Genomic DNA, 144,179 nt, shown 5'->3' on the forward strand with positions numbered 1-144,179 from the left:
TACAGAGGCAAAGTAACACCGAAGCATTCACATTCTAGTCACACCTACACAATTGCACACACACTTACACTAATTAGCATAGTGCACACACACATTCTTAGATGTACAAGGACACATGCATGCACAATTGCGCACACACACACACTGAATACACTCTCACGCTGAATGCACTTGAGTTATGCTGAGGCAGCATGGAGAGCCCTGTAGTGTAATAATGAGATTAAAGACAGTGTATAATACAGTACCGTCCCTCTGTCCTCAGGCTGTCAATCTCTGTGTGGGAGGGAGAGAGAGCCTATTGCTCTTTTCCTGAAAACACCACATTTACAATTCCTCATGCACCAGCTGTCCTCATCCAGTGAAACTTACTATATGAAACCAAGTGCATGCTGCAACAGACAAGCATCTCACAGCTGTGGAATATCCAGAACGGTTGACCGTGTGAGATGAGTGAGAGTGCCTTTTAAACAGTTAATATCAACAGATTGCATAGGTTGGTGCTGATTTTTCTTTCTTTACAGAACAAAGAGAAGGAGCGGATGAAGGAGAGGGAGAAGGAGGCGCGGGAGCGGGAGGCGCGTTACAGCAACGGCCACCTCTTCACTTCCCTCACCGTGTCTGCCACCACCCTCTGTTCTGCCTGCAACAAGAGCATCACCGCTAAAGAGGCCCTCAGCTGCCCCAGTGAGTACCACACACGCACACACTATTGTACGCAGTGCATACACTCACAAGGCCCAGACAAAAGCCTAATGTCATTACCGACAACATTATCGGGGGTATTGATGTATTGATGCGTCACCAGATCAGTGGACCAACAGACTTCTTGCCTCAGGGTTGTCATATTGGACTGTTAGAGATGACCTTCTTGTCTTCTTTGTGTGTGTGTGTGTGTGTGTGTGTGTTGTGTGAGAGAGAGGTAGTGACTGTCCAGTGTAAGGGGAGGGGGGGGGGGGTGAACATGGGGAGAGGGGGCTGCCCTGTGGAACAAAATTGCTTTGGGAAGAGAAAGGGTGATCAAAAGAACAGCAGGAGAGAGAGCTTGGGGCTAGAAAAAGAAGATTCAAACAATAAGTGTAAGAGAGAGAGATGTGGTAGGACGTGTGGGTCAATAAAGATAGAGGTAGAAGAGACATATGAGCCAAAGAGAAGGAAATAACCGAGAATTATATTATAAGAGGGAAGGAAACAGAGAGAGTGAATAGCAGGGGAGCTCAAAAAGGAGAGGGGATTCCTCCTGCACTCTCTCAATGTTTTTCTTTGCTCTCTCCCTCCTTCCCTTCTTTCTCTCCTTCCTTCCCTCCCTCCCTTTGAGAATCAATCAGCTGCTGACTTCTAGGAGAACCGTCTCCCTTCCCCTGCCCGGCCCAGACAATGGCGTTAGTGTGTGGTGAGCACAGATCAGACGGCCTGGCTCTCTCTCCACTGGCCTGGAGGAACAGCTGGGGGAGAGAGAGGGAGAAAGAGAGAAAGAAAGAGAGAGAGAGAGAGAGAGGGTGGAGTGGGTGAAGGCAGACTCCAGGGCAAATGGGGCAAGCAAATAGAGGAAGATCCAGAGAGAAAGGTAGACAGATAGAGCGCAGAAAGAGGGGGGAAGGAAGAGGTGGAGGTAGAGGAGAACATATTGAGTGAAAAGACTCCTCAGGGGTTATCAGTTCTCAGGTCGAGAGAGAGAGAGGGGTAGGGAGAGAGAGATATTATTTAACAAACAAGTGAGCCAGAAAGACAGAATAGGAGACAAAGCTGTATGGATGATGCAGGCTGACACTATTTTTTATTTCACCTTTATTTAACCAGGTAAGCCCGTTGAGAACAAGTTCTCATTTACAACTGCGACCTGGCCAAGATAAAGCAAAGCAGTGCGATAAAAACAACAACACAGAGTTACATATGGGGTAAAACAAACATAAAGTCAAAAATACAACAGAAAATGTATATACAGTGTGTGCAAATGTAGCAAGTTATGGAGGTATGGCAATAAATAGGCCATAGTGCAAAATAATTACAATTAGTATTAAGACTGGAATGATATGCAAATGATGTGCAAATAGAGATACTGGGGTGCAAATGAGCAAAATAAATAACAATATGGGGATGAGGTAGTTGTGTGGGCTAATTTCAGATGGGCTGTGTACAGGTGCAGTGATCGGTAAGGTGCTCTGACAACTGATGCTTAAAGTTAGTGAGGGAGATAAGAGTCTCCAGCTTCAGAGACTAACAGACAGAGAGGAGTTTACCTGAGATAGAAAGAGGAAGTCCATACTGAGAATTGTATATTTGTTTGGCTTACCCCATTTTGAAACAAGCGTTATAGCATGCAACACTACACTGCCCCAACAGCAACAGCAAAGACAATTCAATTGACAGTCATAGTCAATTGACATTTGTATTTATCATGAAATCAATCCAAACGTACATTCCCAAAGGGAAAGAGGGATGCTTTTTGTCTTATTATCAAACCCAATTACCTATTTTGATTGAATATTGATGTATGGATGAAGTTTGTTGTCCTTCAAGATGAGGAAATAGCGGCTCTATCTTCGACCTCGTTACCTTGACCCCTATGGCTCTGAAGACGAGGTTCAAAGAGAGAGAGAGATAAAAGAGAAGAGCGAGAGAGACAGACAGACAGACAGACAGAGAAGGGGAGCACAGAGGGAGGGAGGGGGTACAGAGGGGCATGGGGGTGGGAGAGGGAGGGCTCTTGGCATGGGGTGTGATTACACATGTCTGCTGCCAAGGGGGGAGGTGTGTGTGTTTGTGAGTGTGCGCCCATGTGCACCTGTGTGTGTGTGTGTGTGAGTGAGTGATTATGAGTATTGTGTGTGTGTGTGTGTGTTTGAGAGAGAGTTCTGGTACTTCAGAATGAGAGAGACAGTGGGCACAGAGATTGCAGTTGGGGGTAAGAGGTACAACAACTGTAGCTCAGATAGAACACTGGTCATAGGCTATTGATTTGGGTTGGGGGCATAATTGTATTCACGTCTGGGTGTGTATGTGTGTGTATTGGGCTGAAGGGGGCATGAATACATTATCATTGCAAATTACACCGGAGGTGAGAGAGGGGGCGAGATACACTGGAGAGAATGGGAAAAAGAAAGAGAGAGGATGTGTGAGTAGGAGAGAGGACTGAGGTGCTTCCGCATTGTCTCCGTGCTGCTCTGCTGTTTGTTGCTACTTGGCTACCTGCCAAACTATTCACGTTTTACTTTTAATAAACGTTTAATCAATCTCTGTGTTCAACAAATTTACCAACTTTTTAGTTTTGTCCTCACTCATCTTTTTTCGTTAAACTTTTTCACCCCGGACGTTTATCCCGAGACAGAAGAGTCATTTTCCTGTGCGTTTTAGCTGCCAACTTTACGTTATTTTCCGTTTTTCCATCGCAACTTTTTTTTTCCCTTATTCAACTTTTTCACTCCGGACGCTTTATCTGGACATGGCTCATCAACATCTTCAACAGCCGAAGCTAAGTAGTAACATTAACATGATGTCTTTTAATTGCAGTCGCTGTACTCATAATATACAGGAGAATTCTCGCCTTACGGCGAGAATAGCTGTGCTACAAGCCCAGCTTCAGACGCAATCGTTAGGCAAGAGTATTATCAGTGTAGGAAAGGAAGAAACAGCGTCTGTGCCACCAGTAAGTACAGACAGTAACGTTAGTATAACTCCCCCCGCACAGTCCCTGCAGCCGGACAACTTTCTCATGGCTTCTGGAGGGAAATACTGTTGGAATGCTCAACCGGTGTCGCTCATTCAGCCGACAGAAACCTTCAACCGGTTTTCCCCATTATGTAGCGAGTCGGAGTCTGAGTCTGAGTCTTCTCTAGTCTCTACTCCTCCCGTTACGGGGTCTGAGACGCCGAAGGCTCCCACCATTAGCTCTGACAAATTGAAAACCCTAGTCATTGGCGACTCCATTACCCGCAGTATTAGACTTAAAACGAATCACCCAGCGATCATACACTGTTTACCAGGGGGCAGGGCTACCGACGTTAAGGCTAATCTAAAGATGGTGCTGGCTAAAGCTAAAACTGGCGAGTGTAGAGAGTATAGAGATATTGTTATCCACGTCGGCACCAACGATGTTAGGATGAAACAGTCAGAGGTCACCAAGTGCAACATAGCTTCAGCGTGTAAATCAGCTAGAAAGATGTGTCGGCATCGAGTAATTGTCTCTGGCCCCCTCCCAGTTAGGGGAAGTGACGAGCTCTACAGCAGAGTCTCAGCACTTAATCGCTGGTTGAAAACTGTTTTCTGCCCCTCCCAAAAGATAACATTTGTGGATAATTGGCCCTCTTTCTGGGACTCACCCACAAACAGGATCAAGCCTGACCTGCTGAGGAGTGACGGACTCCATCCTAGCTGGAGGGGTGCTCTCCTCTTATCTACCAACATAGATAGGGCTCTAACTCCTTTAGCCCCACAGTGAAATAGGGTGCAGGCCAGGCAGCAGGCTGTTAGCCAACCTGCCAGCTTAGTGGAGTCTGCCAATAGCATAGTCAGTGTAGTCAGCTCAGCCATACCCATTGAGACTGTGTCTGTGCCTCGACCTAGGTTGGGCAAAACTAAACATGGTGGTGTCCACCCTAGCAATCTTATTAGGATAAAGACCTCCTCCATTCCTGCCATTATTGAAAGAGATCGTGATACCTCACATCTCAAAATAGGGTTACTTAATGTTAGATCCCTCACTTCAAAGGCAGTCATAGTCAATGAACTAATCACTGATCATAATCTTGATGTGATTGGCCTGACTGAAACATGGCTTAAGCCTGATGAATTTGCTGTGTTAAATGAGGCCTCACCTCCTGGTTACACTAGTGACCATATTCCCCGTGCATCCCGCAAAGGCGGAGGTGTTGCTAACATTTACGATAGCAAATTTCAATTTACAAAAAAAAAAATGACGTTTTCATCTTTCGAGCTTCTAGTCATGAAATCTATGCAGCCTACTCAATCACTTTTTATAGCTACTGTTTACAGGCCTCCTGGGCCATATACAGCGTTCCTCTCTGAGTTTCCTGAATTCCTATCAGACCTTGTAGTCATAGCAGATCATATTCTAATTTTTGGTGATTTTAATATTCACATGGAGAAGTCCACAGGCCCACTCCAAAAGTCCTTCGGAGCCATTATCGACTCAGTGGGTTTTGTCCAACATGTCTCTGGACCTACTCACTGCCACAGTCATACTCTGGACCTAGTTTTGTCCCATGGAATAAATGTTGTAGATCTTAATGTTTTTCCACAAAATCCTGGACTATCGGACCACCATTTTATTACGTTTGCAATCGCAACAAATAATCTGCTCAGACCCCAACCAAGGAGCATCAAAAGTCGTGCTATAAATTCTCAGACAACACAAAAATTCATTGATGCCCTTCCAGACCCCTTCTGCCTACCCAAGGACGTCAGAGGACAAAAATCAGTTAACCACTTAACTGAGGAACTAAATTTAACCTTGCACAATACCCTAGATGCAGTTGCACCCCTAAAAACGAAAAACATTTGTCATAAGAAACTAGCTCCCTGGTATACAGAAAATACCCGAGCTTTGAAGCAAGCTTCCAGGAAATTGGAACGGAAATGGCGCCACACCAAACTGGAAGTCTTCCGACTAGCTTGGAAAGACAGTACCGTGCAGTACCGAAGAGCCCTCACTGCTGCTCGATCATCCTACTTTTCCAAATTAATCGAGGAAAATAAGAACAATCCAAAATTTCTTTTTGATACTGTTGCAAAGCTAACTAAAAAGCAGCATTCCCTAAGAGAGGATGGTTTTCACTTCAGCAGTGATAAATTCATGAACTTCTTTGAGGAAAAGATCATGACCATTAGAAAGCAAATTACGGACTCCTCTTTGAATCTGCGTATTCCTCCAGGGCTTAGCTGTCCTGGATCTGCACAGCTCTGCGAGGGCCTGGGATCGGGAGAGACACTTAAGTGTTTTAGTACTATATCTCTTGACACAATGATGAAAATAATCATGGCCTCTAAACCTTCAAGCTGCATACTGGATCCTATTCCTACTAAACTGCTGAAGGAGCTGCTTCCTGTGCTTGGCCCTCCTATGTTGAACATAATAAACAGCTCTCTATCCACCGGATGTGTACCAAACTCACTAAAAGTGGCAGTGATAAAGCCTCTCTTGAAAAAGCCAAACCTTGACCCGGAAAATATAAAAAACTATCGGCCAATATCGAATCTTCCATTCCTCTCAAAAATTTTAGAAAAAGCTGTTGCGCAGCAACTCACTGCTTTTCTGAAGACAAACAATGTATACGAAATGCTTCAGTCTGGTTTTAGACCCCATCATAGCACTGAGACTGCACTTGTGAAGGTGGTAAATGACCTTTTAATGGCGTCAGACCGAGGCTCTGCATCTGTCCTCGTGCTACTAGACCTTAGTGCTGCCTTTGACACCATCGATCACCACATTCTTTTGGAGAGACTGGAAACCCAAATTGGTCTACACGGACAAGTTCTGGCCTGGTTTAGATCCTACCTGTCGGAAAGATATCAGTTTGTCTCTGTGAATGGTCTGTCCTCCGACAAATCAACTGTACATTTCGGTGTTCCTCAAGGTTCCGTTTTAGGACCACTATTGTTTTCACTATATATTTTACCTCTTGGGGATGTTATTCGAAAACATAATGTTAACTTTCACTGCTATGCGGATGACACACAGCTGTACATTTCAATGAAGCATGGTGAAGCCCCAAAATTGCCCTCGCTAGAAGCCTGTGTTTCAGACATAAGGAAGTGGATGGCTGAAAACTTTTTACTTTTAAACTCGGACAAAACAGAGATGCTTGTTCTAGGTCCCAAGAAACAAAGAGATCTTCTGTTAAATCTGACAATTCATCTTGATGGTTGTAAAGTCGTCTCAAATAAAACTGTGAAGGACCTAGGCGTTACTCTTGACCCTGATCTCTCTTTTGACGAACATATCAAGACTGTTTCAAGGACAGCTTTTTTCCATCTACGTAACATTGCAAAAATCAGAAATTTTCTGTCCAAAAATGATGCAGAAAAATTAATCCATGCATTTGTTACTTCTAGATTAGACTACTGCAATGCTCTATTTTCCGGCTACCCGGATAAAGCACTAAATAAACTTCAGTTAGTGCTAAATACGGCTGCTAGAATCCTGACTAGAACCAAGAAATTTGATCATATTACTCCAGTGCTAGCTTCCCTACACTGGCTTCCTGTTAAGGCAAGGGCTGATTTCAAGGTTTTACTGTTAACCTATAAAGCGTTACATGGGCTTGCTCCTACCTATCTTTCCGAGTTGGTCCTGCCGTACATACCAATACGTACGCTACGGTCACAAGACGCAGGCCTCCTAATTGTCCCTAGAATTTCTAAGCAAACAGCGGGAGGCAGGGCTTTCTCCTATAGATCTCCATTTTTATGGAACAGTCTGCCTACCCATGTGAGAGACGCAGACTCGGTCTCAACCTTTAAGTCTTTACTGAAGACTTATCTCTTCAGTAGGTCATATGATTGAGTGTAGTCTGGCCCAGGAGTGTGAAGGTGAACGGAAAGGCTGGAGCAACGAACAGCCCTTGCTGTCTCTGCCAGGCCGGTTCCCCTCTCCACTGGGGTTCTCTGCCTCTAACCCTGTTGCAGGGGCTGAGTCACTGGCCTGCTGGTGCTCTTTCATGCCGTCCCTGGGAGGGGTGCGTCACTTGAGTGGGTTGAGTTACTGACGTGATCTTCCTGTCTGGGTTGGCGCCCCCCCCCCCCCTTGGTTTGTGCTGTGGTGGAGACCTCTGTGGGCTATACTCGGCCTTGTCTCAGGATTGTAAGTTGGTGGTTGGGGATATCCCTCTAGTGGTGCGGGGGCTGTGCTTTGGCGGAGTGGGTGGGGTTATATCCTTCCTGTTTGGCCCTGTCCGGGGGTTTCTTCGGATGGGGCCACAGTGTCTCCGGACCGCTCCTGTCTCAGCCTCCAGTATTTATGCTGCAGTAGTTTATGTGTCGGGGGGCTGGGGTTAGTTGGTTATACCTGGAGTACTTCTCCTGTCTTATCCAGTGTCCTGTGTGAATTTAAGTATGCTCTCTCTAATTCTCTCGTTCTCTCTTTCTCTCTGAGAACCTGAGCCCTAGGACCATACGTCAGGACTACCGGGCATGATGACACCCTGCTGCCCCCAGTCCGCCTGGCCTTGCTGCTATTCCAGTTTCAACTGTTCTGCCTGCGGCTACGAAACCCCTACCTGTCCCAGACCTGCTGTTTTCAACTCTAAATGATCGGCTATGAAAAGCCAACTGAGAGACCTGAGCCCTAGGACCATACGTCGGGACTACCGGCCGTGGTGACTCCTTGCTATCCCCAGTCCGCCTGGCCTTGCTGCTATTCCAGTTTAAACTGTTCTGCCTGCGGTTATGGAACCCCTACCTGTCCCAGACCTGCTGTTTTAAACTCTAATGATCGGCTATGAAAAGCCAACTGAGATTTATTCCTGATTATTATTTGACCATGCTTGTCACTTATGAACATTTTTGAACATCTTGGCATGGTTCTGTTATAATCTCCACCCGGCACAGCCAGAAGAGGACTGGCCACCCCTCATAGCCTGGTTCCTCTCTAGGTTTCTTCCTAGGTTTTGCCTTTCTAGGGAGTTTTTCCTAGCCACCGTGCTTCTACACCTGCATTACTAGCTGTTTGGGGTTTTAGGCTGGGTTTCTGTACAGCACTTCGAGATATTAGCTGATGTAAGAAGGGCTATATAAAATAAAATTGATTGAGCCGGCTGTGAGGCTATTTCAGCTTGGGAATTCCCTTTAGTGTTTGGCTTCTCTGTTCATATATTTTAAAACTGAACCAGTTAAGATATTTTTAGTCTAGAGTCAATTTGATTTAGATTAGATTTAGATTAGATAAGAATCTAAATTGGTTTAGGCAGCATGCTTTGGGTCAGTCATAGTCAGTTTGTCTTATAATATAATAATAATATGCCATTTAGCAGACGCTTTTATCCAAAGCGACTTACAGTCATGTGTGCATACATTTTTACGTATGGGTGGTCCCGGGGATCGAACCCACTACCCTGGCGTTACAAGCGCCATGCTCTACCAATTGAGTTGAATTGAATTGGGACAGGGGAGACATATGTTTAGAGGTTGGAGGTTGATGTGAAACTAAACAAATATTTTTCACAGGTTTTACTATTTATTAATTATTGTGTTATGTCACCGTCAACTCAGTTTGCTAATATGTTATAATCAGGTGCAACACAACCATTACACCTGTAAGACCCAATATAGAGATGGAGAAGGACACAGTAGCTGCAGTGGAACTACAGTACAGACTGCAGCTTTAGGAGATTATACAGTAGGTCTATGATGAAGCTCACTGTCTGTTGAGAGAGGGGCTTTTCTCTTTGTTTGGTGGATCCGAAACAGCCCCCCTCTCTCCCCCTCTTGCCCCAATACACAGCTGCTACCTCCCTCCCCGACTGTAATCTGGAAATAGTGCATCTGGTAGTTGGAGTGTGGGAGATTAACAAGCAGTCTGCCACACTGACGTGCACACACACATACACATGCATGCACACATAAGCAGGCAGGTCTGCACGAACACACACACACACACACACACAGACACAGACACACTCCCAATCCCTCTTCCTCTCTGCGTCCACAGACATTAGTGGTCCCTAACAGTAATGAATGATAGATGAGCTGAGAGTAACACAGTTAACCCTCTCTCGTTTAACACAGTGGTCTGATATGGAGCCATATTGCCTCAGAGACCCAGAGATGCTTTAATACGGGATCATGACATTGTCCTACATCGGGATTGGTATCTGTGGGCCCCTGTGAATTGGGACAAGGGAGACATATGTTTAGGCTAGGTGCGGGGGAGCGTGTGTGTGTGTGTGTGTGTATAGGGGAGGTAGCACCCCCTGTCATGTCTGAGGGGATGTTTCCGGTTTGGCGTCCCCAGGGAGGATTTCTCGTCAATACTTTTACAATGTTGTCTATGTATTCAATCAATTAAGTACGTGTTCATGTTGTACATCAATGTTTGGTTTGAATTTGAATGAAGTCCACAGCTATCTTTTATTTATTATTATTTATTTCAAATTCATTTCAGGGAACCTTTATTCCAATAGTGCAGAGAAAGACATTTTGTTTTTGTTTTCATCAACATTTGAACTCATGTTTATTTGCTGCTGCACCTCTTTGTTCTCTGCATACACAGATAACTGACCAATAGGGGCCCTGGGTGTCCAGCAGGGTGTCTTAATGTGTATTTACATTTGAGTCATTTAGCAGACACTCTTATCCAGAGCGACTTACAGTTTAGTGAGTGCATACATTTTTCATACTGGCCCCCCGTGGGAATCGAACCCACAACCCTGGCGTTGCAAACACCATGCTCTACCAACTGAGCTACACGGGACCTATAGCCTCAGTGTAGCGCTGTGTCAGTATGTGTGAGATTACCTCCTCAGACACAGATTAAGACGACAGGGCCATTGTTGTTTGGCTCCTTTTGACCTAATCTGAGGGCCCTAGATTACACTCACACACAGATTACAATAGGGGGGATATACACTGAGTGTACAAAACATTAAGAACCTTCATAATATTGAATTGCATCTCCCCCCACCCTGCCCTTTTGCCCTCAGAACAGCCTCAATTCGTCAGGTCATGGACTCTACAAAGTGTCAAGTGTTCCACAGTGATGCTGTTGACTCCAATGCTTCCCACAGCTGTGTCAAATTGGCTGGATGTCCTTTGGGTGGTGGACCATTCTTGATGCAGATGGGAAACAGTTGAGCGTGAAAAACCCAACAGCTTTGCAGTTCTTGACACAAACCTACTACCATATCCTGTTCAAAGGCACTTAAATCTTTTGTCTTGCCCATTCACCCTCTGAATGGCACACATACACAATCCATGTCTCAATTGTCTCAAGGCTTGAGAATCCTTCTTTAACCTTTCTCCTCCCCTTTATCTACACTGATTGAAGTGGATTTAACAAGTGACATCAATAAGGGATCAAAGCTTTCACCTGGATTCACCTGGTCAGTCTATGTCATGGAAAGAGCAGGTGTTCATAATGTTTTGTACACTCAGTGTACAGTATTATCATACAAATATATATGATATGATAATAAGCTAAAGACAAGTGAGCTGTAAATAATATAGTGTCATATGGAAGGGGGGTTCTAGGCAGTATTTGAAATCCCAAAGCATTTCTAGGTTGTAGATCCGCCCTACATGTACACATCTATAATAGTATGTCATGACTCTTGTCGATTCTCCACTCTCCAGTCTAGTTTCAGACCAAGCATTGCAGCGATGTTGAGCTTTAGAGAAAGGTTCTAACAGTACAGACCAAGCCTTGGAGAAGGCAGCCATCGTTTCAGCACCAACAGTGTTGGTCCAACACTGGCATGTTGGTTTAGTGAACAAGGGGCCTAGTCTGTTTGTTTTAGCATCGGGGCCAATATCTACTGGATGTGTTTGTCGTTCTGTAAGGAGTGGTGTGTGAGTGTTTGTGAGGGGCTGTGTGTGTTTTTGTGAGGGGCTTTGAGTATGTTTAAATCGTTTGTAGCCTGTGTGTGTGTGTGTGTGTTTGTTTGTTTGTGTATATATACTGTGTGTGAGTTTGTAAGGGTCTGTATGTGTTGTGAGAGTTTGAGCGATGAATGGGTCACAGTGTGCCTTTCATTATGAGTTTTAAGTGGAAACCGTGTTAGCTGAGTCCATGCTCTGTAAAACGTTGGCTTTTATGGAGAACACACCCTGAAAAGAGTGTATTTATAGCCCTGTGTTCCCTCTCATGTGTGTGGAAACTATTGGTTGAAAATAGGAACGCCACCAAAGAAATGCACCCCACCAAAGCAAAGCATACTTCTGACAAGTATTATTTAGCCTGCTTTGGTAGCAAATGTGTAATCTTGGCGGAGACATTGGAAAGACTAAAGTAAATGAATATGTAGAGTTTTAGAATGGAGATTCTGTTTTCTGTGTGGGTGTGTGGGTGTGTGTGTGGGTGTGTGTGTGGGTGCGTGTGGGTGTGTCTAGCCTTGGGCTGCTCTTAGAACAAAGACAACCCTGAGTAGTAGGGAAGAACTCTCAAACACTTTTAGGCAGTTTCATATGGACGCAACAACACTCCCAGGACTCAGAACACACACACACACTTACGCACCAATAACCTGCCTCAGACATCCCTTCAACCTCCCACCGCCATTCCAGGAGAACTTCCTGTCTAGAAAACATGTACCAGGAAGTGGAGCCCCTCTAACAATGAAGAGAGAGTAAAGCTGAGGGAAGAGAGGAGGAGAGAAGGGGTGTTTTGAAGCATAGGAGTGATTTAATAACATTGATAACATTTTATTTGGTGTTGGAAAGCATAGGTTTAAAGTTTTAATTTGTCACATGCACAAGTACAGTGAAATGCTTCACTTGCAAGCCCTACCCAACAGTGCAGTATTCAATATCAAAATACTATAACTAATAAAAAAATTATGGTAAAGAAAACCTACGAAATTAGTCAGTGCCAGGATCAAATGTACAACGTGTCATTGATAACCCTATCTGGAACAGGAAGAGTTGGCACCTGTCACAACTTCACTTGATAGCGGTATTCACAAGTCATGGGTATCTCTCTGTAAGAAATGCATCTTGACTGTAATGACAAGCGCCTCAGAAATGGTCTCATGATGTCATGAAGTTAGTTGCCATTCTTATCAACAGTGCATATGCAGATATTGTGGAGTGTCAGGGAAATTGATCTTTGTGTTTCTGTGTTGCAGCCTGCAATGTCACCATCCACAACCGCTGTCGAGACACACTGGCCAACTGTGCCAAGATGAAACAAAGGGTAAGAGAGGGGCGAGAGGGGAAAGGAAAGGTTTTTGATGTATGAAAAGCAAGAGTTGGGCCTCTATTCTTTGAAAAGTTGACTGTTGGATGAGACATTGGTCTAAACGTGTTTTCTCTCTGTGTTTTGCAGCAACAGAAGCTAGCCCTGGTGAGGAACAGCTCCGCGCTGCAGAACGTGGCTCTAAGGACCAAAAGTGAGTATCTCGTTTCCTCAACAACTTCCAGCCTATTTCCTCTCCTTCTTTCGCAATGAATGCCTCCTGTCTGCATGTGAATATAGTGGTGCTGCCACCTGTTGGCTGATCTATTCCACTGCAGTATGGATGTAGCGCTGACTAAATTTACATTTACATTTTAGTCATTTAGCAGACGCTCTTATCCAGCGACTTACAGTTTATTTTCATACTCATATGGATTAAAATCCTTTTGGACAGGAAGAGCTCAATTGAACCCCTTGTCTACCCCCCCCCTCCCCCTCACTTGCTCTCACTCTCTCTGTCTCTCTCTCTCTTTCTCCAGCCCCTATGATGAAGGAGCGACCCAGCTCAGCCATCTATCCGTCCGACAGTCTCCGTCAGTCCCTGCTGGGCTCCCGCCGTGTCCGCTCCGGCCTCTCCCTCTCCAAGAGTGTCTCCACACAGAACCTCGCAGGGTGAGCAGGCTGCTGTGTAGAGTCATCAGTTGATTTACCTATGCGAGTAGGGCACTGATATGAAGTCGTTTGAAACGTTGTGTAACTGTTTTGTGTTTCCAGGAATCTGAATGACGACTCACCATTGGGGCTGCGGAGGATCCTGTCTCAGTCCACAGACTCCCTGAACTTCAGAAACAGAGCCATGTCCATGGAGTCCCTCAACGACGAAGGGGAGGTGTACTATGCTGCCATGTTGGAGGAGCTGGAGAGGGAGGGGAAGGACTTTGAGGCTGACTCGTGGAGTCGGGCTGTAGACCCCTCCTACCTGCAGACGCACCGCAAAGACGTCATCAAGAGACAGGACGTCATCTATGGTGAGATCACCTCTCCTCCTCACTCTTTCTCTCTCTCTCGCTATATTCCTCTCTATTCCTATCTCTTTCTTTCTCTCTCTCTCTATCACTTTATTCCTCTCTCTCTCTCTCTCTCTCTCTCTCTCTGTGATATGTAAAGGTATTGTATGTCCCTAACTCTGTCTGTTCTCCCCTCCATGCCCGTCTCAGAGCTGATCCAGACAGAGTTCCACCACGTGAGGACCCTGCGGATCATGGAGGGGGTGTTCCGGCAGGGCATGCTGGACGAGGTGCTGCTGGAGCCGGGCGTGGCGCACGCCGTCTTCCCCTGTCTGGAGCAGCTGATGGCGCTACACACACGTTTCCTTTCCCAGCTTATGACACGACGCACTCACAGCCTGGCTCCTGGGAGCTGTACTAACTTTACTATCAACCAACTGGGGGATATACTCACTGAACAGGTAGGAAACACACACACACTCAGACGTTACGACAGACACCCACACACACACATCCACAATCACACACACACACAACCCTGAAATACATACAGTCCTAGACGCGTGTACCAACTTTGCCGTCCATTAACATTAGAATGCACTCATACAAAAGACCCAACGAACATATGCATAATCTAAACAGATAATACTCACATGCACACACACACTGACTCAGATGATACCCATTGTGTGTTTTCAGTTCTCAGGCCAGTGTGCAGATGAGATGAGGAAGGCCTATGCTGAGTTCTGCAGCCGCCACCCCAAAGCTGTGAAACTGTACAAGGAACTGTTGGCCAGAGACAAGAGGTTTCAGCACTTCATACGGGTAAGAGAGAGAGAGGTGGATGGAGTGAAGGGGAGGGGAGGGGAGGGGAGGGGAGGGGAGGGGAGGGGAGGGGAGGGAGGGAGGGAAAAGGGTTAGAGGTACAGAGAACGGAGGAATGGGAAGGCCCAAGAGCATGATTAAAATGTGTGCAATGTGAGAGTGTGTCTGTGTGTGTGTGTGGCCGCGCATGTGTGTGTGCTCGTGGTATGTGTGTGAGCTCAGCAGTCTGTGTCAGGAGGTGCCAGCTGAGGGGTGTTTCTTATGTCTTAGCTAGGAGGAGTGCTGGATAGATAACACTGAATAGAGGGCCACTTTAGTTCACTCATTAAACAACTATCACATTGTAGATGTTCTATTCAATAAAGAGTCATGATCAAGTTATTTCTGCTTTATTACCTAACTAACAGTAGTCACAAGGATGTGTTCTGGTCTCAAATTCTTCATAAGTGTCCTAGCTTTGTGGTCCAATCACGCTCTTATGGAATGCCCAAAAAATGTACATATCTTTACTGCTATCTATATTAGATAAAATTGGATTTTTCCTGGGCTTCAGCCCCTAAAGATGGATCTATACCTTTATTTTACTTGACACATTGAAATTAGTAGTGGTATTACATTTAATGCATAAGTGGTAATTATAGTATATTATAAAACTGGGTAGTTAGGGTCCTAGATGCTGATTGGCTGAAACAGCATTTTAGCTGTGTGTATATCAGAATATAACATGGGTACAGCGCACACATACTTGTTTAGTGTTCTATTTATGTTGGTAACCAGTTTATTACATCAATAAGGCAACTCTGGGGTTTGTGGTATATGGCCAATATACCACGGCTAAGGGCTGTATTCAGGCACTCCGTTTCGCGTTGTGCATAAGAACAGCCCTTAGCCATGGTATATTTAAGCAATAAAGCCAGAGGAGGTGTAGTATATGGCCAATATACCACGGCTAAGGGCTGTTCTTAAGGACGACGCAACGCGGCGTGCCTGGACACAGCCCTTAGCTGTGGTATATTGGCCATATATCACAAACCCCTGAGGAGCCTTATTGCAATTATAAACTAGTTACCAACATAATTAGAGCAGTAAAACTAAATGTTTTGTCATACCTGTGGTATACGGTCTGATATACCATGGCTTTCAGCCAATCACAATTCAGGACTCAAACCACCCAGTTTATAATGGCCAATATACCACACCCCCTCGGGCCTTATTGCGTAAATATATAATAAGTGGTATTTAATCTGATCTATCCCATAATCAGAGGGTAAGCCGGGGGCCCCTACTGCGTCGCCATGGCATCCAGGAGTGCATCCTGCTGGTGACTCAACGCATCACCAAATACCCTGTCCTCATCCAGCGCATCCTGGACAACACCAAGGGTAAGACCTGACTCCAGAACAGCTATAGCAGCTTAGTGAGTAGACTCACACAGCATAAAAGCTGAACACAGAACAGCCACTACAGCTCAGGGAGTAGACAAAAACGTATAAGAACTGAATAATCTCTACATACACAGCAGTAGAATACCCATACACAACTGAAATGCTTTTGAATACAACTGACCTCAAGACACTCCTCATCATCATCATCATCTCTCCCCCCCGAACAGGCAGTGAAGAGGAGGCCAAGTCCCTAGCCCAGTCCCTGTCCCTGATCCGGGACTTGTTGAGCTCTGTGGACCAGCAGGTGGCAGAGCTGGAGCGGACCCAGAGGCTCCAGGAGATCAGGGCCAGACTGGACCCCCGGGCCCAGGCAGAGGTCAGGGGAGGAGGGGTGTTCAGGGGAGGGGAGCTGCTCCGCAGGACGCTCCTCCACGAGGGCACACTGCTGTGGAAGACACAAGGATCCAGACTCAAAGGTAGGGAGGGAGTGTGTATCTGAGAGAGAAAGAGGTAGAGAGAGATAAAGGGGGTATGATTGTTCGTGTATCTTTACAGAATAAGTGTGGAGAAACAAGGTTGCATACTCTATGTATCTTTTACAATGTTCCACTCTGTGTGTGTATGTAGATGTGCAGGTCCTGCTGATGACAGACATCCTGGTGTTCATGCAGGAGAAGGACCAGAAGTATTTCTTCCCCTGCATAGTAAGTCTGCCCCTCTCCTTTCCACTCATCTGACTCATCCTCCTCTCCTCTCTACTCATCTCTTCTGCTTTCCGACTTTTGTTCAGCAGGTCCTCCATTGCTTCTGTCTTTGCCTTTCCACACATCTAACTTTATTTAGTATAAATGTTATATCACAGAGCTAACATCTCCCCCCTTTCTGTCTCTCTCTCTCTCCTTCTCTATCGCTCTCTCTCTTAGGACAAGCCTGCAGTGTTGTCTCTGAAGAACCTGATTGTGAGGGACATAGCCAATCAGGAGCGAGGGATGTTCCTGATCAGTGACTCCACCCCCCCAGAGATGTACGAGCTGCACGGCACCTCACGAGACGACAGGAACAACTGGATGAGACTCATACAGCAGACCGTCAGCAGGTCAGCTACTGTAATACACACATACACACACACCTGCTCAACTCATTCAGAGCTTTGCCGATTTCAATTTTGAGAATTCTCTATCATCCTTAATGGAATCCTAGGGGTCCTTCCTTATGCCCCGGCACTATCCTTAACCTGACCATACCTCACCTTCTCCTCACTCTCTCTCGCTCTCTCTCTCACCCTCCAGCTGTCCGTCCAGAGAGGACTTCCCCCTGATAGAGACAGAGGACAAGGCTTTACTGCGCAGACTCAGAGGTACAACCTCTTCTCCTCCACATTTCTCTTTCTCTATCATTCCTGTGCTACACTTGTCTATTTATCGTCCCTTAATAGACAACATCCGCATCATTCTGAACATTCAGTTGTTTTAGACCTGAAGATGCATCTTACTGACTAGAATGTGTTTCTAGCTGACATCCAGCAGAAGGACAGGGAGGTGCTGGAGCTCCTCCAGGAGAGAGTGACTCTGTTCTCTGACCTGGCTGAGGTCACCGGTGGGGGTCAGGAGGTCATGCCCCTCACCAACTCTAGGAACATCTTCCGGGCCGACACCCCCTATGCACCCCAGGCGGAATACCTACTCACCGACGCCATCTCAGAGGGTAAGCGAATGTAGAATTTACCTTGATTCTAATTCCTGATCTATGGTCAGTTTGACTTTTCACCACCTAATAGTGAGGCGAGAGGCTGGTGTAGGGCTGGGTCATCCTAAGTCAGTGCCATAGAGGGTAAGGTGAGGGTTAATGCCGTCTTACGAGGCAGGTATTAAAATGAGGCCTAACCCAGAGCTTAGCACTGCAGAGAGAGAGGTAGAATTAAATAATGAGCACCCTATAAGAGTATAAGTATCAGCTAGTCATAGCCTCTCAGGAGTCAATCTGAGATCACCAACAAAACCTCAGTTATTAACCCCTGAGTGTAGTGTTATGCAGTGAGTAGGACGATGTTACATTGTGGTGTTAATGTTGCTATGCCTCTTCTTTAGTTTTTAATTCCCTCTCCTTCCCTCCTTTCATCAGTTGACAGGCTGAGTGAGTTGCTGCTGGGTTCAAACAGAGAGCTTCCCAAGTCCAACGGTAGCACCAATGGTGACCAGAACCACAAAGGGGCGCCAGTGAGCAGTGAGTGGTTTTGCTTAGTCTTTTACCACTGGGAGATGGTGGAGGGTTGTCTCTACAGTGTTTCATCTCTCACTTACCAATCAGCTCACTTTCTCTCTCCTTCTATCCCACCCATTTACAGATGGAGATTCGATCTCCGTCAACGGAACTCATGAATTCAAAGGAAGTCCAGCGTCCAAGGTGAGAGAGGATGACTGTGCCTTAGGGTTGGATAACATATACATAAGCCACAACTGTGACTGTAATACATAATCAGTTATAATGACTTCATGTTTTGTGGGTGTTCTTTATCCTTTCAGGACAGAAATGGTAACCAGCTACAGGACAGACCCCTAAATGAGGAGGTGTGTCAGAGGCTGGTGAACCTCAATGCTCAGCTCCACGCTCTACAGGTGAGGCTGAATGACACACTGGAATGCATTTGAGGCATTTTGCCTTTCATAGGGGTCCTTCCCTACACCCCAGTTCCAACCTAGATTCAAAACTCACTCTCTCTCCTTCCTCTCTCTCCCAGGCCGCCGTCATTCACCAGGACTCTGTCCTCGAGCTCCGCCTCCGTGAGGGCACTGGCCCTGCCTCCTCAGGTTCCTCCACTCCCACCCCCACTCCTCCAAACTCCTTCCCCAGGCTGTGCCGTTCCATGTCACGTGACACAGGTCTGGATGCGGGCACGGTGGCAGCCATGGGGGACATGGCCATGCTCCAGAGGCAGCATGTTCTGCTGCAGGAGGAGGTGGGGAGGCTGCGCCCCCTGGAGGCCAGGCTGAGGGAGAGCGAGAAGGCCCAGGCTCAGATGGAGCAGCAGCTCAGGGACATGAAGGGCAGGAGGGGAAGCAGAGGCAGCAGAGGCAGTAACGGAGACATCGTGGTGGATGTTACAGTCTTAGAGCAGGTGAGCAAAGTAACCTCTGGCAGAGGTGTGTGAATGTCAAGTGTGGGAGTTAGGGGTCAAGTGTGCTTGGGTTTAGGTAGACTTACAGTCCTCACCCCAACTGGCTGAATCACTAAGCCATTCAAGAAGCACTAGTGGTTGATCTGTAGGTGAGCTCATAGAGGATATGATGACATTACTTTTCTCCTTTACTAGGCTCCTGCTAAAAGAAGAGGAAGTGGTGATGGCGAGCCCAGCCCTGTCGCCCCATTGGCCTGTCAGGAACCAGTGGACCAATTGGACGGCGTACAGGAAGGCAGTGAGGAGGAGGAAGAGGAGGACTCAGAGGAAGAGGAAGATGTAGTGAAGGTTTCACCACGCTCCGACAGTCCAAGAGGTGAGTAATTGACCCACAGTGTCTATCTTTCCTGTATTGAGTGTAATTGGAATATCTAGGGGCAAACAGTAATGCAGGCACTAGGGATGGGGGTGTGAGCATGCGGGTCTGGGCAGATGGGATGTGGTCATTGTTTGTGTGCGTCTGTAAGCTGTTGTTTATATGTATACGTTTGTATGTGGAGTAAAACATTTAAATAGAAGGAATATCTACGGCACTAAAGTATTAGTCATTGGTAGGGTGTAATCAGTGAGATAAAGAGGTCTATGACTCGATCACTTTGGGATTGGCCAAATCCATGGAATCTAAAAAGAATCCCTATGGTGTCCATGACAACTGATCTTTACACATTTCTGACCTTTAACCGTATCACACCTAGTTTACCTGGTCACACACACACGCCACACACACACACACATTTCTCACTCTCTACCTCTGCATATTGAAGGTGTGTCAGCACGTCATATCTCTAGCTATCTGTTTGGCACTGATTTCTCAGCTGTTTATAGAGTAGGCAGAGTTTTGTGTACTATGTCCTGCCCTCCCTCTATCTCTCTGTTTGTTGATAGTCAATAATAGCTCTCTGTCCTCTCCACTCTTTACTTTTCCACACTTTTCATACATTTTCATTCAACTTTGATCATACAGTATATGGTAGGTTTAGAGGCAACATTCAGAGTATTGAGAGACAGTCACTGTTTTTTATGCCCTTCTTACTTAATCAATGCACCTCTCCCCATTCTTTCTTTCTGTGTGCTTAAAGGGTGGATACCTCTGACAATATTTAACTCCCTCTGTCCACAGTCCTTATTATACAGTCCCCACGGGGGGCCAGTATAAAAATAAAAATATATATATGTATTCACTAACTGTAAGTCGCTCTGGATAAGAGCGTCTGCTAAATGACTAAAATGTAAATGTAAAATGTAACTCAGTGTACATAACAGTACTCCTCCAGTCGCATCTCGATTGGAACCTCTATTTACATTACTGAGCTAGCTAGTCCTGTTTTGATCAACACATTATTCAACCATTATTAAACGTATTAATAACATGTTTATTCATATGAATAACCTTCAATGACCACCTCAGATCTCCAGGATATCCCGGAGGAGAGCGAGTGCGGACCGGAAGCGCAGGAATCCAAGGCTGATTCCGAGATTGTTCCGAGTTAACATTGACCTCCCACTGGATACGCAAACCAGAAAACAGGACTTGAGAGCTGGACCAACATCTTCTCAACCTCCAACCAACCAGACCTGATAGAACTTATCTTCAGTGATTCCATCTATTCGTCTTTCTTTGGCATAGAAAGCCTACCCGGGAATTGTGTATTGTATCATGGTATAAGTTAGTTCTGAGATGTTGTATGCAGGTTTTTTACATGTTTTTCTAATGTTATGTTAAAAGCTTCATCCTCGGGATTGAATCCCTTTTCCAATCCCACTCTTCGTTTCTTATTTCCCTTTTCAAAACAAGGAAGAGGGATTGGGGGTGAAGAGGAGGATCGGGTTCGTAACAACAATGGGATTCTAATGGTGGACTGTATATCTATAGGTGTCTGGTGATACCAGTAGGGACTATTCTGTACTGTAACTGCCTGTCATTGTTGTACATTTAGTGTCACCTCTCTACAGACCTGGTTTGTCTGTGGTGGTGGAGCTGACTGATTTGAAACTGAACTTAGACCAGTAAAGAAGGGCGGGACAGGAAAGGGGGAGGGCGGGACAGGAAAGGAGGGTATATATATATATATATACAGTGGGGGAAAAAAGTATTTAGTCAGCCACCAATTGTGCAAGTTCTCCCACTTAAAAAGATGAGAGAGGCCTGTAATTTTCATCATAGGTACACGTCAACTATGACAGACAAATTGAGAAAAAAAAATCCAGAAAATCACATTGTAGGATTTTTAATGAATTTATTTGCAAATTATGGTGGAAAATAAGTATTTGGTCACCTACAAACAAGCAAGATTTCTGGCTCTCACAGACCTGTAACTTCTTCTTTAAGAGGCTCCTCTGTCCTCCACTCGTTACCTGTATTAATGGCACCTGTTTGAACTTGTTATCAGTATAAAAGACACCTGTCCACAACCTCAAACAGTCACACTCCAAACTCCACTATGGCCAAGACCAAAGAGCTGTCAGGACACCAGAAACAAAATTGTAGACCTGCACCAGGCTGGGAAGACTGAATCTGCAATAGGTAAGCAGCTTGGTTTGAAGAAATCAACTGTGGGAGCAATTATTAGGAAATGGAAGACATACAAGACCACTGATAATCTCCCTCGATCTGGGGCTCCACGCAAGATCTCACCCCGTGGGGTCAAAATGATCACAAGAACGGTGAGCAAAAATCCCAGAACCACACGGGGGGACCTAGTGAATGACCTGCAGAGAGCTGGGACCAAAGTAACAAAGCCTACCATCAGTAACACACTACGACATCAGGGACTCAAATCCTGCAGTGCCAGACGTGTCCCCCTGCTTAAGCCAGTACATGTCCTGGCCCGTCTGAAGTTTGCTAGAGTGCATTTGGATGATCCAGAAGAGGATTGGGAGAATGTCATATGGTCAGATGAAACCAAAATAGAACTTTTTGGTAAAAACTCAACTCGTCGTGTTTGGAGGACAAAGAATGCTGAGTTGCATCCAAAGAACACCATACCTACTGTGAAGCATGGGGATGGAAACATCATGCTTTGGGGCTGTTTTTCTGCAAAGGGACCAGGACGACTGATCCGTGTAAAGGAAAGAATGAATGGGGCCATGTATCCTGAGATTTTGAGTGAAAACCTCTTTCCATCAGCAAGGGCATTGAAGATGAAACGTGGCTGGGTCTTTCAGCATGACAATGATCCCAAACACACCGCCCGGGCAACGAAGCAGTGGCTTCGTAAGAAGCATTTCAAGGTCCTGGAGTGGCCTAGCCAGTCTCCAGATCTCAACCCCATAGAAAATCTTTGGAGGGAGTTGAAAGTCCGTGTTGCCCAGCAACAGCCCCAAAACATCACTGCTCTAGAGGAGATCTGCATGGAGGAATGGGCCAAAATACCAGCAACAGTGTGTGAAAACCTTGTGAAGACTTACAGAAAACGTTTGACCTGTGTCATTGCCAACAAAGGGTATATAACAAAGTATTGAGAAACTTTTGTTATTGACCAAATACTTATTTTCCACCATAATTTGCAAATAAATTCATTAAAAATCCTACAATGTGATTTTCTGGATTTTTTTTTCTCATTTCGTCTGTCATAGTTGACGTGTACCTATGATGAAAATTACAGGCCTCTCTCATCTTTTTAAGTGGGAGAACTTGCACAATTGGTGGCTGACTAAATACTTTTTTTCCCCACTGTATGTATATATATATATATATATATATATATATATATATATATATATATATATATATATATATATATATATATATATACTGTATATAATTGTTTAAAAGAATGTGTGGGTATTAATCAACTCTCACCCCCCAACCCCACTCATTCTTGAACACAAACACTTGAAACCTCTTGTGCTTTTCATAAACCAAATTGTTTCTTTTTTCTAGGAAGACAACAGTAGTGAGCCACCATGAGGGGTTTTATACTGAACATTTTATAAAAAGGGGGGGGGGGGGGGTTTACAATGAACTGTTCGGACTTTTGGAGGATACACACAGAAGGACCATACTGAACCGAAGTTGTCGTTTTTTAAATTAAAAAACAACAACATTGATATATGAATTAGGATAAAGAATTGCATCCTTAGAATTGACTAATCTGACTGACTGTATCTGGAATATTTTGACCTCATATCTAATCTACAGTTGTATGTTTCATTCATGAACTACTAAATTGAACTACTAAAACGTGGTTTACACTGCACTTAAATCATGAGTTCAGATTTGCCGGTGGAATTGACTTTGATGTTCTCTAATGTATTACACCCTTATGGTTTTAGGAGGATAAACTACCAGCCAACTCCACCAGCAACACTGACACCAACCAAAACCTCCTTTAACAAAAAGTCAAAATGTTTCTGACTGTTTTTGAGCTCACCCCTTGACCCTGAAGCGACTGTATTATGTAGGAATGGAAATTATTTGACTGGATTCAAAGGGTGTTTCCTTGTTTGAACTACATAAAGATGTCTCTACCTACATCTTTATAGGCTACATATATTCTATAAGAAGTTTTTGTCTGTATAAATATTTGATCTGTTCTGAAAAAAGAAAATGACTTTTTAACGTTAATGTTGTAATTTTATTGTCTTTTATTCTTTTTATTTGACTTACAATTATTGTTCATTTTGTGTGCTGTTTATAAATCTTACAGAAATCTAGAGTTTCTTGGATTCTGTTATTGGCACGCGCGTGTTGGGAGGGGGTCGCCCACTGACAATTCTGTCTGTGTGACAGTGTGTCTGATATCCAACTTTCCACATGAAAATACTGGATACGTCAGTGATTTTATTATAGCTACATCTATCTCACCATTTATTGGTTTTACTGTAGGTTTTATCCATTTCATATCAGATTGGTGAACTGAACTAACGGCCGGATAGGCTTATAGCCCTTATGGAAAAACCACATGAATTTCACACGTGAACACGTGAAGTGTTCCAAAAACACATGCTTTCATGTGCTCAAATGTGATCTTATGTGAAGTTAATGTGATAACACATGACAACATGTACAGTGGCTTGCGAAAGTATTCACCCCCCTTGGCATTTTTCCTATTTTGTTGCCTTACAACCTGCAATTAAAATGGATTTTTTTGGGGGTTTGTATGATTTACACAACATGCCTACCACTTTGAAGGTGCAAAATATTTGATTCTCAATTGGAATGAGATCTGGGCTTTGACTAGGCCATTCCAAGACATTTAAACCACTCGAGTGTTGCTTTAGCAGTATGCTTAGGGTCATTGTCCTGCTGGAAGGTGAACCTCCGTCCCAGTCTCAAATCTCTGGAAGACTGAAACAGGTTTCCCTCAAGAATTTCCCTGTATTTAGCGCCATCCATCATTCCTTCAACTCTGACCAGTTTCCCAGTCCCTGCAGATGAAAAACATCCCCACAGCATGATGCTGCCACCACCATGCTTTACTGTGGGGATGGTGTTCTCGGGGTGATGAGAGGTGTTGGGTTTGCACCAGACATAGCGTTTTCCTTGATGGCCAAAAAGCTCAATTTTAGTCTCATCTGACCAGAGTACCTACTTCCATATGTTTGGGGAGACTCCCACATGCCTTTTGGCGAACACCAACCATGTTTGCTTATTTTTTTCTTTAAGCAATGGCTTTTTCTAGCCACTCTTCTGTAAAGCCCAGCTCTGTGGAGTGTACGGCTTAAAGTGGTCCTATGGACAGATACTCCAATCTCCGCTGTAGAGCTTTGCAGCTCCATCAGGGTTAACTTTGGTCTCTTTGTTGCCTCTCTGATTAATGCCCTCCTTGCCTGGTCTGTGAGTTTTGGTGGACGGCCCTCTCTTGGCAGGTTTGTTGTGGTGCCATATTCTTTCCATTTTTTAATAATGGATTTAATGGTGCTCCGTGGGATGTTCAAAGTGTTGGATATTTTTTTATAACCCAACCCTGATATGTACTCCACAACTTTGTCCCTGACCTGTTTGGAGAGCTCCTTGTCTTCATGGTGCTGCTTGCTTGGTGGTGCCCCTTGCTTAGTGGTGTTGCAGACTCTGGGGCCTTTCAGAACAGGTGTGTATATATACTGAGATCATGTGACAGATCATGTGACACTTAGATTGCACACAGGTGGACTTTATTTAACTAATTATGTGACTTCTGAAGGTAATTGGTTGCACCAGATCTTATTTAGGGGCTTCATAGCAAAGGGGGTGAATACATATGCACGCACCACTTTTCCGTTATTTATTTTTTTGAATTTTTTGAAATAAGTTATTTTTTCCATTCCACTTCACCAATTTGGACTATTTTGTGTATGTCCATTACATGAAATCCAAATAAAAATCAATTGAAATTACAGGTTGTAATGCAACAAAGTAGGAAAAACGCCAAGGGGGATGAATACTTTTGCAAGGCAATGTAAAGCAACATGTGATAACATGAAACTACATATGTGAAAACGCGATAACATGTGAAGTGTTCCAAGATGACATGTTTTCACACTTTAAATTTAATGTGAAATCATGTGGTTTTTCTGTAAGGGAGTCCATAGTCAGGAATTTCTACAGCCAAGGTAGCCTACCTGTCAATAGAGACACGCCCATGGTTATAAAATGAATAATGAGAGAGTGCACCAAGTCCACTATAGCCATATCCTATCTTTCCTGCTGCAGCCACACCCCGTTGTCTAGGAAATAGACTAGAACATCAAGTCATTTCAGAGACCTCTCCTGTCAAGCGGATACTGAACGGGACTATATCAGGTGCGTTTCATTTCATTATGCTATATAATGACATAAGCTGTTGGTGAAATGTTGTTTTTTTTGTAAACAAATCAGTCTTTGATTTATGCAGTTCATAATTTGATGTTTTCCTTTTGTAAAACGATATTGTGATTCCCTGCGTTTTTTCACATGGAGGAACTCAATAATGAGTTCAATAATGAGCTCTGGTGATGTTGTACGCAACATCACCAGAGACGAGAGGAATTTAGAGTAGTCAGGTTGGAGGACTTTTGCTTGCTCTGGCCAGATGTTGAGTTTTGTGGTATGCAATGCAAGCAGAAATGACAACGCCGAAGTTGCATTTTTTATGGAAGAGTATTAGGGTCAAGTGAAGAAAAAAATAGCAAGGGTTGGCGGTACTTGGATTATTATTTTTTGCATGATAGTACTTTTAGAAAAGTGGCAGTATTTCGAGAATAAAGTGGCACTATTTCGAGAATAAAGTGGCAATATTTCGAGAATAAAGTCGCAGTTATATTTCAAGAATAATGTAGGGGATTTGGTTAAATGCGGGCGGGTTGGGTATGGATGCAGGTGTGTGTTTGGGCGGTAAAAAGTAAAGGAAAAACAAACAAATGGCCAGCAATTTAATGATCTAATAGACTCGTACACGCACGCACACGCATACCAAACTTCCCCCTGGCAATTTCAGACTAGTCATACACTAACGGCCATGGTGCGTTATGAGAAGCAAACCACTTTTTAGGCTGTCACTGAACGCGAAGAGAACTGGGGTTGACTCCCTGGCAGTCTGCCCACCGAATTCGCTACAACGTTCTGCTGCGTAGACTAGGCGAACACCTTGCAACAAATCAGTGCATAATTGTAACTATTAACGACCTTATCCATGTTGCTTTACTAACAGTAGTATGTCCCCCCTATGACAACTATCCTTCTACGATAGGCTAGTAGGCTACGTTAACACACCCAATAAAACGAATTATCTTGGGATCCTGGAGACAGGGGGCTATGCGTGTGTATGTGTCCCATGTCAAACTGCTCTCCAAATTCGTTACAACACCGCTATTTTCAGCACACTATAAACCTATAGCGGCCCACTAGATTGAGTACCTTAACCTGTAGGCTAATTTTACATTACAGTGTGCAAGTGAAAGTAAATGATAGGACTATCCGACGGCTGTGGGAAGAATGAACGATGAAGCAGGGGGTTTACGCAAGTGCTTGTGGGAGGAGGCATCTGAAGGACCACTCCTAAACGCGCAAACCAGCTAATCTGAGGCGCTGTTTGAATATATTCATGGTGAGATTCTCCCTTTCTTGAAATATTCATTGGTCTAAATATAGGCCTATCAAATACATTATGATAGGCTATAAATAAATCATCACTGATCTGACATGACTTGGTTGGTACCCTAGCATAATATCTCCTTTCACACTTGCATACACACACAACCCACCTGTCTCTACCTATGTACAGTATGTAACAACACGGATTTGGATGAAATACCTCGTCCGAGTCAGTGTGGACCCTCCTGAAAATAAGTACCACCACTCGTCGCTGTAAACATTTTTCCCGTCTTCACTTGGCCCTTATACTCTTCCGTACATTTGCGACACTAGAGGGAAATGAAGTAAAGTATTTTCAATGGACTTCACCGACCATTGTGGCCCTGTTCAAAAACTCTTTCTTTCCTCCCTCCTTTCCTTGGGTAATCACTGATTTGTTTGTGAATTGATACATTGTCTATTGCATAAAATGTCTAAAGTCTGTAGTTTTGGTATCTGATTTATCAATGGTAAATGTATCAATGCAAAGTTGGATAACTGAACTGCGGGACATTGGATGCGCATTGATATGTGAAATGGAATTATGGCATCATGGTATTTGGGAATTATCGTCAATAAATCCCTGCTAACAACCAATCAGCATCTAGGATTAAAACAACCCGTTTTATAATATAGCATTGCATATTTCAAATAATTATATATATATATATATATATATATATATATATATATATATATATATATATATATATATATATATATATATACACAGTGAGGGAAAAAAGTATTTGATCCCCTGCTGATTTTGTACGTTTGCCCACTGACAAAGAAATGATCAGTCTATAATTTTAATGGTAGGTTTATTTGAACAGTGAGAGACAGAATAACAACAAAAGCATCCAGAAAAACGTATGTCAAAAATGTTATGAATTGATTTGCATTTTAATGAGGGAAATAAGTATTTGACCCCTCTGCAAAACATGACTTAGTGCTTGGTGGCAAAACCATTATTGGCAATCACAGAGGCCAGACGTTTCTTGTAGTTGGCCACCAGGTTTGCACACATCTCAGGAGGGATTTTGTCCCACTTCTCTTTGCAGATCTTCTCCAAGTCATTAAGGTTTCGAGGCTGACGTTTGGCAACTCGAACCTTCAGCTCCCTCCACAGATTTTCTATGGGATTAAGGTCTGGAGACTGGCTAGGCCACTCCAGGACCTTCATGTGCTTCTTCTTGAGCCACTCCTTTGTTGCCTTGGCCGTGTGTTTTGGGTCATTGTCATGCTGGAATACCCATCCACGACCCATTTTCAATGCCCTGGCTGAGGGAAGGAGGTTCTCACCCAAGAGTTGACAGTACATGGCCCCATTCATCATCCCTTTGATGCGGCAAAGTTGTCCTGTCCCCTTAGCAGAAAAACACCCCCAAAGCATAATGTTTCCACCTCCATGTTTGATGGTGGGGATGGTGTTCTTGGGGTCATAGGCAGCATTCCTCCTCCTCCAAACACGGCGAGTTGAGTTGATGCCAAAGAGCTCAATTTTGGTCTCATCTGACCACAACACTTTCACCCAGTTCTCCTCTGAATCATTCAGATGTTCATTGGCAAACTTCAGACAGGCATGTATATGTGCTTTCTTGAGCAGGGGGACCTTGCGGGCGCTGCAGGATTTCAGTCCTTCACGGCGTAGTGTGTTACCAATTGTTTTCTTGGTTACTATGGTCCCAGCTGCCTTGAGATCATTGACAATATCCTCCCGTGTAGTTCTGGGCTGATTCCTCACCGTTCTCATGATCATTGCAACTCCAAGAGGTGAGATCTTGCATGGAGCCCCAGGCCGAGGGAGATTAACAGTTATTTTGTGTTTCTTCCATTTGCGAATAATCGCACCACCTGTTGTCACCTTCTCGCCAAGCTGCTTGCCGATGGTCTTGTAGCCCATTCCAGCCTTGTGTAGGTCTACAATCTTTGGTCTTGGCCATGTTGGAGAGTTTGGAATCTGATTGATTGATTGCTTCTGTGGACAGGTGTCTTTTATACAGGTAACAAGCTGAGATTAGGAGCACTCCCTTTAAGAGTGTGCTCCTAATCTCAGCTCGTTACCTGTATAAAATACACCTGGGAGCCAGAAATCTTTCTGATTGAGAGGGGGTCAAATACTTATTTCCCTCATTAAAATGCAAACCAATTTATAACATTTTTGACATGCGTTTTTCTGGATTTTTTTGTTGGTATTCTGTCTCTCACTGTTCAAATAAACCTACCATTAAAATTATAGACTGATCATTTCTTTGTCAGTGGGCAAACGTACAAAATCAGCAGGGGATCAAATACTTTTTTCCCCTCACTGTGTATATATATATTTTAAACGTCAAATAACCCCAACACTAATTATGCCTCATCTCAATCGCAGTTACTCTGTCTCTCCCATCATGGAAGCTCTGCTGAAGTGTATGCAAAATACCCCTCCCAAAGCCAGTGTAAGTGAACCTGCATCTCCATAGTCTGAAGAGGCTTTCTCCTCATCTCTTCTCCTTCATCTGGACTAAACTAAAAATATAGAATGGCTAAACACAACATGACGGAAGCTAGACAGTAAATGTCAGCGATAGAAGTTTACTGTAGTGACTCAGTGACATCACCCCTCTCTCCCCTGTCTTGTCCAGTCTCCGGCGATGTGGTGGGGTACACTGGGCACTGTGCGACCCTTCCCTAACTTCAACTCAGAGAAGGACGCCCGCGACATTCAAACTGCCTTGGAGAGCAAAGGTACTATTCAAGGGTTTAATGTTCGCTAATGAAGTAAATCAGTACCATGGCTCATTAAAAACAATTTGTTGCCTGAGAATTTCGTCAATCTGATGGTGTGAATGTTTGGAGTAGTTAGTATCATACATACATATTGGATGAGGTATTCAAAATATGTGTGTGTGTGTATTAGGCAGTGACGTGAACACTCTGGTGAGAATCCTGACCAATCGAAACAATGCCCAGAGACAGAGCATCGCAGAGTCCTACCATAACCTCACACAGAAGGTAACTGTCCTTACCTGGTTGAAACACTATGTGGATCTGTCAGCCTACCACTTTGTGGCTCTGTCTGCCCAACTATTGAGTACTTTTACATCTATAAGAAGACTGTGGGAAGGGATGTGATATATGGCATTGGAACCCAGCCCAACAGTCTCTATCTACCCCTCCTCTGTAGGAGTTGTGTCCTGCCCTGAAGAAAGCTCTGTCAGGGGGGCTGGAGCAACTCATGCTGGGGCTGATGATGACCCCCTCTCAGTTTGATGCCCATCTCCTCAGACAGACCATGGAGGTGAGAGCAGATCACAGATTATTTCAAATGATCATTGTAATAAACATGTAATACATGTTCATCGTATTTTTAGGCGTGTAATTACTGTATTGTACTGTGGTTTGTATGAATGTGTGCGTCTTTCTTGTGTATTGTGTGTGTGTTTGTGAATGAATCAGTGTTGTAGTACTCAAGCCCAGGACTCGGACTTGACTCAGACTCAAGTCATGATTTTCATGACTCGTGACTCGATTCGGACTCAACCAGTTGTGACTTTGTTGTCAGAAAATCTCTCTCTTTAATTGAACATACAGTACTAGCTGCAAATGTTAGATAGCTGTGTTATCTATTTAGCCTTACAAATGTGCAACACTGTTATGACATTTCGCTTAAAAAATGGTTGGACAGCTACTTTTAGCACACCAAGGGACTCGTGACTCGACTCGTGACTCGAGTATAAAGGACTCAGACTTCGACTCGGACTCGAACACAAGGGTTTTGGGACTCCACTTGGACTCAAGATTGAGTGACTTGGCTACATCACTGGAACGAATCACTTTAAATGTGTAATTATTTGTTACAGGGTATTGGTACAGATGAAGAGAGTCTATTGGCAGTGTTGTGTACCAAATCACCACAGCAGCTTAAAGATGCCACTATTGCCTACAAACAGGGTGAGCTCTACTGTCTATGGGTAACACACACACTCTCACAATACACACACACACACACAGTGTGCCCTACTGTAGTCTTATTCTGCTTTGTTTGCAGAGTTTGGACGTTACTTGGAGAATGATCTTATCAGTGAGACTAGTAAAGACTTCACTAAGCTGGTACTGGCCATACTCAAGGTACTGCCACTCTTCTTTTAGCAGGTTCTCTTTTAGACTTGGTTGTCTCAATATTACAATATACAGTTGAAGGCGGAAGTTTACATACACCTTAGCCAAATACATTTAAACTCAGTTTTTCACAATTCCTGACATTTAATCCTAGTAAAAATTCCCTGTCTTAGGTCAGTTAGGATCACCACTTTATTTTAAGAATGTGAAATGTCAGAAATTTACATACACTCAATTAGTATTTGGTAGCATTGCCTTTAAATTGTTTAACTTGGGTCAAACGTTTCGGGTAGCCTTCCACAAGCTTCCCACAATATGTTGGGTGAATTTTGGCCCATTCCTCCTGACAGAGCTGGTGTAACTGAGTCAGGTTTGTAGGCCTCCTTGCTCGCACACGCTTCTTCAGTTCTGCCCACACATTTTCTATAGGATTGAGGTCAGGGCTTTGTGATGGCCACTCCAATACCTTGACTTTGTTGTCCTTAAGCCATTTTGCCACAACTTTGGAAGTATGCTTGGGGTCATTGTCCATTTGGAAGACCCATTTGCGACTAAGCTTTAACTTCCTGACTGATGTCTTGAGATGTTGCTTCAATATATCCACATAATTTTCCTTCCTCATGATGCCATCTATTTTGTGAAGTGCACCAGTCCCTCCTGCAGCAAAGCACCCCCACAGCATGATGCTGCCACCCCTGTGCTTCACGGTTGTGATGGTGTTCTTCGGCTTGCAAGTAACCCCCTTTTTCCTCCAAACATAACGATGGTCATTATGGCCAAACAGTTCTATTTTTGTTTCATCAGACCAGAGGACATTTCTCCAAAAAGTACGATCTTTGTCCCCATGTGCAGTTACAAACCGTAGTCTGGCTTTTTTATGGCGGTTTTGGAGCAGTGGCTTCTTCCTTGCTGAGCGGCCTTTCAGGTTATGTCGATATAGGACTCGTTTTACTGTGGATATAGATACTTTTGTACCTGTTTCCTCCAGCATCTTCACAAGGTCCTTTGCTGTTGTTCTGGGATTGATTTGCACTTTTCGCACCAAAGTACGTTCATCTCTAGGAGACAGAACGCGTCTCCTTCCTGAGCGGTATGACGACTGCGTGGTCCCATGTTGTTTATACTTGCGTACTATTGTTTGTACAGATGAACGTGGTACCTTCAGGCGTTTTGAAATTGCTCCCAAGGATGACCCAGACTTGTGGAGGTCTACAATCTTTTTCTGAGGTCTTGGCTGATGTCTTTTGATTTTCCCATGATGTCAAGCAAAGAGGCACTGAGTTTGAAGGTATGCCTTGAAATACATCCACAGGTACACCTCCAATTGACTCAAATGATGCCAATTAGCCTATCAAAAGCATCTAAAGCCATGACATCATTTTCTGGAATTTTCCAAGCTGTTTAAAGGCACAGTCAACTTAGTGTATGTAAACTTCTGACCCACTGGAATTGTGATACAGTGAATTATAAGTGAAATAATCTGTCTGTAAACAATTGTTGGAAAAATTACTTGTGTCATGCACAAAGTAGATGTCCTAGCCAACTTGCCAAAACTATAGTTTGTTAACAAGAAATTTGTGGAGTGGTTGAAAAACAAGTTTTAATGAATGTAAACTTCCGACTTCAAATGTATGTAGAGTTCACAAAAAAATTGAAAAAAAGTGCTATCTAGAACCTAAATGGGTTCATTGGCTGGCCCCATAGGAGAACCCTTTGAATAACCCTTTTTGGTTCCATGTAGAACTCTTTCAGTTCCAGGTCGAACCCTTTCTTCAGAGAGTTCTACATGGAACCCAAAAAGTGTTCTCCCTGGAACCAAAATGTGTTTTCCTATGGAAGGGTTCTCCAAGTATTCACCCTCTTTCACCGAGTAGGCTGTATAGATCAGTCAGTGAAAAATAATGTCCTAATTTGAACTAAGTGAAAGGTGCCATTTGTGCTTTAATACCAACAGAAGGAGGAACTGAATTCAAAGGAGATTGTTGATTATCAACTCATTGACCAGGATGTTAAGGTGAGTGTTCTTCCTCAAAATTACCTCCAGAAAGTTCCTCCAATTAGGCAGTACTCTTGATATCCTTTGTGTGTGTGTGTGTGTGTGTGTGTGTGTGTGTGTAGGCTCTGAATGATGCAGTGAATGGTAAGAAAAAGGACCCAGCCCCCTGGATTCAGGTGTTAACCACCAGAGACTCAAACCATCTCAACAGAGGTAACAAACAAATCTCTCTTTCATCCATTCGCTGTCTCTCCTCCTAGCCCTGGTATGGCTGTAGCCTCCATTACCCCCCTCACCCCCTCTGTCTATCTCTCAGTGCTATCCAGGTTGGAGGATCTGAGAGGGGAGACTGTGGATAAAACAGTACAGAGTCACTTCTCTGGGGACCTGAGGCTTGGCTTCCGCACTCTGGGTAAGACATAGCCTTGTTCAATTGCTCTGTGCTAGACTGACTTTCAACTTCTTCAAATGCTCGTGTGTGTGTGTTTGTGTGTGACAGTATGACAACACTAATTAACAGTATGTATTGATTCTTTCCATCTGTAGTTGGCTCCATCCCAAGTATTCCTTTTTTCCTGGCCCAGCGGCTACACAGCAACATTAAGGTGAGTTTCATTTCATATGGTGGTCTACTCCACACACTGCTACAGTGACTCTCCTCCAGACTCACACTGGCTACATGACTATTCTTGCTGTGTTGTGAGGTGTAGTCGGCAAGTGTAGTGGGCATTGCAATCTCGTAAGACTATCGATTTCTGTGTCAGGTCTTGAGGCAGAGTCTTCTGTAAGCCAGGTTCATTCAAATTGTGTATGTTTATTGTGTATGTGTCCTGCAGAAAGGCAGTGTAGTGCAGGGGATTCTTATCAGCCACAGTGAAGAGGACCTCCTCTGTGTGAGAATCGAGTATCGCAGACTGACCAACACTTCACTCTACTCTACGTTACAGGTGAAGACATATGCACGCACACCAATACATTGAATAGTCATTCTGAAAGGTTTGTTGTTTGTAACTGTGTCATAACTACGTCCCTCTCTCTCACACCCACAGAAAGAATACAAAGGGGAGATGCAGCAGGCTCTCCTAGCCTTGTGTCGATCTGAAGACCTCTAAAGGAAGAATACCTTTTAACCTACACACAGTACATATTATTTCAGTTGTTGTAACCTAATAACTGGTATTATGTCACTCCATTAAACAATTTACATGTCTTTGATATTTCAGCACATTTTGCCATAATTTGACCAAGTCTATATCACCCATAGTGCTAACCATTATGAAGGGGTAATTTGCCTTATAGTAACCGAATTTCAAACATCTCACACCTTTGTTTCTACTTCTATGAATATCATCCAGTGTGTGTGTGAGTTGGTGTCTCCCGAGTGGTGCAGTGGTCTAAGGCACTGCATCGCAGTGCTAGCTGTGCCACTAGAGATCCTGATTCGAATCCAGGATCTGTCGTAGCCGGCCGCGACCGGAAGACCCATGGGGCGGCGCACAATTGGCCCAGCGTCGTCCAGGGTAGGGGAGGGAATGGCCGGCAGGGATGTAGCTCAGTTGGTAGAGCATGGCATTTGCAATGCCAGGGTTGTGGGTTCGATTCCCACGGGGGGCCAGTATGAAAAATAAAAAAAGAATGTATGCACTCACTAACTGTAAGTCGCTCTGGATAAGAGTGTCTGCTAAATGACTAAAATGTAAATGTAAAATGTGGGGGACAGGGCCCAGGGATTTCAAATTCTAAGTGTCTCTCCCTCTGTTCGTCCTAATCCCAGGTCAATGTCAGCCAAGAAGTATTAATATCCCTCAAGCATCTCATAGCTGGCATCTCAGACTCCCCTTATCCCCTCCCACCATGACCAAGGGCTGGCTGGACCTATGGATTGTCAATCTGTAAAAATAGAAGCACTTTCATCCTATGGCAGTGTTTCCCCTACCATTACATAGACAAGGCATCCCGTCCCCCAATGATGTTGTTGCCACACCTAAGCTCCACGAGAGGTGGCACCTGATTCAATAGGTTTCAATCAAATGTGATGTTGGCAGCCTTGGATGTTTGCATGAGCCGAGACAAAGAGTTTGGATCCTATGATGAGACGCATCAAAAATCACATGTAACTGTTCCTTAATAATGTAACTTTGAACTTGTACAAAGTTTAAAACTATAAATAATAAAAGTTAGTTTTAAACATAAAAGTTCTGACTGCTGACTGGATCATGACAAGAAACACTGGTTTGTTTCACGTGATGGGTCCCAGGCAAATTCCAAAAGCTTAGCTGGGGTCACATCATTATAAAGTTGGTGAACCACTGGCTAGTTTCTTGCGTATGGGTGCCATGTCCAGCTATTGAAAAGTGACACCTTGACAGTGAATGACTGGCTGTCAGGATTACAGCTTTGTCAACCAAACAGTAAATTGTTTCCCCACTCCACGTTGAATAAGCTCACCTTTTAGACCATGTACATTCTATATCAGGGACTGTTCTTCTACTTCCGCCATTTGATTATTGTCCATTTTTTGGTCTCACCTTCCTCCACATGTCTTTTATCTCCATTCCTCCAACTGATTTACAACTTACAATGACTGTGGTTTCTAAACTGGGAGACATTTATTAGTAGTAGTTCATTTTTGGGGGTGGACTTTAAGAGGGGACGTGTCATGTCCATAGAAGAAATACCAGTGTGTGTGTAATGAGTTTAGAGGCCTTGGTCAGTGGAGGAGCCTTAAAATAGGTTAGAGGAGTGGCATAGGATGGGGGAGTGGCCAACCTTCCACCAAATATAAAACCACCCACCCTATGATAGTCTGAGTTTGGCCTCTCTCTTTTCACCCCTTTCTCTATCCGTCCATCTCTCTCCCTATCTCTTTCTGGGCTCCAACTCATCCTCCTTGAGCCCTTCTCCAGAAAGTGATCCACGTTTATTTATTCGCCTCGTGAGCCTAACCAAACACCGGCAATATGGAGGCCATCAAGAAGAAGATGCTGATGCTGAAGATGGATAAGGAGACTGCTCTGGAAGCGGCTGACCAGTCCGAGATTGACAAAAATGCAGCTGAGGATAAGAGCAAGCAGGTGGGGACACCTAGCCTAGCTTAGCCTAGTATTCTCAGTAGAATTCTAGTTAGGAAGTAATTAGGTGATGCTAACTCACACACAGTTGATTAACTTTGCACGCCGAATACCATGCTAACACATGTAGGCCAACAATTGCTAAGATGCTAACCATACCTTGGTTAGGGGAGGTCAACTGAAGGTTAATCTTGAGGCCTTACAATAGAGCTGAAATTCAAAATGGGTCTGTTAACGCTGAATTTAATATGAATAATTAAAAGCTAATTATTACTTAGAGAAGGCAAGCAACCTATGTACACACTAAGTGTTATTAACAATAAATAACACAAATTATAATAACTATTCTTCAAGCTAATATATATTATGGCATATACCATATTTATTAACTATGTGTATGTGTAACAGTATTGCTTCCGTCCCTCTCCTCGCCCCTACCTGGGCTTGAACCAGGGACCCTCTGCACACATCGACAACAGTCACCCTCGAAGCACCGTTACCCGTCGCTCCACAAAAGCTGCAGAGCAAGGGAAACAACTCCTTCAAGGTCTCAGAGCGAGTGACGTCACCGATTGAAACGCTACTAGTGAGCACCGCTAACTAGCTAGCCATTTCACACCGGTTACATATGTATTTTTTTTAAACTCTATGATAACAATATTTAGGAAGTTCAAGGCGGAGTTGTTTGAAGAATGCAAAAAATTATCTTGGTATTTCTACCAAAACGTAGAAAAAAATATCCAAATGACAAATCCAAGTTTGACAGCCAGGAGCCTTTATAAAGTCCTAACCTTAATTGACAGAAAGTCACAGGAAAAGACAAAGAGAGACATTATATCCATTATATAGCTCCATAAAACTATAATAAGACTGTGCGTGTGGGCATTCTTCTTGACAGTGACAGCTGTCCTCCTGTCCCCAAGTTGGAATCCAACAGTAGGGTTGGGAACAACGACAAGGACAGACAATAGTTTTACACAGCAGGCCAGGGACGAAGGCTGCTGTGTACTTGTGGATGTTTGGGATCAATTCCTCATCAAAGGCGACCAATCATTATTTATAACATTCCAAAATAGTCTTGTTCAATAAGCAATGAACCGTACCCTGAAATATGTGATACCTAACATGATTGTGTGCTCTAATCTCCCAATGACTTCAATGAACAGTTTTGTCCTATGGAAATATGTTTTTGGAAACCTTGTGATGTTGACCTCTCCTTCTCACGTCTTGCTGCTGTATGTGTGGTTCTTTCCACTCTGTAGCCTGGTCTTCACATGTCCTGGCTTGTCTTACTCTGAGTTTCTTCCCTTCAACCATCCTCTCATACTGTCTCTCCCTCGCTCTATTGTCCTCTCCTCACTGTCTCTCCATTTCCTCTCTTTCTGCCTGTTTGTCTCTCTCTTTCCCACTCCTCCCTGTCTGTTGTTCTTTCCCTCTGTCAGCATGACGATGCGTTGATCCAGATGCAGAAGAAGCTGAAGGGGACTGAGGATGAGCTGGACAAATACTCTGAGGCCTTGAAGGATGCCCAGGAGAAGCTGGAGGTTGCAGACAAGAAAGCTGCAGATGTAAGTTCTGTTGGCACACCAAACAGCACACCACACAAACTGCTCTCTCACACCCACACATACAAACAAGGCCTCTTTTCCCATCATATTAGTTTCCACACACACAGCTCAACCCCTTAGGCCCACACCCTTTCTCTACCTTCTTTTGATCCCTCTATTCCTATTTGTCCATGACAATGATTAAATGGTTTTGTCAGGGAAGTACTTCCCTGATATAGCACGTCCACATGCCGCACTAATAGTTTGCCTTGTTATGGCAAAGCCCTGAGAAGGCTCTCTCTCCTATGCCAAAATACCATGGGGTTTAAAACAGGAGAGGTCAGAATGGTAGGGGCGGAGGAAGGGGGGGGGGGGGGGGTTGCAAAGCCCATGTCCACACAGACACTGTCATAAACACAATGCTGTCAAACCCCCCTGCTGGTCCATACCATGTGGTAGATAGGCCTTAAAGAAGAAAAGCAGTAAGAGACCTTAAGAGGAACCAGAATCCTCAGTGAGGATAAACATAACAACATCTATGCCCTGGCTCGTGTGGCATCTCAGAGGTGGCAGACACTCTAATAGCATGGTGTCATGACTTGTGGTCTCAGTTGCCAAGACAGAATATCCCTTCAGTCTTTAGTTAGTCTCAAGGGTCAGAGCCACAACAAGACACGTCAGTGAGGCAGGAGACATCCACAGTCAGGTGGAGAGATCTACATGTACTGTGGGGCCATTACAAACCCTGGCTTGTGGCATTCTGTAACCACAAAACACAAAACAAAATGGCCATCCAGGGTCTGCCATAAAATATATACTGCTCACCCTCCTCCTGCAACCCACCACCCCCTGCAGTGCCATTTCAGTGCAAAGCCTCTTGGCATCCAAGAAGGGGTGAAATTGATTTAGACAGGGTGTCACTCTGCATAGCCAGCTGGCTACTAGCCCCCCCGGCAGCCAATGGGGGATTAGTGCTAATAGTGTCGCCATGTCACTGCTGTTATTCCCCCTGTCATCATTGTGTTCCCGTTGACTTGGGAGAGTGTAGTGGGGACGATTAATATCGTTCCACCTTCAAACTACTCCCAGACTGGTGTAATCGACTGTGGAGTCCTGGGGTGTCCACTGCTCCATTACTGAGGATTAGGGACGCTTGTCAAACGATTGGCTTGCTCTTTGTTGAGATAATATTTCCTGGAACATTGTATTGGGAGACGTGTGGGTGGCACAAATTACTTTCTCTTCTAATGGAGTTGCTAGTGTTTCCTGATCCTTAATTAAATGACAAGAGACTTAAGAAACAGGCAAGACATCAACTGCAGTCTTATTTTTGACATTGCACTGTTCGGTTAGAGTTACAAAGGCAGAGCAAAATAACTCATACAGTATCCAATTATCATTTGATTATTTAATTAATTTAAATCATAACTTACGTTTAAAATAAAATGTAACGCCACTCGTGATTCATTATTAATTGGACTTTGAATTAAAGGATCCTGGGCGAGAGGAGATATCGTCATATTCATCATCTCCTCAAGCCCAGGTAGCGGTTCAGCCAAAGTCTGGCTAGTATGTGTTAACACAGGGACATCTAGTGGTAAGACAAGCCATTCTCACGTCCACATACAACTTGACAACAACGCTTGTCCATGGACAGCCCCCATGGACCATGGTGCACATTTCTGGATACATTGGGGAAAAGAGCAGTAATACGCAATGTAAGCCATCGCACATCTATTGAATACCAGGGAATTAATCTTTACATACACTAAAACCATCACGTACAACATTTTTATTCCGCAAGATGTGTCAACTGAGCATGGGCTAAAAGCAAGGGTCTCAAGCCAACACATTTCACAATTAGCCAAAGCATTACACGGCAGTATGCATCTTCTTTATGCTAAATCAAACCACTCACTGCTCTCCAGTCCAGATAATGACCTGGCCAGTTGGCATATGCAGCTTGGACAGATGGCCCTGTGAGCTGAGGGCAGCTAGCCAAGAGTTCCATGACAATGCACTGCAGACAGGACCTAGACCTATAGTGACACAAGTAATACATGAAAAATAAAGATATTGCTTCAGCTGAACCTTATTACTACCCACTGGGCACACTGGTTGAATCAACGTTGTTTCCATGTCATTTCAATGAAATTACGTTCTACCAACGTGGAATAGACAGATGTTGGAATTGATGTCTGTGCTTAGTGTGTGTGTTGCAGCCTGGTCTCATAGACTAGACGTAACATAGTAATAGTAAATCAAAGACACTCAAATTAATATGATATGTTACATTTGGTATGGTTACATAAGACAGATGGTTACTTAAAGAAAAAACGAAAGTAAGGTGGTTGGTCGGGGTGGTTGCGAGTTCAAATCTCATCACAAACAAATTTATAATTTGAGGTAATTAGCAACTTTTTAACTATTTACTACTTTTGAGCTACTTTTCTACTACTTAGCATGTTAGCTAACCCTTCCCCTAACCCTACCCCTTTTTAGCTAACCCTTCCCCTAACCTTAACCCTTTTAGCTAATTCTTCCCCCAACCCTAACCTTAACCCTTTAACCTAACTCCTAAACATAACCCTAACCCGTGGCCTAGTTAATGTTACCCAGCTACCTAACGTTAGCCACCTATCTAGAATTTGTAACATATCATAAGTTTAGCAAATTCGTAACATATTGTACTTTTTGCAAATTCGAAAAACATATTGAATGTTTTGCAAGTTCGTAACATATTTTACATTTTTCTAATTTGTAACATGTAATACAAATTGTAATTCATAATATATCATGCGAAATGGGTGATGGACATCCATAAATTAATACATACCATACGAAACGTAACGTTTCATACTATTTCTAGTGTCTCGGATTTACGTACATAATAATACGAAATGTTTTGAGACCAGGTTGAGCTACTAGCTAGCTCTAAATATGACAATTGATTTGTTTACTGTTTCATTGTCTTTGCGGTGGGGAACTTTATTGCGTTATCATTTGGAAAAAGTCAAAATGATTCAGGTGGCGGGAATATATAATGCGTTAGTTCCCCTTTGACAGGGCGGAGTAGACCGGAAGCGTGCTGTCTGTTGAAATAAGGAAGAGAAGAGAACAAGGCAACTCAGCAGTGGAGGGAAAGAGAGAGAGACCGAACAACCGTCTTCTTTGCACAGCTTGCCTCCAAATTCGCTGCAATTTACTTATTCGTCTTCAATAGACAACTGGAACCATCGCCCATACATTTAGCTTAAAAGGAAAATTCTACTTGTATTCGTGTTGTTGGAACTGCCATTCGAACCTATAGCATGTACTTTAGCCGCTAGCTAGCTAACGACGCTGTCTCACTGTCTGTCCATTGACACATCGAGGTGAAAACTTTGGTTTACAGTTTGTAAGCTAGTCTAATTGATTCATTCGGCATAGTTATCAATCTAACTACTTGGAGTTTAATGTTTTTATGCACATTACATTTGTCTGCCGTTAAGAATTAATTTAGACTATTTATAAGCTGACTTCCTACAGTGTTGAGTAACGTTAGATTGAAAGAAACGAAGCTCTGTTCTGATTTCCAGTTTGGACTCGTTGACGGGGCGTTGCTGTGTCTTCGGGAAAACATCGCATCGGGAACGACGTTTGCCAGCTTGCAACCAATCAAACTAGAACGACTAACATTAGCATCCTGCACGAGCTAGTATCAAAAACACGTTTTCAAACTTTGCAAGTTAGCTAAGTTAGCTTGCAAACTAAATTAACTAAAGAAAATGGCCAATAGCATCGAGGCAGTGAAGCGAAAAATTAAAGTTTTGCAGCAACAGGCGGATGAAGCCGAGGAAAGAGCCGAAATCTTGCAAAGACAGGTTGAAGAGGAGAAGCGGTCAAGGGAACAGGTAAAGTTGAAATAACCTTTTTAGGCCTTGAATTTAGGCCTTGAATTATCCAGATGCTAGTTACAGGTCGTAGCTAGATGCATTGATTTGTGATGCTATGGCAACTTTCGAGTACTGTTTGAACTGAACCCCCTACCATTAGCACCTATTTTTGTCGGTTTCTTCAGCTGGCTGGGTCTAATAGCCTCATATTGGAGGTGAAAGATGTGACAAATTCCTGCTAAATCAGATAGCCAGCTAGCTGGAGTTGGGCGTCCTCATAGAGAGAGATAGAAGGCTCATCATGGCTATAACTCGTTTTAGCATGGACATTGACATTGTGTGTCATTTTAAAGTAGTCAACTGGGTGGGGATTCCAATGGGTTGGGAGCAATCAGCCAATGATCAGCGCATTGTATTCAAATTGGATGCAATGGTTTGTAAATGGCTTTAAGCTATAACAGCCATCTAGTGGCCTCAATAAATGAATGAGACACAAGATTTGGTTCAGGACTCCAGCACTACAGGTGGTGATAAAACACCAATATTGGCTTTACACTAAAAAAATAATAATAACACGAAATAGAAAAGTGACTACTTTTTTAAATGGATATGGTTTCAATAGATGGGTTAGCTGACAACATGACGAACGATGTGTGCGCTTCCTTGGGGCAGAAGTCATCATGTTGTTATTCTGGATGGCCAAATTGCTAACAAGAATGACAAGAAACTGCCATGTGGGGAGTCGTAAGTGGCTCGTTTCAGCACGTTTCATGTTCTTGATACCATGTCTTGTTTTGAGGTGTTTTTACTGCTTTCATGTCAATGCTAATAATGGCTCAAATTAGCTAGCTAACCAACAACTGTAACAATGTATTTGAGACAAATTCTCATTGTGTACATTTGATTTATGTTTTCAAAAAACATTGGAGACCAAATATAGCTTACATGTTGTCAACAATCTAAGCCAACCCAATCTGTTTTTCCCCATAGTTGTGCACTTTTGTTGCTAAGCAACCAACCCATGCTGTCGCAAAGGCTATAATGGCACAGATACAAAGATGTGTCCTCTATCCATCTCTATGGGCATCCTGCATTTCCAATTATCTTCAGAATAATTGTACCCGAAGGTCTTTGCGTCTTTCATTGATTGGATATGTTTTATTTGTGCAATGCTAATTCCAATATGTTTTGCATGATTGAAAGTCGGTCAAATGCTTTGAATAGTTTGAGTTGTCCCTGCATTTCCCTATTCACTGGAATTTCAAATATTTGCCCCTAGGCTTGGCCCTCAACAACTTGCCAAATTCCTCATCCTCTCTAAGCTAACTAGTAGCTAGTGATGTAAGTGCCTGGGTTGCCACAAAGTGCAACACTTATTGCACTCTTTATTGCGGTTTTATGGCGAACTACTTTGGCCCTGTCCCCAGTTGTAATTCTCTTGTTAAATTCTAGATTAACCTGGTCACACACAGATGATACGAAGCATATGTTTCCGTATGGTTTTCTCCTTTCATCCCATGATAAAACTCCTACAAGACATGCATGTTGTCACTGATATGCGCTCAGTGTCTTTCTCAGGGAGGTACACAAGTGCTACTGTTATTTGGAGCAAAACAAATGCAACACAGTACCTGACTGGATATATACGGCTATTCCAGAGCTTTTGACTGAAATAAATGGCCTACACTGTGGACAGTCATTTTTAAATGAGAGCGTCTCTTGGACAACAGTTATACTCTAGCACAGAGGCCCGCGCTGGATGCGGGTGAGACCGAGTGTAAGGCTCCTGCGGAGTCATTCTACTATGGTGCACAGGAAGTGTGGTTGCCAACTGATTGTGGTGGGGCCTTTTTGCCGCTGCCGTCAGAGGAAATTACAATGGATGACAAAAAAATGTTGGTTTTGAGTCGTGCTTATATATATATATACACACATACACATATATACACATTTTAAAAAAGTGACCGAAGAGGAAGACAACCTGACAATGAATGTTTGGCCCTTTTCCCACAGAATAAATCATCAGGCCTAGCCTGGAGGAGTTATTTTGTATCGTTACACCTGTCTGACTCGGCCTTCTGGAAGTCTTTCAGAAATGCTACTACTCTTCTACATAAGCTCCTCTGAAGACTCGGATCATGTTGCATCTTGGTCATAAGGTGTACAAACACTAAACACCACCAAGCTAACTAGAGAAACCTCATTCTTAAGGCTAGAGCTGAAATGTCTCTGTGCTACAGCATTCTCCACCATAGAGGAGTTTGAAGATGCATACACATGCTCCTCACTTCCAATAATCTAGAATAGTAAATTAATTCATACATCCACCACCATAGCTGCAAAATACCACCTCCAGAATGTGCTTGGTCAAACAGGAAGTAGCTAACTAATAGCACTCTTTTCATTGGTGACAGTGATGTTTCAAGGGTGTGAGGGATCCGGAGGGGCCAGGGCTGTTGAGGGGGTGCTGATTTGCATATCTCTATGGCGCTGGCCTACGTTGGCGAGAAGGCCATTCCTCGTGCAGGCTGTCAAACACTTGCATGCCAGTGCCATGGCAACCGGGTTTGTCTGTGCTCCGACATCGTTCTTTCATACAGCCACAGCAGGTTGCCTTTGGTTATTGTATGTGTATAGTAGGGGTAGTTAATCAAGTGTTGCCGTAAACATCTACATCTGAAAGGTGCTGTGCTTTCATTGCCCTCTTTTTTTAGTTTGGTGGTCTGTCTCAATATTCTAGTGTTAGATTTACATTGTTTTCATCTGACAGATGGTCTTACCCAAAGCCATAGATAAGAGTTTGTGGTTTCAACCTAAAAGCTTTTGATACTCTTTGATGACATGATTCCATGGCTGTCATGCTAGCGTCTCCTGGGCATTATTTGAAAAGTGGCAGCAGCATCATGGCGCCCAACTCTATAGTTGAACAAACTCTTTACCCATTTATGATTGGTCTCATCCAGATTTACTAGATGGTACATACATACAATTTAGCGACTGAACATGGAGGTATGACTAGTAATAGACAGTCCAAAAGAATGAAGTCCTAATCCTCAATGTACTTCGCAGTATATACTAAGCTGTGTCAGTGTTAGCCTCCTTCTGATCTATCCATCTGGTTGTGGCTATCTAAGGCTTAGTAAGCCTTCTATCCATCTCTCACTGCTCTTTGCCTTCCTCTCGCTCTTTCTCTGACACGCATTATTCCTCTGCTCCAAGGCATGGAGAGTGAGAACAGAGCCAGGCTACTCTCTACAAGGCACTAAAACATTTATTCACTCCAAGTGCTTTAACCTTCCCCTCATCCGTCTCTGTGCATTCTCTCTTTCTCTCTCGCGCCCTTGCTTTTCCATACCCGACCCACCCAGGGTAGGCAGCACAGTCATCTAGGCTGGTGTGCCCAATTAGTGCCATTCATGGCCATAGAGACCACTGGCATGTCTAACCCAGACACCAGCACATCAATCGGGGAGAGATTCGCTGTGTGCATTAAATGTATCCGAATCTTATGGTGATCAAATGTGACGGGTTGGTGTCCATTACAAAGACTCTGCAACCACACACTCACACTTTCCCAGCTCTGTTCCAGTTCATTGGAGAGTGCTGCGCTCTCTCTCTCTCTCTCTCTCACCCACACATACGGGCTGAGGGAGAGGTGTGTCCTTAAACAGGCCTGTGTGTGTCTGAGTATAACTGCTGGTTGTTATGTCATAGTAACTCACACTCTGCTGAGGCGCACTCTACCAGTGTGTTATGTGATTGTAGGCTACATCACTCTGTAATCCTTCTCTATATCAAAGGTTGAGTTGGTGTGAAATATCACATATCCTTATTTAGTGACTTTTAAAGGTATCGGTATGTCATGATGTGCTGTCTGTGTTGGAAGAGGCCTCTCTAAAGATGGGCTTGTATCGGTGTGTGTCTCAAAGGGCATTTGTGAGCTTATGGCGTACATTACTTCTTAATAACCTCTCTTCTCTCTGTCCCTCTCTCTCCCCATCCAGGCTGAGGCTGAGGTGGCCTCTCTGAACAGGCGTATCCAGCTGGTTGAGGAGGAGTTGGACAGGGCCCAGGAGAGACTGGCCACTGCTCTGCAGAAACTGGAGGAGGCAGAGAAAGCTGCAGATGAGAGTGAGAGGTGTGTGTTGAAGGGGTGGAGGTGGGGTGGTGTTCTCAATCCTCACCGGGTTGCCTCACTTCCTCTGATGCCACATCCTGTTTCTCTAAGCGGGAGGCTTTTGACTTCCTGTCAGGGTTTTAAAGCAGAGAGGATGTGGGACAAGGTCATTGGTGGGTGTGAGCTGGAAGTAGCCTATTTGAGGGAGTACCCTGTGGGTAAATGAACAGGTTTGTATATAGGCTAGGACACTTTCTCACTCTCACACACACTGCCCCCTGACCTCTTTGTATCAGTGCCCCTCCTCCGATCTGGCCTGCATTATAGGGTCCTGACACCATAGGGATCACATATCAGCAGAAGAGGAGAGCTGTAGAGGTAGTTTGCCACCAAACTATACAGATATATGCTCACCTGTGTTTCTCCTACAGTATTTCCTGTGCAGAAAGCTAAGGCTGCAATACACTGTAGTATGGGAATTAAGGTCAAAAGACTTTGGCTCTCTCATGCCAATCTGTCTTCCTCTCTCTACCTCCCTTTCTCTCAGGGGTATGAAGGTGATTGAGAACAGGGCCTCCAAGGATGAGGAGAAGATGGAGATGCAGGAGATCCAGCTGAAGGAGGCCAAGCACATCGCTGAGGAGGCCGACCGCAAGTATGAGGAGGTGAGCTCATCAGACCCCCCCCAACACACACGTCACACGTCTAGAACAAGGCTCTGATGTGGCCTCTGAAGAAGTCTTGGATCGCACATCACCACTTATTTAGTTCTCTCATTCTCTTGCTTCCTCCTCCTCTTATCTATATTTTATTTTTCATTTCATTTGCTCTCTTCCTCCTCTCTCTCTACCCCTACAGGTGGCTCGTAAGCTGGTGATCATTGAGGGTGATCTGGAGCGTACAGAGGAGAGGGCGGAGCTGGCCGAGGGGTGAGTCGCTTTCTCACATACGTCACAGTGCACACAATCAATCTCACTGTGCCTCTCCCCTGCAGTCAGACACTACATCTGCTTAAGCTTGTAGCAGAACACATAAACACTCATCAGTTCACTCACTCTTACACTGCAGAAGTAAGTTTAAAGCCACAATGGGTTTCAGCCACACCTTTTGCATGGCGTTACTAAACTGGCCCCAACACGGCGGGCTGCCCGGGCTTTGCATGACGCGTTCGCTCACATTACAGCTCTCCTCACAGCTCTCATCACAGCAGTAGTAACTGCACACCCACTTTTATGTCACTTTACTTTTACCTGTTTTGAAGATTTGTTTTACTAAACAGTAAACTGGAGGTGTTTATAATGACATGTTTATCTGCTGCATTTAGTATGCAACAGAACGATACTGTTACTTTTGTAATTACCTGTAGTATCGCTGTAATAGGAAATAAGTATTCAAATGTCTGCTAGCACTAAACTAGCAAATTATCATTAGCATAAAAGTGGGAATGCCATAACAGTACCATGATAATATCCAATCTGTCCTCCCTCTCCCCATACGTATGTGCCTGTTGTGTGTGCATGTGTCCTGGGTTTACCATACCGACATGTCCCTTTGTCGGTTACCATTTTCTCTTTCCCTCCATCTTATGTCTTTCTCTGTCCATTCTCTCTCTGTCCTTCTCTTTCTTTTGCTCTCTTTCTGCATGTGCTTCCGTGTCATGTGACCCCCACCCCCCACCCCCCTCCTACTCACTAACAGCAACGCCCGGAGGTTGGAGGAGCAGCTGAGGGGTTTCGACCAATCACTGAAGAGCCTGCAGGCCTCTGAGGACAAGGTACCACCCCCCTTTCTCCCTGTTCTTACCAACTACAGGACACAGAAATGGTGCCTTATGGGGACCCTCAAAATGTCTGACTAGGGTCTTCATAACAGATGTCCATAAACACGACCCTCTGAACCAGGTTTGTGAGGACCAGGAATGCACACAGGGATTTTCAGTCCTCCTGCCCTCGTTAACATAAATTCCCGCATTCATCTGGCTGCATGACTGACCGCTCTATAGCTGCTGCTTCCGCGATCCTTTCCCCTTCTCATGTGTGCCCCTTTTCCCTTTTCCTTCTCTCTCAAACGCTCTGCATACCATCCGCATGAATTTAGCCGGCTTTATCGAGACCTACAGGCGCTCCATATTCCAAGTTTACTAAGAGTATTTCACCACAAACATTTTCCCTTGGTTTATCAGTATGATAAGTCTATGCTTTGTATTGTTGGGATATTATTTAGTTTGTAGCAGAATGGTCTCGGTCCCATTCCTCCGAGGTTAAAGTTCATGCCTTTCTCTCCTTGTGTTTCTCTTTGTAAATCTCTCCGTCTGTTTTCTCTACCCCCCCACCCTCTAATTCCCCTGTTCATTGTCACATGTCTTTTCCTTTCCCCCCACCTTATTGACCTTTGTCCTCATTTCCCTCACCTCCCTCCCTCTTCTATCCACCCTCTTCCTCATCCCCTATTCCCACACCCTACTAAAAAACCCAACCCCAAATGAACCGCAAAAAAAACTAAAAAAATACTGCAGCAAATGTGCCGAGTTGGAGGAGGAGCTGAAAAATGTCAGCAATAACTTAAAGTCCCTGGAAGCCCAAGCTGAGAAGGTAGGAAGGAGGGAGGGGAAACCCTGCATGCTTTTGGAACTGAACGTAACTGCACCCAGGCCAGTCCTGGAGACAACTACAGGTCCATTGACCACCTAAAACCCTCCAAAGCCTTATTGAACTGAAATGAGGGGAATGGAAAATGAGTGTTGCTGGTGAATGTCTTTTAACTACAATATGATGACCATAACCCTGGATGTTGTGAAAGTGCATAACCTGAATTTCAAATGTTTGGTTTACTTTAAGGGATAAAGTTAACTTAGTATTTTTTTTAATCTGTAATGTTTTAATAAGCATGTGTACTGGTATATGTTACAAAATGCTTGACTCTAGTCTATAATGCCACGTGTCATCACCAACAACTTCATTTATCAAAGTAGAGGTAGACCTATTTGCCTTGTAACAGTGTCTGGCATTGCGTCCCGCCCACAGCCTCAGCAAGTCAGTTGCGTTTCAGACATACTCCAGTAACCACATGCATGTGCAACATAAGCTGAGTTCTATTTGGATGAAACCACAAAGAACCGACCAATCAAACTGCCAGCCACACAAAATCCCAGGCAGCAACGAAGTCAGACGTTAGATTGTCTGGAACGTAGAGAGAATTACTCTTAACAGCTCTAGAAGGCTTGCCAACCCTGAGTAAATTCCATCCCCATGTTCCAGATACACATGTTTTCTCCTGTTGCCATTTAAAAGGTGGAACGAGGAAGTACATACGAGCAGGCATGAAATCAAGCTCACCAGGGACTCTCTCCTCAACCATGAACATCCACTCCTCTCCCCCATCTGAAGGGGCCCAGGACTGGTTCTAACTAAGGTGTTTCTGGGCAGGGAGGGAGGCTAGCTAGAGCTATAAGGGGAGTCTGCATGGTGGTTGTCTCCTGTGATGTAATCCTTAAGCTCTTCTGGATAACAGGCCACACCCTGACTTTGCAGCTGCAAGAATGCAAACCCACATCTCCCCTAAACCCCACCCCCCCCCTTTAGGGTGATGACACTACTGCACAACACCAGTGCTCTGTAGCTCAGAGAAAGAGGCCTTTTCAGAAAACTCCCATTGCCAGACGAGTGTCTGCCAATGATGTCATCCGACGAGAGAAGCCTGTTTGTTTTGTTTTCATTCTTCTTCTCCCACCCAAACTCTAGCTACATTGAAAGCTGCACAAATAGAAAAACGGTCCATCTCAAACTCCTCAGGCATGTTGAGGTTGAGTCACGCGATCAGTCGACACACCTCACTCCCTCATTCTCTCAAAAGCGTCACAGCCCATGCCTTCCCACTGCACTGTTGCTGCTCAGTCCGCACAAAGGTGGTAGCAAAGATATTTATAACTAACCCAAGATAGTTAATCTGTGTCGTTTACAGTGGGAGCAAATTAAGCATAGTGGGCAGAACAACGAGGTGGGCTAAGCATGAGCTAGTGAGATCATATTGGTGCGTTGTAGCATATTACCATTAGGGAACGCCTCCTCTGAAGTGCGCGTGTGCACAAACTCAATTCGACCTTGCACTCCTTCTAAACAACGCGATTTTTTGCGACGCGTCAGGTCTAAAACTTAGTGCACTGTGTCCATAACAGATTCTAGTTTTGGGAACAGAAATGTCGGCCCAGCTTTACCTAGTTCCATCCTCTCTCACTACCCGTGACTGGACTTCCTCTCACTACCACATTTAGTGGTGAGAACATTCTAAATGTATAGCCCCGTGCCGTGTCTGGGTTACCCCTTCTGTCTGTGGTGGTAGTGGTTGGAGTTGCCACTGGCAACCTGTTTCGACACAAACACAAATAGTACAGCAGCCACATTCAAAAGCTTATGACCAGACTGAGTACTCAAAAGGGATGAGGAATAATAAGAATCAGTTTCTCCTAATTGTAGGCCCCCCCCCCTCCCAGGGGGTTTCTTTGCAGGTCAGTATCTGTTCCTCATTACAGTCGCAGATGTCCCGTCCCCCGCCACCCTCTTATTTTTCTTTTTTTGTTGTTGCATAGCACACGTCTGCTAGAGTTGGAAAGATGTTAGGGTTATGCAGTTAAATGAAGTGCTGTTGTAAGGCCTTAAGCCTGCCAGCTACCTCTGATAGCTGAAAACAGATTTGAGTTATTGTCTTAAGCGTTGTTTTGTCATTTTCTGTCTCCACTAATGTGCAGAGCTGATTCTTTCTACTACATGACAGAAGAATCATGGCTGTTCTGTGAATGCTCTGTGATGTGCTGTCCTGAAAAGGCCTGAGGACTCTCTAGTGTCCCAAACGTGTGGTTCTCTGATTGGCTTTTCTTTCTTCCTCCCCCTTTGTCCCCTACAGTACTCCCAGAAAGAGGACAAGTATGAGGAGGAGATCAAGATCCTGACTGACAAACTCAAAGAGGTGAGATTCCCCAGAAACACTTATAATGAAGCTCTGAATGGTTGACTGTCCATACACACAGCATTATTGTGGTATGTGCCTGTATTTCTGTGGTGGGGGGTTTAATAAACTTGTGATACTTTCCCATAGGCTGAAACCCGTGCTGAGTTTGCTGAGAGATCAGTGGCCAAACTGGAAAAGACCATTGATGACCTGGAAGGTAGGACTCTCACTCTCCACATTGTTGCAATTCACAGGACTGTTATAAGGTTTTATAAACTGTACTCTCCCTCCTGTGCCCTCTCTGGCTTTCTTTCTCTCCATCCTCCTTGATGTACATCTCTCCTCATCCCTTTCTCCTCTCCCCTCTGTGCGCCCACAGATGAGCTCTATGCACAGAAATTGAAGTACAAAGCCATTAGTGAGGAGTTGGACCATGCCCTCAATGACATGACCTCCATGTAAATACTCATTTAGATGCCTGTGTGGTGTGGGTTGAACTGGAGTGTGCTATTGCGTGTTAATAACAGTATGATTCAGTAACAGTATGCAGACTGTCATAAGAGGATGGAACAAGTTGAGTTGCTAGGGAACTATTGTAGTGGAATGGGCTCTGGTAGCCTTTGGATGTTTGTGCTGGAAAATGTATCACACTAAACAATGTATTGAGGCATAGCCTACCATGTACACACACTTTCATGCATCTACACCCATGTAAACATACCATTTGAATTCTCACTCTAGGGATAGGCACATTGTAGATGGATACAAGCATACGGTAGCTACAAGTAAATCTGCAGTGGTTTAAGAACAGATCCAGAGACCTTGAGCTTTCCCCTTTTATCTTTTCACTCACTTCTGCAAAGTAAGGATGTGAGCTGTCACCTTGGCAACAGTACAACACAAGGCACAAACACTGATACTTTGATATGTAGATATGGCTCGCACACTATTACATAGGCCTACTTACACAAAGTTAATATATTTTAATGGAAATCAGTTTGACTCTAGTCTAGCTCAGGGATTCCATTTGAAGCTATTGAGTTGCAGTGCGTGTGTATGTTATCTGCCTGGTTAGTTGGGCGATTTGTATCAGTCTAATTCCATTACAAGTTTGACTTTCCTAGTGTTCTACTGTAATACACTTAAAGGCCAATTCCGCCACTTTTTAACATCATTCATCATCTCCAGCACCAAACCAGTGTCTACATATGTGAAAACAGCACGTTTCTATGATTTTGTTGTTAAAAAGGTCCTAAAAAAATTATGCTTCTGACATCACAGGGTAGGATTAATAAAAGCAATTTTCAAAACCTGCAAAGAGTTTCTAGCCCAAGGGAGGGTATTTGCTTGCTCTCCACGTCGCCGTGAATGTCATTGTCTGAAAATCACTGTTTTTGAAATGTTTAAACTTTTGATGACATCATCGGGTAGAACTTTAACATTTTTAACAAAACGCGCAGTTTTTACATATGTTGACACTGGTATTGTGCTGGTGATAATGAAAACGAGGTTGAAGAATGGTGGAGTTGTCCTTTAACTCCGGTCTTGCATGGTGTGTTTTGGAGTTGCATGGATTGCAGGTTTGCTGTGTGTTTTACACCCCATGATAACAATAACCATGGTGTGTTATTTGAAGTGTTAAATTGCCATTGCTCCATCTCTGTATTTCAGATAAATTGGACTCGTTAGATTTCTGGAAAACCCAATACACTCTGAATTCGGTCTGCCTGAACTGCCACATCGGTTGCGCGCTCTCTTCCTCCTCCTCTTTCCCCCTTTCCTTTCTAGAGAGAAAGAACCATACCCTCCTCATAGTCACCAGTGTCTGTCTCTTCCTATCTCTCTAGACCCTTCTCTCTCATCTCTCTCTCTCTCTCTCCATCTCCCTTTGTCATTGGCACAGTTGCGGCCAGCACGCTGGCTGAGTTTCTGGGTTACTGTCTTTTTTTTTTTGTCCATCTGTCTGGACTCCTTTCCTATCTGTACTGCACTGCTCGCCCTCTGACAAACCCATGTTCACACACACTCTGTATTTGTGACTGTCTCTCTGTACCTAATGAAGAGAGGGGGGAAAATAATGCCTTGGCTGTCTGTGCTCTCTGAGTTCACTGTCTGAGTTCACTGGTTTTTGGCTGTCCACACTGTCTGGGTTTCATTGGTTTCACTCCACTAGGCATTTTGGCATGGATTTGCATCACCTGTGTCACCAAAGGTGGGTCAGTATGGTCTGATGCACCCCTCCCTCATGGAAATTAAGGGTAAAAATGGATGTATTCTGATCAAGAAAATGTTATCACAAGCATTAATGTGGGCACAATAAGCACTTAAAACCGTTATGAATGAATGTTAGGATAGATTATGCTGCATTTGTTGAATTTGCACCAAAGACCAAAGGCATAACACCTTAAGACACACATACATTTTTGAAATATGTCCTGGTGATCACTCAAAGAAGATCCAGTCTTGCAGACCAGGTTTGTGTAATCCTAGATTACAGGTGTGGAACAGACCTTTACCCTTCTTTCACCCTTCTGAGTCACGTCTTATAAAGTGACCCAAAAGAGGAAAGCTCAAAACAGATTTGCAGGTGAAGTATTATTAAATTGTCAGAACTAAGTATACAAATGTGCAAATATAGCATTTTTGCATATGTAAAATAACCTAAAGAAGATTACAAAAACAGATGCTGGTAGCGCGTTAACCTGGTCAGTGCACTAATTATTGAAATTGTGCAAATATTGTATTTTTGATGTGACCTGGCATCAGGAACATTTTTGCACGTTTATGATTTTTGAAAGTGTAGGTAAATTCACTCTCACTCATCCTTGTTACTGAAGCTGAAAAGCCTGTAATAATAATGACTCGCTCAGTCAGTGTAGGTATTCAAAACACAGTTAGTATCAGTACACACAGCATTGTCATTGTACAGCTAATGCAACAGTAAGTAGTTTGACAAGATGCCTAAAATGAATTATTACTATTCAATTACATCAAAATGACATGCCTGTGGTTGCACAAAATGAGTCGACTGAGCAATGACTATCAAAATGCAAAATAGGAACTTGGTAATTTACATAAATCTACAGAATTCATCACACATCCATAACTAAATAGACAACCCTTTATTACTACCTTATGTTTGCTATCTTTACATAAATGCATTAGGGGGTGGAACAGGGATAATATTACCGTAGCATACTTATATTATAGCATAAAATCACGATCACAATATTCAATGGTGCCATTTTGTATAAAGGTACTGCTGAGATTTTTGCAACATGTTTTGAAATGAAGACCAATGAATTAATTGTTTTAAAAGTTATATTCTTAGCATCTGCAGTTCAAACAATTAGTCACCCCACCACTGTTTTGGTAAAGGGATGAGGCTGGAGAAATGCAACCACCATCAAAATCATAAGACTGAGCTATGGACGCAAGGAGTGACCGTCCATGATTATAAAAACCATAGTTTTAACCATGTTTTGAGGATATACAGTGTTTGTTTACATTTACATTGTTTGCAAACAATGCAGTAAAACAAGCTTATATTTTGGGTTCTGATGGGGTAGGCCAGTTATACTATGCTCAGGAGGCATTCATAAGATATATTCTTCAAGAATCAATGGGTTTAGCCTATATCAGTCCCAAACAATATATGTAGAAATCGCAGATTGACAGTTTTAATGCTTAGTCTAACATTGTCATAAAGTCTTGGTATATCGATCATCCACTTCTCATTCAGCCATTCCATAAAGAAATCACAAGACTCACAACTGTAGAATAAAGTTGTGTATCAAATTTAGCTGAAAAGGCAGGTTACCTACATTTCAGCAGATATACAGTGCATTCGGAAAGTATTCTGACCCCTTGACTTTTTCCACATTTTGTTACGTTACAGCCTTATCCTAAAATTGATTAAAATATTTTTTTATCACAAAACACACAGTACCCCATAATGACAAAGTGAAAACAGGTTTTTAGAAATGTTTGCTAATGTATTAAAAATAAAAAACGGATACCTTATTTACATAAGTATTCAGACCCTTTGCTATGAGACTCAATTGAGCTCAGGTGCATCCTGTTTCCATTGATTATCCTTGATGCTTGATTGGAGTCCACCTGTGGTAAATTAAATTGATTGGACATGATTTGGAAAGGCACACACCTGTCTATATAAGGTCCAACCGTTGACAGTACATGTCAGAGCAAAAACCAAGCCATGAGGTCGAAGGAATTGTCCGTAGAGCGCCGAGACAGGATTGTGTCGAGGCACAGATCTGGGGATGGGTACCAAAACATTTGGGCAGCATTGAAGGTCCCCAAGAACACAGTGGCCTTCATCATTCTTAAATGGAAGAAGTTTGGAACCACCAAGATTCTTCCTAGAGCTGGCCGCCCGGCCAAACTAAGCAATCGGGGGAGAAGGGCCTTGGTCAGGGAGGGGACCAAGAACCCGATAGTTACTCTGACAGAGATCCAGAGTTCTTCTGTGGAGATGGGAGAACCTTCCAGAAGGACAACCATATCTGCAGCACTCCACCAATCAAGTCTTTATGGTAGAGTGGCCAGACGGAAGCCACTCCTTACTAAAAGGCATATGACAGCCCGCTTGGAGTTTGCTAAAAGGCACCTAAAGGACTCTCAGACCATGAGAAACAAGATTCTCTCTTTGGCCTGAATGCCAAGAGTCACGTCTGGAGGAAACCTGGCACCATCCCTACGATGAAGCATGTTGGTGGCAGCATCATGCTGTGGGGATGTTTTTCAGCGGCAGGGACTGGGAGACTAGTCAGGATTGAGGGGAAAGATGAACGGAGCAGAGCGATCCTTGAGAGCGATCCTTGATGAAAACCTGTTGCAGAGCGCTAAGGATCTCAGACTGGGGCAAAGGCTAACCTTCCAACAGGACAACGACCTTAAGCACACAGCCAAGGCAACACAGGCGCGGCTTCAGGACAAGTCTCTGAATGTCCTTGAGTGGCCCAGCCAGAGCCTGGACTTGAACCCGATCGAACATCTCTGGAGACACCTGAAAATAGCTGTGCAGCAATGCTCCCCATCCAACCTGACAGAGCTTGAGAGGATCTGCAGAGACAAATGGGAGACTCCCTAAATACAGGTGTGCCAAGCTTGTAGCGGCATACCTAAGAAGACGTGACTGTAATTGCTGCCAAAGGTGCTTCAACAAAGTACTGAGTAAAGAGTCTGAATACTTATGTAAACGTGATATTTCCGTTTTTATTTAAAATACATTTGCAAAGATTTCTAAAAACCTGTTTTTGCTTTGTCATTATGGGGCATTGGGTATAGATTGAGGAGGGGGAGAAACAATTTAATCAATTTTAGAATAAGGTTGTAACGTCACAATGCGGAAAGAGTTCAGGTCTGAATGCTTTCCGAATGCAGTGTGTGTCTGTAAACGTTATTATAAAATGTATATTAGGCTACATTCTTGTAGGCAATTTAAGTAAATCATTACCAAATGATTTATGTTTCCATCCAGGGGATAACGACTGCCCCCTCTCATTTAAGCAACGGAAGTTAAAGGCTTACCGCAGTACTGCAGGGATTGTTAGCAGAAAACAGGATCCCCTCATTATAGTGAATGGAAAAATTTAAATCTTCAGTAAATAATAAATCATGGTACCAATAATTGCTTCTAATACACCAGATGTATGTTATTTTAAAATTGCACACAGGACATTTTAGTTGCTAATGGCAGCCTGCGCTACCCCGGTTGGCCTTCAACTTGAGTTACTCAATGAGGGGGGGGGCAGCACTGAGCTAGCCTGCAACGTCACTTCCTGGAGTAGCTCTAACTGCGCATATTATGTCTCAATGAGACGCCATCTTAACTGACTTCATTAGATGTGCTATTGAGTCTTCACATAGGAATGAATGGTGTCATGTGATTGATTGCTTTGTCCATTCATATATATACAGTCATTGTTTCCATCTAATGCACCATGACTGTGTGCTACTGCTAGTTAGAAATATAATTAGGTTGGCTACAAAAATTTAAGCAGAAGCTGGCTGAGTGAATAAATTGCTAGCTAACTTTGCTAGTATGCTTTTACAAATATTTGTCTTGTTCAAGCCAGCTAAGATTTCATGGAGGGTCTCTTACCAGTTTAATAAAAAGCTTAATGTTGAGAAACCTAGAGATGATAGCTATACTAGCATATCAACCAATATGCTGTTAATTAAATAGTCATAACTGTAACACTTGCTGTCCCATGCAGGCAGTACAAATCAAAACATGTTCATAGTGAGAATAAGAAAAAACCCACTACTGTTGTACTTTCTTACACTAGCACATGGACTTGTCTTTTCTGAATAGCACTGATTTTGCTGTTCACTGCTTTGAAGGAAGTTTTCACTGACTGACATGTGGTTGTCGTACTTAGCTACCTTAAGTTGACAGGCTTGACTACTGTATTTCTCTCCTGTCTGGTCTACCCAAGAAAGCCATTGATCAACTGCAAAACATACAGAATGCTGCAGCATGGGTACTGACCAAGACCAGACAGAGAACACACATTACACCGGTTTTGAGGTCTTTGCACTGGCTGCCTGTGTTTTAGAATACATTTTAAGAATCTTCTATTCGTTTTTAAGTCAATCCACGATTGTGCACCCCAATACATGTCAGACATGCTTTTAAGTTATGTACCCAGTAGGTCCCTCAGGTCCTCTGGCACTGGCCTTTTTAACTATCCCAAAGCCTAGGACCAAGAGGCATGGAGAGACAGCTTTTAGTTGTTATGCCCACAGCCTCTGGAATAACCTGCCAGAGAACCTGAGGGGGGCTGAAACTGTGGACATATTTAAACATCTTTTTAGCTTTGCTTTTCCTTAGGGTGCTTTTTAGTTGCTCTGGATAAGGATGTCTGCTAAAGGCCTAAATTGTAAATGTAGCTGCTAGAAAAGTGTAGCTGACAGGTCAGACTTATTTTTGTTAAATGTTGTAATGTTAGTATGAGTAGATCACGCCATGTTCTCGCTCTGTCAGAGATAAATAAGGCAATACAGTAGCTCGGGCTGTGTTAGTTTCAAGGTGATTTATACTGTAGTTAAATAGGGAATTATTCTCTAGTGATACCAAACCTCCACAATGTATAGCATACAACATGGCTCTCTTTACTCTATGGAGACCTTGTGAGTTATGAAGATCTGTCATAGAATTCACCTTAATAGTCACCCCGGGTTTTGTTCCACAGATTTAAGGCTTACATATTTGGTTCTGTCACTAGAGAAGTTGTATTCAAATGTTATGGTTTGGTGTAAGTTCCCCTTTTTTGAGGTACTGCTAAAATATCTGTTGACCCATGGTATTATGGGGGATCTCCAACTTCAATATCTGACCAGTTGCTATACCATGTTGTGGCTTGTGGAGTTGCAGAAATGCCGTTTCTGAGTTACAGAAATAGAGAGTAAATGAGGGCTACAAGGTATATTGTTTTCAAAGTAGTCATGTACTGATTTTATGCTATCAGGAGGTTTTGTCATATGGATTGAGATGGTTTAGCCCTTGATGTTGCGCCATTGCTCCACTATAGTGTAGTAGACATCTTGACAAAACTCAAACACCACTTTAACATCTCAATGTCTTGCCTCTTACATCCTCATCTCACCACCAGGAGGATCCTTATCTTACATTCATTCTTTGTGTGTGATTTACAGATGCGCTAGCCAACGCCAAGGAGGAGAATGTCAACATCCACGCCACCCTGGACAAGACCCTGGAGGACCTCAACAGCTTCTGAGTGGCTGCTGGAGCTGCGGCCTGGCCCCTCCTCCTCTTCACCACCACTTCTTATCGCTCCACCCCCTCACCTCTGGTCCTATCTCTCTGTCTGTGCTGGCTGACTGTTTAGCAGGGGGGTGGGGGGGCTGTTCATTCTTTTTGGTGAAGGTAGCACTTTCTTCAGTCCACACCTAGCCAAACATGTTTCCCCAGTAGACCAAAATGGCTGACCGCCTCTCCCACATTCCACCCCAGTATCTGCGGATGCTCTCCTGATGAGCATCCCCTTTTTTTGTAGCCTCTCTTCATAGCAGTCTTTAAGTCTCAAAACGGCAACATTTACTCAAGCACCCACATCTTAAGTGTTAATCACAGGTTTCTAATTTGACACATTCCAGCTTAGGCGTGTGATTTACGTGTTTTGAGGCGACTCCTATTATCTTTCTTTGGCTGCTAGCTGTTTAGCCGTAAGCGTTTAAATACTTTGAGGCTTTTCTCTCCTGTTCTGATAACAACCCTTGTTACGGGGATATTTGGTGTCCACTGGGACACATAGGAAGGTGGCGAGGGTAACAACTCTTACCAATTTATGACTCCCTTTGGAATGGGACCACCATTTTGATCATTACCTCTCCTTCTGTTATCCCCCATCTGAACCACTTGCCCTACCAACATATCGCCTCAAACCCTTGTCCCGCTCTAACCACTCACCCTCTGCTGGAATATCCCTACACAAGCACTGCTTTTCTACTGTGCCAATGCCCAGAGGGTCCACAACTGTGCTACCTTTTGTCAAATATTTTGTGTTCATTTACAAGTATGGGCTGGGGGTGACATGTTTATTTCTTATAAGGGAGAAGTGTTTTGTTTAGTTGCATGGCATTTGTATTTTGTCTTATATGGAGCCATTTTCCAAAAAGGGCCATTATCACAAGTTACTGTAAACTGAACGGTTTGTTTTGCAGTTATCTTCCCACTTAAAGATCAGGAAATTGAATTGTGAATGAGTCGTAGTTCATTGAAGGGATATAAGTGTCGTATAGCTTCAGACAGAATTGGACGCAGATATTCTAGCCAATTGCAGCCTTAGTCCTCTAAGCTAATTGTTAATTTTCCCGATAAGATGTAGGGGAGGGGAGTGATCAGCCAATCACTACGCATTCCACTGCCAAAATGGAAGCATAGGGACAATGAAGAGGGATAGGGAGAAGGGACACAAGGGTATTAAACCTCTTATCAATATAGATTATTAAACTATTTTTTTCTGCAAATTAAGTGAACTGCAAACCTTATAAAATTAATAAAGAAATAAAAAGTAAAGTATTGCATCAAGTTTAACTGGAACTTTTCACTCGACGCTAAGGGTGTAAACATTGTGTTACCAGTAATGTTTTCATTGTAATAATCATGACACAAAAATAAAGGACCATGATTCGTATTGACATTTCAAAATCATTTTATAAAATGTTGTTCAGTTTGTCACACAACACTTCAATATAGGTGCTGCTCTTGAGGTAAACTCCAAACTCTTAATTTTTTTATTGAGAGAAGTGCTATGGAGCTGCTTGTTTAAAATGTGAACATGTCTACTTTAAAATGTTTTATGAACTAACATTTACCCTGCTATTAGATCATTGATCATGTCTGTGTCTAGTACGTTTCATTCTGTTGAATGGGTGTGTAATGCAGTATTTTTCTAATTTGACCATGGGTCAACGTATGTGCACTTTCCTGGTTTCCAGTTAATCTCCTAGCCATTTAGAACTAAAACTCTACTTGCTAGTAGCCCAGTTAATAACTATTTTTTACAATCTAAGACTCTAAAAATGAAATGACACATGGCACAATATAAGACTGACATGACACTTATACAAGTACAGATTAAGTCAACATCTGCACATTGGGTCTTGGTGAAATTTGCCTCCAGTGTTGTGAGGATGTCACTAAGTACAGGTAACTGCCAAAATAAAGGACACACCAACAGTGTTTTAATAGGGTGTTGAGCCACCAGAAAAGCTTCAATGCAACTTGGCATATTCTACAAGTGTCTAACTTTATTGGATGGATGTGACACTATTCTTTCATGAGCAATTCCATAATTTGGTGTTTTGTTGGTGGTTGAAAACGCTGACTCTGGCACCGCTCCAGAATGTCCCATGTGTTCAATTTGGTTAAGAGTTGGTGACTGAGACACACGCTTTAAACCCCCTATGCTCCTTTGAGACCCCTCTTTCAAAGTCACAGATCTCTTCTAGCCATGGTAGCCAAAATAATGGGCAACTGGGCATTTTTTATACATAACCATAAGCATGATGGGATGTTTTAATTGTTTAATTAAGTCAGGAACCACACCTGTGTGGAAGCACCTGCTTTCAATATACCTTGTAGCCCTCATTTACTCAAGTGTTTCCTTTATTTTGGCAGTTACCTGTATGTGATCCTTGTAAATTCACTTACATCGGTCAGAGCTGGTGTTTGCTCAGATTTGAGTCTTCTTGCCCTGCTACTTAGTTGATAGTACAGAACACTGTAGAGAAATAAATACTACATATTCTCACTTTCTGCTGCTCCTCAATGTATCAAAGGTATTCTAGGATTTTCACAGAAAATAGTGTAATGTATATCCAATTCCACTTTTCAACAATAAGAGCTTTCAGCAGAGCTGTGTAATGTCCCCTCCACTTCAGTCCTCTTTTGCCTTTTCTTTGGCTATTGAGAGCAGCCCAGTAGCAAGCTGCTCCTCCAGTTGTGATCCATCGCCCTCATTTTTGATTATCCAATCAAAATCCACTCCTTGGTCGAGCCCACATTCCGACTCTGCATCATCTATTCCTGCAGAGAGAGAGGGTGTGGTGTTGAATTGATTGTCGTTGAAGAGGTATTGTATTTCTCTGAAAGTGAAGATCATGATTACACCACTAATTATTATGCTATCAGTGTTGGTATTGTACCTGTTGTGAACTCCCAGCCCCTATCCCTCCGTGTCTCCTCTGAGGCCTCCACCCGAACACAGCGAGACTGACTAGGATACTCCCTCCAGAACCACTGCAGGTCTGACAGACGCCGCGTGTCACTCACAATCTGGAGCACAATAGAGATTAGAGAAGGTATAATGGTAGAGGACACAATACATTAAGGTTCAACTGCTCATCAGGCAGTGCCTGGAAAAGTTATGTTCTGTTTCACCAACACTAAATATGCAGATGGTCAGTAAGACCTGACTCAAAGACTTGCGTTTGCCATAAATCGCACGTAGTGGGACTAGGCTTGTAGTGTGTTTCCCCATAACATTGGATCATTTGAGAATTTTGTTCTCTTACCCAGATGGGCTGCTGGGCTCCCTTAATGGCCAGACGACAGAAGAACCCTGGGTCCTTCTCCCTCTGCTTCTCACCCCACTGGATCATGTCAGCACGGTACTTCTCCTTGTACTCACCTGCTCCCAACAGCTCCTCAAAGTCCAATCCATGGTCCTGTCGGCACAGTGGGTAAAATAAGGAGAGACAGTGGTAGTGATCCTCCATTCACTAGTAGTGGGTATTGTAGAACAACTGGGCATGCAGGCTTTTGTTCTTGCCCAGCACTAAGTGTGATTGATTAACCTCATCAAGGCAAGGTCCTCAATCATCTGAATTAGGTGTTGTATTAGCTGGAACACAAGCCTGCACACCGAGGATCGACCAGGATGATGTTGCACTACTGTACACAACTCTACTAACCTGTGCGTATTGCTGTTTGAGAGGACCCGAGAGACGCAAGATACAGCAAACATCTGGACCTAGTCTGATAGAAATGATACATAAACCACATTGTTAGACTAATATAACATTTGATAGAGTATTCAATTCAGCGATAATAGCTTTGATAGGTTTGTAAACAGTACAGTATGCTAACAGTCAATAGTACCTTTTGTGAATCAAATCCGTCACGTAATCTTTTCCAGATTTGCGTTTCCCGCTAAATAAAAGGATGAGTTTGGGTTCTACTGTCGCCATCGAAATAACGTTGCAGCAATCAATTGACATTTTTTATTTTTGATACAGTGTAGCTAGCCTCCTTGTTCACACAAGAATCGTACCACTGGCATGATGGTTGTTTGGGTTACAGTAATATACATATAACAAGCGCCATTTAAATATAAAATGTGCTCATTTGATCGAATTCCTTTGAGAAAAATACATTTTACAATATTTTTAGAATAATTATTATTTTATTTTAAGATGTAGTCATTCTTATCATTTGATCAACTTTAAAAAGATGGGCAAACGTTGGTTAAACAAACTGTCATGCATAGTAGAGGCGATATTCTACGTAGGTTTACGGTAACAGATCGTTATCATACCATGGACCTTACCATTGACATGCGGAAATAGGATGACCATTTGAAATGTAAAATATTTAATGGTTTCTTTAATAACGACAACATGAAATAGAATAAGTGAATAGCAAAGTAAACGGGATATTGAACTGATCTCGAAAGAAAAAGTATTATAAATACGTAAAAGTACCCTAAACAGTCTGAGTAAGATCATGGAACCACCTACATTCTATTCAATAAAAGCCCTCCCCTTCTTTACGTCACTGAAATCTAGGCAAAAGTCAAATCAAGTTTTGAAAACATGGCATCCACTTTACTGGGACGGGTGTCATCAATATCTAAAACTGCTTTAGCCTTGCCGTTGAAGGGTCTTGTCTACAGACGGGTAAACATTTCATGGAACGGGGAGGAAGAGCAGCTCCGTCTTGCCAGGGTTCAGCTTGAGGTGGTGATCCGTCATCCATACTGATATGTCTGCCAGACATGCAGAGATGCGATTCGCCACCTGGTGATCAGAAGGGGGAAAGGAGAAGATTAGTTGTGTATCGTCAGCGTAGCAATGATAGGAAAGGCCATGTGAGGATATGACAGAGCCAAGTGACTTGGTGTATAGGGAGAAAAGGAGAGGGCCCAAAACCGATCCCTGGGGGACACCAGTGGTGAGAGCACGTGGTGCGGAGACAGCTTCCCGCCACGCCACTTGGTAGGAGCGACCGGTCAGGTAGGACGCAATCCAGGAGTGAGCCGCGCCGGAGATGCCCATTTCGGAGAGGGTGGAGAGGAGGATCTGATGGTTCACAGTATCAAAGGCAGCAGACAGATCTAGAAGGACAAGAGCAGAGGAGAGAGAGTTAGCTTTAGCAGTGCGGAGAGTCTCTGTGACACAGAGAAGAGCAGTCTCAGTTGAATGACCAGTCCTGAAACCTGATTGGTTTGGATCAAGAAGGTCATTCTGAGAGAGATAGCAAGAGAGTTGGCTAAAGACGGCACGCTCAATAGTTTTGGAAAGAAAAGAAAGAAGGGATACTGGTCTGTAGTTGTTGACATCAGTGGGGTCGAGTGTTGGTTTTTTTGAGAAGGGGAGTAACTCTCGCTCTCTTGAAGACGGAAGGGACATGGCCAGCGGTCAAGGATGAGTTGATCAGCGAGGTGAGGTAGGGGAGAAGGTCACCGGAGATGGTCTGGAGAAGGGAGGAGGGGATGGGGTCAAGCGGGCAGGTTGTTGGGCGGCCTGCAGTCACAAGTCGCAGGATCTTATCTGGAGAGAGAGGGGAGAAAGAAGTCAAAGCATAGGGTAGGGCAGTGTGAGCAGGACCAGCAGTGTCATTAGGCTTAACAAACAAGGATCGGATGTCGTCAACCTTCTTTTCAAAGTGGTTGACGAAGTCATCCACAGAGAGAGAGGAGGGGGGGAGGGGGGGGGGAGGATTCAGGAGGGAGGAAAATGTGGCAAAGAGCTTCCTAGGGTTAGAGGCAGATGCTTGGAATTTAGAGTGGTAGAAGGTGGCCTTAGCAGCAGAAACAGATGAAGAAAATGTAGAGAGGAGGGAGTGAAAAGATGCCAGGTCGGCAGGGAATTTAGTTTTCTTCCATTTCCGCTCCGCTGCCCGGAGCTCTGTTCTGTGAGCTCGCAATGAGTCATCAAGCCACGGAGCTGGAGGGGAGGACCGAGCCGGCCGTGAGGATAGGGGACACAGAGAGTCAAAGGATGCAGAAAGGGAGGAGAGGAGGGTTGAGGAGGCAGAATCAGGAGATTGGAGGGAGAAGGATTGAGCAGAGGGAAGAGATGATAGGATGGAAGAGGAGAGAGTAGTGGGAGAGAGAGAGCGAAGGTTGCGGCGGCGCATTACCATCTGTGTAGGGGCAGAGTGAGTAGTGTGGGAGGAGAGTGAGAGAGAAAAGGAAACAAAGTAGTGGTCGGAGACTTGGAGGGGAGTTGCAGTGAGATTAGTAGAGGAGCAGCATCTAGTGAAGATGAGGTCAAGCGTATTGCCTGCCTTGTGAGTAGGGGGGGACGGTGAGAGGGTGAGGTCAAAAGAGGAGAGGAGTGGAAAGAAGGAGGCAGAGAGAAATGAGTCAAATGTGGACATAGGGAGGTTGAAATCCCCCAAAACTGTGAGGGGTGAGCCATCCTCAGGGAAGGAACTTATCAAGGCGTCAAGCTCATTGATGAACTCTCCAAGGGAACCTGGAGGGCGATAGATGACAAGGATATTAAGCTTAAATGGGCTAGTGACTGTGACAGCATGGAATTCAAATGAGGAGATAGACAGATGGGTTAGGGGAAAAATTGAGAATGTCCACTTGGGAGAGATGAGGATTCCTGTACCACCACCCCTCTGACCAGATGCTCTCGGGGTATGCGAGAACACATGGTCAGACGAGGAGAGAGCAGTAGGAGTAGCGGTGTTTTCAGTGGTGATCCATGTTTCCGTCAGCGCCAGGAAGTCGAGGGACTGGAGGTTGGCATAGGCTGGGATGAAGTCAGCTTTGTTGGCAGCAGAACGGCAGTTCCAGAGGCTGCCTGCGACCTGGAACTCCACGTGGGTGGTGCGTGCAGGGACCACCAAATTGGAGAGGCAGCAGCCACGCGGTGTGGTGCGTTTGTGTAGCCTGTGCAGAGAGGAGAGAACAGGGATAGGCAGAGGCATAGTTGACAGGCTGTAGCAAATGGCTACAAAAATGCAGAGGAGATCGGAATGAAATGGGCTAAGCATCTGGGAGTGGAGAGAGCAGGGCCTCCCTCACCAAATCTTCTAGCTCGGAAACTAAAATTGTTTCACTGAACCACCCGAACAAAAACTCTCCCAACTTCCGCCTTTGGAAATCAGAATTGTTGTGAACCACAGCGGTTCAATGTTTAAAGGAGTAGACTCAACCCACTTTGTTCAGCTAGCCTACTATGACTCCATAGCCAACTAGCAGACTAGCATCCAATAACAATAACACACCGTTTAGCGCCAACACTTGGTCACAACAAACCACCAATATTGTGATATCACACTAAACAGATCATTCGTGTCTGTGTCAAGTTCCTTATATGACGCAGCAATGATTAGACGTTGGCTAGCTAGGACAAGTAAATTGTGGTTAGCTACTACAGTACAGCCAAATGGTCATGTTGGGTAGCTAGCAATGGCCACTGTGTCGACTCTGTTTGAAGAACGGCTAGCTAGCTAGCTTCGTGCTACAGCTGGCACGGCCGAGGACACTGCCAAGACACAGTAACTACCCACAACAACCCACGAAGCCTAGCTATGACGCCGTAGCCAACCTGCAAGCTAGCATCCATTAACACACAACTTAGCATCAACACCTGGCCACAACAAACTGCCAAGAGTGTGTCAGCACACCAAACAGACAATTCAAGTCCGTGTCGAGTTCCCTTCACAACGCAGCAAAAAAAAAAAAAAATAATAATAATAATAATAATTAAACGTTGGAACCAGCTCTCCAGCGTTGCTAATCATCGCTAGCAGGTGGGTGGAGACTTGGTAGTCAGTCGGGCTATAAATCCAAACTTTAGGTCAACTCTACTGCTGCCTTCTTGCCCTCACAAATTAGAAAATCACACATTTTTGTTGTAATTTATAGAAAACTGGACGTTTTGAAAAAGACTGCAGAGGAAATTACAGCCCAGACAGGAAATAAGGTACTACTACTGATCAATTACCCACATTGAATGCATTCATTATCCAAGAGTTCTAGATACTGATAAATCAGTATGAACTCTGCTTTAAGTGTATTTGATTCTTCAAGACTCTATCTGCAGGTCCATGCTGTGCAGTGTGACGTGAGAGACCCCAAGGCAATTGAAGCTGCTGTGGACCAACTGGTGGAGGTTGCTGGTCTCCCTGATGTACGTAGGTGCAGATCAAGGACGGTTTTGTCTGAAAGTGGTATGCTTCGCTGTTCTAGATGTACTGGCCAATAATACTCCAATTGCTTGGTAAATATCCTCCTCTCTCATTCCTCTAGGTGGTGATCAACAACGCTGCAGGGAACTTCATCTCCCCCTCAGAGAAGCTGTCTGCCAACGCATGGAGGACCATCACAGACATTGTCCTGAACGGCACGGCCTTTGTCACCCTGGAGCTGGGCAAGAGGCTGATACTGGCCGAGAAGGGTAAGCACCAGAGCTATCTGATGGAGCCCATAAGCACAGATCTAGGATCAGCTTTTCCGCCCCATTTATTTGTGTTGTAATGTATTGTGTAGTGCAGCCACCAGGGGGCAGTAAAGATTCACCATTTGCCAACAACTCCTGGACATTTGATCCTTGGTAGTATAACAAGTGAGGATCAACCCGGAATAGTGGTGTGGATGCATGTGTACCATGTCTCTCTCATTTCTATTTAAGTTTGTCATATTGACAGTGATTGAGCCTCAATATGAAATGCTTGAGCACTTTTCCATTCACTTGGTCATAGTCCAGCGTCACTTCACTTGTCCACTGCCCTTGTGCCCTAAGCTCCTCTTGGCTTTGCGTGCATGCACCCTCTCATTAATTCTCTTCCCCTTTTTCCCCTCCTCTCTCTGCTGTCTCCTCTGGTCAAAGGGGCAATGATATGTAAGGGGAGGATAGGAGAAGCCTTGGATCTCATGCAATGTTGTGGCTATTTATAATGTGTGTGTCTGCGTGTGTGTGTGTGTGTATGTGTGTGCGTGGATAAGCTTTAATATTCATTTGAATATCCAGCCCTTTTTTGATTACTGTGGCTTTTCCATCTGCCCTCAACACTGCAATTAAGCAAATCACAATTAAGCAATTACCTTGGTGTACAAAGACAAAAACATGCCATCACACTAGGGGCCCTATTCAATCTGAACTGGTATTTTTCCAAAACTGCCTTTCTTTCAACAGTGTAAGAAAGCATATTTGAATTGATATCCAGGTGTCTGTTCTTCTTTCATACTATTAGCATTATTCTATTGCAGGGGTGTCAAACTTTTTGGCTCGAAGACCACATCGGGATTTTGAAATTCAACGGAGGGCCGCACATTTTTTTTTATTTGATCGATTTGTTCATCAAAATCAATTTGCGGGCCAAAAATAATAAATTCCCCTTCCCTGTTCTATTGGCTACATAAATCTAAATGTGCTTTTATTGCAGTACAAGAAAGTTGCTTTGTCTTCTCACCTGGCAGCTTGGCTCCAGGCTTTGATTAAATAGTCTCACAGACAAACTATTTATTCTGCTAGCATCTCCTTCCACTACCCGCAGAGTTCTTGATATTCCATGTGTGTGTAGTAGTGTCGTTTGTTTTATCGATCTAGAAGTAACCCTGACTCATGTTCAATCTATTGCAGTGTAATCTGGCCCACAACGGCCACAATGTTTTATGAGCTTTAGTGTGCAGGATATATAAGCCTATTGAACTGTGCAATGACTAACCGCTGCTCTCAGGTCAAGTCTGCCTATTAGACAGTCTAATGGATAAATTGGTCTAAACTGAGATCAGTTGTAAATTATAGGGATGTACATGATGACACATATTGCTGCTGGACATATACAGTGTATTCGGAAAGTATTCAGACCCCTTGACTTTTTCAAATGTTGTTACGTTACAGCCTTATTCTAAAATAGTTTTTTTTTTACTCATCAATCTACACATAATACCCCATAATGACAAAGCAAAAAAAGATTTTTACAAATATAAAAAACAGAAATATCTTATTTACATAAGTATTCAGACCCTTTGCTATGAGATTCGAAATTGAGCTCAGGTGCATCCTGTTTCCATTGATCATCCTTGATATGTTTCTACAACTTGATTGGACTCCACCTATTGTAAATTCAATTGATTGGACATGATTTGGAAAGGCACACACCTGTCTATATAAGGTCCCACAGTTGACAGTGCATGTCAGCAAAAACCAAGCTATGAGGTCGAAGGAATTGTCCGTAGAGCTCCGAGACAGGATGGTGTCGAGGCACAGAGCTGGGGAAGGGTACCAAAAAAATTCTGCAGCATTGAAGGTCCCCAATAACACAGTGGCCTCCATCATTCTTAAATGGAAGAAGTTTGGAACCACCTAGACTCTTCCTAGAGCTGGCCGCCTGGCCAAACTGAGAAATCGGGGGGGGAAGGTCCTTGGCCAGGGAGGTGACCAAGAAGCCGATGGTCACTCTGACAGAGATCCAGAATTCCTCTGTGGAGATGGGAGAACTTTCCAAAAGGACATCAGTCTCAGCAGCACTCCACCAATCAGGCCTTTATGGTAGAGTGGCCAGATGGATGCCACTCCTTAGTAAAAGGCACATGACAGCCCGCTTGGAGTTTGCCAAAAGGCACCTGAAGGACTCTCAGACCATGAGAAACCAGATTCTCTGGTCTGATGAAACCAAGATTGAACTCTTTGTGGCCTGAATGCCAAGCGTCACGTCTGGAGGAAACCTGGCACCATCCCTACGGTGAAGCATGGTGGTGGCACCATCATGCTGTGGGGATGTTTTTCAGCGGCAGTGACTGGGAGACTAGTCAGGATCGAGGGAAAGATGAATGGAGCAAAGTACAGAGCGATCCTTGATGAAAACCTGCTCCAGAGCGCTCAGGACCTCAGACTGGGGCGAAGGTTCACCTTCCAACAGGACAACGACACTAAGCACACGGCCAAGACAACGCAGGAGTGACTTCGGGACAAGTCCCTGAATGTCCTTGAGTGGCCCAGCCAGAGCCCGGACTTGAACCCGATCGAACATCTCTGGAGAGACCTGAAAATAGCTGTGAAGCGACGCTCCCCATCCAACCGGACAGAGCTTGAGAGGATCTTCAGAGAAGAATGGGAGAAACTCAAGTATGCCAAGCTTGTAGCGTCATACCCAAGAAGACTCAAGGCTGTAATCGCTACCAAAGGTGCTGAATACTTATGTAAATGTGATATTTCAGTTGTATTTTTTTAAATAAATTAGCTAACAATTTGATCCATTTTAGAATAAGGCTGTAACGTAACAAAATGTGGGAAAGTCAAGGGGTCTGAATACTTTCTGAATACACAGTAATTACAAATCAAACAGATTACAACATATTGACAGTTGGACATATTTTTGTTTCTTTGGGGTATGTACATACGTTGTGTTTGTAGGTGCTGCGTTTCTGGCCATCACCACTATCTACGCAGAGACCGGCTCTGGATTCGTTGTGCCCAGCGCGGCTGCCAAGTCAGGAGTGGAAACTCTGTGCACGTAGGTATTTCCAAACAGGCACAACCAAAAAACCTATCACCTGTTTAGGACCCCTTTCCCTGTCCTAAACCAACCCGTCACTCCTATCACTAGGCTCCTTAACAGAGAGGCAGAATGGCACACACCACACGGAGGTATCCGCACTGGCCTCATTTGAAAAGATTTGGCTTTCTCACATGTCAAACGCCTTATGAACACTAATGCATTTTTAAAGAGAAGCAGTCATTAGCATAACGAAGGACCAGGAACATTTAATTAACATTAAAGTGTGTCTCTCTCTCCCGATCCTCCTCCAGTAGGATTTAGACAATAATGAAGACTTATGGGCTCTGTGTGTGTGTGTGTGTACCTTGTTCGTTCACACGTGTGTGAATCCATTAGTGTGTGTGTGTGAGAACCCAATAAAATCCTGAATGGGACCGACACCTTTCATGTGAAGACAGGGAAGCTCTTATCAAATGAAGAATACACCTTCTTAATGAACCTCTGAGGGCTTTTACCCAAAGAAAGATCCCACTCAATATTAGTCCCTATCAATCCCATTGAAAGAGTTAATGACACTGAAAGGTTTCCCCATAAACCCAGGGTACTGGGAATGATAAATGGGGGAACTATTCGTGTCACTCACAATCATGTCCCTTTTGTACCTTGATATGTTTGACGTCCTATACAAGTAACCGCAGTGTGTGTGTGTGTGTCTTTGTGTAAAACAGTGTGCGTTTGTATGTACAATATGCTTGTTGTGTGTTTGTTTGAATTACAAGGACAGACTAGCTGGATTGTCATTTAAGGTTACGCTTGAATCCAAAAATAAAGGAAACACTTGAGTAAATGAGGGATACAAAATACACTACATTACCAAAAGTATGTGGACACCTGCTTGTCGAACATCTCATTCCAAAATCTTGGGCATTAATATGGAGTTGGTCCCCCTTTTGCTGCTATAACAGCCTCCACTCTTCTGGGAAGGCTTTCCACTAGAACATTGCTGCGGGGACTTGCTTCCATTCAGCCACAAGAGCATTAGTGAGGTTGGGCACTGATGTTGGGCGATTAGGCCTGGCTCGCAGTCGGCGTTCCAATTCATCCCAAAGGTGTTCGTAGGGGTTGAGGTCAGGGCTCTGTGCAGGCCAGCAAAGTTCTTTCACACCGATCTCGACAAACCATTTCTGTATGGATCTCGCTTTGTGCACGGGGGCATTGTCATGCTGAAACAGGAAAGGGCCTTTATTCATCCTCCACCAAACTTTACAGTTGCCACTATACATTCGGGCAGGTAGAGTTCTCCTGGCATCCGCCAAACCCAGATTTGTCCGTCGGACTACAAGATTGTGAAGCGTGATTCATCACTCCAGAGAACGCGTTTCCACTCCTCCAGAGTCCAATGGCGGTGAGCTTTACACCACTCCAGCCGACACTTGGTATTGCGAATGGTGATCTTAGGCTTGTGTGCGGCTGCTTGGCCATGGAAACCCATTTCATTAAGCTCCCAACGAACAGTTCTTGTGCTGAGGTTGCTTCCAGAGGAAGTTTGAAACTCGGTAGTGAGTGTTGCAACCGAGGACTGTCGATCTTTACGCGGCACGCGCTTCAGCATTCTGTGAGCTTGTGTGGCCTACCACTTTGCAGCTGAGCCGTTGTTGCTCCTAGACATTACCACTTCACAATAACAGCACTTACAGTTGACTGGGGCAGCTCTTGCAGGGCAGGAATTTTACGAACAGACTTGTTGGAAAGGTGGCGTCCTATGACGGTGCCACGTTGAAAGTCGCTGAGCTCTTCAGTAAGGCCATTCTACTGTCAATGTTTGTCTATGGAGATTGCATGGCGGTGTGCTCGATTTTATACACCTGTCAGCAACGGGTGTGGCTGAAATAGATGAATCCACTAATTTGAATGGGTGTCCACATACTTTTGTATATATACAGTGAGGGGAAAATAGTATTTGATCCCCTGCTGATTTTGTACGTTTGCCCACTGACAAAGAAATGATCAGTCTATAATTTTAATGGTAGGTTTATTTGAACAGTGAGAGACAGAATAACAACAAAACAATCCAGAAAAACGCATGTCAAAATTGTTATAAATTGATTTGCATTTTAATTAGGGAAATAAGTATTTGACCCCCTCTCAATCAGAAAGATTTCTGGCTCCCAGGTGTCTTTTATACAGGTAACGAGCTGAGATTAGGAGCACACACTAAAGGGAGTGCTCCTAATTTCAGTTTGTACCTGTATAAAAGACACCTGTCCACAGAAGCAATCAATCAATCAGATTCCAAACTCTCCACCATGGCCAAGACCAAAGAGCTCTCCAAGGATGTCAGGGACAAGATTGTAGACCTACACAAGGCTGGAATGGGCTACAAGACCATCCTCAAGCAGCTTGGTGAGAAGGTGACAACAGTTGGTGCGATTATTCGCAAATGGAAGAAACACAAAAGAACTGTCAATCTCCCTCTGCCTGGGGCTCCATGCAAGAGCTCACCTCGTGGAGTTGCAATGATCATGAGAACGGTGAGGAATCAACCCAGAACTACATGGGAGGATCTTGTCAATGATCTCAAGGCAGCTGGGACCATAATCACCAAGAAAACAATTGGTAACACACTACGCCGTGAAGGACTGAAATCCTGCAGCGCCCGCAAGGTCCCCCTGCTCAAGAAAGCACATATACAGGCCCGTCTGAAGTTTGCCAATGAACATCTGAATGATTCAGAGGAGAACTGGGTGAAAGTGTTGTGGTCAGATGAGACCAAAATGGAGCTCTTTGGCATCAACTCAACTCGCCGTGTTTGGAGGAGGAGAAATGATGCCTATGACCCCAAGAACACCATCCCCACCATCAAACATGGAGGTGGAAACATTATGCTTTGGGGGTGTTTTTCTGCTAAGGGGACAGGACAACTTCACCGCATCAAAGGGACGATGGACGGGGCCATGTACCGTCAAATCTTGGGTGAGAACCTCCTTCCCTCAGCCAGGGCATTGAAAATGGGTCGTGGATGGGTATTCCAGCATGACAATGACCCAAAACACACGGCCAAGGCAACAAAGGAGTGGCTCAAGAAGAAGCACATTAAGGTCCTGGAGTGGCCTAGCCAGTCTCCAGACCTTAATCCCATAGAAAATCTGTGGAGGGAGCTGAAGGTTCGAGTTGCCAAACGTCAGCCTCGAAACCTTAATGACTTGGAGAAGATCTGCAAAGAGGAGTGGGACAAAATCCCTCCTGAGATGTGTGCAAACCTGGTGGCCAACTACAAGAAACGTCTGACCTCTGTGATTGCCAACAAGGGTTTTGCTACCAAGTACTAAGTCATGTTTTGCAGAGGGGTCAAATACTTATTTCCCTCATTAAAATGCTAATCAATTTATAACATTTTTGACATGCGTTTTTCTGGATTCTTTTGTTATTATTCAGTCTCTCACTGTTCAAATAAACCTACCATTAAAATGATAGACTGATCATGTCTTTGTCAGTGGGCAAACGTACAAAATCAGCAGGGGATCAAATACTTTTTTCACTCACTGTAGTATATATTGAAAGCAGGTGGTTCCACTCAGGTGTGGTTCCTGAGTTAATTAAGCAATTAACATCCCATCATGCTTAGGGGTCACACATAAAAATGCCTGGTTGCCCAGTGACTTTGAAAGAGGGTTCTCAAAGGAGCATAGGGGGTTTAAAGGGGTGTGTGTCTCAGTCACAGACGTGTAGTCGCATACTGCAGAGTTGCCTATAGCTGGTTGGCCCATTCATGCAGTGTTTTTTTCAGTGTGAATGAGCGCTACTATCCGATAATGGATTCCCCCCCATATGAAATCGCTCACCCCAAAAAAGCAACCCCTCTCTATTTTGTGAAGGCAGCGGCGGCCAAATTCCATGCCCATTTATTGCACTAGGCATCTCAGGGGAGAGCTAGCCTATTTTTAGCTCCTATTCGTTCATTACAGTTTTTTGTGCGGAGGTTTTCAAGAAACTAGAGGGAATAAATCAATTCAACAAGCACCACCCTCGATGCCTCTCGCTATAATGTTCCCAAAATGACATGGAATGACTAAAGCGCTCCTGGCATCTACTTTTTGGCACTCCAGTTTTTTCTGTATGAATAGTCGAGATGTATTTTGTTTTTAGGTGCCGAGCTTTATAAATCAATTTGATTGATTGATTGAGCTAGTTACCCTCCAATCATATTAGACTTAGAATGAAGGCCCCATTATGAGTGACCTCCTATGAGAATATTTAGGAGGTAGTGCCTCACTCCTAGGCTCAAGTCTAAACTAATTCCTAGCGCCTACACTAGGCCCTCTTTATTAGTACATGCAGTAGTGGTAGTTCTTGGAGTTTCTCTTCCTTTTTTTCATGTGTATGTCTATTGTATATGCGTATGTAAACAAACTACTGTTTGTTTCTCAGGTCTCTGGCTGCGGAGTGGGGGAGGTATGGCTTGAGGTTTAATGTCATCCAGCCAGGACCAATCAGAACCAAGGTAGCAGACACAACTCTGGCATTTTTGTGTTGACATTTTTATGTCTTAAATCTTTCCCTTTCTAGTCTTATCTTGGCTTGTAAATGTGTGATTGGCTGTGTTTTGTGGCCTCTTCTCTTTGTGTAGGGGGCCTTCAGTCGTCTCGATCCCACGGGCATGTTTGAGAAGACCATGATCGGCAGGATACCCGTGGGCAGGCTGGGCACGCCCGGAGAGATTGCCAACCTGGCAGCCTACCTGTGCAGTGACTACGCCAGTTGGGTGTCTGGAGCGGTAAGAGAATGTGTCTTGATAAGCTAACCAGGCAGTGGATAAACAGGGTGGCAGGTAGCTTAGTGGTTAAGAGCGTTGTGCCAGTAACCGAAAGGTCGCTGGTTCTAATCCCCGAGCCGACTAGGTGAAAAATCTGTCGATGTGCCCTTGAGCAAGGCACTTAACCCTAATTGCTCCTGTAAGTCGCTCTGGATAAGAGCGTCTGCTAAATGACTAAAATGTAAATGGATACCAATCATTATGTTAGCTGAATGCCTGCCTTGCAGATTACAGTAAGTCCTTCACTGTAAATGACATTCAAGGGGCACTAGGATTAAGCAATGCAGAAATAGGGATGGACTATCGCTAAGGGGAAAATGATGACTCAGCCTCAACATCCACATATACCGTGTTCTTCTCTTTGGTTGTGACATTCTCTTCTATTTGCAGATCATTCGAATGGACGGTGGAGAGTATGTCTCCATGGCAGGAGAATTCAATGATCTGAGGAGGGTATGTGCTGGAATTAACTTTGCAAACCCCGTTCCACTGTCAGGACTGGAACCTTAACACTAAAAAGTAATATGAACATAGAATGATAATTTGTTAGCATTGCTAGCTTTTGCATATCCTCTGTTCTGTTATGCGACTAGTTATTGATTCAATAACAAGATTGCAAGTGAGCTGTTGCTGGTTGCAGAAATGGGCCACATTTTATGACAGATGTTAGTTTATGGATACGTGAGTCAGGTTGTGCTAGTTTTAACTTGCTGTGTTTTGTTTGTCAGGTCACTAAGGAGCAGTGGGCTATGATGGAGACCATGATCAGGGGCACCAAGGGATCCTAAGAAGTAAAGATGGGATGATACTAACGCTACCACAGTTAATGCTCCAGGGAAACATAGACACAAAGATACTGTACACACATACAATCTTTCCCTCGGTTTCTGACCTAGAACAGAGATTATACCATGTCAGGGAATATGGTTACAGGATCGACACACACACAGCCTTCTCTGCAAACACACACTCTCACCCACTCTCACTTAACCTCAAGCCTTATGTCTCAATGCCTAATGAACAAATAGACAGCATGGTGACAGTAGGACAGCGTTTAAGGAGAAAATGGCTTTATCAGGAGGCCAACTATTTAGAGGAGGTTTGAGAGAGAGAACCTTTTAGTTCTCACTGTGTCTGAGATTCTACTGGCTACAGCACTTCCTGGATGAAACTGGCTTCTCATTGGTTGAAAAGCCTGTCCGTTCCTACGATTGGCTTGGTATTTTGCCAGTAACATTTATCATTTGTTTTTACGATTCCTTGAAAATAATGAATTCTGTTCTTTAAAAAAAAGCATGTTTCAATTGCCTATCAAAGTTGACCTCCAGTATTGCTATTCATTACTGTTAAGTGATTGTCTTGTGCTCTGTGTGTACAATACATGAGGTTTACAAGGATTTGTCTATATGGAGTATGTTGAATAAAAGACAGTAGACATTTTATATCTCTGACGCATTCTTTTAAAATTCTCAGCCACCTAATGTGACATAGATCGTTAGATGGACTTACTTAATTGAGTTGACACTAATTATTCCCTCCCAGGCTGCTCTATTATTATTTTAGTTACTCCGACAAATCACTAGTCTGAACACTGACATAAGCTTATATGGATCTAATACACTGCTAAGCTGTTATAAATGAATAACCTAAATGAGAGGTTCTTGGTACGAAGGCTTGTCGAATGCATAATCATTGATGAACTGTTTGAATTCTTTGTTAAATTAAAATAGTATTGATGTGCCAAGGCTTCATTGGTGAAATTAAAAGGATGGAAACATAGCCTTCACGCATCCAATAACATACCGATTGGTTACCTCAAGGAAGGACAGGATGCATTTTGACAACGTTGGAATGGGGCCTAAGCCTTTTATCAGTGCACCATACATGAAGCTAAATGAAAATGTTGCCACACGTGAAGTAGCCCATTGTCAGGCATAGCGGGGAGCTGTCTTACTGTGATATGTAGCCATTGTGCCAGTGAGCTTTTCTACAGAGGCACAGAGAGAACCCCACTCCCTCCCATCTCTATTTGTAGTGTGTAAGTCACACTAATGTTATCTTGCATACTCTCCATTTTCTCCCTTTTCTACTTCCCCCACCTTCCTTACCTCACTTTACCTCCTTTAACTCTTTCCCTTTCATTCCTCTTCCCCCTGTCTGTCTGAAACCCCCCTCACCCACTCACCCTTACATTTTATATTTTATTTTCCTCCCTTTCTGTATTCATTAGAGCAGTGGAGCCACAAAGCCTTCTCTTATAGTTGGAGTGTGGTGGATTGTCAGGTCACATTTTCCCTGTTCCGCCACCAGACCTTGTCCTCCCCACTGAACAGAGGGTGCTTGACAGTGTTTAATGCCATAGGACGAGCACCAAACAACCACAACGGAGGAAACGTCCTTTCAATCCCACATAAAGCACCAGTTCACTGACCCTCCTGCTAAAGCTGTGTGTATGTGTCTCGCAGTGTTGGAGTATCTCCAGGCTAAACACTACTACTCTCTGATTGTTGTGTCAGCAACACTTAGTTGAGAAAATGAAATGTGGTGGGGTTTTATTTACCTATCCTATGAGGTTTGTGGAAATGTCCCATTGAAAAAATGACAATTTAATCTGGTTATTCCTGTGTCATCTTTAGTTGTGTTGAACCAGTGTCCAATTTGTTTGCAGGATCTCCATTGGCCATGCTTTTAAGGTCAGGAGTATGCCTATTATGTGTCGAAGGAAACAGGCCTCAATGTATAGAGTGGAACAGTACCTTGCTTTGATTAAGTACAATTAGCTTTCCTATTATGCAGCCTGTTCCCCTCTTCCTACTTCATACCCCTACCCTTTCTCATCCCAGAGTTCCATTAAGCACAGACACACACACACTTCACACCTGCTACATACTGCAGCTAACCTCATATAAGCCATCGCTATACATTTACAAACTCGGAGAGAGAATCCATGAGAGAAGATCATCCTGCTGTCTCAACTCTCACTGCATACTGCATGGGGACTGAGCAATGCCTCTACACTCAATGCAGGGATTTATAAGGTTAACTCTTCCCTCTGTTTTTCATAAAGCAGCGGTTACCTTTTGACCATCAAGTGCCCCTATGCCTACAGAAAGCTCCTGGCCTGGGCACCAGACTGTTTCTGCATTCAGCAACGCTGCATTGTTGCAACGACAAGTTGACTAAAGCAGAAACAGATTGGCACACAGGTTAAGAAAGATCCATCTGCAGTGTTAAGGGTCATTATTATCGGCGTGATTGATACCTTTGAAATGTTTAGTGAGATGCGAGAGTTGTTAATATACCTGTACATTCAATTAGAAGATATTGTAGATGATTTCTGGCCAGATTGATACTAATTCTGCCTTTGTCTCATCCCGTCTGGACTATTATAACACCCTGTTTGTTGGCGCCAAGTGTCTAAGAAGGCAACAATATGTCCCGAACTGTGCTGCACGTGTCCTCACCTCACCCTGTGAGCACATCACTCCAGTGCTGTTCAACCTCCACTGGCTTCCCATATGCTCACGCATTGACTTTAAAATCCTGGTTCACACCTACCAAGCTATCCACAACTCTGGACCCAAGTACATCTGGACCCAAGTACCTCCTACCCTACACACACCCTTCGCTCCTTCAGGTCCGACTCCGTTCAGCAGCCCCACAGCAGACAAACAATTATGGGTGACAGGGTCTTTCAGTTGTGCAGCTCCTCGGCTGTGGAACGCACTTCCAGTCACTGTCAGGGCTACAGTGTCTCTGGCCTCGTTTAAGGCACTGCTTAACTGTGCTGTTCAGAATAGCTTTAAAATACCTATGTTAATTCTGTTCTCCTGTCCACCAGATCTGACAACACCTGTATATACTGTAGCTTATATATACACCCAAGGTGTGAGAAAAGCGTTTTACAAATTAAACAAATTATTATTATTATTATGTTTCATCCATATTAATCTTGACATTGTCAATTCCCTGCTACGTCAGTGAAATAGCAACACAGCAATGTTAGGTAGTTGTTGAATTGAGTTTTTATTACATCTTACACAGTGTTTCTGGTGCCCAGCTTGGTGGGGCATGGCATTGTTTACAGTGCAAAAAAAGGTCCATGTAGCACATCAGAGACTGGCACCATCGTTATACACAGGGCAGGTCAGGGGTCACGGGGGTTAGGCTACACAGCTCCGAGATATGTGCTTGTCCATTCAGTAGTACCTCCACAAAGCTAGCTTTCAGCAACTAACATGCACTGCAAAACGATATATAGCTTAAAATTGTCTCATCACGGAACTGTTCTTCCGCTATTTCCTTATTTTTCGTTTCCATGCACCACATTACAGAAACATTTTAGTAACATATTGCTTAGGCTACTGGAGGGATATAATTCTAATAGAATAAGTTATTGTTACTAGTAGTTGGACTACTTGGTGTAGAGCTATTAATTGACAATACGGTAAACATTGTTGTCATTGGTCAGTAGGGGACACACCCTCTCTTTCAGCCAATGAGAGGCTACAGTCTTGGAGTATATAGCATAGAGAGGACAAAGTACAGGGACTTTCAATGGTGGTATCAATCTCATTGTTACAAAAATCTGTACATTTACAAACAGTATAGAAACAACAGGTTTGAAAAGTATGTGCCACCCTAGGTCTTTGATAATGTGCCCTAGCTACGCACACACTGTCGCTGGCAAATTGACAGATTTCTTGAAAGAAAACGGAAACAAAAATACACCCTACATCCTTGGAGTTCCAAGCTACATTATCTTTACATACGTCACGAGTGAGGGGAAGGGAGGCGGGTTGGAAGGGGATGGAGGGGGTGTGGTTAGGGGGAAAGGAGAATGGTTTATAAGGGGGCAGGGGCTGAAATGTCCTCAGCACAGAGCACAAGCGCTAGCTCCGTCCTGTACAGCTTGCCCCCGTCTGATAGCGCCATAATGGCCGTCTTATATGTGGGGATTTTGCTGACTTCCAGCACCTGTCGGAGACGAGAAACAGACGCAGACATCCAACTGTCATTTTCAACTTTTGACTTTTACAGATTTGACATTGACCCTACTTTTTCATTTCAAAATCCCCCGTGGCTTTGAGATGGTCGCTGGCCCAAAGCTTAGCTCATAAACATATCACAAAATATTTACACAAAAAAAAAGAGGAGTAGGCGCTACATGCAGAGAGAGAGAGATATTGGATATCTGTCCAGTTCTAAGCATGCTCTTATGAGTTTGTTTGAAGAAGTATTGTGATTGTCCTCAGGCCAATCAAATCACCACTGGCAACAAACGAGGGCCTCTGTGATATTTGAAGTGTCAAGATGAATGTAGAAAAAAAAAGATTTGTTTGGACTGTTACACCTCAGACATCGCCTAAATAAAAACAATGAAACTGCTATGCAGTTTTCGATTATCGTGGGTTAAGGCTTAGTCTCCGTTCTTCTCCATCAATTAATCGGAATGGAAACCCACCTTCTTGTTCTTCTCACACAAGTCTTTGAGGAGGGCATCCAGCTCATTCTCATCCATGTAGCCATTCTCATCCTGAGAGAGAGAGCGAGAGAGAAAGAGAGAGAGAGAAAGAGAAACAGAGAGAAAGAAAGAGAGAGAGAGAGAGAGAGAGAGAGAGAGAGAGAGAGAGAGAGAGAGAGAGAGAGAGAGAGAGAGAGAGAGAGAGAGAGAGAAGAAAGACAGAGAGAGAAAGAAAGAGAGAGAGAGAGAGAGAGAGAGAGAGAGAGAGAGAGCGAGAGAGAGAGAGAGAGAGAGAGAGAGAGAGAGAGAGAGAGAGAGAGAGAGAGAGAGAGAGAGAGAGAGAGAGAGAGAGAGAGAGAGAGAGAGAGAGAGAGAGAGAGAGAAATAAAGAAAAAGAGAGAAAGACAGAGAGAGACACACAGGAAACAATGTCACACCATTTAGCCCGCCTTTGGGTTTGGTATGCAGTGTCAACATGATGCCACACTACATCTCACAAGCCTGATCTCAGTAAACAAACAAAACAATAGGCATAATGAACAGATGTGTATATTTGAACAGCCTGTTCATGGGCCCTTCTGATATTTGCTCATATTTTCTATTCATGAATTTGAACTGTTTGTTTTTGGTCATCTATGTACTGGCTTGTGTGCCCTGAAAGCAATATTATAACCACATCGCTGATACCTTTACAAGGATATCCCTATCCACTTTAGGGGAGTTCTGTGTGTGACCAACTCCATTCAGAGCAATAGACATTCTGTACCATAGAGTCTAGCAATCAATCCTCTGTGTTGGCAACAAGAGCGCCATCATCAGTAACCATGTGGAACAGTAGGTGCCAACATGGCACTTCTGACATTCTAAATCTTTAAACCAGGTTCTATGGTCGAAGATTAAAACAAATGGAAAAGCATGATCAGCCAGCCAGCCACTCAGATGAATTGTCCTGTAATGCTCTACTGGCAAACTAATGAATGTGTTGTCATTTGCTGCCTCAATTACCTGTCTGGATGTCACATATCAGCCAGGCCCAGCACCCCTCCCTGCCCGCCTCCCTGCCTACCTGCCTCCTTGTCTGTCTGCCTGTCTGCCTGTCTGCCTGCCTGCATGTCTGCCTGCATGTCTGTCTGTCTGTCTGTCTGTCTGTCTGTCTGTCTGTCTGTCTGTCTGTCTGTCTGTCTGTCTGTCTGTCTGTCTGTCTGTCTGTCTGTCTGTCTGTCTGCCTGCCTGTCTGTCTGTCTGTCCGTTTGTCTGTCTGTCTGCCTGCCTGTCTGCCTGTCTGTCTGTCTGCCCACCTCCCTGTCTGTTTGCCTGTCAGCCTCCCTGCCTGCCTGTCTGCCCGCCTTCCTGCCTGCCGGGGAGAAGGAATGGGCCGACCTGCTCCATAGACAGTCATACATTATAGGGGGAGAGAGACCAGAGGAAAGAGAGGGAGAGGGTCGGGTAAATGGGGATGGGGGAAGAGAGAGAGCGAGAGCGAGCGAGAGAGAGTGAGAGAAAGAGAGAGAGAGTGATGGGGACAGGGGGTGGCCAGGCACTGTATCCATTGTGCATACAAATAAGGGCAATAGGAAGAGAAATGGGTAGATAGACAGGGAGAGAACGAGAGCAAGAAAGAGAAGGAGAGATAGATAAAGAGGATAAGAGAGAAAGATTGAGGGAGTGCATCCCTGGAGAGTAGAAATTGCATAGCCTAGCACTTTCTGAAGCACTTTCTGTCTTCATTCATACTGTGTCTTAAGATGCATTGAAACATTCAAAAAGCCATAACAGAGAGTGATTCGTATTTTTTTGAGAGGGTGTATAATGACAATGTATTATAGGAACGTACCTGATCGTATAACTCAAAGATCTTGTTGAACTCTCTTCTCACCAGCTTCACATTCTGTGACAGAAAGATAGGAGAGAGAGGAGGAGGAAAGAGAAAGAGAGGGACAGAGGAGACAATTGAGTCAAGGTCAATCTGATTTTCACATTCCCTCTCGGATTTACTCTGGGAATAACCACCAACCTGAAACTTGAGTAGAAAGTTCTCCTCATCCGGTAGCAGCCTGTTAATAATAACACACATTGGAAGAATTGTGTTCAGGTCATATACAGCACGATGTGTAGACAGATATATAATTCATATCACACAGGACAAAACTCCATAAGCAGACCTCGCCATTTCTGCCAAACACAACTTCCCATCATGGTTTGAGTCGAATATTTTGAGCTGGAAGAGAAAAATCAACAAATTAAACCTCCACAAAACAGAAAATGAAGGACTATACTGTATGGAGCTATTTGTTGTAGCCATTTAGCTACACTGTTCTCAAAGATGTTGCTGAGGCTAGCTGCATAAGTATAAACCAGATTCTTACTGTGGTATGTGTATACTCATCTAGCTTCTTTTCATCATATGGTTTGTTAGCCTTCTGAAGCAGATCTTTCAAAAAGTTCTGGAAATGAAGCAAAATCAGAAAGATCAGTTTGACAACAACGCCTGCTATAGCAGACACATTTTAAATGCAATGCTGTCCGGGAGGTACAGTCAGGTCCAAAAATATTGGCACCCTTGATAAAGATGAGAAAAAATACTGTATAAAATAAATAATACAAATACTGAGCTACAGTGCCTTCAGAACGTATTCATACCCCTTGACTTATTCCACATTTTGTTGTGTTACAGCCTGAATTCAAAATTGATGAAATGGAAAAAAATGTTTCTCACCCATCTAAACACAATACCCCATAATGACAAAGTGAAAACATGTTTTTAGAAATTTTAGCAAATTTATTGAAAATGAAATACACAAATATCTCATTTACATACAGTACCAGTCAAAAGTTTGGACACACCTACTCATTCAAGAGTTTAGTTTTATTTTTACATTGTACAATAATAGTGAAGACATCAAAACTATGAAATAACACATTTGGAATCATGTAGTAAGAAAAAAAGTGTTAAACAAGTCAAAATACATTTTATATTTGAGATTTTTCAAATAGCCACCCTTTGCCTTGATGACAGCTTTGCACACTCTTGGCATTCTCTCAACCAGATTCACCTGGAATGCTTTTCCAACAGTTTTGAAGGAGTTCCCACATATGCTGAGCACTTGTTGGCTGCTTTTCCTTCACTCTGCCGTCCGACTCATCCCAAACCATCTCAATTGGGTTGAGGTCGGGGGATTGTGGAGGCCAGGTCATCTGATGCAGCACTCCATCACTCTCCTTCTTGGTCAAATAGCCCTTACACAGCCTGGAGGTGTGTTGGGTCATTGTCCTGTTGAAAAACAAATGATAGTCCCACTAAGCCCAAACCAGATGGGATGGCGTATCGCTACAGAATGCTGTGGTAGCCATGCTGGTTAAGTGTGCCTTGAATTCTAAATAAATCACAGACATTGTCACCAGCAAAGCACCCTCACACCATAACACCTCCATACTTTACAGTTGGAACTACACATGCGGAGATCATCCCTTCACCCACACGCGTCTCACAAAGACACGGCGGTTTGAACCAAAAATCTCAAATTTGAACTCCAGACCAAAGGACAAATTTCCACCAGTCTAATGTCCATTGCTCGTGTTTCTTGGCCCAAGCAGGTCTCTTCTTCTTATTGGTGTCCTTTAGTAGTGGTTTCTTTGCAGCAATTCGGCCATGAAGGCCTGATTCACACAGTCCCCTCTGAACAGTTGATGTTGAGATGTGTCTGTTACTTGAACTCTGTGAAGCATTTATTTTGGCTGCAATTTCTGAGGCTGGTAACTCTAATGAACTTATCCTCTGCAGCAGAGGTAACTCTGGGTCTTCCATTCCTGTGGCGGTCCACATGAGAGCCAGTTTCATCATAGCGCTTGATGGTTTTTGCGACTGCACTTGAAGAAACGTTCAAAGTTCTTGAAATTGTCCGTATTGACTGACCTTCATGTCTTAAAGTAATGATGGACTGTCGTTACTCTTTTCTTATTTGAGCTGTTCTTGCCATAATATGGACTTGGTCTTTTCCCAAATAGGGCTATCTTCTGTATACCCCCCCCTACCTTCTCACAACACAACTGACTGGCTCAATTGCATTAAGAAGGAAATAAATTCCCCAAATTAACTTTTAAGAAGGCACACCTGCTAATTGAAATGCATTCCAGGTGACTACCTCATGAAGCTGGTTGAGAGAATGCCAAGAGTGTGCAAAGCTGTCATCAAGGCAAAGGGTGGCTATTTGAAGAATCTCAAATATAAAATATATTTTGATTTGTTTAACACTTTTTTGGTTACTACATGATTCCATATGTGTTATTTCATAGTTTTGATGTCTTCACTATTATTCTACAATGTAACATTTTTTTACAATAAAGAAAAACCCTTGAATGAGTAGGTGTGTCCAAACTTTTGACTGGTAGTGTAAGTATTCACAACCCTTTGCTATGACACTCCAAATTGAGCTCAGGTGCATCCAATTTCCTTTGATCATCCTTGAGATGTCGCTTCAACTTGATTGGAGTCCACCTGTGGCCAATTCAATTGTTTGGACATGATTTAGAAAGAACCACATCTGTCTATTAAAGGTCGCACAGTTGACAGTGCATGTCAGAGCAGAAACTATACCATGAAGTCCAAGGAACTGTCCGTAGAGCTCTGAGATAGAATTGTGATGAGGCATATATCTGGGGAAGGGTATAAAACAATTTCTAAAGTGTTGAAAGTTTCCAAGAGCACAGTCACAGCCATCGTTGGGAAATTGAAAGAATATGGAACTACCCAGACTCTGTCTCGAGCCGGCCGTCCGACCAAACTGAGCAACCGGGCAAGAAGGATCTTAGTCAGGAAGGTGACCAAGAACCCAATGGCCACTCTGACAGAACTACAAAGTTCTTTGGCTGAGATGGGAGAACCTGCCATAAAGACAACAGTTGCTACAGCACTTCACCAATCTGGGCTTTATGGTAGAGTGGCCAGATGGAAGCCATTCCTGAGAAAAATACACATGATAGCACGCTTGGAGTTTGCCAAAAGCCACGTGAAAGACTCTGAGATCATTGAATCCCATTGAAAATCTGTGTAAAGACTTGAAGATTGCTGTTCGCCCCAAAATCTGCAAGGAAGAATGGGAGAAAATCCCCAAATCCAGATGTGCAAAGCTGATACAGACATACCCAAGACGACTCAAAGCTGTAATCACCGCCAAAGGTGCTTCTACAAAGTATTGACTCAGGGGTGTGAATACTTATGTAAATGAGATATTTCTGTATTTCATTGTCAATAAATTAGCTAACATTTCTAAAAACATGTTTTCACTTTGTCATTATGGGGTGTTGTGTGTAGATGGGTGAGATAAAAAATATATGTAATTGAATTCAGGCTGTAACACAAGAAAATGTGGAAATGTCAAGGGGTATGAATACTTTCTGAAGGCACTGTATATTATATGCTCAACAAAAACTGAAAAATTATATTTTATACTAATACAGTTGCTCAGAGAAAGATTTTGTTTAACAAGTAATCATTTTTTTTCAATAGAAGATAGGGGTCAAAATTATTGGCACCCCTGTTTTCAATACCTCACTTTGCGAGGATAATGGCACTGAGCCTTTTTCAAAAATGTTTTATGGGATTGGAGAACACATTGGAAGGCATCTTAGACCATTTCTTCATACAGATCCATGATAGTCTTCATCTGTGCTTATGGACCTCTTCAATTCAAACCACAGGTTGTGAACAGGGTTCAAGTCTGGCGACTGAAAATTTTCATTTTTGTGGTCAACTAACTATTTATTTGTGGATTTTGATGTGTGCTTGGGGTTATTGTCTTGCTGGAAGATCCACTTGTGGCCAAGTTTCAGCCTCCTAGCAGAGACAACCAGGTTTTGGCTAAAATGTCCTGGTACTGGGTAAAGTTCATGATGACATTGGCCTTAATAAGGGCCCCAGGACCAGTGGAAGCAAAATAGCCCCATAACATCAAAGATCCACCTGCATATTTTACAGTAGGTATGGGATATTTTCTGCATATTCATCTTTTTTTCGACACCGAACCCACCACTGGTGTGCGTGGCCAAAGAGGTATATTTTCATGTTATCAAACAAATGTTAACACCTGGAGTTTGCTATTATTTTTTGTTCCAGGTAGAACTCTTTTGGGTTCCATATAGAACCAAAAGGGTTCTACCTGGAACCAAAAAAGGGTTCTTCAAAGGGTTATCCTATGGGGACAGCCAAATAATTATTTTAGGTTCTAGATAGTGTATAGCTCAATATTTGTATTATTTTATACAGTATTTTATACAGTATTTTTTCTCATCTTTATCAAGGATGCCAATCATTTTGGACCTGACTGTATGACACTGAGTACAACTTTTCTAAATAATTCTCCATTTCATGTATACTGAAGAAAAAAACAACTAACTATGATACACCTTCCAAACTACCTCTTAAGTCTTGCAGTAAAGTGCTTGGCTGTTGACAGTGTCATCGTTATCAAACCACTGACGGGCAAAGCTAACTGTAAAGTCTTTTAACTATTAATTGAGGTTATTGAGGTTTGAAAGAGGGTTGTGATGTGCATGTGTGTGGAGGGGGGTGGATGTATGGGTCTTGGTGCCTATGTGTACCTGATGTATGGTTCCAGATAATGAAAATACATTATTATACATGTGTGTATTGGCATGCATACTAATGTGAAGACATTAATCAGTTCATAAAGAGTCTGAGCACGACTCGGTGTGAAAGATACTCTAGGTTGTCTGATCTCTGACCCCACATTAACCTCTGACCCATAGGCCCTCAAGCATACGTCTGGAATTCTGATCCCCCTTTCTTATCACTCTGAGTGCACATCAATCCAACTTAATCATTCCACGACTTCCTTGACACTACTCTACGGAAGGATATAGCCAACGTATATGAGTGAAACTTTGGTATAGGGGTTAAGAAAGATAAAAATCCCCCGTGATTCCTACAAAATGCTCAATTACCAAAATTATTTACAATAAAAAAGTGATTTCAAGTTACAGTCCAGATGAGCCTTGACCTCCAGAGGCTCCTTGTGAGCCTATATCCCCTTAATGAAATAGAGAGGACAGTGAGACAGTTCATCAAGACACAAATTGGGAGGCACTACACACACCGGCAGGCATTGCTCACCTTCAGCTCATCTGCTTCAATGTAGCCACTATGGTCTGCATCATAACATCGCCAAGCCTGGAATGAGACAATGAGTGAAAGAGGGGTTTGTATCATCAATGAGGAGAGAATAGTTAAATCAGTTAAAAACTATATTTATGTAATTTATGAGCCACTTGAAAACATTTAAAAAAGATAATCTTGGTTAATAGAAAAATACCTGCATAAATTCCGCACAAGACTTCAACTGTTGCCGGAAAAATAACAAGAAGTTCTCCTCTGTGGGCAATATTTGTACTAGCTGTGACACAGAGAAAATAGGAAAATATATAAGAGATCACACTGTATTCTCCTGAAACATGGTTACATTGGTTGAACATCCCATTTATTTTTAACAGTTGATCAGTGGCAAAGAACGGCACCCTGTGACAGTTTAGCCACCACCCACTGGGCACAGACGTCATTTCAAAATCTAGTTTTGATTTAAATTTGGTTGAGTTGTCAACTAACATGAATTCAACGTGAAATCAACAAAACATTTCACTATGTCATTGGATTTAGGTTAAAGAAAGAAAAAAAATACAAAATTCCCTTACGTTGATTACTTTTTGCAAATCTAATCAGTTTTCCACGTTGATTCAATGTCATCATATACATTTTTTGTTGTTGAAATAACGTGAAAACAATATTGATTCTACCAGTTTTTGCCAAGTGAGCAAACCCAGCTGGCTGCTGAGAATGCATTGTAAATCCGGTTTGAGACCCGTCCTAAACTTTCAGAGTACTCCCGCTAGACGAGCGATCAGACAGCTGCAATTTAACCAATCCGGGGGCATTGAAACACCCCATGCCTAAAAAATTTTTCAAACAGGACTCCTGTTCATCCATCATCCTGCTGGGGAATCTAATCTAAACGGCAATCTCGTATTCCAAATACACTAGATGTTATTTCCACTTTCAAATTATGTGGATTCCTCTATTTATTTGTGTGTAATCATTGTGTGTGTGTGAGTGTGTGTGTGTGTGTGTGTGTGTGTGTGTGTGTGTGTGTGTGTGTGTGTGTGTGTGTGTGTGTGTGTGTGTGTGTGTGTGTGTGTGTGTATGTGTGTGTGTGTGTGTGTGTGTGCGTGCGTGCGTGCGTGCGTGCGTGTGTGCGTGCGCGCGCGCATGCGTGCGTGGGTGTGTTTGTGTACAGCTGAATGACCCTGTCTGGACCCTGTATTTCAGCTAAAGCTTCAGAGTATCCATCTATAGCAGAGATATGAATCCCCTTGACCCTGCATGGCTAAAGTGACTGTCTTTTAAAATGATATTATAACACCTTTCACAGAGGGAGAAGCCCCCTCTAAACCTGGCAGTGTTTCAAGACCCGGTGTCCCTGAAAGTCCCAAATTCGAGGTGGGCCTTAACCTACTGTGTATGTATACTGCATCATGAGTATATGTGGACTCTCACCTCAACAATTCCAATTTTGGCATCCGTATTTTTCTCATATTCCTGGACAAAAGCCTTCATTTGGTCTGTAAGCTCCTATGAGAGAGAGAACATTACAGTGTCAATTAATTGCAGTAGCTTTTGCCTTAAAGAATTCCATACAAATCTCAACATATAAACATATAATTAGTTACAACGAAACTAAATAGGGATTCACACATCCTTATAACAAGTAATTATGTTTTATGCAGGGAAGCTTTTAGTTGTTTGAAATACAAGCACTGATAACATGAGAGGGCTCAGTAATCTGCTCAATTATCCAGAAAGGCTGTTTAGTAGGCACCTGGTGCTGTTAAAGACCTTGTATACCTTGTGTCCTCACAAACACCATTTAACATGCCAAGCAGACGGCCATGTTATCCAATCTGAATTAGATTAGTAGCGAGTGCTGTAATCTTCACCCATCAGAGCACAATTCTAATAGAGTTTTGGCACAGGTCAGTCCATGTCGCTGCACACATACAGATGGCCGCGCTATGCGTTGATTATGCATGTACGGAGGGGCCCAACCAGCTCTCAAAGTTTCACGTCAGAATTAGACGTTGATCCATGTTTGTCAAATGGCAAATTTCGAAGTTGTTCCAAACGTAAAGTTTCAAAGTGATTAAGATTAAGTTTAGGCATTAACTCTGAATGTTTAAGGTTAGGGTTAAGTTCAGGCATTTACTCGAATTTCTTAAGGGTAGGCATTAATTCTGAATGGTTAAGGTAAGGGTTAAGGTTTGGGATAGGCTTAAAACAACAATATCAAAAACGACTTTCTATTGCTGGATTAAAACTTTCAACCTTTCGAATCAGATGCCTATGCCCATCTGCCATTCCCCGTTCACAACGCCCTAGCAAAACCGAAACCTACTTGAAGGTAACAGCTCTCACTGTTGCCCCTAGAGGCCAGTTCCATGTCATCTTCCGACGTCCTCAGACATGGATGGACGTCGAATACTGACTTGTATCACAGTTGACCTGGCTACACAGCCAGCCAGCCAGTGATGTAATGCCTGGGGGGGAGGGATAGAGATCTCCACTGACACGTTCAGTGTAATTGAATGGAGTTGACGAGGCACTGATATTGTCAGGTACTTTCATAGAAGAACATGAAGTGCCTCAAGAGAATGCAAAAATAAGTTATAATAGAAGATGCAGCCGTTTTTATGTCAATATCAAATCATTTATGGGTAACAATTTAGTAGCTTACTGTGATTGTTTTCCATTAAAATGGTCAAAAAGAAACAAAAATAGCTTCTTAGCAATTTTCACAGTATTATTCCAACCTCTTGGTGTGGAAACCCCCCTTGACTTTTTCCACATTTTGTTACATTACAGCCTTATTCTAAAATTGATGAAATAAAACAAAAATCATCATCAATCTACACATAATACCCCATAATGACAAAGCGAAAACAGGTTTTTAGAAATGTTGGCAAATGTATCAAATATAAAAAACAGAAATATCTTATTTACTTAAGTATTCAGACCCTTTGCTATGAGACTCGAAATTGAGCTCAGGTGCATCCTGTTTCCATTGATGATCCTTGAGCTGTTTCTACAAGTTGATTGGAGTCCACCTGTGGTAAATTCAATTGATTTGACATGATTTGGAAAGGCACACACCTGTCTATTTAAGGTCCCACAGTTGAAAGTGAATGTCAGAGCAAAAACCAAGCCATGAGGTTGAAGGAATTGTCCGTAGAGCTCCGAGACAGGATTGTGTCGATCTGGGGAAGGGTACCCAAACATTTCTGCAGAATTGAAGGTCCCCAAGAACAAAGTGGCCTCCATCATTCTTAAATGGTAGAAGTTTGGAACCACCAAGACTCTTCCTAGAACTGGCTGCAAGGCCAAACTGAGCAATCGAGGGAGAAGGGCCTTGGTCAGGGAGGTGACCTAGAACTCGATGGTCACTCTGACAGAGCTCTAGAGTTCCTCTGTGGAGATGGGAGAACCTTCCAGAAGGACAACCATCTCTGCAGCACTCCACCAATCAGGCCTTTACGGTAGAGTGGCCAGACGGAAACCACTTCTCAGTAAAAGGCACATGACAGCCCGCTTAGAGTTTGCCAAAGGGTACCTAAAGGGCTCTCAGACCATGAGAAACAAGATTCTCTGGCCTGATGAAACCAAGCTTGAACACTTTGGCCTGAATGTCAAGCGTCACATCTGGAAGAAACCTGGCACCATACCTACGGTGAAGCATGGTGGTGGCAGCATCATGCTGTGGGGATGTTTTTCAGTGGCAGGGACTGGGAGACTACTAAGGATTGAGGGAAAGATAAACGGAGCAAAGTACTGAGAGATCCTTGATGAAAACCTGCTCCTGAGCGCTCAGGACCTCAGACTGGGGCAAAGGTTCACCTTCCAACAGAACAACAACCCTAAGCACACAGCCAAGACAACGCAGGAGTGGCTTCGGTACAAGTCTCTGAAGGTCCTTGAGTGGCCCAGCCAGAACCCGGACTTGAACACAATCGAACATCTCTGGAGAGACCTGAAAATAGCTGTGCAGCGATGCTCCCCATCCAACCTGACAGAGCTTGTGAGGATCTGCAGAGAAGAATGGGAGAAACTCCCCAAATACAGGTGTGCCAAGTTGTAGCGTCATACCCAAGAAGACTTGAGGCTGTAATCGCTGCCAAAGATGCTTATAAATTTGCAAAAATTTATAAAAAGTTGTTTTTGCTTTGTCATTATGGGGTATTGTGTGTAGATTGATGAGGGAAAAAATCAATTTAATCAATTTTAGAATAAGGCTGTAACATAACAAAATGTGGAAAAAGTCAAGGGGTCTGAATACTTTACGAATGCACTGTATATATAAAACATAGGAAAATCACGTTTTTGACTACACACTGGGCTTTAAAGGCAGCCATTTGAGGTTGTCTATGTTGGGACTGGGAAGTGTTACATGTGACAATGTGATACTGTAGATACTGTATGATGTGTAGCACTGCTAAATGGCCTTGAGGTAAGCTTGTTGAAGTGGACTTTATTGCATGCGTAGTTAATTGCGTTCTTGCGTTGGATACTTGTGTAAGGTATAAATTAGGCTTTATGCTGCAAATTGAGCATTGCTGTAAAATATGGACATGGCCTTTACTATGATCTGTCACTCCCATTGTGTCGATGGTAAAAGTAAATGAGTTGTAAGATAGATGTAAAAAAAAAAAAAAAAACTTGATTAAATTTGATATCCAAGGACAAAATATCAACATTAGTGTATCTTATGCCTCGATCACACCTACAGCATCATTGCACAAAATGGTACGCAGCATCATCTGGATATGTGTTCAACAAAAGTTCAACATTCACCTTCTGCTACCATTTCTGTCAAGCTGTCTACGCATACAGTTTGATGCACACGTTCAATAAATCCAACGTATGCACCACACAGAACGCACTGCAACTGCCTCTGCAACGCAATTCAAGGCAAACACAGCGTTCCATTGGAAATGAATGTACTTCTGGTGTACCAAAATGCAATGATGCTATCGGTGTGATCGAGGCCTTAGTACTATATGTTTTTATGAGAACATCAAAAGTACCTCAGTAATGACTAATGTCTGTTTTATAGAGCCTTTCTCTAATAGGAATATACAGTGCATTCTGAAAGTTTTCAGACCCCTTGACTTCTTCCACATTTTGTTTACATTGCAGCCTTATTCTAAAATTGATTAAATTGTTTTTTCCCCCTCATCAATCTACACACAATACCTCACAATGACAAAGCAAAAACAGGTTTTTAGAGATGTTTGCAAATATATTACAAATAAAAAACTTAATTATTACATTTACATAAGTATTCAGACCCTTAACTCAGTACTTTGTTGAAGGACCTTTGGCAGTGATTACAGCCTCGAGTCTTCTTGGGTATGACGCTACAAGCTTGGCACACCTGTTTTTGGGGAGTTTCTCTCATTCTTCTCTGCAGATCCTCTCAAGCTCTGTCAGGTTGGATGGGGAGCATCGCTGCAAGTTATTTTCAGGTCTCTCCAGAGATGTTCGATCGGGTTCAAGTCCGGGCTCTGGCTGGGACACTCAAGGACATTCAGAGTCTTGCCCCGAAGCCACTCCTGCATTGTCTTGGCTGTGTGCTTAAGGTTGTTGTCCTGTTGGAAGGTGAACCTTCGTCCCAGTCTGAGGTCCTGAGCGCTCTGGAGCAGGTTTTCATCAAGGATCTCTCTGTACTTTGCTCCGTTCATCTTTCCCTCGATCCTGACTAGGTTCCCAGTCCCTGCCGCTGAAAAACATCCACACAGCATGATGCTGCCACCACCATGCTTCACCGTAGAGATGGTGCCAGGTTTCCTCCAGATGTGACGCTTGGCATTCAGGCCAAAGAGTTCAATCTTGGTTTCATCAGACCAGAGAATCTTGTTTCTCATGGTCTGATAGTCCTTTAGGTGCCTTTTGGCAAACTCCAAGTGGGATGTCAGGTGCCTTTTACTGAGAAGTGGCTTCCGTCTGGCCACTCTACCATAAAGGCCTGATTGGTGGAGTGCTGCAGAGATGGTTGTCCTTCTGGAAGGCTCTCCCATGATCTCCACAGATGAACTCTGGAGCTCTGTCAGAGTGACCATCGGGTTTCTTGGTCACCTCCCTGACCAAGGCCCTTCTCCCTCGATTGCTCACTTTGGCCGGGCGGCCAGCTCTAGGAAGAGTCTTGGTGGTTCCAAATTTCTTCCATTTAAGAATGATGGAGGCCATTGTGTTCTTGGGGACCTTCAATGCTCCAGAATGTTTTTGGTACCCTTCCCCAGATCTGTGCCTCGACACAATCCTGTCTCGGAGCTCTACAGACAATTCCTTCGACCTCATGGCTTGGTTTTTGCTCTGACATGCACTGTCAACTGTACAAGTTATATAGACAGGTGTGTGCCTTTCCAAATCATGTCAAATCAATTGAATTTACCACAGGTGGAATCCAATCAAGTTGTAGAAAAATCACATGGATGATCAATTGAAACAGGATGCACCTGAGCTCAATTTCGGGTCTCATAGCAAAGGGTCTGTATACTTATGTAAATAAGGTATTTCTGTTTTTTAGTTTTAATACATTTACAACAATTTCTAAAATCCTGTTTTCGCTTTGTCATTATGTGGTATTGTGTGTAGATTGATGAGGATAAAAAAAAATGGCTGTAACGTAACAAAATGTGAAAAAGTCAAGGGGTCTGAATACTTTTTGAATGCACTGTTAACACAGTAGGACTCAAATTAGGTAGATTATCACATTAGCATTTAATCTCCAAAACAATCAATAAAAGCAATGCATTGTTTGAAGAACAATGTGAACCATATCCTGAGATGATGTCCAAAAAATAATAAAAAATCTGTAAATCCCAGTGTCACACCACCAAATATATTCCAAATATATGACCATTATCATTTCATAATTTTCCTTTCAGAGAAACTGGCCCAAGAGGATACCTCTAGGGAAGAAGACCACCTTGCACACTCACTGGAGAACAAAGTGTACACATAGAAAGTAGGCAATACGTAGCAACATGTAGAAAGTAGGCAATATTCTAACATAGGTCTTGATTATGTTGTATGAAAGGAAGATGCATCTCTCTGCATAAGGTGGTGTCAGATATGCTAATAACTCCAGTCCTACTTCAAATTGCATTTCAATGGTGTTTTCTCACTGGCCATTGATTGGGCAGTTGTAAATGGACACTTAAATTGATGGTAAATGCCGCGATTTTCCATAATCAACTCCCCAACATGCTCTCTCCCCATAGAGTAAATCAAAAGGTGTTTTTCAGTGTCTGTCAAACCTTGAGCCATTACTCCTGTTTAAAGATCTGGGATTGAGTGCCAAATGGCTTGCTTTACAGAGGCTTGGCTAATTGCTTGTACACAGAATGGGAAATAAGTGTTTAACCTTTCCCAAATGCAAAGTAGGAAAGTGCAGTGCTGTTTGACACTGAGGAATGGGTGACTCAATCCAATTCAGACCCCAAAACGCTGAGTTGAGACACAAATAAACATACCAGTGTCAAATAACAAGGTCAGAATGGAAAACAGAATTTTCTAAAACTGCTCTTTCCCATTGGGGCTGACAGTTGAGCAAGATGGAAACGTGGGAAATACATCCATCAACCCATCAATCTGACGCAAAAGGAATATGGGGTTGTTCCATAAGTCTTTCAGGCATGTAAAGACATATGGAACATTGGTAGACCAGACATGTACTTGACACCTCATAACTAGTCATACTGTGTCAATCAATGTCAATTGACCCTTCGCTAAGCCCCACCCCAGAATTCTGAGCAACTACTAGCAGTGCTCCAATGTACAGCAACTGTCTCGAGTACTACACCTCGGAGAAGCTCACATTTGAAACACATAAAGTCCAGTGAGGGCAAACCTGAGTTTTCTTTTAAAAATACATGTTTTAAATGGCAAAATACTGGAATAGTGCACCAGGGGTACTTGCTGTGATTGCAGAGCCTGTTGACAGAGTATTTCTAGAATCCAAAATTATACTTTTGTTACATTGTTTGCTAGTTCATCTGGTTAGCTATTTCTCAGGCTCATTGACCACCAAACGTTGCTAATGCTAGCTAGCTTGCCACTAAATATAACTCGTTTTCTCAAAATGTATGTTAGCTAGCTAAGTTAGCCATGTTATTAATACAACTCCAATCTGCTGTCGACATCAGGATACAATTTGAGAGCACTAGTTAGCTCCAAAAGAGGTTAGTACACTTTGACTGCATGCTGACAGTGAATTCAGAGCCATTGATTCAGTGGCTAGCCACACTACAGACATAATTTTACCAGGTTCCAGTGAAGCAATTGTAATGACAGTGCACCACAACATACCTGAGAGTTTATTGACTAGCAAGGGGTAGTCAGTATTTAATTTCATTGTGTATGAAAAACACAGTTTGAGATCATTGTGAGGGGATTTCGCCAGTGGTTAGAAGGGGGAATTTTGCTTCCAGGGAAAATGTTGTCCGAGGTTGCAACAGTAACCAAGGGGGGCAGGGCTTAGCAAAGGGTAAATTAAGAACAACCAGTTTCACAATATCATGACAGTACTTTAAAATTGAAGCTCAGTGAAGCGTTACATGAAATGCACCATTTCCATCTCTTGAGAAAACCCTGTGTTCATTGAACTAACAAAAAATCTAAAATACGCATTTAGTCTCTTCTGTAATGTCCTCAAATAAAATGCCATGTACTGCATTTTATAATCCAACCTTTTGATTATTCTAGTAAAAAAAAACATTAAAGATGACAGATCATTATTACACAGCAAATGGCACTATTATGAGTGATGATGATGTTGACATGACAACATTATGTCACTACTGAAACAGACACAACTGATGCAAAACTGTCAGTGTGTGTACATAATACCAGCATCAGGGGTAAGACTGCTTGGTGCCTGTAATGTCTGGTGCTCTTTCTTTCTATATTTCTTTCTTTCTTTCTTTCTCTCTCTCTCTCTCTCTCTCTCTCTCTCTCTCTCTCTCTCTCTCTCTCTCTCTCTCTCTCTCTCTCTCTCTCTCTCTCTCTCTCTCTCACACACATTCACACACACACACACACACACACACACACACACATACACACACACACACACACACACACACACACACACACACACACACACACACACACACACACACACACACACACACACAATGGGTTAACTTGAACGCTTTCAACTGTGGCACCACCAGTAGCCTAATCATTGGTTTCACAATGTCTATATGTGAATGTCTATATGATGAAGGCAACAGACCCTCAGTAATTCGAATGAGGGTCACACCTAAAGCATTTAAAAACTAAATACAGTTCAGTTTGAGAAGACAATTAGTTGTCAGGCCTACTGCCAATACATTGATCATTATGCATAACTTCTCATTCAAAATTCTAGTTTTAAAGTTTAAAAAGTTTAAAATATTCAGTTTACTTACAAGTCCTGCCTGTTTTCGAGCTTGCTGAAGTTCTTTTATAAAACTCTGCAACTCCTTCCCTTCAATATATCCATTACCTGCAAGAAGTAAGCACCAAATCAATCAAATAAATGCGTAAAGTAGCGTACATTAAGTGTAAGAACATTACGCACAGGATCAAATCCATCATTTGCCGTTTCATGACAGCTGTATGACTGAATCATACTTTGAAAAAATGCACAACTTCCATTTTTAGTGCCTAAACCTATCCCAATATTATAAGAATATTTTCCAGTAATTTATAGTTTTGTAAATATAGATAATTTCGCAATAGCCTAATGGTTAGACAAAAGGTAGTTAATGGTTTTAAATACATTATTTGTCAATCCAATTGTCAATAGATAAAGTTGAGAGAACAAATGTCCCGAAAATATCAGTCTTGACAGCCAAATCCACTTTTTAATTTAATATAGGCTACTACATATTTTCGAAAAGCGCAAATGGTCCATGAAGGTCTTTGGCACAAAACTTCCCCAAAATCGTTTTACTTCAGTGCCATCCCCATGAATAATCCACAATCTTAAGGAATAAATTACCATCGTTATCATAATGGTGAAAAATATCCAGGAACTGTGATGCGGAGATCTCCACTCCTTGCAGGTAAGCGTTTGCCATGTCAACGGTTAGGTTTGGGGACGGTAGCGCGTACCAGATAGCTGCACTGGCGGAGGATCTGCTATGAATGGGACGCTTTGATCAGTCGGTGCCCGGTATTTAAGGGAGCACTATCACGCTAATCTTTCACTGGCGCCCCTCCTTCCCCGACGTTGGGAAACTAGCCAAACGCCCAAGTCACCTCCTCTCTTCCCGCCGCAGGTATGGCGCGAGCTCAGCAGCACGTTGACGCGCGCCAGGGGGCACGGGGATGTGAGATGCATTTAAATGAGCACCCGCTTTTCGTGCTTTTCATTTCCCCCTCCAGATAAACGCTCTATCCGAAAAAATGGTAAAAGTTGCTCTCTTCTTTATTCTGGCATTTAAGGGCCATTCAAGCGCTCTCTATGAAATAAAACCCATAAATGGATTATGGAGTAACAAAAGAGTTATGCAAAGTTACATTATCTTCCAAATAAGAAAGAAAGGACAGAAATGATGTTCTTAAATGCTAATTGCTGGCTTGGACCCTCCATGGTAGTTGGGCTGACTCAAATCCCTGTCTAACTATGGAGATTTAGGATTCTGTTTCTTACTTTTACAGTTAATTTAGATTTTCTCTTACACCATTGGCTGTTGTACTGGGTGGTGCCACTCATTAGAGAAGACTGGTGACTGCTGCCTCATAATGTGTGTTTACAGGGAAATGGAACACACATAGTCCACACAATCAATAACAATTCCGTGCATATGGTGGCTTTGGGAGATGGGGAAATGGAATAGAATAAAGTGAAGCTATTACCTTCAATAACCGTTACTGACAAGAGAAAGACTGAACTTCAATATGGATGGCAGTGGTCAATGAATGCTATGGAGAGTCAATGTACCCCTGCGTATAATGCAGCACAGGTCTATTTTACATTTAGGTCTTATCCAGAGCGAATGCATAACTTTTTTTTTTCATACTGGCCCCCCGTGGGAAACAAACCCACATCCCTGCCGGCCAAACCCTCCCCTACCTTAGACCAATTGTGCGCCGCCCACGGATCTCGCGGTCGCGGCCGGCTGTGACAGAGCCTGGACTCCAGGATCTCTAGTGGCACAGCTAGCACTGCGATGCAGTGCCTTAGACCACTGCGCCACTCGGGAGTCTATGACTTCTATGGCTTCATACAGCACTGTATCACAAGGTTACTTCTATATGAATATATTCTGAAGAGGGTTAGGTCTCTTTTTCAGGTTGTCCATAGCTTGAATGGGATTGTACACTATAGTGCCATGCCTTCAGAAAGTATTTAAATCCCTTGACTTATTCCACATTTTGTTTTGTTATAGCCTTAATTCAAGATTGATACAAATATATTTTTCTCATCCATCTACACAAAATACCCCATAACAAAGTGAAAACATGTTTTTTTCAAAATTCTTCAAGCTCTGTCAAATTGGTTGTTGATCATTGCTAGACAACTATTTCCAGGTCTTGCCATATATTTTCAAGTAGATTTAAGTCAAAACTGTAACTCGGCCACTCAAGAACATTCACTGTCTTCTTGGTTTCAACTCTAGTGTAGATTTGGCCTTGTGTTTTAGATTATTGTCCTGTTGAAAGGTGAATTCATCTCCCAGTCTGGTGGAAAGCAAACTGAACCAGGGTTTCCTCTAGGATTTTGCCTGTGGTTAGCTCCATTCCATTAATTTTTATGCTGAAAAACTCCCCAGTTGTTAACGATTAAAAGCATACCCATAACATGATGCAGCCACCACTATGCTTGAAAATATGGAGAGTGGTGCTCAGTAATGTGTTGTATTGGATTTGCCCCGAACATAAAACTTTGTATTCAGGACAAAAAGTCAATTGCTTTGCCACAGTTTTTGCAGTATTACTTTAGTGCCTGGTTGCAAACAGGATGCATGTTTTGGAATATTTTTATTCTGTACAGGCTTCCTTCTTTTCCCTCTGTCAATTAGGTTAGTTTTGTCGAGTAACTACAATGTTTTTGATCCAGCCTCAGTTTTTCCTATCAAAGCCATTAAACTCTGTAATTGTTTTAAAGTCACCATTGGCCTCATGGTGAAATCCCTGAGTGGTTTCCTTCCTCTCCTCCAACTCAGTTAGGAAGGACGCCTGTATCTTTGTAATGACTGGGAGTATTGATACACCATCCAAAGCCTAATTAATAACTTCACCATGCTCAAAGGGATATTTATTGTCTGTTTTTTCTATTATTATTAAAAATAGATGCCCTTCTTTGCGAGGCATTGGAAAACCTCACTGATCTTTGTGGTTGAATCTGTGTTTGAAATTCAGTGCTCGACTGAGGGACCTTACAGATAATTGTATGTGTGGGGTACAGAGATGAGGTAGTCATTCAAAAATCATGTTAAACACTATTATTGCACACAGAGTGAGTCCATGCAGCTTATTATGTGACTTGTTAAGCACATTTTTACTCCTGAACTTATTTAGGCTTGCCATGACAAAGGGGTTGAATACTTATTGACTCAAGACATTTCATCTTTTCATTTTTTATTAATTAATAAAAATGTCAAAAAAACTAATTCCACTTTGACATTATGGGGTATTGTGTGTAGGTTAGTGACAAAAATAATCTCAATTTAATCCATTTTTAATTCAGGCTGTAACACAACAAAATGTGGAAAAAGTTGAGGGGTATGAATACTTTTTGCCAATATCTTCAAAGTATTTTCTGTAAATGAGCAATACGAATAAAAGGTGTTATGATGATGATGATGCTTATCATCATTGACATGATTCAGCTTGTTCCTGTTCCCGGGGCCTCCTCTCATCCACTCTCATCACACTGTCTCTTCCCTTTCCCATCAGTCACTGAGACAGGATATGACATCGTCATTCATCAGTATAACACCTCTTGTCCATGTGCCTTGACACAGCCTTATCAGGGCCACACTTTTGTGTAGACAGATTGTAGATACTTTAGTTAGTTCGAACAAACAGGCATGCCGCATGCACACACACACAACATTTCGGACAAAATAAAATGTGCTTCTCCATTCCCTCCTCTTGAAAAATGAATGCTTAACTGGCTTCGGTCAGTCTCCAGAGATGTGGTCCAGTCTAATCACTGTGTGCTGTGGGTTGCCAGTGTGGGGTCGAGAATCCGCAGACAGCCAAGGTCGGTGTGTAATAGCACTGCATGGGAACTGGCATAGCTTTTTAAGGAGTGTTTTTACAGCAACCCCACCACCACCTATCATAAATGGACCTTATAATGGCACCATGCAGGGTTCCCATTCTGAGGCATCATGAGTGGAGTAATGGGGAAACAGCTCTCCCCTTGGTTTATGGAACAGAGAGCACAGACATGAAGGATGAGGGGGGAGTTCATGTATCATTTAGGTTTTGTCCCCACCCCACCCCCACCATGGCACTGAAAGTAAATGTATTTCTAACATTTAAGCTGGAGTACGAACCCTGGCTGGGAACTCATTTGCATTTTAAGAAGGAAGCTTTATGAATATGAACATTTCAACTGATTTCATATTGTTTTTTAATGATAAGAATGGATTACATTTTCTTGTAATCTAAATTCCATTACTCCACAAGAGTGTGGAAATGTTCATTTCAGCATGTCATTTTGCGGTGAAGTTTAGAGCTTGCCTAGGACAACCCATATTTTCTTTGAGCTGTAGCGTACAATCTTTTTAGAAATATTATGAATGGCTTATACTGTATGTCAATGTTATTGCTTTGATTTGTTGGCATTTTCCCCACATTTACTGATTTGTGGAAACAAAACAATAACAATATTCCCTTTCTCCTTATTGGTTTAGGGCCAGAGCTTCTGTCTGGTCTGCTCATGGTTCTCACACTGTATTTGTTTTGTGTTGATATTCACTCCTAGCTCCAATCTTGTTATTATAACACATTCCAGTTATTTACTGCTATTTAGTGTAGCCACACGCGCTCTGTCACCCGAGGGTGTAATTGTGCTCCATCTGTTTGTGATGACACCTTGTCCCAGACAAACAGGGGACCTGGCTTCAGCCCCACCACGACCTCTCACCCCTATGGCTCTTCCTCGGATGGTCAACCAATGGGTGGTCAACTATTCTGCCTGACAGCCTTGACGTCATAGGTGTCACAAGTCTGGGCTTTGACGTGATTGGAGGGTTTGGATTCGCTTTGCCTTGGCTGCTTTCCGTTTGTAATGAAAGTTTCTATCTCTCTCTCCTGTAATCTTCCTATGCTGTTGCCTTCAATATATTACAACAGGGAACTATTGTTTATGAGCCATGGCTCTAATGGAACATCTACTGAAGTCTATTCACCCTGCCTACAATTCTAATTGAACACATGCAATAAAGTACATCCTTTCTCAGAGAAGTGAGTAAATAGACTTCAAGGATTTTCAATTCCCATCATACCACAATGACAAAACTCTTTAACATAGGCCTACTAGAGCTACCAGTTACTGGTGTTGATTCCATAGGGCCCCATACATTTTCAATGGTCCTACACACTACGTAAAACCTACCACCCATTTTCTAAACATTTCACAGTTCAGAGCAGTTTGTCAGAGCAATTTTAAATGAAAAAAAATGAAAGTCTTAACAAAGTGGTAATAACAGTAAAATGTTACAGCATGTTGAGGAGGGGTGGTGGGTGCGCTGGCAGTATGTGTGTGTTGTTTGTGTATATGTGTGTGATTGCAGCACATTGGCAATATGAAACACCCGTGGCAGTCCGTCTCGAGCATCGCCACATTTCACACAGGGTCATCTGTGAGACGACATGTAGGTAGGGCTAATTATGAAGAATGAATAGCCGGTGAAATGTCACACATATACAGGTAAACAAACAATCTACATTGAAGAAGCACCATGTAGCAAGAACATTAGCCTAGTGATGTATCATTATAAAATGGGGATTTAATGCAAGAATGCCCAGAATCATAGCATGATATCAAATGTATAAATGTTACCCATAACACTTGAATAATATAATGAAATGACTTTGTATGTCAGAGTGGTGATGACGAGTCAATGTTTTCATAAGGTTGTCACACACTATGCTGCATAAACTTGCATGGAAAATACATGGAAATTGGTAAAATGGTCTGATGTATCTAAAGGTGCGTGCTCTACATAAGCTTGTGTATTGACAGAGACCTCACAGATTCTGTGGAGAGTGTCATCTGGTGTTCTGTGCTGTTTGTGCTGATGCGATGCTGTATTCTACAGACCCGCAGTGACACACCATTACCTCCACACCCTCACCACAACGTGTTCTGCATTCTAATGCATTCCTCTGTATAATAACAAATACATACACAGTTCTGTATCATTGTACGCATTTGTAGAGGAAAGCTTTACTTGCAATGATCATCACTCTGAATAACTTACTTGAAATATGCCCTTGTTAACGAATACTTCCTTGACTTGATTGGGATGGGTTATTGGGCTGTTTTACAAAAACTCTCCCTGTCTTTTTATGCTGAGCTCAGAGAACTTTACACAATCTTAAAGCTCATTCATAGACAGCTTCTTTACATTCTGCATCCCAGTACATATCCCAGTCCGCAGTTTATGCAGACAATAAAACACCCGTACTTGTGCCTGCCAACACATTTTGCAGCAGCTGGGGAGTTTGCCAGACTAATCTGTAATTCAACAGTTTTCTAGTTATTATTCAACGCAGAGTGAGACCTTATCTAACGTCTGGATGGAGGGGAGAGCACTGGCTGCCCAGAACTCCTGACTAACGGTCCACTTTGAGAATTGTATTTTATTTTAAGCACGGTATAAATCCTCAAGATGCAAAATAGCGAGACTGCGCCGTAAAGTTGGGGCCGCTAAACGGCATTCAGGGCTGCCTGTGACATTTAGTTCCTGTTCGCTCCTCCAGACAATTTGGCACAGACTCCAACCAGAGTAACCAATCCTTCTAGGGCTAATGAAGAAGTGTTGGCAACAGCACATTTGAGTCTTAGTGATTCAATCCGTATCGCGGATGATCTGCCCTTGTTCATCCCTCCATGCACCATCCAGCGTTTTTCTGTCTCTTAGAGTAAGAGAGGCTTTTTGCTAGACTAAGATTGACTGTAGCGTCAGGATGCCCTTGGCCTTGGGGGTTAAAGTTCATTCAATGGAGGGTTTAACCTCGGCCCATAGATTGGGTCATCTGACAGCTCAGAGGAGGTGCGAGAGCCCCAGGGAGCTTTGACAAAGTGGCAGCATTTTCCTGCGGAGTCACACTGGTGAGATGCATTTTCTCTTTTTGCATAAATCTGGTTGGCCCATGCTGTGGCTTCACTTGCAGTATGACACTCAGGGGAAAACTGTGGAGGTTACAGCATCTGACACACATTTGGTATACTTGGCAATATGGCATCATCATGGAGGTGTTCCTCAAGGGAGGGCGCAAACTTCTATTGACAAGATAGGTGACTGGCCATACTAGCAATGGAAATCGTTGTCAGCCCTATTGCTTTCCATTTAATGAATCATGACTTCTGTATAATCTTTATAGACCATTATAATAAATTATATATATGCAATTTACCAGATGCTTTTATCCAAAGCAACTTAGTCATGCGTGCATACATTTCACGTGTGGGTGGTCCTGGGAATCGAACCCACCTCCCTGGTGTTACAAGAGCCATGCTCTACTAACTGAGCTACAAAGGACCATTGAAAGTAATGCCGGGATTCAATCCGATCATGGGTTATAGGCATTGTGGCTTTTAACGGCAATTTTCCCGCGTTCGCAGGGAACCCATTCACGGTAAACGCTGCATATGTCGGCTCATTCGGAAATTGCCTTCTATAACCCGCAATTGGATTGAATCCCTGCCTAAATGGGAATGCTAGATACCTAACTAACATACATACTTTTGGTTTAAGTTGGCTTTTTAGGCTCTGCCTTCTCTGGCACAAATTAGGAAGAGCCAATTAGATTACTTTTATTGATCTGAAGATAGTCCTATTTGGTAAAAGACCAAGTATACAGAAGATAGTCCTATTTGGTAAAAGACCAAGTCCATATTATGGCAAGAACAGCTCAAATAAGCAAAGAGAAATGACAGTCCATCATTACTTTAAGACATGAAGGTCAGTCAATCCTGAAAATGTCAAGAACTTTGAAAGTTTCTTCAAGTGCAGTCGCAAAAACCATCAAGCGCTATGATGAAACTGGCTCTCATGAGGACCGCCACAGGAATGGAAGACCCAGAGTTACCTCTGCTGCAGAGGATAAGTTCATTAGAGTTACCAGCCTCAGAAATTGCAGCCCAAATAAATGCTTCACAGAGTTCAAGTAACAGACACATCTCAACATCAACTGTTCAGAGGAGACTGCATGAATCAGGCCCCCCCCACACACGTTGTCACAACACAACTGATTGGCTCAAACGCATTAAGAAGGAAAGAAATTCCACAAATTAACTTTTAAGAAGGCACACCTGTTAATGGGAATGCATTCCAGGTGACTACCTCATGAAGCTGGTTGAGAGAATGCCAAGAGTGTGCAAAGCTGTCATCAAAGCAAAGGGTGGCTATTTGAAGAATCTCAAATATAAAATATATTTTGATTTGTTTAAAACTTTTTTGGTTACTACATGATTCCATATGTGTTATTTCATAGTTTTGATGTCTTCACTATTATTCTACAATGTAGAAAATAGTAAAAATAAAGAAAAACCCTTGAATGAGTAGATGCTCTAAAACTTTTGACCAGTAGTGTAAGTTTGCATTTGAAACATTAGACAACAAAACCAAAGCATGGATTGCTGTCATACCTTGTCCATAGACTGCTTACAGGGTAAGGAAACCAAGCTACACAAACGTAAACGTTGAAGGTCATATTCTGATTTAAGATACAAGCATAACTGGAACATTATCCTCCACTTATCCTTGCACTTACCCTCCAATTTATTCCAAATTCAAGTTTGAGCAGATATCAAAATGTGTACTAAGTGACTTGGCTAATGAGCTAATTGATAAGAAAACAAAGAAATGTCCCATTAACCCAAGTCTGAGAATAATGAATAAGATTTGATTGTAATTAGTGTTAATGGTAATTACTCTGTTGTTGATGCACTGTAGAACAAACATTGTCTGTCTGCCTTGAAAGGATTTTGATTAATTGTGAACAATGTACATTTCATTACAATATTACTACTGATTTAAGGTAATTGGCTTCCATAATGATTCTGAATATAATCTGAATACTGATGTTAATGTTAGACATTTATTTGTTTATCAAGAGGAAAGTGTTCTGCTAATTTGTGGCGTTACCTTATCATAATCCAAAAAACCCATTCCATACAGCCAGAAGAGGATGGGCCTTCCCTCTGAGCTTGGTTCATATCCAGGTTGCCTCATTCTAATGAGTTTTTCCTTAACAATGTGCTACTGCTTTTCTAGGCCGTTACTGTTTTACAAAATACATTTGATTGATTGATTGATTGACATTCTAAAGGACAGAATGCAGTAGCATGTCCTGTTGAATATTTTTGAATAAATACTGCTTACATTTTTGTACATCACCAAACTCATTTAGCATCAATACAAGTCATCAATGTAGGGCAATCAACACAGAGAAAGGAGAAAAACACCCAAACATCACCTCTCTCTCTGATAAACTGCCACATTAGCCTGTTAATAAATTAACTTCCCCTTTGGATTATAAGGTAATAGTTTTGGTGTAATTACAATAATTTGCTAATTATTCATGTTGCCGATTTTAATGGGGTCTTTGGTAATACTGGAGAACATTTGTATTCCTTGGTAATGACTGGAAGGCAAGGAGGAAACTGCCACTATTCCTTCTCATGTGAGGATGAAAATTGAAAGGGACGATTTAGATCGAAAGCCTTCTCCTCCGGCCTTGTTTGGCCTGCCAGGTTAGCATGAATGAGTTTATAACGGAGTTTCTAAATGAACAGGGTGTGAAAAGCCACTGATCCATCTTAACGATGTCTGAGTCCCGTGTAGCTCAGTTGGTAGAGCATGGCGCTTGCAACGCCAGTGTTGTGGGTTCGATTCCCACGGGGGGCCAGTATGAAAATGTATGCACTCACTAACTGTAAGTCGCTCTGGAGAAGAGCGTCTGCTAAATGACTAAAATGTAAATGTCTTAAGGATGACAGAAAGCACTGGGAGATTCATATTATGATTAGTTTACTAATAGTGTATTAGCTACATTATAATAAACTCAGCTAAACAGGTCCCAGGTCTAAATAAAGATGGTCAACCATACTGTTTCAATATTGTAAAGTATTGCTCTGCATACAACTTTAAATACTCACAAATAAGGTGGCGAGAGCTATTTTTGTTTCCTCTCACAATAATGATTAGTTAAATCAGATGTGTTAGTTCAGGCTCCGTATACACAAAGCCACCTGGCCATATAATCAAATGTATTGTGATCTAAAAGACTAAACTGATCCTAGATCACAATCCTACTCGGACACTTTGTGGCTACGAGCCCTGGACTGACTGTAACAACAACCTATGACACTAAGGCCCTCCACAACCAGAATCAGCCACTCCTGGTCTTGTCTATAATGAGAGAAGATTGTCTCTTCAATGAGAGATGATTGTCTCTTCAAGCTGAGCACTGCCTCCTTTACTACTGTCTTAGGGGAGGGCTACTCTTCTTCTACTGGATCCTTTACTACTGTCTTAGAGGAGGGCTACTCTTCTTCTACACTCTCCTTTACCACTGTCTTAGAGGAGGGCTACTTTTCTTCTACACTCTCCTTTACCACTGTCTTAGAGGAGGGCTACTTTTCTTCTACAGACTCCTTTACTACTAGCCAATGTGCAAGGTCAGAATTCCTGAATATCCAATGTGGTTATATCCACATGGTTACTTTGAGCCTGACCCTGAATAGATTGGTTTAACCTTGTTTTACCCCATTTTTACACACACACCAATGTACTACATTTTAGTTATTTAGCAGACGCTCTTATCCAGAGCAACTTACAGGAGCAATTAGGGTTAATTGCCTTGCTCAAGGGCACGTCGACAGATTTTTCACCTAGTCGGCTCGGGGATTCGAACAAGCAGCCTTTCAGTTACTGGCCCAACGCTCTTAACCGCTAGTCTACCTGCCGCCCCACTATTCACACGCACGCACAAATGCACTGACGAACACACACAGACGCAAATAAACACAATAACAGTCTGTCTATGATCTATATCTACTGTATGTTTATTTATATATGTATCTATATATTTACAATGGGAAAACCTTGTTACGAACACATCAGTGTTCTCCAAGCTTATCACTACAGTGCAGAAGGTACCACTGCACCATATTGGCTGAGGAGCCCTGTGAAAGATGGCAGTGTTTTTTTTATAGCTGAATGCACTTCGATTTACTGTAAGGCAAGGCAGTGAACAGAGCGTTTGCTTTGGCAAGATACCAAGTTTTTCTGTACGTTTTTTCTGTTGCAGTGTAAATTCTTACAACAAACACATCATTTCTACATGAGCTCTCACTGTTATTGCAGTCATACTAACTCGTAACACTAATTGTTTAGCATGAAAATAGTAGTTTTTCATAAACTCTATGAAACAGACTTGTGTTATGTGGTAAACACAATGACGCACAGAAATAATTGTTTTATTCTCGTTATAAACAGTGAGGGGAACCAAACATGATAATAACAAAAAAGCAAGCACTGTATAAATATAATAATCTAGGACGTGTTTTCTCTGTCACTAGCTCTGAATAGAAGGAGGAATTTGAAGTGAAAAGCCCCATCATCTGTACAATAGTTCAGTTGTATATCTTTTTGCCCACTATTTGTCATGAAATGCCTCTCTCTCTCTCTCTCTCTCTCTCTCTCTCTCTCTCTCTCTCTCTCTCTCTCTCTCTCTCTCTCTCTCTCTCTCTCTCTCTCTCTCTCTCTCTCTCTCTCTCTCTCTAGAATATTTTATTAAACTAGAAAAATTGACTAAATTCTTTCATCATGGGTGGTTGATTTATGTAAATATTCAAGGTGAATGGTATGTACGTGTGCATGTATGCACATGTGTGTGTACATTTCTGTGTGTGTGTCTGTGTGGGACAGAGAGTGTCCTTCAACATTTGAGTATGTCTCTCTGCCTGTCTCTTTCTCTATCTCCATCCCCCCTCCTTCAGTTGACGTTGATACCCTCGTCCAGCTGGTGGGAACGGGCGATAAGCGTGTTGAGCATCATCTGCAGATGCTCCGCCCTCATCTTGCTGATCTCCAGGACCTCCTCATGGTTCACCTTCTCTTCACGGCTGTAGTCCAGGGAGACCTTCACAATGATAATAAAAATACATCAAGATGCTCCTGTACCATACTCAATAACTAGTCAACAGATGACAGAATAGAAATGCTGAGCTGTTCACAGGGTGTGCAGATAAGGTACATACAACGATATACAGCAATAAGAGAAGTCAATCAATACCATGTTGGTGATGAGAGAGAGACCAAAGACCCTCAGGCCACAGTGCTTGGCCACTGTCACCTCTGGGACCGTACTCATGCCTATGGGGTAGAGGAAATGGGGTGGGGAGTGGAGACGGGGACAGGAGCAGAGGTTGGCAGAGAGAGGGGTGGGAGGGGGAGGGGAGGGGAGGGGCAGAGAAAAAATACATGGAAATTGAAAAACATCCAACGGGGGATGTGGGTGGCACTGGTCATGGGTGTGTGTATGTGTGTGTGTGGAGAGGTGGTTATAGTATGCTGCATCATTAATAACCCCCTCTGTGTATTGCCCCCTGAGATTTGGTCCCATTCCCTGAGCTTTGGTCCTGAACTTTGGTCCCATTCCCACTGTTAGTATTTTATGGGAACACAGGCCAGATCTCACACATCATTAAAACCATGCTAAAAACATGGATACAACGTTCACAGGCACATACTGTACGAATGCAAGGATGGAACATGTTTTACAGGCATAACCAAAAAGCATAACATTTCAAAATACTTATTAAACCAAAGGACACACTCAAACACAGCCTCCACTAAGCTGAAACTCAAGCATGGTAAAGAAAAAACACCATATAAGAAATGATGGATTGGCAGGCCTGAATTAGACTCTCACATTAAAGATAACACTCACAGGAGTAATAACGCAATAGGTCACCAAAACAAGGAACCAAAATGGCTTTGCTTTGTCATCGCTTGGCTACAACAACAACAAGCTCTTAAGGTAATAAGCCGGCAAAATACATGTTCTTAGGGAGAGTGGATAATGAAAGAGGTCATGCATTAGTTCCGCCCACTGTACATTGTTACGGATATTTGTGTTTTATTTTGATCCTGGATCAAATCATCAGACCAATTAGCATCACAGCATGTAGCAGCCTGTTGGTCTATCTGTTGACCTAATCGCTAAGCTAATTAGCATGAGTCGGCTCTGTTAGCAGAGCTAGCACCATCATTTATTAACGAGCTCAGCAGGGTTTTTTTTATGAGGGAGGTCCAATTAGAGCAGTGTTAATGAACTACAAAGGGGAAAAGGAGAGTGAGCAAGCCTCGTCTGTGTTTATATTGCCGTTAAACCGTGTTGTGGGCTGGTGGTCACTTGGATCTCTGACAAAAGATCCCCTTCCTGAGTTGATGCTTGATCTTGATCCAGCATTTTGAAACACAAGTTGTATTAAATATCTAGTTATTGTCCCTTTAAACTTAAATTGAACCATTTCCTAAAATTAACTGTAATTTGTTGCTCGAGTCATAGCCAGTTCTGGTGATGAAAACCTGTTTGTGGTTGTAGCCGTAGGCCTGTGTTGTCTCGACTCACCCACAGAGTCGCACCCCAGGACCTGTAACATGCGTGCCTCAGCGATGGTCTCGAAGTTGGGCCCGCTCACCATGCAGTACACCCCTTCCCGCACAAAGTTGGTATAGTCCAGCTCATGACTGATATCCAGAGCTAGCTTCCTCAGGTCCTTACTGTAGGCATCTGACATGCAGGGGAACCGGATCCCAAACCTGGAGCAGAGCACAGCCAATCAATACTGGTTTATCGATGGGACATATGGAGCAAATACTATTGCAATGCATCGCTCCTAATCTACCAATAATCTGCTACTATTAATAATATGAATAATACTGTAATATAATACAGTAATATGATAGTATACAGAGAATACAGGCAACTGCCAACATAAAGGAAACACCAACATAAAGTGTATAAATAGGGCATTGAGCCACCACGAGCCAGAACAGCGTCAATGCACCTTGGCATAGATTCTACAAGTGTCTGGAACTCTATTGGAGGGATGCGACACCATTCTTCCACGAGAAATTCAATCATTTGGTGTTTTGTTGATGGTGGTGGAAAACGCTGTCTCAGGCACCGTTCAATTGGGTTGAGATCTGATGACTGAGACGGCCATGACATATGATTTACATTGTTTTCATGCTCATCAAACCATTCAGTGACCGACCACTCGTGCCCGGTGGATGGGGGCATTGTCATCCTATTGGGGCAGAGCCATGGTAGCCAAAATAATAGCCTGCCCAGCATTTTTATACATGACCCTCAGCATGATGGGATGTTATCTGCTTAATTAACTCAGAAACCACACCTGTGTGGAAGCACCTGCTTTCAATATACTTTGTATTCCTCATTTACTCAAGCGTTTCCATTATGTTGGCAGTTACCTGTAGCTCTCTGAGCACAATGCTTGGAAATCACTTTACTAGTCGACATACAATATATTTGTCATTAATCTACAACCTCCTAGCTGTAAAGGGAAAATATGTATTACAGGTTCCATGTAACCTAATGAGCTAGATAGATCACCTGAAGAGTATGTATTTCTTCCCCTCTCCCTCTCCCTCTCCCTCTCCCTCTCCCTGCTTCCTCTCCCTCTCCCTCTCCCTCTCCCTGCTTCCTCTCCCTCTCCCTCTCCCTCTCCCTCTCCCTCTCCCTCTCCCTCTCCCTCTTCCTCTCCCTCTCCCTCTCCCTCTCCCTCTCCCTCTCCCTCTCCCTCTCCCTGCTTCCTCTCCCTCTCCCTCTCCCTCTCCCTCTCCCTCTCCCTCTCCCTCTCCCTCTCCCTCTCCCTCTCCCTGCTTCCTCTCCCTCTCCCTCTCCCTCTCCCTCTCCCTCTCCCTCTCCCTCTCCCTCTCCCTCTCCCTCTCCCTCTCCCTCTCCCCCTGCTTCCTCTTCCTGGGAGTATTTCAGTTCTCTCACTGACTGCAACCCTCTCTCTTTCCTTCTCTCCTCCCACCTTCGTGTTTCAGACTATACTAAATTTTTCACCCTCTCTCCCTGACTCTCCCTCTCTCCCTGACTCTCCCTCCACCACTTCCACTCTCCCCCACCCCCCACCCCTCTCTCCGTCCCTCTTCCCTGCCTCTCTCCATCTCTCTGCCTGTATCGTTCATCATTGGAGCTGCACAGTTGGTGCCGTGCCCTCCCCCACCCCTCCCCCTCTCTCCTTACCTCCCCCTCTCTACCCGTCTCCCCTTTCTTCCCTCAATCTTTCTGTCTCCCTGTCTCTGGTTGTACCGTTCATCATTGGGGCCGCACAGAGGGTGCTGGCCGGCGAAGCCTGGCAGATTAATATGGTCCTTAATGAGCATGATGTCGCCCACTTTGAAGTCCGGACACAGGCCCCCTGAGGCATTAGTCACAATGAGGGTCTCCACACCCAACAGCTTGAAGATCCGCACCGGGAATGTGACCTGGGTGAGAAGAGGAGGGAGATGGAGCGGGAGAGGAGATAAATATAGGTGGAAAGAGAGTCAGAGAGAGAAAGCAAGATAAATATATAAGTATAGAGGAGGGGAGGAGAAAGGAGTGGACGAGTGAACAGGAAAAGGGAGTTAGAGAGAAAGGGAGGGAGAGATAAATAGAGAAGAGAGGAAAGGAGGGGAGAGGTGAGGAGAATGTTACAAACACTTTATTGTACCATTAAGGGGAAGATGAGAAATTAGACATAAAATGTTTGTATTATTCTCTGACCTCTCTTGGACCATTCTTGGTCCAGCACTAATAATACACAAGATGATGTGCATACAATCTGCAACAAGCATGCAACCACAACTTGTAACTCTGTCACACTCACTTCTCTTTGGGGGGTTTATGAATTCAGGATCTTGATATAGAAATGCCAAATAGGGTACAGATGTAGGATCTTAATTTGATCACTGTGTTGCAGGAGAACTTTACTGAAATGCAGGAAATGTTTAACTTGTAGTGTATTTGAGTGCTGCAATAAATATATTTTTATTTAAGATCATTCACCAGAGTGCTGTCCTATTTTTGTTCTTTGCATTAAATATAATCCACATAAGAATTTAAATGCCTTGTTATTTTCCTGCTGTAGCAAACTGTATCAAATTAAGATCCTACATGTAAGTCAGACCAGCAACATCCATAAACAGTGTGTGAGTGTACAGTGACTCATGAAAATGCACATTTCTGTCAGCTTGCAAGCTAGGAGTGGCAATTGGTGAATATATTAATGCCAGATCACCTTTCTAGCCTCCCTCCCTCCATGTCTGTCCTTGCCTCACCTGCCATGTGTATTTGGGTGTGGCATAGGATATGTGATGTTTTTGTGTGTATACATGTTTATCTTAATTAAACATGCATGCCAATAACACTCAGCAGGCTCCAATAACAGCCACTATACAATACAGAATTAGCGCCAAGGCTAACTCCAGCTGCATGCTAGCAGTTTGTATGAAAGGCACCACTCACAGAGAGAGAGGAGGTCAGGGAGGGCTAACGAAGCAAGCCAGCTAATTAACCTTGCCATGCATCTCCTACCGACACACTGAGAGGAGAGATAACAGCTCACACCCTGATTACAAATCAGGGGGGAGGGAGGGAGAGAGCACTTGTGTGAGTGTGTGTGCGATTCCACAAAGCAAAACCATATTGCTTTTCTGCTATGTACCAGGCACTTGATGTAAAAAAAAAAACATTAATAAAAAAGTGTATCATAAAATATAGGAGTATGAAAAGGGAGATATACAATTGGTAGCAAAATTGGTATCAAACTAGTAGCATCACCACTCCTTCTAGATATTGACTGAGAATTCTCGCTGCAACATGTCTGTATTTGTTTTGTCTTTACCTAAACTCTTGTGAGAGTGGTGTGATGTTGGTGTCGGAGGTGTCAGATACAATGACTCATGGATGTGTCCCTGGGCTGATGGAGTGTATGGACACCCTGGTGTCCCTGTCACACATACTGGACTGCTGTCTGATAATGTTGGGAAAGAAAGGGAGCAGAACAGGGAAGACATGGAGAGGTGTGTGGAGATGAGAGTGGAGAGTGTGAGATTGTGTGGTGGTGGTGGTTAAGAAAGAGAGAGAGAAAAGAAGGGAGAGAATGGGAGAAAGAGACAGGGAGAAAGACAAAGAGACAGACAGAGAGCGGGCAGATGGCAGGATGAAACCACAGCTGTATCGGTTGCATGTGCTCTGGTAAATTTAGCAGAAATCGATTTGTCGCCTTGTCTGGTGTACTGAGCCATAGGAAAGCGGTCCAACATCCACTTTAATCACACCTGTTCTTCTCTAACACCTTACACGTTGTGCTGCATGCTCAGTCAGCCCTCAAGATAGGAAACCTATCTACCGTGACTAGGGTTGCAAAGCTACCGGTAATTTACCAAAGTTACTGGAATTTTCTGTAATTTTGTTAATTAACAGAAAATGTACTGTAACTTTGGTATTTTATACTTGAATACATTATTTTTTTTAAATTCATATAAAGTATTCATTTATTATATCGGTGTCCATATTGTCCATGAGTTTCTAGTAGATAGACCATATGGTTCAAGAGAAAATAGCCAAATTAATGAAAAAGCATCTAATCAACAATGGCATTATTTTCAATGAAGTCTGCAACTCTTCCAACTATTTACTTTTTTCACAACTGCAACCAGTTTGACGGCAACACATTGACAACAAATACATATTGACATAGTAAAATAAATAAACGTTTGTAAAAAATATATAAATGATATTTCATGCTGAAACCCTCATATTAAATACCAATTGTATTCACTACATTTTAAATTTTTGTCATTTAGCAGACACTCTTATCCAGAGCGACTTACAGTAGTAAATACATAAATGTTCGTACTTTTTCGTACTGGTCCCCCATGGGAATCGAACCCACAACCCATGCTCTACCCACTGAGCCACACTTGACACTAAGTTCATGGTTTATATTTAAGATAATGTTTACAGCTTTGTCATTCAATTGTTTTTTAAATTGTAAAATCTTATGTGATATGGCCACACAGAGGGCCAGATATTGTTACAGACACCTTTGATAATCTGAAGTACCCAAAAGTGCCACTAGATGTCTTGTGATAGATTACATAACATCCTTGAAAGATACCAAAATTCTGGTAGTTTAATGGTAAACGTAGAAAGTTCACAGTAATATACTGTCTCTTTGCAACCCTAACCGTGACAGTGCTCACCTATGGGCTGCATCTCAACAGTGTAAAGTTACTTCCTCTCCTTTTGATCCTCTCATACATCTACTCTGATCTGAACAGAATTGACAGGTGAATTGAGAAACAGCCCATAGGTGATAAGCCATTGATCTAGAGGGCATAATTTGGTCTGTCGTTCTCTCTCTCTCCCTATAAACTGTCACCAAAGCCTCTTGCGGTGTAAGATACTTCTGAATGTCCAATGGCGAGGCTGCAACCTAAGCCCTCCTCTGTGGTCACAGTCAATGAGAACATGATAACATGTCTACTGTCTAGGACCTGGGAGGTAGAGATGCTGCTTCCATATCTCATCATAATTACACATCTTTAGACTGTCTCCTGCTGTTCTCATAGACTGTTATATAATATGTCTATACTTTCGCTGTCCAATGCAATCTAGGTCAATAGGAACAAATTATTGTTTGGAATATTCAGAATCAAGGACGAGAATGAGCAATGTCTTTTTTTTTTACTAGTGCTATTGATTGACAGGTACAATGTGGTGACCCTAAGTGAAAGCCCAAAAAGCCTGTGCATCACTAATGTGCCGGTGTCCGGCAGCCATGATGGTTGACTCTAATGCATCATGTCATGTTGTCAAAGTCACAATTGCTCTGAGAATTCCCCTCGCCACTCCGGACAACAGAAGATTCCATAGCAATTTACCAAGGGTAACAAGGGTCTAGAGCAGGGTTGCCCAACCCTGTTCCTGGAGAGCTACCCTCCTGTAGGTTTTCGCTCCAACCCCAGGTGTTACTAACCTGATTAATCTTATCAACCTTGCTAATTATTAGAATCAGGTGTGCTAGATTAGGGTTGTAGCAAAAACCTACAGGACGGTAGCTCTCCAGGAACAGGGTTGGGCAGACCTGGTCTAGAGGGTCTAGAGAGGGTTGCATTTATGCTGTCTTAATCAAAACAGTGTAAGGAAAGGACTCATTTAACTCTGGAGTGACATCATATATATGCAGTGCTACAACTGATTGACTGGTTGACTGGGGCTGTAAGTCGTGACCAAGCAAAAACCTACATATTGAAAGTTGCTGCTAACAAGACAAGTGTCACAACACAGGTGCCATAAACGCCTGCTGGTACATACCGCTCATCCACTCACCATTTGGCCCAACATCCTTACAAGCTGTTTGAGAAAATGGCTTCATTCTTAAATTACATTTCTTTGTACTAGTTTCTGAAAAATACTACATTTCATTGGCATTGTGTTCAATTCACACCGAATGACCCAACAATGACCTCATTGCTGCAAGGGATATTTTTAAGAAACAGGGCCCAGATCAGTGGCGATCCTGTCCTAAACTTTGTTTGTTAAAATATACAGCCTTGTGCAGAGTCAGCAGTTCCCTGATTGTGACAGATAAAGTTAATGGGCCAAGGCCGGAGCTGCCAGCCTCTCTCGGTTATACAAATAGGAGGAGTGCTCCATCAGTTAACATGACCTTGCTGAGCCACAATGGAGAGTGTTTAGCATAGCGTTCCAAAAGAAAGGACCCATTTAGTTTGACTCTTTTCCTTCTTTATGATGGCTAATATAAGTAAAGCGCACACACTGGTGATTAATATTTCAAAACATCCGGTCTCGCCGTAACAGGAATGTGTAAGGGTTATAGATGAGCAGAGACTGGGTTGAATGTGATGTTTCCCTGATCTCAAAGGGTAGAGCAGCAAGGTAAAAGAGTAGAAACAGTAGTAGTGTAAAGCAAATGTCAATGTTGGATGTTTAAAATGTGGCCTATACCAAAATAATATAGATGGATATGTGTAACATTTCAAGGTCTTCGTCATGGTACTGGGAGTCTCTAAATGTATGTGGTCCTTTGTAGCTGATTTTGTAGCTCAGTTGGTGAGCATGAATCTTGTAATGTCAGGGTAGTAGGTTCGATTCCTGGGACCACCCATATATGTAAAGTGTATGCCCGCATGACTGTAATTCGCTTTGGATAAAAGCATCTACTAAATGGCATATATTATTATATTATTACCTGTTCATCGGTCAGACACTGTATTTGGACTTACCTTACAGAGTGAATAGCCCTCGTAGAGATGGAATCTTCCCTGCATGAAGACGCAGGATTTGCCTTTTAGAATACCAAACACCAGACACCCCTCATGACCCGGGACTGCGAGAGACACAGAACACAAGCATATTCTGTCACAGGAGGTTAGCGATACAGCATGTCTCATGTAGGGTTAGAAAATACAAACTGTGAATTGATGTTTTATTCATGTTTCATTTCACAGAAGATGTCTGATTTGTGTTGTTCATACTGCTGTATTGAAATACGCTCTGCATGGACCACTGTGTACATACATACAATGGGACCTACCCTCCATATGCTGTAGTAGATACTCAAAATGCATGGTTATGGAATATGAATGAGATAAGTGTGTTTGCAGTTGAAAATAAATAATAGAACAGATCACAAAGCCTATACTTAAGCAATAAGGCCCGAGGAGGTGTGGTATGTGACCAATATACCACGGCTAAGGGCTGTTCTTATGCACGACGCAATGCAGAGTGCCTGGATACAGCCATTATCCATGGTATGTTGGCCATATACCACAAATCCCCGGGGTGCCTTATTGCTATTATAAACTGGTTACCAATGTAATTAGAACAGTAAAACAAATGTTTTTGTCAATCAGCATTCAGGGCTTGAACCACCCAGTTTATAATGTCACATAGATCACACATAGACTATATACAGTGCATTTGGAAAGTATTCAGACCCATTGACTTTTTCCACATTTTGTTACGTTACAGCCTTACTCTAAAATGGATTAAATTGTTTTTTCCCCTCAACAATCTACACACAGTATCCCATAATAACAATGCAAAAACAGGTTTTTTGACATTTTTGCAAAAAAACTACAAAAACAAGAACGTTTATATAAAATTTACATAAGTATCCCGACCCTTCACTCAGTACTTTATTGAAGCGCCTTTGGTAGCGATTACAGCCTCAAGTCTTCTTGTGTATGACGCTACAAGCTTGGCACACTTGTATTTGGGGAGTTTCTCCCATTCTTCTCTGCAGATCCTCTCAAGCTCTGTCAGGTTGGATGGGGAGCGTGTCGCTGCACAGGTATTTTCAGGTCTCTCCAGAGATGTTTGATCGGGTTCATGTCCGGGCTCTGGCTGGACCACTCAAGGACATTCAGAGACTTGTCCTGAAGCCACTCCTGCGTTGTCTTGGCTGTGTGCTTAGGGTTGTTGTCCTGTTGGAAGGTGAACCCTTCACCCCAGTCTGAGGTCCTGAGCGCTCTGGAGCAGGTTTTCATCAAGGATCTCTCTGTACTTTGCGCCGTTCATCTTTCCCTCGATCCTGATTAGTTTCCCAGTCCCTGCCGCTGAAAAACATCCCCGCAGCATGATGCTGCTACCACCATGCTTTACCGTAGGGATTGTGCCAGGTTTCCTCCAGACATGACGCTTGGCATTCAGGCCAAAGAGTTCCATCTTGGTTTCATCAGATCAGAGAATCTTGTTTCTCATGGTCTGAGAGTCCTTTAGGTGCCTTTTAACAAACTCCAAGTGGGCTGTCATGTGCCTTTTACTGAGGAGTGGCTTCCGTCTGGCCACTCTACCATAAAGGCCTGATTGATGGAGTGCTGCAGAGATGGTTGTCCTTATGGAAGGTTCTCCCATCTCCACAGAGGAACTCTGGTGCTCTGTCAGTGACCATCGGGTTCTTGGTCACCTCCCTGACCAAGGCCCTTCTCCCCCGATTGCTCAGTTTGGACGGGCGGCCAGCTCTAGGAAGAGTCTTGGTGGTTCCAAACTTCCATTTAAGAATGATGGAGGCGACTGTGTTCTTGGGGACCTTCAATGCTGCAGAAATGTTGGGGTACCCTTCCCCAGATCTGTGCATCAACACAATCCTGTCTCGGAGCTCTACAGACAATTCCTTCAACCTCATGGCCTGGTTCTTACTCTGACATGCACTGTCAACTGTGGGACCTTATATAGACAGGTGTGTGCCTTTCCAAATCATGTCCAATCAATTGAATTTACCACAGGTGGACTCCAATCAAGTTTTAGAAACATCTCAAGGATTATCAATGGAAGGATGCACCTGAGCTCAATTTCGAGTCTCATAGGAAAGGGTCTGAATACTTATGTAAATAAGGTATTTCTGTTTTTTATTTTGAATACATTTGCAAAGATTTTCGCTTTGTCATTATGGGGTATTGTGTGTAGATTGATGAGGAACATTTTTAATTTGATCCATTTTAGAATAAGGCCTTAAAATAACAAAATGTGGAAAAGGTAAAGGGGTCTGAATACTTTCCGAATGCACTGTAATACTCAGGAGAGCATGCAGTGTAGGAACAGTATCTGTGCTATTGAAATATGAGTGTAAGTCATCCACAGTCAAATGTCAACTGTAACTGTCTGTTTAGTACCCTTCTTTATAGTGGGGATGATGGCTGAGACTACAGCAGAGTTATGTTTGGTGGTGTGGAGATTATGTTCATTTGACCCTGAGTTTTGTCAGAGACGATTTGTTGAAAAGTGTTGCGTAGTGAGTTAGGACCTGAATAATTACAACACGGACTTTCTTCTCTTCTGTCAGAGATTGATGGATGGCAGAGGGAAGTTTAGGGGCAGGATGGTGCCAGTTATTACTCATTCCATTGAAGTTACTTCAGAATCCATTCCATTGCTGCATTAACTTGTTTTAATGAGTGTAACTGGATGTCATTTTATAAAGATTTGGTGTGAGTGACCAAGCAAATAATGTATTTCTAAGGATTCACTATCGTACTGGTTATCTAAGCCTTTATTTGGATACTGCTATGTGTTATGTTTTTTGGATTTGATTTAATCTGGCCCTATGTTTTTAAATGTTATCGGATAGGCAAAAAAACTGTATTTGTTTGCTGTTACAGGTTCCCACAGCATAGCACCTGTTCACAGGCAAACAACAATATTTGTACTGTCTGAAATCACACTCATTTAGAATGTTTGCGAATCATTTTGCTCTCCATGTAATTGACCAAAACGAGAAGGCTAGTGCTGCACTGAACATCGATTAGTGTTTTCAATGGGCTTCTCTCTGACAAGCTTAAATTAACTAGAAGATAATGGGGAAGACTGCAACACAAACCAAACCTGAATTGAAGGTAATTTAAAAAATGTCAGCTCTGTCTAATGAAGGCAACATGGTCAAATAATGTTAATCCAAGGCTTCTCAATTGTTTATTCATGATGGTATTGTTGTCCAAAGACACAAAAAAAGCTGGTTACTAGACAGGAGGCTATGGTTTTTCTGCAAAGACAAAGACCCACCTTACTCTAATGATAATAGGAAAAGGAACATTTGAGCACTTATGAAGACATTTTATATTCACCTCCACATGATGAATATTTAAATATGTCCATGAGATCATAATAAGAATTCCATGTGGCAGATATTAGGGCCTATTTTTACTCAAGTTATAATATTTTATTCATGGGGCGTAGTTATTCATTCTTGGTTCATTTTCCCGCTAGCTGGTTATGATTTGTTAAGCCTTGCAACATTTTGACAAATACACACAGAAATCCCAAATGCATTTCAGCATGTAAATAATAAACTACTTAGCTGCAATGGTGTGTCAGCGGAATCATTGAGGAAAATGTAAATTCCTCTGCTGTGCAGGCATAATTAAGAGCACTACACAGGTTCACCTGTTTGCTGGGTAGAGACTACATTACACTATCATTAGTCTCATATCAATATTATCATGACACATTATATGTTTGTGACAGTGACGTCATCTCACCTGTGCTGACGGGGAAGTTGGGGATATCTGCGTAAGGGAAGGTCTGTTTGTTGGTAACACCGTCGGCGAGAAGGCCCAGGCCAGAGCCACACACAACTGCGATCTTAGGCCTGTGTCTCGTCCGGCTCAGAAGCCATTCTGTCGTCTGATTGTAGTCTTCAAAAGAGCAACAGCTAGGAGAGATGACACTCATGTAATTATTTTTAAATGGACTGCCTGACTACACACCATGTAGAGCAGGGGTCGGCAACAGGTGGCCCACGGGCCAAAACCGGCCCGCAAATCTGTTTTTTGGGGGGGATTTTAATTTTTGGTCAAAGAATCACCAGGAATTCAGCAAAACATTTGTTTAATTTAGGAAATCTGTTCCCAAGCATTCCCACAAATAAAAAAAGAGACGTGATCGTGTCTCCATGTAATCAAGGCATGAAATGATTGTTATTTTCAAATACAAATCTAGTTTTGGGCTTAGTTGTGGTCAATTTGCAGTGCATAAATTATTTTAATTATGTTCTGGCCCCCCAACCATCCGCTCCGATAAAAATGGCCCACGGCTGAATCTAGTTGCCTACCCCTGATGTAGAGACAGAGGCTTAATTCCAAATTAACCCCTTGTCCCTACCACTCCAAATGTAATGTGGATATGAAAGGATTAGGTATGAGCAATATGGTAATAGTTCCACCTTACCTTCTGATAGACTATGTGAATCTTTTTTTGCCATATTATGTAACACCTTCTATATCCCTTTCAGAACAAGTCCCTAGGTGGTAGTGACAAGCAGTCAATTTTGAATTGGGCAATTAAGTGAATTGGGCAACGGAGTAAGGTATTGCTCAACTTTATCATTGGTTAGATAGAACTAAAACACACTTGCAATAGATGAAGAAGATACTGACTGTATCCTTCTAGGAACAATATTCTTTATCATCGAAAATGATGCACGGTAGATGAGATAACATATCTACTTACATCTTTGTTTACAGTGCCTTCAGGAAGTATTTATACCCCTTGACTTATTCCACATTTTGTTGTGTTACAGCCTGAATTCAAAAGGAATTAAAAAAAAAATAATCTCAACCATCTACACACAATAACCCATAATGTGGTCCTCTGTGGCTCAATTGGTAGAGCATGGTGCTTGTAACGCCAGGGTAGTGGGTTTGATCCCCGGGACCACCCATACGTAAAAATGTATGCACTCATGACTGTAAGTCGCTTTGGATAAAAGCGTCTGCTAAATGGCATATTATTATTATTATTATGACGAAGTGAAATGTTTGATAATTTATTGACAATTAAATACAGAAATATCTCATTTACATAAGTATTCACACCCCAGAGGAAGGCCCAGAAAATTTTCAAAGACTCCAGTTACCAAAGTCATAGACTGTTCTCTCTGCTACCGCATGACAAGCAGTACCGGAGCGCCAAGTCTAGGTCCAAAAGGCTCCTTAACAGCTTCTACCCCCAAGCAATAAGACTGCTGAACAATTAATCAAATACCCCCCCCCCCCCCTTTGTTTTTACACTGCTGCTCCTCGCTGTTTATTATCTATGCATAGTCACTTTACCCCTCCTACATGTACAAATGACCTTGACTAACCTGTACCCCCGCACATTGACTCGGTACCGGTGCCCCCTGTATACAGCCTTGTTATTGTTATTTTATTGTGTTACTTTTTATTTTATTTTTTACTTTCGTTTATTTAGTAAATATTTTCTTAACTCTATTTCTTGAACTGCATTGTTGGTTAAGGGCTTGTAAGTAAGCATTTCACGGTAAGGTCTACACCTGTTGTATTCGGCGCATGTGAAAAATAATATTTGATTTGATTTGAGTCAATACCTTATAGAAGCACCTTCGGCAGCGATTACAGCTGTGAGTCTTTCTGGGTAAGTCTCTAAGAGCTTTGAACAGTGAATTTGCTTAGCAATTTTTTTTGCAGTATTACTTTAGTGCCTTGTTTTGGAATATTTATATTCTGTATAGGCTTCCTTCTTTTCTCTCTGTCAGTTAGGTTAGTATTGTGGAGTAACTACAATGTTGTTGATCTATCCTCAGTTTTCTCCTTTCACAGCCATTAAACTCTGAAACTATTTTAGTCATGGTGAAATCCCTGAGCGGTTTCCTTCCTCTCCGGCAACTTAGGAAGGACGCTTGTATCTTTGTAGTGACTGGGTGTATTGATACACCATCCACCAATAGGTGCCATTCTTTGCGAGGCATTGGAAAACCTCGCTGGTCTTTGTGGTTGAATCTGTGTTTGAAATTCACTGCTCAACTGAGGGACCTTACAGATAATTGTATGTGTCGGGTACAGAGATAAGGTAGTCATTAAAAAATCATGTTAAACGCTAGTATTACACAAAAAGTGAGTCCATTCAACTTATTATGTGACTTGTTAAGCACATTTGTACTCCTGAACTTATTTAGGCTTGCCATAACAAAGGGGTTGAATACTTATTGACTCAAGACATTTCAGCTTTTCATTTTTTATTAATTTGTAAAAATGTCTAAAAACACAAATCCACTTTGACATTATGGGATATTGTGTGTAGACCAGTGACACAAACTCTCAATGTAATCTATTTTAAATTCAGGCTGTAACACAACAAAATGTGGAAAAAGTCGAGGGGTGTGAATACTTTCTGAAGGCACTGTATATCCAAAGTATATACCTAAGGTTATATTGTGTAAGACAACTTATAAGAAGCCTTGGTAAAGGTTCTATGGTGTTATAAAATATTATCTTTTGACGGGGGACATAAAATCAAAGTAAGAGAAAATACCTATTACATTTCACACAAACTTTATGGATGTTGTCTTTTTATGTATAAATATCAAATTAGAAGTGCACATCTTATTACAAGTTACAACGCAACAAATCCGAATAGCGAACAGTTTAGTTTTCCTTCATTATGATCAAACAGGAATAACTCCAACTAATAAACCAATGGAGGCATGGGAGGAATGACTGAAATAAGTGAGGAGATCTCACTGCTCTTCTGAAATGGGGTGCCTGACCTGAGGAAACATATTCAAAGCAATTGTTCCACAGATTGTCAACCCCTGAGTGGTATTTTAACATAGCCTGTTTCAAAGCTGGCAACGATAGATAGAGTTAAGAGATAGCATGAGGGAGTGAGATAGTGCCACTCAACCTTGTGTGTGGAACCTTTTCATTGGTTGATTTTGAGGTGGGAGATAGTGTGGGATATATTCTTGGATTCCTTGAGAAAAAAACGTGCCGAGTCACATGGAGATGTCTCCCACGTCCTCGTGGGATGCAAAGGTTCGATGTGACAAGGGTACAAGCAAATAGTTACAGGGTTTCCCAATGTTCTTTTACCTATTTGAAGTCATGTTCATAGTGAAAGTACATTTGTTTAACAAATCGGAAATGACCTTACTACAATACTCACTAACAAATATTAAGTAAATATGTCTAACTTATTTGATATCAGTTTAAGCAATATCACTAATGGGTTGTTTATTACAGCATAGGATTATTAATTGCTGTTATTTGTGAAATGGGGCAAAACAATATTAATTCAGGTGGCCAAAGGTGGGTTGGTGGGGACATCTCTGGGTAAATGTCTGGTGTCCGTCACCATATGCCACTATCATCCTAGTCAGCTGGTGTCTGTGACCCTTGACCTTTCATTCTGCTAACACCTCCACATTTCTTCAGACACATCTGGCTCCCAACCACACATAGCATGGACTTTGCGTGAGAGAGAGGTGTGCACATAGCACACAACCATATTTTGACTAGATATTGTTGATGCCCTGAGTTCAAGGTAAAACCAGTCAATGAGTAACATTAGGTTACATAACATTATATGATGCACTCTTACATGAGGGTTACTAAGGAACTGAACAAATCTACAGGATTCCAAGGTACAGACACATTTCCAAAACATTTGATGTTTGATTATTGAGTAGAAAGGTATGGGTTCAGTAAAAACTTGTGTATAGTATTTAGTAAATCATTAGTTATAAAGAATGCTAAACAGCTAGTGGCAGGAGTAGGTATTACAGGGGATTTACATCGATCAGGATTCAGGACTTATCATCTACATTTTACATTTCAGTCATTTAGCAGATGCTCTTATCCAGAGCGACTTCCAATTAGTGAGTGCATACATTTTTCATACTGGCCCCCCGTGGGAAACGAACCCACAACCCTTGCGTTGCAAGCACCATGCTCTACCAACTGAGCTACAGGAGGACATTGAATTAGACAGTTTGCCTTGCTGGGATATGAAAGGAGTACACTGATATGGTTATTACAGTCATTAACATACCTTTAATTATTGCTCCCTGTAGGTTGAGGTTGACTTTAGTACTGTGCCAGATTTGGTCTATGGAGGGGAATCCAGACAGCTGATTATCCTGATGAAAACCCAACAGATGCTGTGTGTGTGTGTGTGTGTGTGTGTGTGTGTGTGTGTGTGTGTGTGTGTGTGTGTGTGTGCATGCCATGTTCATTGTGTATGATTTTGGATGAGCCGTGGGATAACCTAACTCTACTCTCAAGGACGATTGCGTTGTCACAATGTGTTCTTTATCCAGCTCACTCTCTCTAAGCTTCTCTCTAAGCTCTCTCAAATAGTTTTTTGGGGGAGTACATTTGTTTAATCATGGAATTTCATACTATGCTTTATTTGAATTAATGTTAGATGTGCAGAAATCGGACAAAATTAAATTTTCTTCTTCCCTAATCTCAGAAACGCAGAACTAAAATATTATGTAATTGTGTCAGATGCCCCTTTCATTTCTTGAAATCCCCATGCCCAAATTAAGCACCACCCAAACCTGATACCTCGAAATAACCAGTGACGGAAAACCAAAGCACCGGAACTACTGTTGCTCGTTACTCATCACATCCTTCCCTTCGACAAATGTTAAGATAGTCTGTGCACGAGGGATTGCTTCTTCCAAAAAATGTGGAACTATGGAAAATTCTAGGAGAAGCCCTGGCATCTCGCCCAGTAAAATATGTTGTGCTCCTAATGATTAGGCTACGTTCACACAGGCAGACCAATTCTGATATTATATATATTTTTTGGTATTTTACCCCCCTTTTTCTCCCCAATTTTGTCTTATCCAATTACGATCTTGCCTCATCGCTGCAACTCCACAACAGGCTCGGGAGAGGCGAAGATGAAGTCATGTGTCCTCCGTGACACGCCAAACTGCGCTCCTTAACCAATGTGTCAGAGGAAACACAGTTCAAATGACGACCAAAGTTAGCCTGCAGGCAACCGGCCCGTCACAATGAGTCGCTTGAGTGCGATGAGCCAAGTAAAGCCCCCCAGGGCAAACACTCCCCTACCCCGGACGACAATTGAGCCAATTGTGCGCCTCCCTATGGTACTCCCGGTCACGGCAGGTTGTGACACAGTCGGAGATCGAACCCGGGTCTGTAGTGATGCCTCAAGCACTGCGATGCAGTTCCTTAGACTGCTGCGCCACTTGGGATGCCCCTAATTCTGATCCTTTACCCAATTATTGGCAAAAGATCTGATCCGATTGGTCAAAAGAACAATTTGTGGCAAAAAGATCTGAATTGGGCTGCCTGTGTAAACACAGCCTATATGCAGCTCTAGATGAAAGAGTATATCATGACAAACAAAAACAAGAGGATTACATGATGGACGACCACAGATTCACATCTTAGGTCATTGTGGACCGATAGGCTACGTTACTCATTCAATTTGTTTTATAACCTATTTGCTGCTACTGGTCAACTCAATTGTGATGATTGCAGATGAATTGATTAGATAAGAGTAGTATCTCTTAATGGGCTATGATGACACAAGTTGGTACTGGTTACTGTGGTGGTAATACAGGGACATAATGTGTCAGAAGCTCAGTCAGACTGGCAATGGGCTTAAACTAAAGCCTCTGAAACCATCACATTGCACCTGGCAGGACGATGTTCAATTCTGGAGTGACCTTGACCATAATGAATCTATTTGTCTAGACAGGGTCATTCAACTGTATGTGTATGCGTACGCAAACACACACACACACACACACACACACACACACACACACACACACACACACACACACACAAGCATGCACGAATACACACACAGACACACGCACACGCACACTTAGCAAATAGTTCTGCAGACTGATTCACTGATCTTGTCGGAGTTCAGAAAACATACTATTATGTAAGAGTATTTTTGCGCTCCTAAACACAGCTAAAATATCAACTGCTTATGTACTGCTTATTAATGCTGTATGTATGGGTTATGAATGTGTTATGAAGCTACTGAACCCTGCTCGGGAGGATAACTGTATCAAATACATGTGTTTTTTGACATGGCTGTGTGCAGACAATGGGACCAGTGAGAGCATCTTATTCTGGCTCCAGGCCCTGGCAGCTCATTTGCATCTACATGTATTTGTCCTCTCCTATGGGGAGAATCAGTGTGAGACAGGAGACCATACATAAGCAGCGAACAGACAAAAAATAGCTGTCCTGATCCTAGAGACTCCTCCATGGCTGGGTGGTTGGGGAGAGGCAGTGGGGTCTCAGGGAACTCCCCCTTCATGGGCGTCATCTTACCAAAACACACATGTCATGCTTGGGGGCGAGATGGTGTCATGAAATTAAATTGTTCCACCCGACGCCTCACCTCTTGGCGTGGCTGTCTTTCGGTTAGAGCCAGAGGTCCCACCCCCGCCACCCACCGAGGGAGGATGCAGAGGGAAATAGCTCTGTTTTAAAGGGCAACTCAACACCTTTCTCTGATAGAAAGCCTCCATCCCTGACCCCGCCTGCCCTCATTGAAAAGGGCCTCCTTAGTCGAACCTTGCCTGACAACTCAAACTGAATTCTTCCGCTGCTCTATGTTTGTTACATACTTCAGTCTGAGACTGCCATCATTTAAGTTGTTTGTGGTGATGGCCACATGAGGGGTGTTATACAAAACAACATCAGAGTATCAAAACCAATGACACATTTTCTAAATGCTGCTTTACCCACGTGTGTTCTGGCTCTGGCCCACCTCATCAGTTTCTGGGACCAATCAGAGCGGTTAGAATGTACTTGCGTTCCAGAAATCGGCTGGGAGGTACTCAGATCCGGCCTCATTGCGGAGGGCTTGGCGTAGTGTTTGGCCGGAGCAAGGAGTCTGGGTAGCCAGGCAAAGTCGAACCTGGATCCTCAATCAGATCAGTGGCGGTCAGTGCCGTTTAAGATGAGGGAGGACAAAACATTTTTTCATGAGCATGGCCTTATTTCTATTACAGCATATTGGATGACTCTCACTCATATTCCATTCACCCAGTTCAATGTAACAGCGATAGGTTTAGGCTACTACATGATACTCAAATTTTCCCTATACCCATCATGAGGTTGCTACAACCTAGCCTATGAATGAAAGTTTACAACGTAGGTGCACACAGGTCGAGAGACATATTTGAGATGACATAGCTAATAGAACTAACGCGTTAGTAAACCTGCTACAACCATGCAGTAACGTTACAGTGTACAGTCAGTAAGCAGTTACACCAGCGGGCCCTGGTGGAAATAAATTAGTAATACCAAAAGCTTACCTTGACTTGAAAGAGTTCCAGTGTTGTGTTGGAAAGCCAGCTAGCTAACATAGCATCCCTCTGTTTGAGCAGGGTGTTTCAGTAGGCTAAACTAGCTAGCTGCATATGCTAGCTAAGTAAGTCAAACTGAAAAAAAATGACACTCTCGCTCTCTATTTCTCTCTTGCTTCTCCTTCATTTTGGAAGAAATTAATTTGTTTAAAACTGTTCAACTATTGTCTTTCTCTCTCTTTGAGTCAACCACTCACCACATATTATACACTGCAGTGCTAGCTAGCTGTAGCTTATGCTTTCAGTACTAGATTAATTATCTGATCCTTTGATTGGGTGGACAACATGTCAGTTCATGCTGCAAGAGCTCTGATAGGCTGGAGGACTTCCTCCGGAAGTTGTCATAATTACTGTGTAAGTCTATGGAAGGGGGTGAGAACCATGAGCCTCCTAGGTTTTGTATTGAAGTCAATGTACCCAGAGGAGGACGGAAGCTAGCTGTCCTCTGGCTACACCATGGTGCTACCCTACAGAGTGCTGTTGAGGCTACTGTAGACCTTCTTTGCAAAATAGTGTGTTTTATTCAATTATTTGGTGACGTGATTATATTTTATCTAAAAAGGATAACTTTTTTTTATGTTTTACCATTTAAATGTTTATGAAATTCACTGAGGAGGATGGTCCTCCCCTTCCTCCTCTGAGGAGCCTCCACGGAATCAGATCACAATAACAGATTTGACAGACAATATTCTTGGCAAAGCCAATGAACACAAGGATGTTGCGTAATACCACCAATGTTCGTAACGCTATACAAACCATAGCTACATACCAATAATTACTATTGCAAAAAAGTCACTAGTTTGCATATCCGAGCCGACACGTTGAAAAATCTGTCGATGTACCCTTGAGTAAGGCACTTAACCCTAATTGCTCCAGGGTTGCCATTGATAATGGCCGACCACTACTCTCAGGGGGAGTTGGGATATGCAAAAAACACATTTCCAATACACACTTGTACATCTGTGAAATAGGACAAATATAATTATTAATCTAGTCAGTCTTTCCCAATCCCACCATCATACAGATAAAATCTAACCTTGCTACTGCCAACAACCCCTCAGTCTTGGACCTTATCTTATCTTTTTATCAGCTTTACTGCCCTAGAGAAAGACATGGACATCCTTATAATGTCTACAGCACAAAATTAACTCCTGCCAACTTTCAAATTGCCACCCTTTACAATAGGACTGAAAGTAACTGTCCAGTGAAAATTTCACTTTTGAAAGCTCATAATCATACCCAAATAATGTTATTGACTCGTCAACAACTGGTCAAAAGCATACATGAGAGAAAAAACCCCACCTCAAACTTGTATCACAAACAGAGGATGATGTCATGTTTTTGGCAGAGCTACTCATTGGCTCATTAGCTGAGCTGGCCAATCAGTGGTCATGAATATTTTTATTGACAGGTATATGCCCACACCATTCTGTTGTTGGGGTATGCCATTCAAAAGAGAAAGGCTGCTTTTTAACATAACTAATTAACATTTTTTGGAAGGAATACTATTTCACTCATATTGTAATTAATTATAGATAATATTTCATAGAAATCTGGAAACACTGGACAGCTACTTGAAGAGCCAGTTGTATGGCACCAATAGCTCTTCTATTTGTTTATTTAGCCCTCTCCTCACCACAGTAACACCAGTCAATAGTGACTGAGTGCCCAGTTAAGGCTAATTAGACAAAGCAGATTGATCCTCGCCAGCATGGTGAACTCCTTTCAAACCATAATTAGTGACATGACCTATGCCATTACGCAGAGGGCAAAGGTTAATGACGCGTTCAAAAGTGAGCGACTCGATGAGGAATCCATACTGTAAGTGAAAGGCCGTACCTGTCGCCATGAGGGTGGCTCGATAGAGATGCAGGCGTGCAAAATGCCACTGACAGAGTACTTTTCTGCACTAATGACAAAAGTAAACACTGCCAATTTGGTCACAGGTATTGAAATCAATATGTAATCATGGTTGTGCGATAGGGGGTTTCACAGTAATGGAAATACATACAGTGCATTCTGAAAGTATTCAAACTCCTTTACTTTTTCCACATTTTGTTACGTTACAGCCTTATTCTAAAATTGATTAAATAAATAAAAATCCTCATCAATCTACACACAATACCCCATAATGACAAAGCAAAAACAGGTTTTCATAAATTTGGAACAATTTATTAAACCAAAAAAACAGAAATACCTTATTTACATAAGTATTCAGACCCTTACCTATGAGACTCGTAATTGAGCTCAGGTGCATCCTGTTTCCATTGATCATCCTTGAGATGTTTCTACAACTTGATTGGAGTTCACCTGTGGTAAATTCAATTGATTAGGCATGATTTGGAAAGGCAAACACCTGTCTATATAAGGTCCCAAAGTTGAGTGTGCATGTCAGAGCAAAAACCAAGCCATGATGTCGAAGGAATTGTCACAGATCTGGGGAAGGGTACCAAAACATTTCTGAATACTTCTGTAAATGTAATATTTCAGTTTTTTATTTTATATACATTTGCAAACATTACTAAAAACCTGTTTTTGCTTTGTCATTATGGGGTATTGTGTGTGTATTGATGAGATTTTTTATTTTAAAAAAAATCCATTTTAGAATAAGGCTATAATGTAAACAAAATGTGGAAAAAGTGAAGGGGTCTGAATACGTTCTGAATGCACTATAAACTGGTGAAAATGCCTTATGATTTGGACAAAAGCAGAACACCTGACATGGAAAGAGTAAGTTGCTTTCTGACCTTCTAGGCAGAGTTGCAAAGAAAAAGCCATATCTCAGACTGGCCAATAAAAATAAAAGATTAAGATGGGCAAAAGAACACAGACTGGACTTTTTCATTGCAACTCTGCCTAAGTCAGCATCCCGGAGTCGCCTCTTCACTGTTGACGTTGAGACTGGTGTTTTGCGGGTACTATTTAATGAAGCTGCCAGTTGAAGACTTGTGAGGCGTCTGTTTCTCAAACTAGACACTCTAATGTATTTGTCCTCTTGCTCAGTTGTGCACCGGGGCCTCCCACTCCTCTTTCTATTCTGGTTAGAGCCAGTTTGCGCTGTACGAGATCTTCAGTTTCTTGGCAATTTCTCGCATGGAATAGCCTTTATTTCTCAGAACAAGAATAGACTGACGAGTTTCAGAATAAAGTTATTTGTTTCTGGCCATTCTGGCCTGTAATTACTGATGCTCCGGATACTGAACTAGTCTCAAGAAGGCCAGTTTTATTGCTTCTTTAATCAGCACAACAGTTTTCAGCTGTGCTAAAATAATTGCAAAAGGGTTTTCTAATGTTCTCATTTACAACTGCGACCTGGCCAAGATAAATAAAGCAGTGTGATAAAAACAACAACACAGAGTTACATATGGGGTAAAACAAAACATAAAGTCAAAAATACAACAGAAAAAAAAAATATATATATACATATACAGTGGGGGAAAAAAGTATTTAGTCAGCCACCAATTGTGCAAGTTCTCCCACTTAAAAAGATGAGAGAGGCCTGTAATTTTCATCATAGGTACACATCAACTATGACAGACAAATTGAGGAAAAAAATCCAGAAAATCACATTGTAGGATTTTTAATGAATTTATTTGCAAACTATGGTGGAAAATAAGTATTTGGTCACCTACAAACAAGCAAGATTTCTGGCTCTCACAGACCTGTAACTTCTTCTTTAAGAGGCTCCTCTGTCCTCCACTCGTTACCTGTATTAATGGCACCTGTTTGAACTTGTTAGCAGTATAAAAGACACCTGTCCACAACCTCAAACAGTCACACTCCAAACTCCACTATGGCCAAGACCAAAGAGCTGTCAAAGGACACCAGAAACAAAATTGTAGACCTGCACCAGGCTGGGAAGACTGAATCTGCAATAGGTAAGCAGCTTGGTTTGAAGAAATCAACTGTGGGAGCAATTATTAGGAAATGGAAGACATACAAGACCACTGATAATCTCCCTCGATCTGGGGCTCCACACAAGATCTCACCCCGTGGGGTCAAAATGATCACAAGAACGGTGAGCAAAAATCCCAGAACCACACGGGGGGACCTAGTGAATGACCTGCAGAGAGCTGGGACCAAAGTAACAAAGCCTACCATCAGTAACACACTACGCCGCCAGGGACTCAAATCCTGCAGTGCCAGACATGTCCCCCTGCTTAAGCCAGTACATGTCCAGGCCCGTCTGAGAGTGCATTTGGATGATCCAGAAGAGGATTGGGAGAATGTCATATGGTCAGATGAAACCAAAATAGAACTGTTTGGTAAAAACTCAACTCGTCGTGTTTGGAGGACAAAGAATGCTGAGTTGCATCCAAAGAACACCATACCTACTGTGAAGCATGGGGGTGGAAACATCATGCTTTGGGGCTGTTTTTCTGCAAAGGGACCAGGACGACTGATCCGTGTAAAGGAAAGAATGAATGGGGCCATGTATCGTGAGATTTTGAGTGAAAACCTCCTTCCATCAGCAAGGGCATTGAAGATGAAACGTGGCTGGGTCTTTCAGCATGACAATGATCCCAAACACACCGCCCGGGCAACGAAGGAGTGGCTTCGTAAGAAGCATTTCAAGGTCCTGGAGTGGCCTAGCCAGTCTCCAGATCTCAACCCCATAGAAAATCTTTGGAGGGAGTTGAAAGTCCGTGTTGCCCAGCGACAGCCCCAAACATCACTGCTCTAGAGGAGATCTGCATGGAGGAATGGGCCAAAATACCAGCAACAGTGTGTGAAAACCTTGTGAAGACTTACAGAAAACGTTTGACCTGTGTCATTGCCAACAAAGTGTATATAACAAAGTAATGAGAAACTTTTGTTATTGACCAAATACTTATTTTCCACCATAATTTGCAAATAAATTCATAAAAAATCCTACAATGTGATTTTCTGGATTTTCTTTCCTCATTTTGTCTGTCATAGTTGACGTGTACCTATGATGACAATTACAGGCCTCTCTCATCTTTTTAAGTGGGAGAACTTGCACAATTGGTGGCTGACTAAATACTTTTTTCCCCCACTGTATACAGTGTGTGCAAAGTTATGGAGGTAAGGCAATAAATAGGCTATAGTGCAAAATAATTACAATTAGTATTAATACTGGAATGATAGATGTGCAAGAGATGATGTGCAAATAGAGATACTGGGGTGCAAATGAGCAAAATAAATAACAATATGGGGATGAGGTAGTTGGGTGGGCTAATTTCAGATGGGCTGTGTACAGGTGCAGTGATCGGTAAGGTGCTCTGACAACTGATGCTTAAAGTTAGTGAGGGAGATAAGAGTATCCAGCTTCAGAGATTTTTGCAATTCGTTCCAGTCATTGGCAGCAGAGAACTGGAAAGAATGGCGGCCAAAGGAGGTGTTGGCTTTGGGGATGACCAGTGAGATATACCTGCTGGAGCGCATACTACGGGTGGGTGTTGCTATGGTGACCAATGAGCTAAGATAAGGCGGGGATTTGCCTATCAGTGATTTATAGATGGCCTGGAGCCAGTGGGTTTGGCGACGAATATGTAGTGAGGACCAGCCAACAAGAGCGTACAGGTCACAGTGGTGGGTAGTATATGGGGCTTTGGTGACAAAACGGATGGCACTGTGATAGACTACATCCAATTTGCTGAGTGGAGTGTTGGAGGCTATTTTGTAAATGACATCGCCGAAGTCAAGGATCAGTAGGATAATCAGTTTTACGAGGGCATGTTTGGCAGCATGAGTGAAGGAGGCTTTGTTGCGAAATAGGAAGCCGATTCTAGATTTAACTTTGGATTGGAGATTCTTCATGTCTGAAAGGAGAGTTTACAGTCTAATGATAAACTTGGATTAGCAAACACAACGTGCCATTGGAACACAGGACTGATGGTTTCTGATAATGGGTCTCTGTACGCCTATGTAGATATTCCATTAACAATCAGCCGTTTCTAGCTACAATAGCCATTTACAACATTAACAATGTCTACACTGTATTTCTGATCAATTTGATATTATTTTAATGGACAAAATAATTGCTTTTCTTTCGAAAACAAGGACATTTCTAAGTGACCCCAAACTTTTGAACGGTAGTGTACATATTACCTTAACTACCTCGTATTCCTACACATTGACTCGGTACTGGTACTCTTTGCACATAGCCTCGCTATTGTTATTTATTGTGTTACTATTTAGTATTTTCTATTTTTATTTACAAATGTTCTTACATTTTAACTCTGCATTGTTGAGAAAGGGCTCGTAAGTAAGTATTTACATTTATTAAATGTTTAGTCATTTAGCAGACGCTCTTATCCAGAGCGACTTACAGTTAGTGAGTGCATACATTACATTAAAAATAATAATAATCATACTGGCCCCCCGTGGGAATCGAACCCACAACCCTGGCGTTGCAAACGCCATGCTCTACCAACATCCCTGCTGGCCATTCCCTCCCCTACCCTGGGCCAATTGTGCGCCGCCCCATGGGTCTCCCGGTCGCGGCCTGCTACGACAGAGCCTGGATTCAAACCAGGATCTCTAGTGGCACAGCTAGCACTGCGATGCAGTGCCTTAGACCACTGCGCCACGGTAAAGTCTACACCTGTTGTATTCGGCGCATGTGACAAATAAAAATTAGATTTGATTTGGTTCTTGTCTTGTTTCTCTTACAGGGGAGTTGCTCTGCGTGGGTATGATTTCTCTGGATGCTCTTTTATGGATTGGATTCATCTGCAATCTACAGGTAGGTTGTGAGTGTTCTGTTCTCTCATCTCTCCTTGCAGGTATCCTCAGCCAGTCTTCAGTCTGCTGTATCAATGTTCTGTGTTGTCCCGTTTCCCTTCTGATTCTCATGTTTCTGTTTCTGTTTCTCATCCTTTTCTCGCTGGGTGGTGTCTTTGTTGACTGACACTCAGGCTGTGCAGGTAAGTCAACAGGTAGGTCATTAACTAGGTGGACCAAGTTTTGATGGAGGGTGTGGATCTTCGTGCCACCAGACTCTGGACATACTTTATACACAGGGTTGTCACTCAATTGCTCTTTAACCACGTAGATCGTTTTCTCCCAGTAGTTGGTCGTAATACCTTTTCCAGCTTGCTGTTCTCGGATGCTATTCTGTATACTTCAGTCATTCTCTCAGCCCACTTCTCAGCATAGCCTTTGGGCGAGTGTGTCTCCTCTTCAGCTTTCAGGCCAAACATCAGGTCTACTGGCAGCCGTCAATGCCGACCGTAGAGCAGATAGAGGGGTGAGTATCCTGTGGACTCAGGCCTTGTGCAGAAGTATGTATGCACCACTTGTGGAAGGTGTTCTTTCCATCTTTCTTTCGCCTTCTCCTCAAGCGTTCTCAGCATCTGGAGCAACATTCTGTTGAATCTCTCCGCTGGGTTGCCCTGAGGGTGGTACGGTGATGTTCTTGAGTGACCCACTCCAGTCAGTTGCTGCATGGTTTAGTAGAGCCTGTTTCTCTAATTCTCTACCCTGGTCATGGTGTAGCTTCGAGAGGTATCCAAACCTCGGTATGAAGTCATTGAAGATTCTTTCACCCCACTCATGCATCAGTTTCCTGGTATGGCCATTCACTCCTCGTCTTTCATCACTGGTTAGGGTTCTGTTTGCCTCTTTCAGCCTCATGCGCTCTCCAATGACAGGATCCTCTCTTAATAACACAGTGGATGGCTCAAAAATAAATGTTTCAACCCTCAAATAATTTACCACATACTGTACATAGGCTATACCTATACCATATTTACACATGATGCATTACAATGTCCTGTAATGTATAAAAAAACGATTTATCAAATGACAGAGACCTGCTAAGTCATATTGAGGAAGGTACAGTAACAAATGAGCTTGTGTCCAGAGAAAGGGGACTAAGACTCATATTAAGCATATCTATGGTGAAATATCTATAACCGTTGATTGCCTTGCTCAGTGAGACAGATTGGAAACCCAGATACTAGACTCTGAGGTGATATCGCAAAATGAGAGATTTAGCTGAATATGATGGCAGAGTTTTTCTCTCTCCCAGTTGTATGCTGTGACAAATGTGCTTGAATGTGTTTGTCACAGCGACTTCTCTCTTCAATCAGTGATGCAAGAGTGAAAATAGGATTAATTTCAGTCCAATGTTCTACAGACAAAAAAAATTCAGATACAGAATATCTTGTTTAATGTCATAGAACGAGAATTGTGAGTGTGTAGGTGTGTGTGTGTTTGTGTGTGTGTATGTGTGTGTGTGTGTGCTCGCACAGAGACATACATTTTTCTTGGAAGTTGTTTAATGTTATAGAATGAGAATTACATTTCCTCTGAAACGACTTAATGATCCTTGAATGGAATTTTCTGCTGGTAAATCATTTTACTTTTTGTCTCAACGAAATGCCTCCTTATATCAGAAATAAAAGGAATGCTTGAAATGAGAGACTCTCTAACTCAACATGGGATTATATCATACTCCAGATGGATCTGGTGGGAATCACTTTGGATTGATTGAGTTCATACTTCTTAACAGGTATTATAAATGTATTTGTTTTGACAAGTAAAACATATAGTTCTAATGAATGCAACAATACATAACATGCCAAGTTAGACTAAACAAGGAAAGCTGAACCTCAAGGAAGTGTGTCAATATAGCTGATAATGACATTGTGGCGGTCTGTAGTATTCAAGTCTATAATGTCCCTTCAGTGCATGCTTTACAATGGTTTCACCCACTTAACAAACATGACACCATCCAATCAACAGGAGCTGATTCGGTAGCAGAATTTAATTAATCTGGACCACATTCTCACATGTGAGAGACGTGTTCTGATTTCACTGATGAGGGTGGTGACACACTGACAAGGGCTCCAAGGGCTCCACTTGAAGAGCTAAATACAGTGAGGGAAAAAAGTATTTGATCCCCTGCTGATTTTGTACGTTTGCCCACTGACAAAGAAATGATCAGTCTATAATTTTAATGGTAGGTTTATTTGAACAGTGAGAGACAGAATAACAACAAAAAAATCCAGAAAAATGCATGTCAAAAATGTTATAAATTGATTTGCATTTTAATGAGGGAAATAAGTATTTGACCCCTCTGCAAAACATGACCTAGTACTTGGTGGCAAAACCCGTGTTGGCAATCACAGAGGTCAGACGTTTCTTGTAGTTTGCCACCAGGTTTGCACACATTTTAGGAGGGATTTTGTCCCACTCCTCTTTGCAGATCTTCTCCAAGTCATTAAGGTTTCGAGGCTGACGTTTGGCAACTCGAACCTTCAGCTCCCTCCACAGATTTTCTATGGGTGTCGGAGAAATGTCTGTTCTTCCAGGAGTCCATCTCCTTCCTGGGACATCGGTTGTCCGCGTCAGGGATAGAGATGGAGATTGACCGCGTTTCGGCCGTGCGTAATTGGCAGACTCCGACCACGGTAAAGGAGGTGCAGCGCTTCTTGGGTTTTGCCAATTACTACCGGAGGTTTATCCGGGGCTTTGGACAGGTAGCAGCTCCCATTACCTCTCTGCTAAAGGGGGGTCCGGTGCGCCTGCAGTGGTCAGCTGAGGCTGACATGGCGTTTAAACGCTTGAAGGACCTGTTTACCTCGGCTCCGGTGCTGGTGCATCCGGATCCCTCTTTGGCATTCCAGGTGGAGGTGGACGCTTCCGAGGCTGGGATCGGCGCTGTGCTGTCTCAGCGCTCGGGTACGCCACCTAAACTCCGCCCCTGTGCTTTCTATTCTAAGAAGCTCAGTCCGGCGGAGCGCAATTATGACGTGAGGGATAGGGAGCTGCTGGCGGTGGTTCAAGCCCTGAAGGTGTGGAGACATTGGCTTGAGGGGACTAAACACCCTTTTCTCATTCTGACTGACCATCGTAACCTGGAGTACATCCGGGCAGCGAGGAGGTTGAATCCTCGCCAGGCAAGGTGGTCAATGTTTCTTTCCCGCTTTGTATTTAAGCTCACATATATACCAGGGTCCCAGAACGCTAAGGCAGACGCCCTGGCCCGACGATATGACACAGAGGAGAGGTCCATTGAGCCCACTCCCATACTCCCGGAGTCTTGTTTAGTGGCACCGGTAGTGTGGGAGGTGGATGCGGAAATCGAGCGGGCGTTACGTTCCGACCCTACTCCTCCACAGTGTCCAGAGGGTCGGAGGTACGTGCCGCTCGAGGTTCGCGACCGGTTGATATACTGGGCTCACACGTCACCCTCCTCTGGTCATCCGGGTATTGGTCGGACAGTGCACTGCCTTAGTGAGAAGTACTGGTGGCCAACCTTAGCCAAGGACGTGAGGGTTTATGTTTCCTCCTGCTCGGTGTGCGCCCAGTGTAAGGCACCTAGACACCTGCCCAGGGGGAAGTTACAACCCCTACCCGTTCCACAACGGCCGTGGTCTCACCTATCGGTGGATTTTGTTACGGACCTTCCACCCTCCCAGGGGAACACTACGATATTGGTCGTTGTGGATCGGTTTTCTAAAGCCTGCCGTCTCATTCCCCTGCCAGGTCTCCCTACTGCCCTACAAACTGCTGAGGCCCTGTTTACACACGTCTTCCGGCACTACGGGGTTCCCGAGGATATAGTGTCTGATCGGGGTCCCCAGTTCACCTCAAGGGTCTGGAGGGCATTTATGGAACGTCTGGGGGTCTCGATTAGCCTTACTTCAGGTTTTCACCCCGAAAGTAATGGGCAGGTGGAGAGAGTTAACCAGGATGTGGGTAGGTTTCTGAGGTCATATTGCCAGGACCGGCAGGGGGAGTGGTCGGGATATATTCCCTGGGCAGAGATAGCCCAAAACTCCCTCCGCCATTCGTCTACTAACCTGACGCCTTTCCAGTGTGTGTTAGGTTACCAGCCGGTTCTGGCACCTTGGCATCAGAGCCAGATCGAAGCCCCTGCGGTGGACGAGTGGTTTCGGCGCTCGGAGGAAACTTGGAATGCTGCGCATGACCATCTGCAGCGTGCCATCAGGCGGCAAAAGGCGAGCGCCGATCGCCACCGCAGTGAGGCTCCGGTGTATGCACCAGGAGACCGGGTCTGGCTCTCGACCCGAAACCTGCCCCTTCGCCTGCCCTGCGGGAAGCTGGGTCGGCGGTTTGTGGGGCCCTTTAAAGTCCTGAGGAGATTGAACAAGGTATGTTATAGGTTATAACTGCCCAGGTATTATCGCATTAACCCCTCGTTCCATGTGTCTCTCCTCAGGCCGGTGGTGGCTGGTCCACTCCAGGAGAATGAGGTACGAGAGGCTCCTCCGCCCCCGTTGGACATCGAGGGGGCTCCGGCGTACTCAGTCCGGTCCATCTTGGATTCGAGGCGTCGGACGGGGGGCCTGCAGTATCTCGTGGAGTGGGAGGGGTACGGTCCGGAGGAACGGTGCTGGGTCCCCAGGAGGGACATTCTAGATCCCTCCATGTTGAGGGACTTCCACCGGAGTCATCCGACTCGCCCTGCTCCGCGTCCTCCTGGCCGTCCCAGAGGCCGGGGTCGGCGCACGGCTGGGGCCGCGCGTCAAGGGGGGGGGGGGTACTGTCACGGAATCAGCCGAGGCTGCTCCTCCTCCCCGCTCGGGCAGGCTTCGGCGTTCGTCGTCCCCGGAGTACTAGCTGCCACCGATCTATGTTTCGGTGTTTGACTTGTTGTGTCCTGATTGTGTACACCTGTTCCCCATTATGTTGTATTGTATTCCCTATTTAACCCTCTGTCGTGCATTGTGTGTTGTGTGTTATTGTTTGCGTCATCGGCAGTGTGCGGGTTGTTTGTTTTCTCCGATGTTGGAGTCAGTTTCTTTTCACTGGCTACTTTCATTAAAGTACGGTTTCCAGTAGCTCTGTGTTCTGCGTGTGACTTCGTCTACCGCATTTCACTGTCGCCGTTCTGACAATGGGATTAAGGTCTGGAGACTGTCTAGGCCACTCCAGGACCTTAATGTGCTTCTTCTTGAGCCACTCCTTTGTTGCCTTGGCCGTGTGTTTTGGGTCATTGTCATGCTGGAATACCCATCCACGACCCATTTTCAATGCCCTGGCTGAGGGAAGGAGGTTCTCACCCAAGATTTGACGGTACATGGCCCCGTCCATCGTCCCTTTGATGCGGTGAAGTTGTCCTGTCCACTTAGCAGAAAAACACCCTCAAAGAATAATGTTTCCACCTCCATGTTTGACGGTGGGGATGGTGTTCTTGGGGTCATAGGCAGCATTCCTCCTCCTCCAAACACGGCGAGTTGAGTTGATGCCAAAGAGCTCCATTTTGGTCTCATCTGACCACAACACTTTCACCCAGTTCTCCTCTGAATCATTCAGATGTTCATTGGCAAACTTCAGACAGGCATGTATATGTGCTTTCTTGAGCAGGGGGACCTTGCGGGCGCTGCAGGATTTCAGTCCTTCACGGCGTAATGTGTTACCAATTGTTTTCTTGGTGACTATGGTCCCAGCTGCCTTGAGATCATTGACAAGATCCTCCCGTGTAGTTCTGGGCTGATTCCTCACCGTTCTCATGATCATTGCAACTCCACGAGGAGAGATCTTGCATGGGCCCCAGGCCGAGGGAGATTGACAGTTATTTTGCGTTTCTTCCATTTGCGAATAATCACACCAAATGTTGTCACCTTCTCACCAAGCTGCTTGGCGATGGTCTTGTAGCTCATTCCATTCTTGTGTAGGTCTACAATCTTGTCCCTGACATCCTTGGAGAGCTCTTTGGTCTTGGCCATGGTGGAGAGTTTGGAATCTGATTGATTGATTGCTTCTGTGGACAGGTGTCTTTTATACAGGTAACGAGCTGAGATTAGGAGCACACTTGCTGAGATTAGGAGCACTCCATTTAAGAGTGTGCTCCTAATCTCAGCTCGTTACCTGTATAAAAGACACCTGGGAGCCAGAAATCTTTCTGATTGAGAGGGGGTCAAATTCTTATTTCCCTCATTAAAATGCAAATCAATTTATAACATTTTTGACATGCGTTTTTCTGGATTTTTGTTGTTGTTATTCTGTCTCTCACTGTTCAAATAAACCTACCATTAAAATTATAGACTGATCATTTCTTTGTCAGTGGGCAAACATACAAAATCAGCAGGGGATCAAATACTTTTTTCCCTCACTGTACACAAAGAGGGAGCTTGAATGAGCCATAAAAGAGACAACAATGTGTGGAATGGAAATGGTTAAATAATGGATCACACACTTCTGTAACTCTATCCATAAAGCAAGGGCATTCAGTAACACTTTTTTCAATCAATCACTTTGTTCACTACTTCGTTCACCACTTTGGTAGCCATGTGTCCATTTTGGTCAGAATGTTCTGTCATTTATCCACCAATGGCTTTTTTCTGGCCACTCTTCCATAAAGCCTAGCTCTGTGGAGTGTACGGCTTAAAGTGGTCCTATGGACAGATACTCCAATCTCCGCTGCAGCTCCTTCAGGGTTATCTTTGGTCTCTTTGTTGCCTCTCTGATTAATGCCCTCCTTGCCTGGTCCGTGAGTTTTGGTGGGCGGCCCTCTCTTGGCAGGTTTATTGTGGTGCCATATTCTTTACATTTTTAAATAATGGATTTAATGGTGCTCCGTGGGATGTTCAACATTTCTGATATTTTTTTATAACCCAACCCTGATCTGTACTTCTCCACAACTTTGTCCCTGGCCTGTTTGGAGAGCTCCTTGTCTTCATGGTGCCGCTTGCTTGGTGGTGCCCCTTGCTTAGTGGTGTTGCAGACTCTGGGGCCTTTCAGAACAGGTGTATATATACTGAGATCATGTGACAGATCATGTGACACTTAGATTGCACACAGGTGGACTTTATTTAACTAATTATGTGACTTCTGAAGGTAATTGGTTGCACCAGATCATATTTAGGGGCATCATAGCAAAGGGGATGAATACATATGCACGCACCACTTTTTCAGTAATTTTTTTAGTTTCACTTCACCAATTTGGACTATTTTGTGTATGTCCATTACATGAAATCGAAATAAAAATCCATTTAAATTACAGGTTGTAATGCAACAAAATAGGAAAAACGCCAAGGGGGATGAATACTTTTGCAAGGCACTGTACATATGCAGTATGTTAACAATAGGTTGTGACAACAACGGTATATACCTTTCCTCAGGAGTACAATTAGTACTGCAAACAGCGTTAGCCCCCAAGCAGGCTGGGTTATTGATCACTACAGTGTCAAGGGGCGTTGTTACTATCGCCCCGTGGCACTCACTTCTGTTATCAAGAAGTGCTTTGAGAGGCTATTTAAGGGTCATATCACCTCCATCTTACCCGACACCCTAGACCGACTACAACTTGCCCCAACAGATCCATGGACAATGCAATCACCATTGCACTGCACACTGCCCTATCCCACCTGGACAAGAGGAATACCTATGTGAGAATGCTGTTCATCGACTACAGCTCAGCCTTCAACACCATAGTGCCCTCCAAGCTCATCACGAAGCTCAGGGCCCAGGGTCTGAACTCCTCCCTGTGTAACTGGGTCCTAGACTTCCTGACAGGCTGACCCAAGGTGGTGAAGGTAGGCAACAACACCTCCGCCACGCTGATCCGTGCTCAGCCCCCTCCTGTACTCTCTGTTCACCCATGACAGCGTGGCTACACATGTCTCCAGCTCAATCATCAAGTTTGCTGAAGACACAACAGTGGTAGGCCTGATTACCAACAATGTCGATACAGCCTACAGGGAGGAGGTGAGAGCCCTGGTGGAGTGGTGCCTGGAAAATAACCTTTCCATCAACATCAACAAAACAAAGGAGCTGACCGTGGACTACAGGAAACAGCAGAGAGAGCACGCCCCCATCCAAATCGATGGGGCCGCAGTGGAGAGGGTCATAAACTTCAAGTTCACTGAGGACCTGAAATGGTCCCTCCAAACCGACAAGGTGGTGAAGGTGGCGCAACAGTGCCTCTTCAACCTCAGAAGGCTGAAGAAATTTGGCTTGGCCCGTAAGACCCTCACAAACTTCTACAGATGCACCATCGAGAGGATTCTGTCGTGCTGTATCGCCGCCTGGTATGGCAACTGCACTGCCCGCAACCGCAGGACTCTCCAAAGGGTGGTGTGGTCAGCCCAATGCAACACCGGGAGCACACTGCCTGCCCTCCAGGACATCTACAGCACCCGGTGTCACAGGAAAGCCAAGAAGGACCCCAGCCACCTGAGGCACGGCCTTCTTATCTCGCTACCATTTAGAAGGCTGGGACAGTATTGGTGCATCAAAACTGGGACTGAGAGAATGATGAACAGCTTCCAGGCCATCAGACTGTTAAACAGTCATCACTAGCCGGCCTCCGCCCAGTACCCTGCCCTGAACCTTACACACTGTCACTAGCCGACTACCACCCGGTACTCTACCCTGTACCTTAGAGACTGCTGCCCTATGTCTATAGAGTCATTGAACACTGGTCACTTTAATAATGTTTACATACTGTTTATCCCACTTTTTTCAGTGCCTTTGGAAAGTATTCAGACCCCTTGACTTTTTCCACATTTTGTTACGTTACAGCCTTATTCTAAAATGGATTAAATAAATACAAATCTTCAGCAATCTACACACAATACCTCATAATGATAAAGCGAACAGGTTTTTATAAATTTTTGCAAATGTATTAAAAATAAAAAACAGAAATACATAAGTATTCAGACCATTTGCTATGAGACTTGAAATTTAGCTCAGGTGCATCCTGTTTCCATTGTTCATCCTTGAGATGTTTCTACAACTTGATTGGAGTCCACCTGTGGGAAATTCACTTGATTGGACATAATTTGG

At 43.2% G+C, this 144,179-nt stretch overlaps 7 protein-coding genes across 12 annotated transcripts; 4 read left to right on the top strand and 3 right to left on the bottom strand.

Moving 5' to 3' along the window:
- The first annotated feature begins 525 nt into the window (after positions 1-525).
- Positions 526-21,258, top strand: LOC311140823 (rho guanine nucleotide exchange factor 2-like). Its single transcript, XM_084176066.1, has 19 exons — positions 526-684; positions 12,792-12,859; positions 12,992-13,055; positions 13,381-13,513; positions 13,616-13,869; positions 14,059-14,309; positions 14,548-14,673; positions 15,938-16,055; positions 16,286-16,534; positions 16,686-16,762; positions 16,982-17,154; positions 17,348-17,415; positions 17,571-17,762; positions 18,180-18,281; positions 18,403-18,461; positions 18,581-18,673; positions 18,796-19,173; positions 19,369-19,549; positions 20,642-21,258. Exons 1-19 carry the CDS (start codon positions 540-542, stop codon positions 20,722-20,724), a joined length of 2,814 nt encoding a protein of 937 aa, XP_084032192.1. The 5' UTR covers positions 526-539; the 3' UTR covers positions 20,725-21,258.
- A 4,681-nt stretch (positions 21,259-25,939) lies between these two features.
- Positions 25,940-34,580, top strand: LOC311139651 (annexin A2-like). Its single transcript, XM_084174562.1, has 13 exons — positions 25,940-25,957; positions 29,640-29,706; positions 29,893-29,995; positions 30,168-30,262; positions 30,435-30,548; positions 31,111-31,201; positions 31,299-31,378; positions 33,324-33,383; positions 33,488-33,578; positions 33,682-33,777; positions 33,912-33,970; positions 34,202-34,312; positions 34,415-34,580. The coding sequence occupies exons 2-13, from the start codon at positions 29,659-29,661 to the stop codon at positions 34,475-34,477; spliced, it is 1,011 nt and encodes a 336-aa protein (XP_084030688.1). The 5' UTR covers positions 25,940-25,957; positions 29,640-29,658; the 3' UTR covers positions 34,478-34,580.
- A 1,745-nt stretch (positions 34,581-36,325) lies between these two features.
- LOC311140239 (uncharacterized protein) lies at positions 36,326-60,104 on the top strand (the record flags this gene model as incomplete). 6 transcript variants are annotated; one of them, XM_084175190.1, is made up of 9 exons in its annotated part: positions 36,326-36,439; positions 37,879-38,004; positions 45,863-45,996; positions 46,523-46,640; positions 46,834-46,904; positions 47,674-47,749; positions 50,875-50,937; positions 51,067-51,136; positions 58,603-60,104. In XM_084175190.1, 9 exons carry the CDS (start codon positions 36,326-36,328, stop codon positions 58,683-58,685), a joined length of 855 nt encoding a protein of 284 aa, XP_084031316.1. The 6 variants fall into 6 exon arrangements, with proteins under 6 accessions (XP_084031316.1, XP_084031317.1, XP_084031319.1 ...); XM_084175191.1 differs by lacking the exon at positions 47,674-47,749 and adding an exon at positions 48,491-48,566; XM_084175193.1 differs by lacking the exon at positions 58,603-60,104 and adding an exon at positions 51,299-51,381.
- Positions 60,105-60,106: 2 nt separating this feature from the next.
- LOC311140240 (phosphomevalonate kinase-like) lies at positions 60,107-62,748 on the bottom strand. The gene is made up of 5 exons (XM_084175196.1): positions 62,573-62,748; positions 62,386-62,449; positions 61,987-62,139; positions 61,618-61,747; positions 60,107-61,498 (listed from the first exon to the last, which is right to left on the bottom strand). The coding sequence occupies exons 1-5, from the start codon at positions 62,689-62,691 to the stop codon at positions 61,350-61,352; spliced, it is 615 nt and encodes a 204-aa protein (XP_084031322.1). The 5' UTR covers positions 62,692-62,748; the 3' UTR covers positions 60,107-61,349.
- A 175-nt stretch (positions 62,749-62,923) lies between these two features.
- Positions 62,924-76,411, top strand: LOC311139958 (2,4-dienoyl-CoA reductase [(3E)-enoyl-CoA-producing], mitochondrial-like; the record flags this gene model as incomplete). The annotated part of the gene is made up of 9 exons (XM_084174952.1): positions 62,924-62,988; positions 66,579-66,636; positions 66,757-66,843; positions 66,963-67,110; positions 70,072-70,171; positions 74,585-74,657; positions 74,784-74,930; positions 75,360-75,422; positions 75,698-76,411. The coding sequence occupies 9 exons, from the start codon at positions 62,924-62,926 to the stop codon at positions 75,755-75,757; spliced, it is 801 nt and encodes a 266-aa protein (XP_084031078.1). The 3' UTR covers positions 75,758-76,411.
- A 2,566-nt stretch (positions 76,412-78,977) lies between these two features.
- LOC311139146 (calbindin-like) lies at positions 78,978-97,617 on the bottom strand (the record flags this gene model as incomplete). The annotated part of the gene is made up of 11 exons (XM_084174037.1): positions 78,978-79,946; positions 80,434-80,505; positions 82,268-82,321; positions 82,448-82,487; positions 82,596-82,651; positions 82,800-82,877; positions 87,563-87,619; positions 87,762-87,842; positions 88,997-89,071; positions 96,964-97,040; positions 97,539-97,617. The coding sequence occupies 11 exons, from the start codon at positions 97,615-97,617 to the stop codon at positions 79,815-79,817; spliced, it is 801 nt and encodes a 266-aa protein (XP_084030163.1). The 3' UTR covers positions 78,978-79,814.
- Positions 97,618-107,772: 10,155 nt separating this feature from the next.
- On the bottom strand, positions 107,773-120,907 carry LOC311140241 (purine nucleoside phosphorylase-like). The gene is made up of 6 exons (XM_084175197.1): positions 120,823-120,907; positions 117,070-117,173; positions 112,085-112,260; positions 110,369-110,559; positions 109,028-109,107; positions 107,773-108,874 (listed from the first exon to the last, which is right to left on the bottom strand). Exons 2-6 carry the CDS (start codon positions 117,112-117,114, stop codon positions 108,728-108,730), a joined length of 639 nt encoding a protein of 212 aa, XP_084031323.1. The 5' UTR covers positions 117,115-117,173; positions 120,823-120,907; the 3' UTR covers positions 107,773-108,727.
- Between the last annotated feature and the right edge of the window lie 23,272 nt (positions 120,908-144,179).

The sequence above is a fragment of the Coregonus lavaretus genome (genome assembly GCF_964263955.1).
Source record: "Coregonus lavaretus genome assembly, chromosome: 13".
Taxonomy (NCBI): Eukaryota; Metazoa; Chordata; class Actinopteri; order Salmoniformes; family Salmonidae; genus Coregonus; species Coregonus lavaretus.

Coding starts and splice junctions, on each gene's coding strand:
- LOC311140823 (XM_084176066.1), top strand. CDS start 540: ATGAAGGAGAGGGAGAAGGAGGCGCGGGAGCGGGAGGCGCGTTACAGC. Junction 16,056..16,285: donor CATCCTGGACAACACCAAGG/GTAAGACCTGAC, acceptor CCCCCCGAACAG/GCAGTGAAGAGGAGGCCAAG. Junction 18,674..18,795: donor CTCAGCTCCACGCTCTACAG/GTGAGGCTGAAT, acceptor TCTCTCTCCCAG/GCCGCCGTCATTCACCAGGA.
- LOC311140240 (XM_084175196.1), bottom strand. CDS start 62,691: ATGTCAATTGATTGCTGCAACGTTATTTCGATGGCGACAGTAGAACCC. Junction 62,450..62,572: donor ACGGATTTGATTCACAAAAG/GTACTATTGACT, acceptor CATTTCTATCAG/ACTAGGTCCAGATGTTTGCT. Junction 62,140..62,385: donor TCAAACAGCAATACGCACAG/GTTAGTAGAGTT, acceptor CTGTGCCGACAG/GACCATGGATTGGACTTTGA.
- LOC311139651 (XM_084174562.1), top strand. CDS start 29,659: ATGGAAGCTCTGCTGAAGTGTATGCAAAATACCCCTCCCAAAGCCAGT. Junction 31,379..33,323: donor TGGTACTGGCCATACTCAAG/GTACTGCCACTC, acceptor TAATACCAACAG/AAGGAGGAACTGAATTCAAA. Junction 33,778..33,911: donor GCTTGGCTTCCGCACTCTGG/GTAAGACATAGC, acceptor TTCCATCTGTAG/TTGGCTCCATCCCAAGTATT.
- LOC311140241 (XM_084175197.1), bottom strand. CDS start 117,114: ATGCAGGGAAGATTCCATCTCTACGAGGGCTATTCACTCTGTAAG. Junction 109,108..110,368: donor CCTGGGGTGCGACTCTGTGG/GTGAGTCGAGAC, acceptor TCTACCCCATAG/GCATGAGTACGGTCCCAGAG. Junction 108,875..109,027: donor TCTCTCTCATCACCAACATG/GTATTGATTGAC, acceptor ATCATTGTGAAG/GTCTCCCTGGACTACAGCCG.